The sequence below is a fragment of the Trachinotus anak genome, unplaced genomic scaffold, assembly GCF_046630095.1.
Source record: "Trachinotus anak isolate AG129_WGS33_773 ecotype Australia unplaced genomic scaffold, CSIRO_AGI_Tana_v1 ptg000011l, whole genome shotgun sequence".
Classification (NCBI taxonomy): Eukaryota; Metazoa; Chordata; class Actinopteri; order Carangiformes; family Carangidae; genus Trachinotus; species Trachinotus anak.
This window is the reverse complement of record NW_027273862.1, coordinates 22,277,820-22,421,998: the sequence shown is the minus strand read 5'-3', so window position 1 is coordinate 22,421,998 and position 144,179 is coordinate 22,277,820. Positions and strand designations below refer to the sequence as shown.

At 39.5% G+C, this 144,179-nt stretch overlaps 7 protein-coding genes across 10 annotated transcripts; 5 read left to right on the top strand and 2 right to left on the bottom strand.

Annotated features, from left to right (window-relative positions):
* Positions 1-9,699: 9,699 nt before the first annotated feature.
* cdh16 (cadherin 16, KSP-cadherin) lies at positions 9,700-37,378 on the bottom strand. The gene is made up of 17 exons (XM_071488974.1): positions 36,702-37,378; positions 36,503-36,601; positions 34,700-34,834; positions 34,398-34,527; positions 33,561-33,719; positions 31,684-31,880; positions 26,821-26,946; positions 25,046-25,196; positions 23,720-23,932; positions 22,743-22,819; positions 20,336-20,527; positions 16,350-16,591; positions 16,114-16,244; positions 15,178-15,417; positions 13,165-13,281; positions 12,374-12,490; positions 9,700-12,114 (listed from the first exon to the last, which is right to left on the bottom strand). The coding sequence occupies exons 1-17, from the start codon at positions 36,765-36,767 to the stop codon at positions 12,014-12,016; spliced, it is 2,493 nt and encodes an 830-aa protein (XP_071345075.1). The 5' UTR covers positions 36,768-37,378; the 3' UTR covers positions 9,700-12,013.
* Positions 37,379-37,517: 139 nt separating this feature from the next.
* On the bottom strand, positions 37,518-45,125 carry rrad (Ras-related associated with diabetes). 2 transcript variants are annotated; one of them, XM_071488976.1, is made up of 6 exons: positions 45,067-45,125; positions 44,885-44,978; positions 40,025-40,415; positions 39,293-39,366; positions 38,980-39,184; positions 37,518-38,516 (listed from the first exon to the last, which is right to left on the bottom strand). In XM_071488976.1, the coding sequence occupies exons 3-6, from the start codon at positions 40,395-40,397 to the stop codon at positions 38,239-38,241; spliced, it is 930 nt and encodes a 309-aa protein (XP_071345077.1). In that variant the 5' UTR covers positions 40,398-40,415; positions 44,885-44,978; positions 45,067-45,125; the 3' UTR covers positions 37,518-38,238. The 2 variants fall into 2 exon arrangements, with proteins under 2 accessions (XP_071345077.1, XP_071345076.1); XM_071488975.1 differs by lacking the exons at positions 44,885-44,978; positions 45,067-45,125 and adding an exon at positions 40,639-43,515.
* Positions 45,126-45,576: 451 nt separating this feature from the next.
* LOC139627842 (ATP synthase F(0) complex subunit C3, mitochondrial-like) lies at positions 45,577-48,684 on the top strand. Of its 2 annotated transcripts, none has more exons than XM_071488978.1 (5): positions 45,577-45,641; positions 45,942-46,041; positions 47,105-47,176; positions 47,682-47,881; positions 48,302-48,684. In XM_071488978.1, the coding sequence occupies exons 2-5, from the start codon at positions 46,003-46,005 to the stop codon at positions 48,414-48,416; spliced, it is 426 nt and encodes a 141-aa protein (XP_071345079.1). In that variant the 5' UTR covers positions 45,577-45,641; positions 45,942-46,002; the 3' UTR covers positions 48,417-48,684. The 2 variants fall into 2 exon arrangements, with proteins under 2 accessions (XP_071345079.1, XP_071345080.1); XM_071488979.1 differs by lacking the exon at positions 45,577-45,641 and adding an exon at positions 45,665-45,840.
* A 1,608-nt stretch (positions 48,685-50,292) lies between these two features.
* On the top strand, positions 50,293-55,199 carry nsun3 (NOP2/Sun RNA methyltransferase 3). Its single transcript, XM_071490008.1, has 6 exons — positions 50,293-50,565; positions 51,889-51,992; positions 52,078-52,598; positions 53,092-53,246; positions 53,891-54,012; positions 54,278-55,199. Exons 1-6 carry the CDS (start codon positions 50,428-50,430, stop codon positions 54,612-54,614), a joined length of 1,377 nt encoding a protein of 458 aa, XP_071346109.1. The 5' UTR covers positions 50,293-50,427; the 3' UTR covers positions 54,615-55,199.
* Positions 55,200-75,855: 20,656 nt separating this feature from the next.
* LOC139627956 (ephrin type-A receptor 6-like) lies at positions 75,856-128,338 on the top strand. The gene is made up of 20 exons (XM_071489181.1): positions 75,856-76,478; positions 84,438-84,502; positions 95,444-95,572; positions 96,237-96,386; positions 96,497-96,658; positions 96,778-97,006; positions 106,534-106,689; positions 107,571-107,921; positions 116,549-116,673; positions 117,036-117,198; positions 118,437-118,542; positions 121,385-121,455; positions 123,564-123,689; positions 124,748-124,933; positions 125,075-125,136; positions 125,276-125,485; positions 125,595-125,744; positions 125,900-126,093; positions 126,758-126,907; positions 127,526-128,338. The coding sequence occupies exons 1-20, from the start codon at positions 76,400-76,402 to the stop codon at positions 127,638-127,640; spliced, it is 2,979 nt and encodes a 992-aa protein (XP_071345282.1). The 5' UTR covers positions 75,856-76,399; the 3' UTR covers positions 127,641-128,338.
* Positions 128,339-129,634: 1,296 nt separating this feature from the next.
* arl6 (ARF like GTPase 6) lies at positions 129,635-136,183 on the top strand. Its single transcript, XM_071489182.1, has 8 exons — positions 129,635-129,815; positions 130,796-130,945; positions 131,208-131,269; positions 131,442-131,510; positions 131,605-131,699; positions 132,011-132,140; positions 132,754-132,809; positions 133,724-136,183. Exons 2-8 carry the CDS (start codon positions 130,826-130,828, stop codon positions 133,747-133,749), a joined length of 558 nt encoding a protein of 185 aa, XP_071345283.1. The 5' UTR covers positions 129,635-129,815; positions 130,796-130,825; the 3' UTR covers positions 133,750-136,183.
* Positions 136,184-138,056: 1,873 nt separating this feature from the next.
* Positions 138,057-143,898, top strand: LOC139628394 (high-affinity choline transporter 1-like). 2 transcript variants are annotated; one of them, XM_071490030.1, is made up of 9 exons: positions 138,057-138,189; positions 138,895-139,120; positions 139,517-139,630; positions 140,013-140,168; positions 140,294-140,442; positions 140,612-140,755; positions 141,269-141,422; positions 142,280-142,497; positions 142,612-143,898. In XM_071490030.1, exons 2-9 carry the CDS (start codon positions 138,937-138,939, stop codon positions 143,281-143,283), a joined length of 1,791 nt encoding a protein of 596 aa, XP_071346131.1. In that variant the 5' UTR covers positions 138,057-138,189; positions 138,895-138,936; the 3' UTR covers positions 143,284-143,898. The 2 variants fall into 2 exon arrangements, with proteins under 2 accessions (XP_071346131.1, XP_071346132.1); XM_071490031.1 differs by lacking the exon at positions 138,057-138,189 and having other exon boundaries at positions 138,428-139,120; positions 142,612-143,430.
* Positions 143,899-144,179: the final 281 nt, after the last annotated feature.

Genomic DNA, 144,179 nt, shown 5'->3' with positions numbered 1-144,179 from the left:
GCCACAATAGAAACAAAAAGTAACAGTGCTAGTAAAAGTACTAAGCTGTTGTAGAGCCTCTTTAATGAGGTTTACGTATCTGACTTCTTTCTTATACACTATAATAGTCTTTTGTTATGTTTGGCAGTCATGACGTTGCAAAGGCTCAAACCACATGTGCCATTAAAACACAGTTACAACTTAATCTAAACTAAATTACTGTATCTGACCTCGTAATCTCAGAGTTTTTATGACGTCACTTCTCCTTCTTTCTGTAGTGAAGCTGAAAACGAGACACTCCACTCCTAAATCACTTTAAGTTTCTCAATATTGTCAAGGACAGCGACTCTATCTGGCAATCAGGGGACACGGCCACGGTGCAGTTGCCATGGATACAAACAGCACATGTAACACAACACGAGCGGTTGGCCAGCTCATATCTCCCCTACTTGTCTATGATCCAGTGATCCGTCGCCATCACCCTGTCAGAAAATAAAACCATACTACAAAAATATCTGATGCTTCTTTCCCCTACAGTGACACGTGTGTCTTTCTGTATTTATTAGGGAGCTGGAGCTTTATTTAGCAACGCGTTATCTACTTTGTGTGGACGCTGGACTGCGATGTCCATCTTATTCCATCCAAACCGACCCACACACCACCTGTCATTCCTGGATGCTGATGTTTGGCCTTCACCCAGGTTCGGGGTTGGGGTTTTAAGGTACAACCATGACAACTTGCCAGACAATGTACACCTTTTATGGGTTGAGTATATACACCAAAGAGTATTAAGGTTGTCAGGCACTGGCCTCGGTTCACTGAGTGGATTATAAATCACATCAGAAGAAGAGATGAGGTTCCCTCTCCTGGGCCTTGGGCACACTGTTGGTGGTCTGTTATGATAATTAAAGAAAACAGTGGCTTGCTGTCATGGGAGAGGGGTCATGATCTGTAATTCTATACTTGGCTGTTAACTTATACACCATACAAGCTTTGATCTATGGACTATTTTCCTAGAAAATATCTATTAGCCTCAGCTGGCCTTGGTATTTGATTTTTGGCCTCATCTCTCAGTTACTCGGTATTCCTACAGTAAGTGTTGATTGAGACTGATATTCAGTATGTGAGGTATGACAGTCACACCCCGACCCCTGACATCTGAGATTGGTTACTCAGGATTGAGTCATGAAGTACTCTGAGTGGGCAACAGACACCTACACGGTGCCTGAGAGAACATCATGACTTTACTCAGTGACCCTTAAAGCTCCCTTGAGTCAATCCAAAATCCTCTGTTTGCACACAGTGTCTATAGCAACACTCACAGCTCAGCACCACATGGGAGCTCGTTCAACCCTTATTTATTTCATACATGTCTGTTTAAAATCAGTGTCAGAGACATTTGGCTTGCTCAGGAGATTCGTAAAACCAACTCCTGGAGACTTAAGAATCAGAGATTTACATTCAGAGCTATTTCAGTCAAGGTTGAAGAGCGGTGATATAAACCAGTGGTCGCAGAAGCCCATTATTATAATAAACACAGCTAGACAATTTTTTGCTTTATTGGTGTCATTTCCTTGGCGTGAATTACGGATAGACCAAACCATTTTGCTGCACTGACCAGAGACATGATAGATTTTAGGGGCATCTTTTTTGGCACCCTCGCAGATCGTTTTTGTGGTGGACCATCAAGCTGAGACACCATATAAGATTAATTATAATGCTCTCCTCTCAGCTTAAAAGGGGTCCCAGAATTCTATCATTTATTTTGAATGACTGTTGATCATTAGACATCATGTTTTCATGAGTGTGACCTACCCCTTGGCTTTTTAAGTAGCAACGAGACAAAGAGTTTACAGCCATGCTGGCAGCTCCATGTGGCTGTACCTAGTGCCCAGTGGTGCATTGAACTGGATGCTACTGTTAGCATGTTTGCATGGTCATAATGATGCTAAAATTTTGGCGTTTAGCAGGTTCAGCATCTTAATTTTATCTTTTAGCCCACTAACCTAGTTAATTAACACTGACCACAGAGTGTGACTGAGACTGATGGGAATGTCATTTGTTTTTACGGCATCTGGTCAAAACTACGGTATTGGACAAATTTAAATTATGATCTGATGATGGTGCTTTGAGATATTTCAGTCTGAACCAAAAATGATAGACCAACTGAGTGAAAGACAGACCAATAGTGTAGTTAATGGAGCCATACTATTAACATGACTACGAGTGATATATATATTGCAGACACTGCTTTATGTAACAAAGGAATTAGAAAAAGATGATCATATTAAAAAACTGGACATGGACAGATTGGTTAAACGTGAGGGCTGTTAATCTGAATTGACTCAAACGTTATCATTAATAAACTCAATTCTACATAGTACTTGGTCCTTTAAATTCAGGGCAAATCATACACTTAATTTCAATTCAAGTGAGTGAATCAAAGCTTTATTCAAATTCCATCCCCAGACAGACCCATGACAGACTGATCTGATAACTTAATGGGTCTGACTGGGATAGACCCATGTGATCATCTCTCTGCCTGTCTCTCTGGATTGTCTCCAAAAACATCACAGGCCTTTGGCCAGTTTGATCCCTGCCGCATCTGCTATCTGCTGCAACTCCCACAACCAACCACCGCTGACACATTCAAGTCAGAGGGGTCAGTCATGCACCCAGGAGCGTCACAAGTTTCCAAGATCCCTATCCCCCAAGCCCAATGGGTCAAAAATAGTCCCTGTTAGCCTTTTATAAATCAGAGTGTTTCTATAAAAAGCCTTTGGCTGACCAGAAACCTGGGCTGAAGCCACATCACCCTATCTTTAGCTTTATTTATGTCCTGGTGTTGACAGCACCACTTGCAAAGCTTTCCAGTCACTGTTCAATAGGTCACATGTGTGCCGAGCCCTCGGCCCGATGCTGGAAAGCACTGTCAAGTAAAAACAGTAATCAGTCGGCCTACAGTGCCGGACAGCCTGCATCCCTTACAGAAACAAACCGCCTAACAGCTGCTGAGTTAACGGCTTGATGATTCTTGCCCTCAGATTCTTTCCATCCACTTAGTGTTTATGGAGCTCTGCTCTGATGACAGATAAGCACGTCCACTATTGTGAAATGATTGGCATTATTACAACTGTCACATGATGAGAACTATTGTTACATGAGAGCTGTAAAAATAGTAAAACCTATAATCGTGGCTTTATTTTGACGTTTAATGTGGGTCATGCTTCTCTGTCTCTTCCGTCATTTTTTTATTCATTGCATATAAATGTTCATCCCCAGCTTTCTGCTACGGCCTAAAAACGTGTCATGGGAATAATATCTCATTCAGGATTTCAAAAAGTGAGACAGCATTATTGGTAAGCTTGGCTTCTATCACAGAACAAGATATGAAAAGCGTAATAGATGAGTGCAGGATCAATACAGACAATACTGTCTGAGTTCAAAGTAATGTTTTACCTGAGGTGCACTAAAATGTGTAGCATCTGCATTTAAGATGAACAGAATATACTTGTATGATTGAAAAACGTAGAACAGTTACTTGTGTCATTCAGTGTATTTCAGGGTTTAAGGAGTTCATTTAATGATCTGGACACCTTCCATGTAACATGCTGAACAACTATGTCATTATGACCGAACAAACAGCAACGCTAATATACATACACCTAAATGTGAATGAGTGAATCTGTGATCCAGAGCTCTTAAGAGTCGTGACTGGATGGGTTGGTTTAAAACTGTTAAAAGGCTAACTCTTTTGGGAGATGTGGCTCAATCTGCCCTGTGCACTTCACATTAAAGGAAACTATGAGGAGGAGGTCACTGTGCCTTCATAACTTCCAGTGGAAAAACTGAGTCCTCCTCGGCCTGTTTCCCTCTTCTTCTCTGCTTCTAACCCTCCTGTCATGTGTTTTGTGGAGAATATTTCAGAGCAAGTTTGCCCACACATGGACACATAGGTCTCATCCCACTCAAGCTTCAGTTCATGACTGATGGCAGAGGCCACATTCACAGTGAACAGAGATGGTGTAGGTGGACTGTGTTTATGTGTGTCCGCATCTGTGTCTCTGTGTGTAGGCGTGTTACTCTCTTCTCAAGACCGTAGTATTGTTACACTAAAACATTATGAGCTCCTAAATGTGGGTGCTGCTGTGTTTCAATGTACAAGTGCCTGTTGCTGTCTCCGTGAAGTGATTGTTTTAACCACCCAGTAGTTATAGGTGGTCATCATTTCTATTTATAATCCCTGATTGAACCATGCATTGATCTGTGTTGAGTCTGAGGAGTGCAATCATGCAAATGTCTGTGCCAAGATGGAGATGTGTCAGCGCCTGTAGATGACGTGTGTGGGATGAGTGAGTCTGAGAGGAACAAATAATTGGAACATTTTCATGTAATTGTTTTGCTGTGATTATTGGTGATTATGTGGTGACCATTCCCTGCTTTTGGTCAAATGATGGGCAAAAGTATAGAAGTATTAGTATCAAAGCAGAGGTACTACTTAGGCAGCACTAATTTGCCTCTGAAATGTAGTGAAATACATGAAAATTGTTCTCTGGCACAGACTTTGAGCAAATGTGCTCAGTTACTCTCCACCACTGTCCTCATTAATGTTGAATATTCAGAAAAGTTTTTAAAAGTGAAAAGATGCACAAAAACCTTATTTTTTGTTACCATAGAAGGTAGTGGCCAATACAAGACAGGTCGATACAGTGAAAAAGAATACAAATTTTGGATGCCCTATGTTCCATTTGTTTCTCTCTCTCATGTCAGGCTCATTTCTGTCCCTCCACATGCACTGTGATTTTTCTGACATGAGCGGTCCAGAATAACATGTACAGTGTGTTTTGTGTAACACAATAGGTTTCATGATGCTTTCATTACAGCCTTCTGGGTATTCTATCATTCATCACCCCTTGTCCTGATCCGTGATGTGACCCTTTTGTGATCCTCTCTTTCATGGACCTCTCCAGTTGTAGAGCACACTTTACTCAGTGCCTCTATCTCACTCTCACATGGCTTTTGCTATGTGCTACGTGGAATATATTAAAGCAATAACGATCCATTATATTAAAAAAAAAAAACATTTCTATTATAAACAAATCCCATGAAAAGACCAAAACTAAAAATGAATTGATCTTATTCATTAGTATTATCTGTGCAACCCAAGCCTGATGCTACTTATTTCTCTGTGCCTGCATCGTTGCCCAAATACACATCAGTGAGCTACACATTTGAACTGGATGACATGTTTCTTCATTAAAATGAACACAGGCAGTCTAGTTTATTTTGGGTCACTCCCACATACACCCTTCTGGTGCTGTAAAAACTCACTAGTGCACCAAATTGGGAGCTAGGAGTAGTCTCCATCAAGGGCACTTTTAACTTATGTTTGGATAACATTTGCTAAAAACTACAGTTCCCAGCTGGTTTTTATAAAAATGAAAATATATATTAGTGACTGTGGTTCGGGGCTGAGAGCTGCAGTAGATTCGGTAAGTCGGGAAGTATTGAGGGAAGGACTAATGCATTGTTGGGTTTGGTCTTTATATTGGATTTGCTAACAATAAAAAGTATACACACTATTGCCAGTTTGATACATTCATAACTCTACATGCAGTGCATGTTTGCAGATGATAGTTGATTAAGTAATAAATATCTACTACTACTGCACTCTGTGTTTATTAGTCAAAATGTGTCTGTTGCTCTGTTGTTAGGATATGTCAATGGATTGTTTCTGCTAATCAAAAAAAAGTATTTTATTACTATACTGATGATCCATGATTACGGATATGGCTGAAGGGAGGTAGTGGGGGTGCATATTCCACCAATGTTCAGATGAAGCTGAGCTGTCCACTGAATATCTTAAATTACATTTTTGTATTTTATATTTAGGAAGAAATGAAGAGGAACTAAATCTTCCTCAACAAAATATCTCTTTTATAAACTTGTGTTTATGTAAACACCTAATCCCTCATGAATGCATAAAGAATATAAATAAATCTAGCCAAGCAATGCATGAATAGCAATTCTAACATTTCTAATAAGTGGCTACACTGCTGGTCTACCACTGAACACATTTAAGATAAAAACCCCTCATTTAAAAGGGCAAAGGCATCATCACAGTGCAGTGCAGTAGAGCTCGCTTTGCTTTATGTGCGTATATTCCAGCTGCTTCTAGAATCAAATTGTTGATTTCCAGCTTCCTGTCTAGATCTGAAATGTAAGAGTGATTACAGTCTCTGAAATGCCATAAATAGCAGTGACGCACATACTCTGTCAAATGTCCATTTCATTTGACAAGCAGTTTAAACTGTCTTCCTGTTCAGAACATCAAATTACTGTATTGAAAGGGTAACTGAAAATAGAAGGCAGAACCAAAACATTTCAGTTCTCACACATCTCAATGAGCAATGTTGTTGTACACAAAAAGCCTCATCCTCTTTATTTGCAATGTGTGTTTTTTTTTTTTTTTTTTACAGGTGATATCAATAGATCAGGCAAGCATTCAACATGTTTCTTTAAAATGGAAAGGAATTGAAAATCTGCTTTTGTCTTAAGTCTGGAGCACAGTGATGGATGACATATTCAGAATCTTTGCTTGAGTCCTGTATTGTAAAATGTAAGTATTATCAGCATAATGTACCTACAGTATCAAAAGTAAAAGCCCCGTATGGCTGTGGGTGTTAATTTCATATTTTTTTTAGTTATCATTACTTTGGTTTATTGTTATATGTTATTCCTGATTAATTTAAGTTTCAAAAAGGGGGCTGTAACTTTTTCTGAACAGCAGCCACTGCAGCAACGAGTGACGATTTCGAGATAAGGCTAAATGTCAAACTGCTGTCACATACCACATAACCACAACATCTGAATCCAGCCAGTGACCTTTGTCGCTCTCTCGTTCTCTCCCTATGCTTCCTGTCACACTCTACACTGTCAAGCAACGGCAGAAATAATTTAGCCAAAATGCTAAGCTATTGTAGCACAATTAGAGAAGAGTCATAAAGTCAGTGAGTCAGTGGCTCGGTAAAGTTGCTTAGACAACAATATGTGTTTAAAGTGTAGCCACCATAAGCTACTGGTCATACCAGACCAAATAAGCCTGTAGCAGTAAGACCCATGAGTATGGTGAGATGAGCAAATGTATATTGTATTGTCTATGCATTCAACTTTTTATTTGTAAGAGGAAGACTTCATCTTAAAAGGAACTATAAACAAAATGGAGTAAAAAGTACAAAATTTCCCTCTGAACACGTGCTTCTAATAATCAATACTTAAGTACAGGACAGTACAATACTGGAGCAGAGCTGTAACAAACAGGATTAACAGCTTCCCATGCTGCCAGTGACAGTGCTATGTGAAACAAGACAGCCTTGCTGCCTCCTACAACCACAGGTCAATTCCTCTCAACCCAATTTTAAAAGTTGAATGAAGGGTGTGTCATACAGATTTTTATTCAGTTTATTCTCTAGTATTTTCATTTGGAATTCCCTTGAAAAAGACAAGCACTCGTTGTCAAAACAACACCATGAATCTCATAAGTTCTGCCAGATCAACTGTTAGTGTAGTTACCGTAAAAGTGGACAGCTGGAGCACACCAGTCACAATGATGCAACTTAACGCACCAGTGAGTTGTGTCACTGTTGTGCAGCACCATTCCTGTCAGGGAATCAATTTATCATGCAAGTGGAAAACCCAAATAGCCTCTGACCTTTCTCAGCTGCCAGTAATTACAGACAATTTATATTAGTCAAACATAATTTACTGAAAGTGCAGGAGATGCTGAAACAACTTAGAGCAAGTTTATTCCCAAAATCTGCAGGCCATTTACTGCCACAGTTCTTGGTAATTTCAAAGGAAGAACGTTTCTGTTTTTAAACCTTTTAGAATTTAAGTTTCCATGGGAACAAGACCTTTCTTGGTGCAAGTTTTTATTCCATAGATATTCAAATGAAGGCCTGTATACTCAGAATGCAATCAACTGTATTAAATAAGATGATAAAAAAGGTGTTTGCCTCCAGATGAAATGTAATCAAACATATTGCAATCAAAATGCAAATGAACGCTGTATATGAATCTGTACCTTATCTCACCTCTGTAATGTATGGAGATATGGCAAATTACTCAAATGAACAATGAATAGGAACTCACAGAGAGGTCTTCCTCAGCCTCTGAGTAGATCTGTATCACAACAAATGCAAATTGGATTTTATGCCTAAACTCTCTCAAACACACAGTGCTGAAACTGAAATATGCATCCGATCAGCACAGTTAAAAACTTCAAATTCAGAGAAGTTTAATTGTTGTAGCTCTGCTTTCGGTCTCCACCAACTCCTCAGGGAAATATCTGGCTCTTTCACCATTAAATAGCCTACAATGGATTTTTATGGCTTTTTTAAAAGATTGTAAACAGCTGTCAGCTGGAGCCAACAATGATGCTGATGAGAGTGCTGAGAGTGAACCAAAACAATAAAATGATGGGTCACAAAACCAAAACAACGGGCTAAAAGATGCTAAAATGTTCTTTCGAGCTTAGAGGGGAACTGCAGAGGTGATAATTATTTGTGAGTTCATCAGTATGACCACCTTTAACATACAAGTAGTCATGTGAACCATGTTGATATAAAATATTAATTGTAGCTGCTTCTGTGGTTCAGGGAGATTCAGGTGGAAAAATTGCTATTAAGAGTATTTTGGCTTGGAAAGAGCTATGTGTCATATTTATAATGGCGCAATTTATCAGAAATTACTTGCAGCAGTGCTAAAACACAGTAACCTTTTAACAGCTAGAGATGGGGAAACTGTCAAGTTTGTAGCCAAAGTGAAACTACACCATATTAAAGGAAGCTTAAAATAGCCGAAGCTGTGGGGAAATTCAGAACAGAGGGAGGAGGGATTAGGAAAAACACTCGTGTCTGCCGGTAACCGAGCAATGGAAAACCAGCCGGCCACTTGGGGAAAACTGGCCACTGCTCCACTGTGCCTGTCCCTGAGTGTCCTTCCATATGTGGTGAATTATCTCTCATTTCCCAAGCTACTTGGAGTGATTGGAAATCTCACCCCCATCTATCTCTGTGGCCTTGCACCCCAAGTCGGCCATCTGTACCATCTCTGTCCTTGGAGGATCTGTTAGAGCACATCGAGGCTAAAGTTGGAGGCTCATTACCTCCCAAACGTAACGCTTGACCCCATGTCACAAGCTAATCCCTTCCCCTCTGCTCTCTCATCTCCCTCGGGGTCCTCTTTAGTGTATTTTTCTTTTACTCGGAGCTATGTTGTGCTTTGATTGGAACAGTTTGCAGAGATATAAATAACCTAACATAAATGGGCAGTGGGTGCGTAGAATATCAGCAGTATTGTCTGTATAGTTGTTGAGTCATTGCACATTAAAAAATGTCCAGTCAAGGGAGCATCTAGCCTTGACAGACACATACGTAAATGTAAATGGTGAATATGTAAATGTGGTTATTTTCAGATTCGTCATTTCATTTCTGTTCCATTCTAGCAGTATTTTTCCTCTGTTTCCTGCCTGCTGAAACAGGAGAGCTGATGAGCATCTGGAAATGTGGTTGTCTACAAACTCTAAATTGGGAGAAAAATAAATACACCTGCTAACCCTTACCCAGATTAGGCCTGTGTATATGTCAACATCATTTCCAATCTCTTATTATCCGATCTATTTTTAAATATGCCTGAATTCATATTGTGTAATAAGTTATAAAGAAAACATGTTCACACTTTCCTATCTTTCTCTGATACTATAGTAAAATGAGTACCTAAAAATTCTAGTTTTTGCAGGTGATAGTCACAATATTAAAATATCTGTCTCTAGATATTTAGTTTGGATTTTTTTTTTCACTGAAGACATTTTGACATATCACAGTAGAGGCACAGGTGTAAATAATAAATAATAAAATGAATAATGGCTGAATACCATTCATCTTCTTCAGTTTCAGGATCCTGGTGCTGTTCATGCTGGCTCACTGTCATGCTGTCATGGCTTGTTAGGACACTTGCATAGAAAAGAGCCATCATTAATAAATATATTAATGAAATTAGTCACACCTCTGCATTCTCTATGCCCATCTTTTTATCTTTAGAGGGGATTTTGGATTTATATTTTGGAAATTGTCTGTTAGAATTGGGCTCATGCCAAAGTCCTGGTGGAAGAACTGTCACATTGCACTAAAAGCTGCATTGACTGATTTTGTGGCACTACAAGACAGAAGAAGAGCAAAAACACTGACAAACACAGTCCTGTCACATGATAACCTCAACCAGAAACCTGGGTCTTTATCTTGCTACTTGTTTGACTTCATTCAGTAGCTAGTTGCTAACTTTCTCCGTTTGCCTTTTTATGCAGGAAATGTAGCGTATAGTTGCTTTATTAGAGACTGCTAAAAACAGCCATTTGCACTGGTGCCCAAACTGGGCCAGTGAGAGCACACTCAGCCATATAATAAAGATGCAAACTGCAAAAAACAAGTGCTGAGAGATACTAATAAGCTCAGTTGGGGGATATAATTCTCAGTGGTTTTGTTGACTTGGGAAATCAAAAACTAAAATTATACATTTCTACATATTTCACAAAGAATATTGATTTAATGAAGAAGGAGTTTTATCTCAGAATTTTGTTGGTAGCTTTTAGCCTCCAACCTATTAGTCTGTGAGAGGAACTACATTTTTATTTCATTGCTGACAGTGTTGCTGTCCCTTTTTTCTCATCACAGTCGAGCTTGAACAATTATCCAAAATTGATTAAACTTTTGTCAGAACAGGCTAATGGATGAGCACGTAGCATCTATTTAATTTGTGAAGCTTTGTCTTTTGTAAATGGGGGGTGATTAGTTCATCGAGCACTGAGGGTGAGTGTTATTCAGTGGATCTTCAATTGTTGAGCTATTCATAGCAACACTTAGGTCTGAATATAGCTTTGCTGGCCTGTGAGGTCGTCTGGGTCAGCGTTAATAAAGCCTTAATCACAGAGGCTGGAGCACACTGCTAATGCAGTTACACACAGGACAATTTCAGGCTGTCTCATTAGATTAAAAGTGTTATGGTCTATAATGTGGAAGATTGCACGTAGCTACAGGGCAGAAAAGAAAAGATTTCATATAGTAAATGGGTTGATGAGTCCATTGTTACAGGTATAAGAGGGTAAAACAGTACAGTTTATATATAGTTATACTTGGATAATAGAACGAAAGCATCGATATTAAGATATAAAGTTAAATAAAATTATGCATTTATGTGGTGCTCGCAACATGTATTAATTCTGTGTTACATTAGATTCAATCACATCTCAGCATTTAAAGGCAAGTTCCCTCTAATTTATGGTTTTACAACAATCTTTCTGTAGTGATTTATCATATTTAAGAATTAATAAAATATTACAGTTCAATGACCAGATGTGTTAACATTAATGAATACAGTGTACATTATGACAGAGTATTAGGGCCAAGTTTAGAGGAAAGGATCTTGAGAATAAAGTTGAAATATTAAGAGAAACAAGTCACAATATTTCAAGATTAAAGTGGAAAATTATGAGAAAGTCATCTATGACTTAGTTATGACTTGAAACTTCCAAATATTACAGCTTTTTCCTTAAAATATTCTAAATATCTCATAAAATTACAACTTTACTCTAAAAATAGAGCAACTTTTTTCTTGTAATATAATGACATCATACTCGATATCTCTCAAATGGCCCTAATACACTGTTGTTTAAACAGACATCATCTTGAAACAAATGAACAGGTCTACAGCAATAAAAAAAATGACAAACTTAAAACATAAGTGTACATCATGTCTTAGCACTTAACATACATCTGACATCTTGACTACTCTAAAAATATTTTGTGATTTTGCTTCTCAGGTCAGTGTACATCTGAACTTTGAGCCAATAACTGAAATATACATTCACTCTTAGACATTCATGGTCACTTGTTGAATTCAGTGCCCTGAAAGCAGCACTGTGACATTAGTCCAGCTGGCCGAGGCGGTAAGGAGGGACGACAATACAGTATCACCTTAATTAGATGGAAATCTTGAGGGGAACTCTCTCCTGGTTAGTTTTGCTTGGCCTTTTGGGGTTCTGGTAGGACAGTCTCACAAATACAACAATGAGGATAGTTCCTGGAATGTACAAAAAATAATAAAATTAAATAAAATACTGAAATATTTAACAGTATTGCTGTGGTATTGCTTTTTTGTCTGTGAAATATAGTGAAAATGCACAGCATCATGAAGCCTTGGAAAATGCAATCAAGTACAATGGCCATGGCAACAAAGACTACCAAATGCTATGTTTAATGGAGCTCTTATAATGCATTCTCAATTGCACAGATGTTTATGATACTATATGTTATAGTGGAATTAAAAGTGTTCTGCTTACCAATGACTGCAAAGGTGCCAAGCAGAATGCCCACTGCAGACTGAATAGTTGGCATGCCCTGCAACTGCTTGGCAGCCATTTTGCAGTTCCCCCTGACGTTGCAGGGACACACTGTGACTAAAAGGAGAGGAAAAAGAGAAAACAAAAACAACTCACAGATCAGGGTTTTTTTTCTTCCTTACATCACGTGACAGAGTACTTCTGGATAAACAGGAAATATAACTCACTGAAAAAACATCTGCTCTGTTTGGGTTTGAATTCTTCAAGTCAATTTGAGGTATAAACACTGTTACTCAAACTAAAAAAACACTACTGTACTGTTAAATAATGGAAAATGTATTTGGGGACTATAACTCGATACCTGCCCATATATAAGGCTACATTTGTTATATATTATATATGAAAACTTCATAAAGAAGGGGATAACACAAAATGACTCACAAGTCATTTTTGAGAGAGGTGTGTGAGAAGTTAACCCTAATTTAAATCCAGCACTCTGCACACCTACACCGCTTTTTCTCTTAACCAGTTAATCCTAACATGTGCATGAGAAGTTATGTGTGGCTTTGTGTTATGTATATAAGGAGTCAGAAGGTTATGTTGGGCAGAACACAGTCTTAAGAGAGCTGTGTAATCATAAGCCTGGAAAAATCGTTAGTATCATTAATAAACAAGAACAGAGCAGGGACAAGCTGGCACACAGGGGTTGATCTCTATTGATTGTTCCTACACTCCTGTCCCATAACCTCCCTGTGCTTGCTCTCGCTCAATAGCAGGAGTGTCAGCATTACCTGGCAAGTTTATGAAGGTGCTCCTGGGAGGGGAGCTGCTGTCAGAGATGGTGAAGGGCACAGTGTAGACCTCAGGGGCCAGGTATGGGATGTTTAAGGACAGGTTGGTGTGAGTATCTGAAGGACAAAACACTTGCTTGTTGGTTAAGAAAATTACACATAAACAAATATAGTTAATTAAACTTCATTATACAATTGCTGATTGATGATTCTTTCTTTCTTCTTTTTTTTTTTTATTAATCTGCATCTCATCAAGTCCAAATTCCAAATTCACAGCTGCGGTCTGTTGTACTTTTAATGACGTTAGAGAAATGAATAAGAGTTTACTGCCTGATACTTGTGCTTGTATTTGGTGGACTAACAAAAAGCATCACTTCCTGTGCAGCAGTACAACTCAGTGCTAGTGCATTATCTAGTGCATGGCAGATTAGAAAATCTAATTCTGATGCACTGATACATATGTCAAGATTTCACTGTGACAAAGTCATCACATACAACTGCATAACTGCACAACACACACAATGAGAGAGGCTGACTAAGCTGTGTATGGAGCGGTCTGGAGTGTGTAACTCTTTATCTTATCTCTGTAAATCAGTCTAAAATACACGCCTGGCTGCGTGACGTAAAAGCCCTGTCCTGCAAAGAGCAGCGTTTTATCAAGCTGTTTGAACCCTTATCTGGGGGTCTTAAACTCTGCGCTTGCACCTTACCATCATTCCCCTTCATGTTCCATTTGTCAGCCAGGGAAGCACAAGCTGTGTACCACTTCTGAAGAGGCTGTTAATGTATTTATCCTCTATCTGCACTGTCTCCCTCTGATGTGACATTTTCACAGGGTGGATCAGTGACCTGCGAGCTCCACAGAATCATGTTTTTACATTGCAATGCTATTAAATGTATTACAGTCAGACTGGATACGTCACATTTCTCTCCTTACTGCTATAAAGAGCTTTTATGAGTGGACTTAGGTGGGGTAAGAGCGCACTCTCGCATCAACTGAATTTCTGCATTGACAAGATCTCTCAAGTACTCGAACATGGTGCATTTGAGAGTCTTTGAAAGGCTCGAGATGAATGGCCATGCACACACATGCACACACGTGTTCCTTTCATGAGTGGTTGTGGTTGTGCCACGCAAACGGGCAACTTCTACAGCTGACATTATACTGGCACAAGTACACATTATTGGTACGGCCATTATTGGCTGCGACCAGGTGCAAAGCTCTCTGGGAGATTCCTCTTTTAGCCTCCATTAGCTGGCAGGAACCCAGCAGTGACGCCAAAGAAATTACACAGATGATATAATTACAGCTGGGCTCAATCAATACCAACAGGAACAGGGGAGTGAAAGAAGGAGATTAAAACAAAACTGAGAGGGAAGTGGTTGAGCTGTTTGAATGACTTAGTGACAGACGTCATAGCAGTAAATAGTTTGCATTAAATGAGCCCAACACTAGCAGTTTACAACTGCAAAAAAAGGATAATTACATTATACCTCACATCCCAGATTGGACTAAAGAAATGATTGAGGAAGAAAATAGAACAGGGCAGTTTACACATGTTCAGGACCAGAGCACTCTGCCTTATCTACTTATGAATGGCATATATAATTTCATATAAGTCAAAGTAACTCAAAACATTCAGCACACTATGGTAAACTCTGTGTCCACTGGCTGTATTTAAAAATCCATTCATCAGTAAGGTCAAGTTTCATGGCCTTGTTGCTAGCCAATATATTCACTTCCTTGCTACCCATATGATTCAGAAGAAGGCTGATTCTCATCAAAGTGGACTTGGCAGTTTAAAATGCTGCACTACAATGCTACAATGTTTGGCAGCATGATTGGCTACAAGAAAATCTCATCTTGTTCAAGCTACCAAATAAATGTAGAAAAGTAGCTTCTCCTTACAACATTAGCTTACTTTCCCTATTGTCCCTTTTTTGCCATGAATCCTAACACTAATGCTGTCTGCTCTGGGTCAACCAGGTTCACCTAGTCTGCTTTTGCCTCACCATTAATAGGTGTTAGCTTCCAGTTGCGACGAACTGTGGCATCACTGCGCAAGGAGAAGTTGAGCCGTCCTCCATGCTGTGGTCCATCACTGTCCCGTGAGGCCAGCACTAGAGCTTGGTCCTCCCAGCGAGGCGTACACAAGTACTTCCAGGAATAGTCTCCGACCAGCACTGGACTGTTGTCATTCACATCCAGGATTTGGACAGTCACCAGGGTGGATGCAGATAAGGAAGAGTTTCCTAAGGGGCAAACGAGAGATGTGCAAAAGATAAAAACAAGAAAGATAAAACTAATATTTCCTCTTAACCACAAGATATTCACAAATCATAACTGCTGTGCTAATCTACAGACTCACAAAAAGACACATTACCGTTATTACGTTATATACCCTGCTCAAACTAAAGTCATCTCTGAAAAATGAAAGCAGCTGTTGTGAGAGGCAGAGGGATAGAGATGCTGCAGCTTCATTGACTACAATGTTATATCTACATCTGGATGATGATGCACCAGCTCAGTGCAAAGAAGTAACCTTCTTTGCTGATTGTTTGGGTTGTTTTCTGTTCTCTTGCTCCTCCTGATTTCTTTTGATCTCACTCTTCTGCAGCTTTGTCCCATCTTCTACAAATGTATTCTTAATACTCTGTTTGTCTGTATACAGTAGATGTATAAAGACTCACAGTATGTGTGCAAGTGTGGGCATGTATGTTCCTTTGCATGGGTGTGCAGGATATGCAAAACAAATCTATGGACTGTAGAGTTACATTAGGATAATTCAGTGCAAAGAAAAATACATTTGAACTAATGGCTTGTCATATTTAAGGGAATATGTAAGCTATCGATATGTAGGCTAATTAATAATGCACTGGAATGGAGCATGAGCTGAAGCACGTGCCCCTTTAATCAAACAGTATTAATAATGATGAAAGTGATCTTACGTCCATCTACTGCAATGACCTCCATGGTGTATGTGCTGTTCTCCTCTCTGTCCAGGGCCTGCACAGTCTTTAGTTCTCCAGAGTATTTCCCTATTGAGAAGTATTTCTTGGTGTCTCCTTGAAGAGAATATCTGCACAAAAAAAATGTGCATCTTTGTGAAATTAGAACTGTTATACTTAATGACTCTGTCTTTCTGAACTGGTGAAGTAGATCATTTATTAATCCCACGGTTTACCTGATTGGGTGAGAATCAGGGTCATAACCTCGGATGGTGGCAATAACGCGACCTGGTTCCTCGCCCTCTCTGACAGTCACCTCGTAATGGCTTTGAGACAGGATTGGACCTTCATTCACATCGTCAACATAAATCGAGACTGTTGCTGTGGACGCAGGACCATATCGGCCACGGACCAGAGCCACTGGGTTCTGAGCACTCAGCACCAGGATATACTCACTCTCACGCTCAAAGTCCAACACCTGTGAAAACACAGAGGAATGCAGGGACAGAATATGTAATTTTTCTTAAAAAAAAAAAGCCTGCTGACATGATATCAGTTGCAGTGTTACCAATGAATGCCACAACATGAAGCCATTACACTTAAGGACCAGAGTAACCAGGACACTGTTTTCTGCAAGTGTGAAAATAAATTGCTGTGAGTGAACTGGTCCTTTAATAAATTACTGACATTTCCACCTAAGATTTAACAAGAACATCTCTATTTTTAAAAATGTAGAACCTCTCAGAGCTACAGCAAATGAAATAAACTAAAGGTAGTGCTTGAATTTCTGTGGAATCAATTACATTTTATAAGGACAGTGACAGACAGTCAAAACACCCACACATTGAACAAACACAGCATGTCATCTTAGCAAGCAAGAGAGGGACGCAGCACAGTCCCCTGTGTCCAGCCCCCTTATTGTACTTCCAAGGAAAAGGGTTTTATTGGCAGAGTAATGCTGTATTTCCAATATGAAGCAGACACTGTAGTCAGAGGGCCAAGAGCCAACTGATTCACCATGTCACTAATTTTCCATGATGACACACTGAGTATGACAATGCAATAAATATTCATGCATAAACTGGTCACATTGTTAAGCAGAAATGAACATAGAACATATATTGCATGATGTTGACAATATTTAATAATAATATTAATATTTAATAAACATCATATACAGGCAAATAAATCTATCCACAAACCTTACCACTTTGACATCTTCTCTGGGATGTACAGTATGTACTATATTTAAGCCCCAACATTTGCAGCGAATTTGGGAGTAGCAGATTTCAAGTGATAGGATTACCATAATCTGCGCACTAAAAATAGTAACTGTGACCTGTTGACTTTGTTTGATGGATTAAAAACATAGTTTCATGCTGGGGATATGGATAGATTAGCTACAGTCATTATAGTGTTTACAGTGCAGTCACTGATTTGAATGCTTAGTCAGTAATTTAAAGATTTCACTGATTTTTTGTTATTTTAATGTCATCGCCTGAATACTGCCCTGAAGCTTGTATTTGATGTCAGGTTTTACCTTTAAATGTGCTCTGTCTGCCCATAAACTGAGCCACTATTAAACCAGCCTTGCTTGACATCAGGCGGCTCTGTTGCCAGGGAGAAGAAACACAGACCTTGGAGGGTGCATGAGTACTGCTGTTGACTGGAAGTGATGCATCAAACTACTCAGTGTGTATCAGTGCACCAGATCATGCGCATGGACTCTGGAGGATGTAGTCAGTCATCTGAACCACTGTATTACTCAAAGTCTTCAGATGGCCAAATACTGGGGATTGGGTATCAGTGAATTCTCATCATTGATCTTACCCCACCTTAACTGTTACAATCATACCCAATATTTGAACGCTTCAAAAATGTCTATCAACAGCAAAACAAGTAGTCATACAGCATATTATACATTTCTGGCAAGTATCTGAATGTTGTCTTATTTGTACTACAGATAATTTACATTACATTACACTGTATTGACTTTATTTTTGGCCACTAGAGAGCAGTGGAAACAAGTTGTAACCAAAACACCTACATACTATCTCCCTTTAAATTGATATGGCACATAAAAGCATACAATTGCCTATGTACACATCCTACAGATGTAGAGCAACAATAGCATTCCTTTAGAGTCCTGTTTGTGTGTTCCTGATGAATGAAAGTCTGATATTCACTCTCATTTTCGCTCTGTTTTGACCTCCACCATCTTCTGCGCCACATATCTGTCTCTTTAGCTGCTAAGTACTCCACTATGTTCACCAGCTAGCCGCTAACTGTTGATTGTCTATTGTCGGGCAGCTAGCATACAGCTTTCTCACTGAAAACAACCGCCTGCTGCCGTCGAAAATGATGCCATGAGAGCAATGAGAGTGAAAGCACAGCTGTAAAGTTGTGGGCCAGAAATCCAAAACATTGAGCTTGAAGATGTCACTTCCAGAGACTCATTTTCACATAAATGTAGCCATTTAACACAGTGTTAACATTTAAAATATTGATTAAAGCCTATTTAAATAACTGTCCTACCATTACATGAGATACACATGTCACACGCTCATCATTTCACCTTCCTTTCACTTCAGTCGCATAATGTTGAATTATCCTTATTTAAAGGAATTTTAATCTCTAATATCTAATCTCCCCAATCACATTTTCTGGTTTTCTATGTTGGGAAGATTCATGGAAATGAATCCAAGTTAAGTTCACAGACTTAAGAATGCAGTTTGTTTGTAACGTCATGGCTGTCCTGCCCCCTTATTAAACGGAGCTCTGACGGCTCATCAGATATAACTGCTCTGTTTTTAGTTAGGGTTCAAATTAAGCATCTAATAAACCATATGATTAAATTTACCCCCAATTAATTAATTAATTATTCCTTCTAACATCATATGACTAGTTTTATTCAATTACAAAATTTACACTTTGAGCTAAGGATTTATGTGGTGACAATTTAAATTATTCGTTCATTCATTCATTAATGGTAAATGATTAATTGAACTGTTGTTTCAATTAAACTTAAAGTTTCATTTTATTCTTCTGTAACAAAATGCTTTTTTCATTTGTCTAATGTCTACAGTTCCTCCACCCTGATTAGATTCCCCTCACTTCCCCAGGCTCATTATACATTTACTTCGTCGGCAGCCTGTGTGGTAAACTGCCATTAGTGTTCACACAATCTAATTATTCACTTCGGCTGTGAGCAGTGTGTAATTTCTAATAATGAAATGTGTCTGCCTTGTGGCGCTGACCTCACATTGTAACATGATGAATTAAAGGATTTGCTCAAGTGCATTTTAATCCATTGGGGCTTTATTTGTGAAGGATTCGATTTTTACTAAAGTAAGCTAAATAAACAACAGTTCCCCTTCTACTGCTTGTTACAGTAATATCTCACAAGTCCTATAAACACAGCTTCTCAAAGAGAGTAGAATTCATGAAGTATATCACCGTTAAAAAACAAAACAGAAGTCCTCATGTGCTAAACTGAAATCATGCAGCAACATCCATTTTTAGCTTTTAAATGTCTCCTGCTTTATTTCAGAGGACTGTGTGCAACTCGCAGCTCAATGACATTCATCAGCTCCCACAGAGAGGTTGAAAATAATAAACTGTCCCCTGCCTGGCCCTCTCACAGAGACCAGACCATCACAGTGTACACACACAAACACACACCCAGACACACAGACAGACATGCACTCATTCCCCCACGCATCCCCAAAATACTGTGCTGGATTAATGGAGGCTGGTGAAGGGTGATGCGCCTTGGGGACAGGAGAGATTATTAGGCTAAAACATTCCATTGTCATCTGGACTCTTTTTTTTTTTTTTTTTTTGATGTACTGGAATATTATTTTCCAACCTTTTCACATGCACACACTGAGGTAATAAATAAATGCCCTCATTAAATGACTTGAGTTAGATGTGACTGTTATTTTAACATAGTCACCGACTGACTCAGGACTGCACTCACAGACACAAGGACAGACACAAGCCATCGTGCCAAAAAATTGTCCTTGACATTGCCCCTGAGAGGAGAAATTTTGTCTGTAGTCTTTCACACCCTCAACAGGATAAAGAAAACAATTAGCATGTCACAATATCATAATTCGGATTTGGCAGGACTTTTCTGATCTGAATCAGTTTTTGTCAGCTGATGTGTGTGTGTGTGTGTGTGTGTGTGTACAGAGACTGAAGGATGTGTTGTGTCGTTCACCTTCGAGAGCACAAGCGAGACCTCATTGGTCTGCTTGTCTGTCACTAATGTAAAGACCTCCTCCTCGTTTCCAGACTCTAAACGGTAGTCCACCTGCCAGCTGTCTCCTCCTCGAACATCTGCATCCCCTGCCAGCACAGCTGTTACTGTGGTGCCCACTGGAGCGTCCTCTGGGATGTGAAAGGGGCCATACTGTCAGGGGGGAGACAGGAAATGTATGATCACACTTAACCATGCCTATGTAGAGGAAAAACTTATAAGACATTTTTATTTAATCAGCAATTCCGGTAACAGATTTTTACAAAGTGGTCTACAAACAATCAGCTGACATTAGGCCTCAGTTGGACAGGACAGGACACCCCCAATGCTTCTGATAATATTCTTTTCTAATCTATAAACAGACCATTTAAATGTAGTTGTCAAAGAATTGATACATTATATGCTGGAGTCATGGTAATTAAGTAGAATGTATTATTATTATTATTATTTTCAACTGACTCTGCATTAACAGCTGCATTAAATATTGAATGATAATATCAAATCTTTATTTCAGTAACAGGGCACTGTAAGTTTTCACAGAACTGTTGATGCTGTAATTTTGAGTTCACCAGTAAAAGTCACAGATGACTGCCCGTCCAATCTTCTGCTCTGACTATATGTGACCACATGTGAGTATATGTTTGCCCCCTCTTGCCCTCCCGGTGTTAGCTGACCTTTATTCACACACCTCTGTGTGTTTGGACAGCCGTTTAATCTGCCACTCACAGATGTCCTCTAGTGAAGCAGCCATGCCTCTGATCTGGCTGCCCCATCCACAGGGTCTCTGAACCCTAGCCCTGTCACCACTCACCTCCCACATCACTCCCTATAGCGCTGCCTTCACATCGCCATGGAAAAAGCTGCACTACTCAGGCGTGACCTGCTCAAGAGCATTTTCCACCTCTGTGTTTGTGGTTTGGGTTGTGTGTGTGTGTGTTTGTGTGTTTGTGTGTGGTGATTATCTGAGCAAGTGTGCGCATTTGTTTGAAAATGAGCACTCAGCAAGTGCCCGTTTGAAAGACACATGGTTAAAATCCTAAAGTGTCGACTGGATGTAGACATAAAGACAACAACTATTTCATCAAGGATATATATCGTACAATCTTTTATTAAGTCTGTATTCAACAATACTGTCTCCTGTTATTGTTCTGGACATTGATGCCGGAGCTTGACAGCCAATTTCCGCTGTTAAATTCAAAGGCAGCACCTTCTCTCCTCGCTCAAAATAAAATGTTCCTTCAGAGCTCATAATGTCCGTGCAGTCTCACTGTGTCACTATGGTCTGACACAAAGAACAGCCAGGGACTGTTTCTCCATTATCAAAGCATGATGGCTCTCCCAAGTAACTCCCAACCCTCCTGACTTTTCTTTCTTCTATTTTGTGGCACATGATGGTGGGAGTGAGGGGATTTTCTGTTACTTCCTGTTTTTAGCCCAATTTCCTTTCATACCAGCAGTCACACCAAAATGAGGGAAACCCCTTTCCCATTTCGTTAATGATGCCTTGCTCAGCTGGATCACTGGATCATGAAGTAAATAAGTCTGTCTTTTTGATTAGGTTTTAATGCAATTTATGCTTTTATTAGTCGGGTGAAACTAGAGAGGTGACAGGAAATGGGGGGGGGGGGGGGGCAACAGGAGACCAGGAGGGATGTTACAGGTCATGGCTATCTTTAAGTGACACCCAAAAGGCCAAAAAATAACAGATTTAGGCTTCAAAGGTTCAAAGCTTTTGTAGATATTGATTTTTTTTTTCTTTTGTCTGCTGTGAAGACCTGTCAGCATTGTGCTTTATAATAACTAGATGCACTCTCACCACAGCTGCTCCTCTTTGTGACAAAATACAACCACTTAAAACTGTTTTTTGGCTGGAAAATCACTTTAAGTACTCTTACACTTTAAGTACACTTGTGTAGATTCATTCTAGTCAGTACTAGCTGACACAGATTGTAATAGCTGAGACAACATAGATTCTTACATAATTTCTGACATGTTAGTGGCACTGGATGTCATTGTGTAGTCATGATGTAGATTTGGCCATAAATAAATGAGTGGAAACTAGTCTCCAAAGAAATCCATATCCGATTAAACTCTAAAAACACTGTCCACTTAGAGTACAAAGAACTGAATAAAACTCCTCCAATAACATGGTGCCATCGCTATAAGCCTGAGATTAGAGGGCATATCTAGTTCCCCGCCAGGAAAATTAGATCAGCGACCTGCAGAGCGGATTCACAGTCTGCAGTCCAATAGCCACTTACTATGGCTTGTGATGTTTGGCCTGCCTTTTTTTCCCCCAAAGGTATTGTTTATCATGTCCCTAACAGGACGTGTATGTGTGTGTCTGTTTGAACATGTGCTCTCGTACCTCATGTTGGGAGAAGACTGGTGGGTTGTTGTTCTCATCCTGCACCGTCACAACAACAGTACAGGAACTGTTGAGACCTGCCAGGGACATCATCACAGCTTCTGTCAGTGACTCAGGGTCAGTGCATCACACAAATAAAGTATGCTGAGGGAACAGGAAGTACCTCATTTTGCCTTTATCACACCCTGATCCATGAGTCACGCAGACCACATCATCTGTCAACCCAGAAGCTAGCATACATACATCCCTGGACTCGATAGCGTCAATGAAGCTACTGACGCAAAGCTAATAAACTTCATTATGAAAACTGCTTTACATTTGCATGCATTATGTTACCCCTTGACACATACTATAATTTTTTCATCACTTCTTTCTCTTGTCTTTGTCTGACTGATATTTAATGGACCCTGTGATTGGCCATGTACCGGGCCACGTGATAAGTTAAATAACAGACACTGTGATTTTCATACCGGATTACTTAATTTAGCTTTCTTCCAGAAATTAGATTTTTTCTAATCTGTAGTGGTGCCAAAATCTAGCCAGGAGAACCAAAGCACAGCAACTGTATCTGTCTGTTCTATGTGTCTATATGTCATAATTTATTGTAAGCATAGTGGGAGGAAGCAGGAGACAAGGGTAGGTGGAAGTTTTCAGCCTTTTTATGTTTGTGCACAATTATATCTTCTAACTGAGGCATTTTCTCTTTCTTTTAGGCTTTAGTTAAACAAATTACTATTTCAAAAAACTCTGTAATAGGTAACACACATAAGATCATAAGAACTAGATATTAAAGTAACAATTAAAAAAAAAATCACTTTTCTTGCTCATTTTAAAGGATATAAAGTACAGATAGACTGTGATCTGTAATGTAATGTATCAATTTATGATTTATATTATATATATATAGATAGTGAGATTTAGTGAGGTTGTAAAATGAAAAATCTGATTATTATCAGATTTCATTGATCCATAGTCACCTTTGGCATCCTCAGCAGTGATAGTGAGTGTGTACTGCGGTGCTGTGCCCTCCATACTGTCTGCTTGGACGGAGATGACCCCTGAGTCACGGTCCACTCTGAAGAGGGCACGAGGACTCTCTGGAATTTGTCCGACTAAACGGTAGAAGATCCGCACATTGTCTGTCTTGGGATCGTCATTATCGGCTGCCTGCACGGTCAGGATTTCTGTCCCTGGGGAAAGACACACCAGTAAAGAAGAGTAGAAGTAGACTCCCTGAAAGACAAGTGCATCTAACTGATTATTTGTCATAACATCTTTTAAAATACCTTTTTTTTTGCTTTTTTTTTCACTTCAGTCAGGTTTTCCAGGTTTCTGTAATACATCCAAACTGCATAGCGCCCCGGACAGGAATTGGGGGGGGTGGAAGGATATAACAATATCTTTCTCATTTAATCCTCACTCAGTGATTCCATTTAGATTAACAGATTGTCCCATCTAATTCATTTCCCAGAATCAACCATTTTAAAGCATCAACAAAAAAGCTTTTATGCCAGGACCTGATATGTCACAACACACCATGGGCTTTTTATGAGCACGGGTAAGAGTGAGGGTGCTTTCCCCTGTGTCCTGGCAAAAATCCCAGTCTGCTTTCAGAGAAGGTATCTGGCACTCTCAGCCCTATCATCACTGCAGCATCGCTTCCAGACAGTGTTTCTCTACCTTGTTGTGAAACAATATTCCCATTTACCCACCAAGTAAATGTGACTATTATTCAGAGGCCTCATCAAAGTAGGTTGTTTAATTATATTGTTTTGCTTTATCAGTAATTAGACATTTAAAAAAAAGGTGAGACTATGTTGAGTATTTGGCCAAAGTACAGTAGACCAAAGTATTTCTCCATGGAAACATTTTGACTATGGACAAACACCACCTCTGTGATACATTAAGTAAATATTAAAAAATGGACAGTATTTTTATTGCTGCAACTGACAATTATTTTTCATCAACAATTAATCTGACAATTATTTAAAAATGCCAGAAAAATCTCCAGTAATCCGAGGTGACTTCCTCAATATGTCTTGTTTTGTCAGACCAACAGTCCAAACCCTAAAGATATTCAGTTTAATATGACAGAGTAGAGCAGGAAAAATCTTTAGAGGCTGAAAACAGCATTAAATACAGCAGTATCTTTTTTTGTCGATCAACTAATCAATTAATTGAATAATCATTTCAGCCCCAAACGATGAAGTCAAGGAAGTCAAGTAGCAAAAGTGAGACTCATATCAATGCATTTTTTCAATTATTCTTCAAGACTGCTAAATATATAAAGAGCTGTCAGTTACCTCGAGCAGCCAGTTCCTTGACCACAGTGTGATACTGTGCTTGTGGAAAGGTAGGTCTGTTATCATTGGCGTCGCCCACCATCACCCTCAACTCCACAGGCTTGGCAATCTCTCTGCCATCTGGACGCTCAACCACAATGCTGATCTGGAACTGACAAGACAAACAGAGAAACACAATGTTTGCCTCTAGAGTATTTAAGAAATTTGTGTTGGGTAAGCATATCTGGTCGACTGGTAGATGATGGATGTGGTACTTTGACATTGTGACCTCAGCTGTTGATCCCATAGACCATCACATTAATACTCAAATTTGTATTATCGTAGGTAAAATAAAGGATAAAGCCAGTCTGCAGCAGACTGGTAAACTGGTAACCAGTGCAGGGTGCTCCCCTGCCCAGAAAGGCTGATATGGTAGATGGATGGATGGATGGATGGATGGAAGTAAGACAGGGGCATCTCTATATCCATCATTTTGCCGTCGTGTGAAAAGGCTCCATGAGCACCATCACTCACAGATTGATGGAGCTGTATTCAGACAAGAGAGCTGGCATTTCTGGCTCGTTATCAGTCATTTTTGGAGTGATGCATATACAACCTTTCAATCATGGGAGGCAGAAAAATAGTAGAAATTGTAGGTCTGCTCCACATTTTCCTCTTTTTCTTCTGAGCATACTTCAATTACCATTACGTACCTTTAAAAACTAATCTACCTAATTGTCCTGAAGAGACAAATAAGACAAATAAGAAGAAATAAGAAATTAAAGTTGTCTCTTATTCCTGTCAGTTACAGACTACACTAACACTATCAGGCATCAGGCTGATGAAGCATTTTCAACTTTCCATTACATGGTTACTACAGAAGACAGAAGACTACAGAAGTGCAATGTGCTAGAAGCATGTGTTTAAAGACTAATCACATCCACTGATGTAGCTCAGTCTTTCTCTGTTGTTCTTTGGCCACTTGAGGGTTTGTGCCAGAATGTACTGTTCACTGAGCCATTCAAAGCTCTCGGGAGCTTAAGTTGTGTGCAAAACTCAAGAGGAAAATGCAAACAAATGGACTTTAATTTGTAATGCTACCACAAATAATGACCCTTCTCAGTCTAAAGTGAGCAAGAACTGAAATGGAGCCTTCAGCTTTATAATCCTTGCCCTAATACAGTAATTCTTCTTTTTCACCACAGGCAGGGTATGTTCAAGAAACAGAGCTGTGCTTTTCAGGTTTTGGGTCGTCTCCTTAATTACCTCTGGTTAAAAATAGACTGTGCTCAGTATAGTTGCAATAATGTGTACCAGGGTTCCTTTAATTAAATCATGAAGATCATTAAGCTGTAAGTAAAATTAGGAAAATTAGAGTGGGTAATTAAAACAGGAGTTGCTTTTCATGAACAACATGAGAATTTGTTTATTGCCATTAAATGTGTCCCTTGGTGATGTTTTTCTGCAGCATTTTGAATCCACAATCTTGCTCCCAGTCAACAGTTGCTGAAAATAATTAAAAAGCAAATATGAACATATGAGTATATGACATGTTTTCTCTGCTGGTTTTTAATGGGAGGATCTTGTAAGTTAAATCTGAGCAAACGTTAATATAGATGATTGTATTGTCACAAATCACAAAATAACAGAACTCAAACACAGAAATAAAGGCCTCTGTCTTTCATAGAGGAAAAGTGTGGCCCCTACAGCTCTTGTGTTTAGACATTTTAAACAGCAGTCATAAACTGACATTCATTACCAGCTGTGGGAGCTGTTTAGCTTGCAGTTGTACAAACCTGGTCTTGTGTCTCTCTGTCCAGAGGGGCGTTGAGATAAATGACTCCTTCTCTACTGATGGTGAAGAGCATCTCTGGAAACTCCCCCTCCAGACTGTACTCTGCCTGGCTTCCACTCCATTTGACCTACATAAACACCCACAGACAGACAAACAACAAAGCATTTAGAAATACAAAATTCTGTATACCTAAGTTTAGTAAACATGATTAAAGCAAAGTGGTTTCTATCTGAGCGCGACGTGAAACATTAAGATGCAGTAGACTTGTACTGTAAACCCAGAAAGCTTTGCAGCAGGGCCTGCATGATGTGTAAGTACAAAGCTAAGCTACCATTTGTTTACGTGATAAGTAGCCATCCAAATGCGCTGACAATGATGTGGAACAGAGAGCACAGCCAAAACTAACTATGCAGGCTGAAGGGGATTTTCCACTCTGCTTTACAGCCCTGAACAGAGGGCTGTGCAGTGGAGCTGAAAGGGCCCTAGTAGTCATCAAACAGCACCCAACAAGGAGAGGAGCCCAGTCACAGCACAGCTGATGCACACCCAGGGCATGTGTATCTCTTCAACTCACTGTCACACACTCCTCCCTTGTTTTGGAGATGGCCGCCCAGACACTATGCTTTTGTATACACAAATCCACTTCACACAGCTGGCTGCCTCTGAGTGTTATGCTGTCTTTCTTGATCTCAAAACTTTAAAGAAATATGTTTAAAGACCTGATTAATGGCCGCGACTGTTCTATATAAAGTTCTATACAAAACATCTATGAAGTCATCTGTTTTGCCTCCGTCAGTGTTTGAGTTTGCAGAGCACGTTCTGTCTCCCCCGATAGCTTGTGTTTGAGCTACGTCAAGAGTGCCCTGTGTCTGTGTGTGCTTTTTTCTCTGAGACACTGTGGAGAGGAATCGAGACACTGAATTACAGGAAAGAGCATGATGCTCTGCGTTAAACACAAAACCAGAAAATACTCAAATATTTAGAGCTGAAACAATTTGTTGATTAATTGATTAGTCTGTCGATAGAAAATTAAACTACAACTATTTTGATAATTGATGAACTGTCTCAGTCTATTTTCAAGTAAATATTTGCTGCAGCTTCTCAAATGTGAGAATTTTCTGCTTTTCTTCATCATTAATAGCAATAAGCTAAACATCTCTTGGTTTGGGAGTGTTGCATTTTTTTATCGAAAATAACAATTGACAGATTAATTGAGAAAGTAATTTGCAGATTAATCAATAATGAAAATAATCATTTTAGTTACAGCCCTGTATGATACTGATACTGGTACATATTGGATATCTTGGAGGGAGCAAAGGGAATTAATATTGCTTGTAAGATCATCAGTATCCAAATCTTAAAATAACAACTGATGTTGACTTCAGCAGCTGACAGATAAAATTACAGTGTATATTTTGGAGGGAAGGCACAAGCGTTGAGTTGATGTGATAGAATTAGGGGATTTAAAACATTAAACCTGCAATAAGTAATTTTCTTGGCCTCTTGGGGGCAGTGTAAACAAGCTGTATACAAAACAATGCCACATTATCACCTTATAAAGTTGAGATGGCAAATTAGTTAGCACACACATCCACCAGATATGGAGCAACATTAGTATTTATTTGGAGTCACATTACTGACCACTTTGCCAGCTGCTCCCCTTTAAGTGCTATTTGATCTCCACCAACTGAGGGAAATATCTTGCTCCTCAGCTGCTAAATGCCACACTTTCCTCACCAGCTAGTTGCTAACTTTGTCTGATGTTTGTTGCTGGGCAGGCAGCACACAGTGGGTTTTTGGGGTTTTTTCTAAAAACAGTGATGAGAACAGTGAGAGTGAACGTTTATGTCCATAAAACAATAAGCGGAAAGACGCTAAGAGGCTCTGTGGAGCTGAGGAGAACTGTGGACTCGTCATGATGAATGACACCTTTCACATCACACATGATCATGCGATCAGTCGTTAACATGAAAATATTGATTATAGCAGCTTTAAAGCTGGTGCGGCTCCCACTGACGTGAGATCACCTCTGATGACTAATGTTCTTTGAGGTACCATGTTGATGCAAGTTTCATGTGTAATACTGCACGATGGTTTTGATGCCATGATGAAGGTCTAGTGGGGCTAAAACCAATTCTGCAATAAACAATCAGATTTCATTTGACTGTGAAAATTCAATGTGGCCTTGACGCATTCATTTACAAACTCTGATGCCTCTCTCCCACTCCAAATTCTCAATAGATTGTATTACTGAGTTCAAGTAGCTCTGCTGATTGCATTGCATAATCAAAGTTTTAGGCAGGCAATCACAAACATGCAAAAGATAACAGACTGAAATTAACCCCCCTAGCCCCAATGACGCAAAGGTACTGATAACAAATGCCTGGATTTCATATCTAAAAGTACAATTTTCTCTATGAAGATATTCGCAGATCCAAATGTCTTGGATGCAGGTGCGTTGGAAAGTGTCACTTCAGTCTTGAAAAAAAGGATATCCTGCACACTCCTCTTGCTCAGCATCACAATTTATTGATCAAGAAAGGTGTTTTTCAGAAGTAATTCTGACGAAGGTCTAGAGAGGAGTGAAAACGTCAATAAATTGTGACGCTGAGCAAGAGCAGTGTGTGGGATAATATATATATTTTTAATATTTAAAAGTAGAGCCAGAGATTGTCTTGATCTGATTGCAAAATCAGTCAAGATGATCACAGAAGCAGTCTCTGCAGCACCTGTCAAAATCTCGTCACACCACAGACGATGTCAGCACAACATTTGTTACAGATGAGTGGATGTGGACACGACTGCTCCATTTATCTGAGACAGTAGGGAGGCAGAGATCCATAGAGTGAGTCTTTGAACATGACTATTTCTGTATGTGTCATAACAGTGGTTAGTCCCACCACCTACTGAGAAGAGAGCACAATCACTCAGTGTGGGCGAAATGAGGCTTCCCCCAAGTGAACATCGCTGCTCACCTAATCCACTTTTATGTGATTTTAGATTCTGGATTGGGACAAATGGGAAACCGTAACTAAATGGTTTTCATATAGACGGTTCAATGATGAAACAACAGAGGCTTCATTTTAAATGTCTTAACACATTTCTCATTAAAAATGAATATATTAGATATTCAAAGGGAGTGTGCTCAGTGAAATGTTTTCACATAACCCTATTTACATATAGAGGCACAAATGCTATTTGTTGATATTAAAATGATTAACGTTAAAAGTCACCAAACTATGTATTCGAACATTGGTTATTAGGTATTAAACCTAAAAGAGAAAAGGATCCATTTTATTGTAGATTTGAACTGGACATTGAAAATATTAAAAAAAAAATGTGCCTGCACTTGTGAATCCACACGTTTTCAGTGGGTGGAAGGGGCTGTTAGAACAGGAGAGATGAGAGGCTGAGGGCGAGTGTGGGGGAGGTGGGAGAAAAACAGGAGGAGGGGGAGGTATTGTGATGTATCTGCTGGCCACCGCGACTCTCAGAACCTGCACAATGCATTTAATTCAGCAGCAGAATCAGCTCTGCAAGCCTCTTTGTTTCCACAGTTCTCAGTAGTGATTGAATAAAGTTTATTTTTTGCCATGCAGGCGTACTTTTGTAAAAATGTCTTCACAAAGGATAACTGCTGCTGCTAGTTTAGTTTTTTTTTTTTTCAGTGTGTTATAAAACCTCTGAGGGCTTTTGAGTTATTTATAGACATGTAGCTGATACGGCTAATATTATAACAACCAAAAGGTTAGACAAGACCAAGGACAGACACAGAGAGCAGTAGAGGCTGAGAGAAACCTACAAACTGAATTTACACTACAGTACGATAATTTAGGACGGTAGCATTAACTCTTAAAAACTCATCATCAGGTGACACTTTTTGGAATTGGTCCTCAATGTAACAGCAACTGACCCTGTGGGCTGAGGAACTGAGAGATATCCAAAATGTTTTAGATCTGAAAATGCATCCATATCCTCAGATAATCTACTGTTGTAGTCTCTTTGGTGCTGCAACATTGTCCAGTTTCACTCTTTAATTTCAACAAACTGCACTGGCATGTAGGGATGCAACTAATCATTTCCCTTATGAACTGCTCTGCTAAATTATTTTGTCAATCGATCGATTATTCATTGCCAGAAAATTGAAAAAAAGTACTAGTCACAGTTTTAAATGCAAAATAATGGCTTTAGGTGTCGTGTTTTACCCAACCAGGAGGTCAAAACCCAAAGATGTTTAGTTTACAATGATATAACAGTAAAGCAACAAATCCTTCTGCTAATTAATCTGCTGTTAATGGATGAATTTCCATTGAGTTGGTGTCTAGGTGACATGAAATATCAAAATATTAATTTACTGTACATTATAATTAAAATAACACGCTGTATGTGAAGTGTATTTTTAGGGTGGATTTTGCACTTAAGCTGTTAGTTTTGTATAATACCCCTCCGAGTGGTGGTGGTGCTGGTGGTAGGTGGGTGGGTGGGTGGTAGAGTGAGTGATCATGGGAGTTAAAGTGACTCAGTCAGGAGGTAGCCTGAAAGGATCCATGGCATTTGAACAGCATCAATAATTCAGTATATGGTCACTTAGGAGAACCCAAGAGGCACTAAAAACAGCAACTGGCAATGTGATGCCACTTTACTCAGTCCAGGCTATTGATGGAGTTTGGTTTATTGTAACATGATATAACAGTTGGAACTTCATTTACAATGAAGTCAGCACTTACCCCAAGTTGTTTGCACGATTTATGGTAAAAAATCAAATAAAGTAAAAGTTGTTTCAATGCAGATGGACAAAAACACTTCACGTGGTGGATTTGTGTTGAAGTGTGAATACGTGTTGATCAGGGTTTTGCTGCCTCACCTGTGAGATGGGGATGGGATAGGGGCCTGGGAGGTTCTCCTGAAGTCGTACAGGGTCAGGTGATGCCCAGGTGTTTCCAGTCACCTCAACAGTAACGATGCCAGTGGTGAAGAAAGCATCTGCCTTCCCAGCCATGTCCTTCACCATCACCGAGAGCTTATAGCGGCCACACATCTCAGGGTCCAGAGTGGAGGCTCCTGGGGGTTGCAGTGGGATACATGATGAAAGAACACTTTATTGTTTCAAAATCATTCATTCAGTTTCACTTCAGAATTAACCTCCTTTACAGAGACCCTTAAACTATACAGTATATTGTGCTAGGTATGATGATATGATACTGTGTGTGAGCAATGTCCCAGGGTGAGAAAGACAGCCTAAGTTAAATAACAGCTTTAGAGAAACTCAGAGGAAGAAAAAAAACAACAACATACAAACACAACATGATAATGGAAACACAGAAAACCCATTGCTGGCTGCATTTTCTCTCAAATAAATGCAACATTATACATATCACATCCTCAATTTAACATGTTGATAGTTCTCTAAGTATTGTTTTCATTTTCAATTTCCTTCTTAAATGGAAGAGAGATAACATAAACATCCTATATAATGGCAATCATATCCATGAGTTACAGCTGGCCTGAGGATAAAAAATATATATATATCAAGGAGGTAATTTTTGATTTTCACTGCTACTGTGAAGCTATGTGGAAACCACCAGCAGTGCTGGCCGGAAGGAACTGCAAGTGACAGCAAGTCATCCAGCTCCTGCCAAACCGTAATAAAGGGCAATACCAGAGCTACAGAAATAGCACCAGGACACAGGACTTTACTGCATCTACGGTAAGTATGAGTGTGTATGTGTGTGTACTGTATGTGTATGTTTGTTTGTATAACTATTAAACTATTATTGGCCAAAATAACACTTTTGTATCATATATTAATACATAATTTGAATGTCTAATAAAACTAACACTAACAAGATACAAATACAAATCTTTTTGTTTGTTTTTTTTAATATCTAATGAAATAAGGAAGTATTAGTGAATCTTCATGAATTGAAACTTTTCTCCTTTTTTAATCATATTTTTAAAAAAACTACAGTGATTATATAGAAAAAGTGTAAGGGGCTTGTTTTCAAATTAGAAGTGATTTATTCTCAGAATCTGGCAAATACTGACATTTGGAGGCAGATAATGACAAAGATTTTTTACAGTTTAAGAATCCTGATAACTGACTATTTCTTTTTAGAGATAAACAAAAAAACATTTTTGTTTAAAATACCTTAAGTTTATTTCTTAAAGAAATGCAACCAACATAAGTACTGAGATATATTTTGGGCATTTCTGTATCTTTCTTGTTGCTGAAATTGATATATCTGCAAAATGCTAATTGACTGCAATGTTGTGAAAACTAATGGGATATGAAAATGGGACTAGTGGATCTATAACTAAGTGGCTTGCTCAAACATTGCTGACATGTATCAGAGAAATAACAAAGTACTCTTCAGTGTGTGAGAATAATAGGTCTCTGAAGCTACAGGGAGTTAACCCTAAACTGCAGCCAAATGTGTGTCCTTGTGTTGGGAGTGCTGCCCTGGAGCTGCTTTCTGACCTCTCAGATTTAAAAAAAAATCTGGAAAGGGCGCTCAGAGGCTGCAGACCTCCACCAAGGCCTATGTCAAGCACCATACATCAGAATCCTGGTAATAAAATTCAAATTCATTGTAAATGATCCAGATCTTCCCCAAACATTTTGAATGGGTTCTTCCCTGACCCATGCCCCCATTCCTTCACCAAAAGAAACATGCATACCAAAACTTCTCTCTGGGGACAAACAAAGTAATACTTCCCCTTCAGTCATCAGTTGGGACTAACCATCCTCAGTGAGGGAAACCTCCCCAGTGATGGAGTCGATGAAGAACATTTGACTGGAGGGAATCCTGGGTGTCTGTTCCATGAGACTGAACCGCAGTTCAGCATGGGCTGTGTTGCGGTCATCACGATCCAGCGCCTCCACCTGCATGAATGGGATCCCTGAGAGACACAGTGGGTGCAAAGTCAGAAATGTTGCCATCTATATCACAGACGTATCTCCCCACCCTCTTTCTCCATTTCTACAGAAACAGATACACATGGGTTGTAACTATCAGGAGGAATAACACAAAAGGGATTTGAGAATTACATGTAGGCACGTGTTTGGTTTTGCATATTGGTAAAATTATATTGGTTCCAAAGTTAAAAGATGATACAGTGACAACAGGCCTGATCTGCAGTGATAAAGAACATATTCTTTATCATTTTCTGCAGCCTCTGGTTTCATATTTTACTGCCAATGGTTATAATGTCTATCTCTTCTGAGAACAGAGGACATTACTTAACTCAGATAAAATACGTTTGGGATATTGTATCTGAGCCAATATGATTCTAAGCCTTATGATAGTTCAGAAAAAAAAAAACCCTTTTTTTTGTGTAAACAAAATGTATCTGTTCCAGTTTGCCACGTCATTAGTTATACGTTATTAGTAATACTGAAGATAAGGGTTAAATGTAGCTTCTAGAGATGCATTAGTCATATTAGATGACATAAGATTAAATGCTTAGGCAAATACTGAATGGGCATTTTTAATTCATGAGTTTTGTATTTCAGGACTGACAAATATGACTGAATCAGGTTGTGCAAGACAGTGACATCAGAGCTGAGGGTTCTTGTACCTTTGAGAAGCCCGAGCTGCACGCTGCCTCTCATGCTCTCCTCTATGAAAGTGGGCACATTGTCGTTCTTGTCGATGACACACACTTCGACGGTGAAGCTCTGACGGTGCACTGACGCTCTGAAGGACACCTGCAGCACACACACACACAAACACAGCATCTCTGAAGTGCACCTTCTGGAATCGGCATGCAGCCTTCCCATGAGAATCAAATGACAATCAAAAGAGTAATTGGTACTTCACACATGCTAAGACATGTTTGGAAAATTGCTACCACTACTGTTATATGATACGGCACAATACCTGCAGAGAGTAAGATGGCTGTTTCTCTCTGTCCAGTGGTTGTAGAGCATACAGAAACTGAGCATCAACTCCAAATATCCCCTCATCATCCCCAGTTAACACCAGGTCAGTGTAATTACCAGGCAGGTTTTGGAGCTGTACAGAAGAGATCAAAATTCAGTTTGTGTTCCTTTTTAAAAGCAAGCCGTGTGCAAAAAGAAACAAATGTGGAAAATGACTGGACAGGTCAAGGAGCAGCAGGGTTGTTACTGAAGCCAACAGTGAGTTGATCTCAACCAGTATTTAAACAGGAAATGCTACTGAGACTTGAGGAAAAAAATGCTTTAAACACTGATTCATTGATTCATTGCTAAACACAAACTAATTTTAACTCACAAACTGAAAACAAAAGCAAGATTGTGTTAAATTTAGCTTTAGTGATGCCTCTATTTTTTTCTGGTGAAAAGTCACATGTTAAATTATAATGAAGCCCTGAAGTTACTCTCTGATGGTGAAATGTTGACAATAATGGAGCACCAATACTGGTTGCAGCTGATCTCTACTAGTCCTGCAGTAAGTCTGGTGATATGACATGTATTTATTACAGTCAATAAACCCTGTGAAAAGACCAAAACCAACAATGAAGTGACCCTACTTTTATTAGGGTATTGTATTGTAACATATCTGTTGACCAAATCATCTCATCACCTCAGCCTTAGTAGGATAGAGGTTTAGATATTCTGAATTCCCTAAATGAAGGTCCTCAAAAAGCAAACATATTCCAGGATCTAATACATTTATGGTGTGTTAGGGTTGGTCACAGTAGCCTACAAGATGATTAAAACATCTTGCAGTGCTTTTGTACTGTAAGCTTTGCAAAATTGATCATTAAAGAAGTTACAATAGGAGAACTGACTAATGAAGTTCTCTGTGGTTAACAGACCATCATGAAGAGCTTTTACCTTAAATGAATCTGGAGCAATTATTATGTCCTTTCTATTTATAATACAAAGTGGAGTTATTATCCAACTCCTCCGTTCTGACCATTAACATGCTATTTGAGGAGTCTTAATGACACTCACTGAGATACAAAGACTAAGAAAATGATTGTGTTTCATACAAGACGTGATAACGTCACAATAAAACCAATCAAAGTGCCAGATATTCATGCTGCTGCGCAATCCAGAGGCTGTCTGAGTGACACGTATGAATAAAACACCCCGCCTGCCACCCAACTGGACTGATTGCAGAGGCTGGGTCTGACGCCTGAGAAGCATTGTGAACACTCCAATTATAGTCTAGTGATGACGGCAGCATGTTCATACATCTTCAACCTTGAGTGCAGAAGGTAGAGGGAAAAAAAAGAGACTGATGCAATTCTTGCTTTCTATTCACCTTGATGGTCTCAACACCACATGTCTAAAAGAGGCTCAGAAGGCTGGAAAAGATGGATTCATTTACCTGCTTTAATGTCACAGACATTTAGTGATTAAATGTCCTCAGTGAACTTTACATTAGACATTTCTAGCTGTTTTTGATGCTTGTTTACCATCTAGGTCCAAAGTTACTGCCAACCTGCATCTCAAATTACTATATTTATGAATATGACATATAAGAAAAAAAACTCTTCAACATTGTATCCTTTACTGATTATCCAATTATATGTATGTGCTCTAATCCCCTTGATTACATTTGGAAGAAGGGTTAAAATTCTAACACTTAAATGAACCTTTAAGAACCGTACATCTAATCTCTTGTTAGAAAACTCCTATGAGCACAAGAGGAATATTTGTTTCATAAATTCAAGTAGATTGAAATGCTTACCTTGGCTAGATACCATGGGAAAATACCATTGTAGTTTTCAGGGACACCAATTTTAACATTTGCCCCAGAGCATGGTGCGAATGTGTGAAGTATCACCAGCTGCGAGACAAGATATTAGATATATCTTAGTGAGGTTGTCTATGCAGTAATTTGCTCTTGTAAATGCAAGCATTACAGTTAAGAGTATTTAACATCTTACTGTGAGAGCTATGATCAGCATCGGTGTAGCTCCTCTGTCACCCATTAGTCCCTGTAAATGTGGCATATTCACAGCATTTCAAACCACATGGCCTCAGCCCGACAATCAACACAATTTCTGTCTTGTTACTGATTCACCAGCATGGAATTCTTTCATACACAAAGATTTCACAGTTTTTACATGCACAACAGCCTCATTTGAGTACATAACCACCTACAAAGCTGTCAGTCACCACAGTCACAGTCACTAAAGCACAGAAGATCAATAAAGCCACATTAATTTGTACGTTAAACTGAGATTATGTCATTTCATTGGAGCCTTAATGTCTCCCAAAAGTCCTTTAGACACAGCTGGTTTTTTTTTAGCAATACCAAATCACAGGCAATGGTGCAACGCTCTAAATACTAATTAACTCCTCTAAAGTATAACAGCAAACTTTACATATAATGTAGCTCAACAATAGCAGGAGATGACATTGCTATGTAGAAAAATGTCTCCTATGCTTCTTCTCCTATTTTAAACAAGAAGTTCTGTATCTTACCTTCTCCGAATGTTGTGTGTGCTCGCTCTGAGAGGTGTGAGGGGGGTTTAAATTGGATGGAAAAATTGCCTACTTGTACTCCTTCGGTGGTTTAATGGTTAACACCTTCAGATACATATGCTTAACTACCTTGTTTCCTTCCTGTAAAACCAATGGCCAGTGAGGTTCCGTTCCACTGATACGATCATATGAATATTCATGAGGATGTAAATCAGCCACCTCTCTTCTGTTGCATTCTGCTGAATATGTCACTTTGGGAGTAATGACAGAGAAGCTTTTATGTTTTGATTTTATATTTTATTGAAAAAGGGAATCAACGTAAACAAAAAAATTTCCAAACAATGTCATGGTTCACAAGACTAATATAACTTATTGCTTTACTCATACATTCACAACCTGAATTCAATGTTATGGAACAACACAGAATAACAGAGGTTTTCTCTTATCTTTGACCTGTCTTCAGTAACTTGGCTGAGGCACGAACCTGCGTACCACGTTTCAAGTAAATATGACTCCAGATGACCTAGTATTGTAATCCTTTACTGTGTCTTTTAGGATAATGAGATGTATGTTGCATTCAGCATCATTCATAAACATATATACACCAATCCCTTCCAATAAAGGAGCACAACAATAACCCAACAGCAAGGCAATCTCTGCAACTCATTAGAAATAACAAGCCTTTGTGGAGTTTTCATACATACTGATCATATTATGACAGCAATATGTTTAAGGCAGATAAAAAATAAAATAAAATAAATGTTTGCAAAGCTTCATGCAGGTTGTCACCATTCATCACCAATCATGATATGACTTGAATAATGTCAGTCATGTTTTATATTAATCAAGTCCTCTCGTTGCTCTCGGTTGGTGTCTAAAAAATAAAAATATATTTCTATACAGCTCTATTAGTCCTTTAGGGTTAGTGTTAAAACACACACAGCGTCTGGTCTTCAGAGGCCAAAGAAAAAAATGTCCATCTGTCCCATGTGCTCCTCAGAGAACTGTTAGGTCATGGCAGGACTTTGACTTCTGCCTAAAAGCCATCTTCTTGTTCTTGCGTGCAACCATGCGGCCCAGAAACCGTTTGGCCTTCTTGCCGATGCTCTCTCTACGCCTGCAGTTAGCCATGCGTCGTGCATTCTCCTCCTTGCTGTCTTTCCTCAAGCGGATCTGTCTGACAATGCCCTCGAACAGGTCCTGCACATTGTGGTGAAGGGATGCAGACGTCTCGATGAACTTGCAGTCGAACACCACTGCACAGGCGCTTCCCTCTGCAATACAGAACATATGGAGAGAGAAAAAAATTAGACCTCTGAGGAGGTGTATGTTTAAGAAAACATAAAGGTTGAGGTTTTAGTAGTTTTAGGTTTCAGACTCAGAATTTATGGTTCAGGTAACCCTAGAGAGGAAATATTAGCCTTAAGAGAAAATAGCGTTGTACTTTGGCATATAGCCTTAGTTAGGAGTGGTACTTGAATGTCAGCCAGGGCTGAACCTGAGCAGTCAAGTGAGAAATGTGGCCTGACCCCAGCAAAGCCTGTCAAGCCGAACCAGCTCTGCCAGATCTGATCATGAACAGCCTCAAGATGAGCTTTTAAGCTTCAGATGATGAATATAAGATTATTCAAAGAACTAAAATCCACTTCCCCTGACCTAAAAATTTCTGTTGGCTTAATATGCCACACAAATGTTGCACATTTTAGGCTCCGTGGTATGTTCTTGATAGTGACTTACCATCTACAGACACCTCTCTGGACCGCACCAGGTCACTCTTGTTGCCCACAAGGATTATGGGAATGTTCTCTGACTGCCTGGCCCGGCGCAGCTGAATACGCAGCTCAGACGCCTTCTCGAAGCTCGCTTTGTCTGTCACTGAATACACAATGATGTAGGCGTCTCCCATCCGCATGCACTGTTCCTTCAGCCACTGGCTGTTATCCTTCAGGAAAGAAACGGATACTGAGTTTAGCTGATACCATCTTTTACTGATCTAATATACATAAATCAACAAAATTGACAGACATTGCATGAATAAGATATAACTCACCTGTTCCCAGATGTCATACAACACAATGGATGCCTCTTCTTCATCCACCACGATAGATCTGTCATAAGTGTTTCCTGAGGGAGAAATAATAAATACAGTGTCACACACTGATGGAGAGGACAGAAGCATCTTCTATCTGAACAATTGTTTGTTGGCAGTGTGTGTTGTTGCTTTTCTTTACACTGATCTTAGCACTTTTTTTTGCCTTTGTAGTCAACACACTGAAGCAGAGATTTGATCACAGCCTGTGGCCATCATTGGCCTTTTATATTTTCCCTTCACATTATGCTACTGAATGTGTTTCTGACAGCTGTAGTACAGAGGGCAGGACTGGTGCCTCGCTGTAGATGGAAATAGCAATAATCAATGCATGTACACTCTTGCCTGCGGAAATAAGAACCCTGTTTTTTTTCTGATCCATCAGCTAAACTTTGTCATCAGCCTCACAGATGAAAACAATTCTGAATTAGAGAGCTTATAAAGCTTCATGTGACTTTTACTACACAAAAAGGAAGGTTTTTATTTTAAAGGTTAAGGGTCTCCAAGTCTAAGTTATTAGTTATACAAGTATAAGGTATATTGTTCAGTATTATGTTAACTAAATTGATCCGGAACAGGCCTAATTATCACATAGCATGTCTTCACAGGCAATGGACATCTTGAGCACATCTGTCTATGAGTGCGTGTGTGGGTTGCAAGGGTGGATGACTCATCCTCAGCATCAACACTTACCTGCTTCATCAAAGTCGTGACCAGCATCCTCAACACCCCCGAAGACGCGCGCCAGGCTGGACTTGCCGACGCCGTGCTCCCCGAGGAGAACCACCTTGTACACCTGGGATTCCGCTTCGCTGCTGGTGGAGATCACGGAGTCGGAGGAGTCTGAGGCGCAGCTGCCCCGGTGCTGCTCACCCGGGGAGTACGACGTGCAGCGCAAGAGGTTGGACAGCTCGTCAGTTTGTCCGGTCTGTGGCATCGTGGCGCGCAGGTCCCGGTCGTCCACAGGCATGCTTCTCCGGTGTAGGTTGGGGAGATTCATAGGGAACGGCATGCTTCCTCTCCTCTTGTCCATGTTCCGCAATTTGTCACCCTTGTTCAAAGTCATTGTGCTTACACCGAGGATCTGTGGACAGATGTGCCATGCGTAAATTTGTGATTTGACATTCAATCGCGCAGGGTACGCGTAAATGTCAGTGGGGTTAAAGCCACAGTGACCTACATTAAAGCAAATATCAAATCAAATTATTTTCACCTGAAATGTTGACCCGACCTGACCACATGTTTCCGCTCTACTAAGATAAAACGAATAAAGCTTAAAATGCTTCATCAGTATTAAAGACACTCACCCGGTTGCTGGCAATTAAATCCAACGAAGGCAATCCAATAATCCTTTGTTTGAAGAGTTGTTGTGGCCGAAATAGCGGTTTTGCTTGAGTCTGATCAGAGTCGCTGCTCGGCCTATTTATATAGGACTGGGAGTGACGTCGGCAGGGATTCGCCCCGAAGAGTCACGTCTCCGCTTATTATAGTGGTGCGTAACGGTAACATCATACAGAGGAGGGGGTGTATGACTGGAGGAGCAGAGGAATCTCCCTTCCGCATCGCCAAATGGAGCTCACTTCTGCAGGGGCGGACAGGGATGAATCCTTGAAGAGGGAAAGCCCACTTAAAGCTAGACTGATATAAATATTTAATAATAATTTAGGAGATCAAGTTTAGAGATGGTGGGAGGATATCCTCATGATGCAAGATATCAAGGTGCTGTGAAAGCTGAGGCTAGACCAGATGGATGCTTTCATGGAAATATGACCGCTTGTCTTTGCTTGATGTCATGATGTCATGATTGATGTCATGTGGATTTCATATTAATGTGAGTGAGCCGCTCACATTTTAAATGCACAAACGAATTGATGCATGTATGCAAAAAAAAAATGAATACCTCAATTTGGCAGTGAAAATGTCGCAAACATACGAAATTTCTGCTCATGGTGACATTCATTTATCATTCGCCCCTCGCTTTCCACCCGCCACCTTAGCTGTCTGAAAAATGAAGGCAGTGCTGAAGCCATGAAACCACAGGCCCGATCCTTCAGCTGACAGGCCTGACCTACAGGCCTACCATAATGTGTGCTTTTACTGATTCATGCCTTAACTGAACAACGCAAAAATGCTCTTCATTTAATCCAGTCTATGTATGTCAGTAATAGAGGGAAATCTCGTCACACTGACCCCATGAAGCTCATGACTTCAGGCCAGTTTTCTCTGTGATTCAGCACGAGTTTAATCTTGTTTCCAGTATATTTTACATATGTTTCCTGGTAAACAATGTGGCCCACAACACTCAATAGGATGTGTTGCACAGGACGAATTTAATTTTCCCGTGTATATCCCGTATAATCACAGACTGTGTATGGTGTGTTGCTGCCCCCTTGTGACTTTAGTTACTACATCACACTTGAATCTTTTGAACTCATTGCCTGGGTGTATGTGCGAGCAATTGTCCAGCATTGTAATATATTCCCTGCTTTGTCCCTTGAGGGAAATGTGAATAAGTAAACAATAAAATAATAAACAAACTAAAAAATAATGGTAATGGGAGTTAATGATCTTAATGTTAGCATTTTAAAAAAAAATTAATCTACTTATCACAGTCAATATCTGTCTCAGATGTTTTGTTCAGATTTTACTTTTTTCCACTCTCAAACCTCAAAGAGTTAATTTACTGCTCCTGTCACAAGATCTCTTGGTGCAGAATCAAGTGTAAATCCAATTTTAAAGGATTTTTAGTCTTTTGAAATAAGGCATTTTTGCTTTTCTTTCTAGGTCTTTCATTAATTTAATTAAATTAATCTAACATGTATACCATGTGTATTTATTTTTATTTGATTATGTATTTGGAAAGTGTCTATGTCCTTGCTTGGGTCCACATATTGATTCATATCTGTATCTCCAGCATAAAACAGAATATTTAAGGATTGCGTGGACATTTGCTCTCTCTGAGTGGTTTCTTAAAATATCTGAGGTAACAGCTTGCAGAAATACTTATAAATATATACACAGTTATTAGAATTGACAAACATCACTTGATTTCTCAGCGTCAGGCTAGCTGTTTGTATAAGAACCCTATAATCATATTTGGTTTAAAGATACATATTTGATCTCAAATTTACTGTGCATGCAGCAAGACGGCCAAAATGATCTCAAAGATCTTAGAACTTGAAGTGATCTGCAGGAAGAGTGGGTTCAAAGTCCTAAATCAAAAACAACTCCAAGCTAGCTACATAAAGTATTTACCTGCTGTGATGTCTGTCAGAGGGGTGTTATTAACTTCTGCACATGCCACAATTACTGTTTAATTTTTCTCTAGTCTTTAAGAGCAGCAACATTTGAAGAAAGGCTATTTTTAGTATATATTTGGTGCTGGGGTTGAATAAATCAACAAAATGTAATTTGCAAAGGGAGGCCAAACTTTAGCATACAACAGTACGTTATATCCATTTGCTCAGATTTCCACATCGTGGCAGGAAAGACAAATTCAGTCTAATCTACAGGTGAAGCCCTGTGATTTTCAGACCGCTACTCCCAAATTCCCATCATCATCTTCCTAGCTGTCATATATATATATGTGTATATATATATATATATATATATATATATATATATACACACACACAAATGATACATGATACAAATACAATGGAAATCCATTGAGCTGATGACACCCAATTCTGTAGCAGACATGCTTCAAGATAGCAACAAACCCCAAGAATACCCCAACCCCAAGAATAAATTCACATACATATATAAAAAAGCATTTTAAGCGCACATAAAATAGTTTTGATCTTTAGCGCTCCCCGTAGTTCAACAGTGGTACCATCATGGATGTATTATAAGACCAGGATGCCGGATCTAAAAATGGCGCCCATTCAGTTCAATACAAGTTGCTCGCCTGGCGCATACGCCGAAAAAGTTTCTGGCTTCCGGGTTACTTCAGCGTTATGCGGCCCATAGAGACTGCGCAGTAGTGTCCCTCCCATAATGCCTTAAATCAATCCTTGAAAACCTGCAAAATCTGTATGAGAAACTCAAGTATATACACGTGAAGACATTGTGCTTGTGTAGAGGAGATTTGTATTTGTAAAAAGACCGTGTGATTTTAAAATCTGACCAAATGAAATTAGTGGTGAGGTAACACAAAGACACCGTGGAAGAACTGCTTTTGTCAATGTCTGTGTAAAACTTGGTGTTCAAAGCTCCTACACAGTGTGTGACACTGAATTTACAAGCACACTTCTGACGCCATCCTTACACCTTAAAATAATTGGACAAAGACAGTCCAATTAGAGGGCAGGTGGTTCTGGTATCTTCATCTCTATCGCACATCCTGAAAGATGTGGTAGATTTTCAAGATGGACGACAGCGCTGGCTTTAATATCTAGTACACCGTTGAGGATCTGCGGCAGATGAAGGCAACAGAACCACCTGCCCTCTGAGTGGAATCTGCTTTGTGATTGGACTGTCTTTGTCCAATCATGTCTAAAGTGTAAGGATGGAGTCAAAATTGTACTTGTAACCTCAGGGTCACACTGTGTAGGAATTTTGAGCATCAAGTTCTACAGTTTGCTGCTCTGTATCTGTTCACAGATTTGGCAAAAGCACCGTCTTCCACAGTGTCTTTGCGTTACCTCACCACTGATATCAGCTGCTCAGTTTTTATTTTTCAGTTCAGTTTTTCTTTTTACAAATGCAAATCTTATTTGCACTTTTCACTGTACACTAATAAGACATAACAAACTGTACTTGGTGTCAAATTAGACAAAACTAGAATTATGTTCTTAGAGGGTAATTTACAACACATTAGAACAGAACTATGTTGTAAACTATAGGGAACTTTTTCTTTTTCTTTTTCTTTTTTTTTTTTTACAGCTTGCATAGCTTTGGTGAGCAAAGTGATGCATCAAACAGAGTTGTTACAGAGTAGCTCCTCATTACTTCATCATTATATCACAATGAATTACTTCACAGAGATGGCAAGTTTCAACACAAGTATTCATATTTGTAATCACATCCATGTTGGTTTTTTGATAAATTAGTGATGACAATTAATATACTTGTTTGGAAACTTGCTGTCTCTGATTGGTTGTTAAGGAACTTATTTGATGATATAATGATGAATTAATGAGGAACTACTCAGTAACAACTCTGCTTGATTTATCACTTTACTGACCAAGACTCTACAAGGTGTAAAATACCACTTTATCTACAACTTTGCCCTGCAAGTAAGTCGGGGGACAGCCCGACCCCTGAGGACGTGGGGAGTCAGAGAGGCGATGGTGAGGACGTCCAGGACGGCTCTTCCCCTCAGGGACAGAGAGGGGCAGCGGGCTGCAGCGGCTCAGGCCACCGCTGCTGACCCGGAGGACGCTGCATCCAGGCCGGACTCAGTTATCATTGAACCCGCTGACACAGTGAAGGTCATTAATCTATAAAATAATAAGGCGGATGACAGTGAACTGCAGTCAGGATGAGACACTGCTGCTCACACATCACAGAAACTATCACACAGAAGCTCAATAACTTAAATCAAAATACCTGAAGAAACTGTTACGGAGGAAGTTATGAAAAATCATGGCGGCGTCTTCGTGAATTCAGTTATGCGGCGAATATATCGATTAAAAACAGTTACCTTCCTGAAAAAAAGTGTAAGAAGTGACGAATAAATGCGACAAAAAAAACCACAAAATGAATGAACCTTGGTTTGTGTAGAAGAAAACTCGCCTTTGTTTGTTTATTCACTTTTCATTAACTTGTTCTCGTCCTGACGACGCTGGCAGTAACCTAGCAACCATCCTCGTTCCCGAGACACAGCGGGACCGCGGATAGGGTGCACGTACACAGTGGTGACGTCACTCAGGGCTTTTTTTTCTGAGCTTTGAAAAACTTTTACAAAGATTAAAACCCCATGGCTTAAAAATGTAGAAGAGAAAGATTGATATTTGGCTGTGTGCACAGCTGGAGGTGTCCTGTTGAAAGTTTTACAGGCCTCTCTTTTACTATTGCGCTCTTTGGGGATTTTTCGAGTGGACACTGGAAAAAAATGGCTGCAAAGCTGAGCGGCGGCGCCGTGTCCAGGTCTTATAATACATAGACTGTATATAAGTGGTACGAGCACAGCCTCTCGGGGGCGAGCTTTACGTGAACGCGTATTTCGCTCACAGTGTCGGGGGGGGGGGGGGGGGCAAGATCCCAATGGGGGAAATGACTTGGACACAAAACCGGAAATCAACCCTTTAAGTGTGTCATTGCGCATGCGCAGCCCTCTCGCGTCTTCGACCTCTACAGCTACACGGTAAGAGCGGACCTCTCCTCTCAAAATCTGTGATTGAGTGCAATATACGGAGTTTATAACCGGGACGCCGCTGTGTGACTCGGCGTCTTCGGAGCCGTAGTCGTGACCACAGCACTGCTCGGCTCCTCTGGTTGTCAGCTCGTCAGTTTTTTTAGCGGCATTGCTCGGTCTGCAGCTAAAGTTGACCTTATATATATATGTGAGTGTGTGTGCATATCATTTTGTACTTTCTTCGTGAACAAACCAGTCACAGGTTCAGTCACCTGCTCTTTGCTGTGTTGCATTTATTCCCTTCTGCAGGCAGCAGACGCTGAATCGACCCCGGCCCCTGCGGTTGACCTGACCAGTTCGTCCCATCGTCATGTATGCCTGTGCTAAATTCGTCTCCACGCCCTCTCTGGTGAGTTTGCATGAATGAACCATAGGCTGTATATAAAAACGGGAATGAACGGACAAAACAGATTCGTGTGCCAGCCTGCTAACACTGGCGTTAGCTGTGTATCCTCTTTGACCCTCCACCAAAGTCAGCTGGTGTTCTCACCTGCAAGGACGTCCTGTAGTGGTGAACGTTATCAGGGCTGACCTCAGTCTATCCATTGTAACAACCTCTAGAAACCGATATGAATCTGTATCATCTAAATTGAAAGGGTTCAATGTTGTTCACTGAGAAACAGTTGAAAACTGAACTCATTATGGATTAATCTGCTGATTATGTTCTGGATTATTCAACTCTTTGTGTTGTTTGTAAAAAAAAAAAAAAAAATTAAATTAAATTAAAAATAAAATCTGAAAATGGTGAGAAATGCCCATCACAATTACTTAGAGTGACACCTTAACATTGTTCGATTGGTCAAAAGTATTAAAAGTAAATTCCAAAAATTATTGAAATATTTAAAGTAGAAGGAGAAAATCGGCACATTTGATAAGCTAAAAACATAGAAATTTGGTATATTTGTTTAAAAAATGACAAACTATTATCAGAGTAGTTTCCATTCATTTTCTCTCAGTCCAACTAATTGTTTCAGATGCACTTGTGTATAGTGTTGGGTAGTTTAATGTATAACAGAGCATCACATTTCTAAGCCCTACATATGGTTTGTACGCAAAAATCTGAATTTGTAAAGTAACTAAAGCTACAGGTTAATGTAGTGGAGTAAAAAATACAGTATTTCCCTCTGAAATGTAATGGAGTAGCAGTAGAAAGTGGCATGAAAGGACAAGACTGAAGTAAAGTACAAGTAACTCAAGGACTGAGTGAATGTAATTAGTTACATTCCACCACTGCAAGCTGATCGTCACAGTAGATGAAACCACATGCTTTTGACGCTGTTTTGAGCAGATGTAGATGTATTCATAGCTGATTCAAAGCTGTACAGACAGACGTCAGTGTAACATGCCGGTAAATCACCTTATCAGAGCACAACTGTATAAACTAAATGTGTTTTGCTTGTTTTGTATTACAGGTCCGTGCTGGATCTCGGGCACTGTACAGACCACTGTCAGCGGCAGTAGTGTCAGATGCCAGGAAAGCAGAGGTGAGGAGCCATCTGTACTAGGAATTACACCTGATTAACTGACACTGAGTGTTCACAGAGGAGGGGCACTCTGACGCTGTCACAACTCCATTAATCTCCTTTGCTATTCCCATTACCCTGTTCTTTCATACAAACAGTGAGAAGACAAATAAAAAGGGGACTGGAGGATTAGAGGCTAAATGTAGCATGCCTTGCATTAAATCTTTCTTATTGAAAAGTATGGTTGAATGTCAGTAATTGTTAGCAGATGACTGACATTTGCATCAACAGTTAACTTGAGCTTGATAGCCTATGTGGCAAATGTTAGCTGCACATAGGTTGCCACTGTTACAACAAAGAAGACAAGATGTTTAAGATCAAATGACAATTAAGGTATCTAAGGAAACCAACTTAGTTTTAGAAATAAACCTCTCTATACATAGCAGAAAAATATTAAGTGCAGTTTTGTGATTCTCTACTACTTTATTTATTTTTTTGCTAACCTAATTTAATTTTAATATTTCAGACTGCTTCACTTCTGGCACCACAGAGTATTGCAGCCTCCCAGCAGCAGCTGGCGGTGCGGGCTTTCCAGACCAGTGCCGTGAGCCGTGACATCGACACTGCTGCTAAGTTCATTGGAGCAGGAGCTGCCACTGTGGGAGTGGCTGGATCTGGAGCTGGAATTGGAACCGTGTTCGGTAGCCTTATCATCGGATATGCCAGGTAATTACACACATCATCTGTGATTTTAGCACATTTTCAAATCTCAACCAAGATGGGAATACAACATTCTGGTCTTATTTCCCAGCTTGTTTGTATGGCCAAGCCAACTTTACTGGATAGATGATAATTTGTTATTTGGATTTTGGTGGTAGCTTACAGCTGATCAGGTTTTTGATATTAGATGACTGTTTTTAGCAATGTCTATAAAACGAACAGAGGTGTGCTTGATTCCAAAATTCCATTTGTATATTTGCATGTTATGAAATAAAATAACAAAATTATTTGCTCACATGAGTTAAGTCTTTTGTGGGGAACCTTGGAAGATTATGAGATTCTCTGCTCATTAAAATGTCACAGCACTTACAGTTTTAACACTTTGTACCTCCAGCTTGTCTCAGTGGCCTCTCTCTTTCTCAACAGGAACCCCTCACTGAAGCAGCAGCTGTTCTCTTATGCCATCTTGGGCTTTGCTCTGTCTGAAGCTATGGGTCTCTTCTGTCTGATGGTTGCGTTCCTCATTCTGTTCGCCATGTAAACCAGTTTGGCATTCACTGTAAAGGGATACACACATCACAGCGTTTATGAGAATTAGTTGTTTGAGATGTCCTTAAATGGTGCAATGGTGCAATGGCACAGTCTATCGTGTTGGTTATTATTGTGCATTAGTGTGAACACACTGATGTATGAAACTGTGGCAAATCAAAATCATTTTAAATGACGGGTTTGTCATCATATTGTATATTTAAGCAAATGTTTTTGTTAACAAACATCAACCAATAACAGAAGTAAAACATCTAATTCAATTGTGTGTGTGTATATTTGTTTTGGATGTTTAATGTTTAGGTCATTTGTGTATGTTGATGCAGATTCAGACAGGCACTGTGCACAGAGAAACTTTGACCCGACAGAGGTAACAGTCCCAGATTAATTTCCAGATACAGCTCATTAAGTTTAAAAACTCACCTCTGACAGTTTGACAGATTTCATCTTTACTTGGCTCAAGTTCACAAAAAAATGTTAATCAAAAACTTAAATAATTTAAATAACCTAATCTTCAAGGTTCTGGTTAAATAAATAAGTTAATCTATTTCATGACCTCAGCTTTCATCCTGAGTATCTTGTATGTTGAGTTTTTATTTTCATGATCCCACAGCTTTCCATTATCTGCCTGGGATAATATACTGTTTGCCTAGGGCAAAAACAAGTGTTTGAGCTTAATATTTCCAATGTACATCCAGAGAAAATGTAGAGCAGCGTGGAACAGCACAGGTCGAGGAAATACACAGCCTGGACATCTTCACCTTTCACCCCCTGGGTTAAGAAGTATTAAGGTTATTTGTCTGAACTCACAGTAAATGTATCAAATGTGTAGTATGGACGAAAAATATCACTTCTATGGTAGTCTTCAACATATTTACCAGTAACTGACATTCCAGTGACTCACATTTTCTGCCTCACTGTTAACCTTTCCTGGCTCATAGTCTGGACTTTTAGTTGTGAAACACAGGGAAAACGCAGGAACTTGGGTTTTGAATAGTCATGGCATTTATTTCCTAACAAACAGCCTAAAGTGCACATAACTGGCTAACTCTATTCTGGTTGCCAGCATCACTTCTCTCTTTCTCTCTCTCGCCCGGAGCGGCGAGAACCTTCCTCAGAAGCTTTGCTGAAAGGAGCTGCTCTACTTGTGTAACAATATTCTGACTCAAACTTACTGTGGATCTTGCACAGAGATGAGAGATCAGTGTAATTTGTGAGTTTACTTGCCTCTGCTGCCCCTTAATGCGGACAGCACAAATTTAGTTTCCACATATGGCGCAATATAACTGATCTCAGAACAGTAGCAGGGCATGGATCATGGATGTATTATAAGTCTTATAATACATACATTAATGGGCATGCTCAAACTTCTAATAAAGAGTTTTGACCATAAACTGCATAATGCAGCCAGAATTAGTCACATCTGATGCTTGGATTCTGGACAATTTATTCCATTATCGCTGCCCAAGTTGATCGCTCAGGGCAGACCTGACCTTTTTATATACAGTCTATGGGGCAGACCAAAAAGACCCTCAGGCCATCGGGAAATCACCTGGTGCTCCCAACAAGGCTGCCTGCGTATGGGAACTGGCATACTAGTGGGGTCATTCCAGGCCCCAACAACAAATCTTTGCCCTGGAGCCCCCTGAACAGTTAATCAGGGAAACACATGGAGTACATAACGCACAAACTGAGTTAAGTTGAAATATTTTCAAAACAAACAGCTTCAATTAGACCCAAATATATATTTAAACTATCAACTGCTCCAAGAAGCAGCAATACGGGACTGATTTTTATTTACCTTTTACCTTCCAGCGCTGACCCGGAACCAAAGTGGAACTGAATGATAGTTCAAGCTGCAGGAGGACGGATTTGAGGAACGTACTTGTAAGTGTTAAGCGTTTTGCCCATTTGCCTGGTGTTTGCTCATGTCATATGAAAGTACTGAAAATAAATTAATACATGTGACTGGTGCAGTAGAAACAGAGAACCGGACGTATAGATAAATGTTTTCATTTCCTCGGTTTTACGGTGCTTGGAGGATAAAAGAGCTAACGCCGACACCGGTGTGGTGGTTGGGGTCGTGTCACCGTCACACGGCTCCCGGCGGTGTTTTAGGATCGGGGGGAGCTCGTAATAACCAGGTAAACAAACAGCAGGGGGTGCTCTTTGGTTGCAGCATTGCTTGCACATTATATTGTCTCTTTTGCTAGTTTTGCAGAAGGTTGTTTTTTTTTATTATCAGCCAACTTCTGTAACAGCTGCTCGCACTTAGCTTTTTAATCCTCTCTGGTTCAGCAGCTAATTATTGCTTTCTGAGCAGAAGTGAAGTCCATCCAGTCTGGCTCACACTTTATGTAACTTTAAAACCCTAGTAGTTAATGCAAGCCAAAGTCATGCAGCTGACTTATATCCCCACTAGATGGTGCAGTATGGGTAACATCCGGTAACATCAGAGGAGGGTATGCTGTAAAGACTTTTTTTGTATTCACTGAACTGAATAATTTGACTAATAAACACTCACTGATCACCTTGTTAGGAAGTCATTGCAAAGTCATGTTTTTGCAATTGGGATGCAAATGGTCAGCAACAAGACTCAGACAGGCGGCGGCATTCAAAACATGATTGTTTGGTATAATGGGCCCCAAAATGTACCAAGAAAACATTCCCCACACCTTTACAGCATCGCCTGGCCTGGACTGTTGACACAAGGCAGGATACGTCTATGGATTCACACTGTTAATGTCAAACTTTGACCCTATTATCTGCATGGCCCAGCAGAAATCCAGATCACTGAGACCAGACCAGGCAGGTTTTTCTAGTGTTAAACTATACAGTTTTGGCGAGCCTGAGATCTCTGTTCTTTGCTCACGGGAGTGGAAACCAACGTGATCTTCTGCTCTTGTAGCCCATCCGACTCAGGGTGCACCGTGTTGTGCATTTTGAGATGCTCTTCTGCTCACCACTGTTGTAAAGAGTTGTTGTCTGGCTTACTGTAGCCTCTCTGTCAGCTCCAACCAGTCTGACTATTCTCCTCTGAACTCTTTCATCAATAAGGCGTTTCCATTCACAGAATTGCTGTTCACTAGATATTTTTTTTTCTTTCTTTTTTTTTTTGTCCGCCCTTCTGAGTAAACATTCTAGAGACTGTTGTGAGTAAGAATCCCAGGAGATCAGCAGTTTCAGAAATACTCACTCTGGCACCAACAATCTGTCCTATCAGTCACTGTCAAAGTCACACTCTTTGGAGCTTTGCTTAATATTTGGTCTAAATGTATTTTTCATGAATGTAAGGCTCACAGCTCTGAATCAGAACATGTATCCACCAATCTGAGTGCTTTCACAGTTGCACATAATGTAAAAATGTGCAGCTCTATACTATGGGCTCTGTAAAAGTAATTTAGTGCCTGTTTAGGATTTACTGTACCTTTTTATAAAACATCTTTCCTACAACTTGTTTGTAACAGGGATCCAAAAGGCGTAAAAAAGAAAGATCTTCATGTCAACCAGTACTTGACCTCTTTGACCAGCAGTACAGTCAGGAACTTGGAGAGTTGTGGGTGTCTGCAAGGTAAATTTTGTCTGAAATAATATGGCAGATTATACACAGACAGCTTTTGTACTCGTCTTTCACTGGGGTTGCTTCTCTCCTGCAGATCAGTGCTCCTGAACCCTCACTCTTGGCAATATGGGGTCATGCTTAACCGCTTCACAGCTGTGACAGATGTCACCCAGATTCTCCAGTCACAGGGCTTTTCCAGGTTGCTGCCACAAACAGATGTCTCCACGTTGCTCTCCGAAGCTCCGTCACCAGCGTCCAGTTCTAAATACCAGAAAGGAAAAGACTCCCTGTTGTCACCTCACTGCACCTCCAAGTGCCCTCCTGATGACTCCCCTCTCCAAACTGACAGCACCCCTCATTCGCTCAGTCAGGACCTTCAATCAGAGCCGTCACTCAGTTTGCCCCGTCCTTCACTACAGTGTTATATCCACCCATATCCACTGCGATTTCCCTCTCAGCCTCACAGGCCTGGCCAGCTGAAGCAGTACTACCTCCTGAATGCTGCCTCCCTGCTTCCAGTGTTGGCTTTGCAAGTCAGAGATGGGGAGAAGGTTTTGGATCTTTGCTCTGCCCCTGGGGGAAAAGCCTTAGCCATTATGCAGTGTGCCACCCCAGGTAACACGAGTGTTTTTAAGGGACTTTGCAAACATTTGTTTGATTTGATTAATATCATGCAAAGAAGTACAGTACACATGTCTAAATATACTATATACATTAGTAGATATATGTATGTATGCATACATCAAGTTATATCCTTGCAATAAAATGTTTATGACAGTTGATATTTCATAATACTTGATATTAAAGTTTATTTATCAACTCATATATTTAATAGATCATAATGGTTATACATAATTAGATGGAAATGACTGCAAATCATAAGCCAGTGTATTAGCAGAGGGATGTTGAGAGAACAAGAGATAATGTTTTCCAGGATGGAGGAGCCATTAGAGCTTTTCACAAAAACATCTTGTTGAAATGTGTTCAGGTTTGTTTTTAAATATGAAAAGCATACTTTCCATATAAGTTGCTGATTCTAAGGAATATTTTTGTCATGCATGAATAGACTGTTTTGTAGTAAGTAATGCTGACGTGTGTTATGTTCCAGCACTTCTCTGCTGTAATGAACCAGATCCTCACAGACGGGACTGGCTGGCCAAAACTCTGGAGTCTTTTTTGCCTTGCTCACTTAACAGCAGAGTGATTGTGTCTGCACAGGATGGACGATGTTTTGGGCAGAGTGAAGCGGTAACTTATGACAAGGTGGGCAAAGAACTCCTGTCATGTTTGTGGAAGCATGTGACTAGATGCAGAAATCCAACAGAAAAGAAGAAAGGTGTTTATTCGAAATAGGAGCCATGAAGAAGCAGAGAAAAGGCTGGGAGGACTCAAAGAGACAGATAATGGAACAAAATATTGAAAAAAAAAACAAAACAGGAAAACACAAAATGAAAAGTTTGAGAATGAGACAAGTACTGAGTGGTACAAATCAACTGCACAGATTCAAGCTGTATTTTGGTAATCATATGATTTTGTAAAATTTGCATAGAGGACAGATCTGTGGGAAGATTCTTAGATGAGGTGTAAAGTTGAAGAGGCCGTTGTAGTTTTCTACACTGGCTAATAAGACAGATGCAATTTGGTGAAGAGTCTTTCTTTCATCCTGACTGAGCATAATTTGTCCCTTGATGATTCAGTTGCTGTGGGGAAAATATAACATGAACTTGGATTATTTTTGAGACCTGCAGCATTTGTCTTTTCATCTGCTTTTAACTTCATTATCCATTTACATTTTCTTCCTCCTTTCACTTTTCTTTTGTGACCCTTTCTGTGTCTCACGGCCATTAAACTCTTGAACTCTTTGACTCATACTCTGAATTACTTACGTTCCTGCCTCTTTGTTGCAGGTTTTAGTCGATGCTCCATGTTCTAATGACAAGAGCTGGCTGTATTCTTGCAGCAGCCAGCAGGGGGAACAGAGACTGAAGGAAAGAGCCAGGCTGCCTGTGCTCCAGGTTCAGCTGCTTCAGTGAGTTCAATCCCCAACATAAAAAAAAAAGAAATGTCTGCTCTGTGTGATCCCTGCGGTATTCTCCTATATTCCACCATGTTATCACTCATGATAAGTGATATAGCCATTAATGTGCAAAAGTGGTAAAAACAAAATTGAAAAATAACATTATTTTTGGTTCAGAGGAGGAATTACGAAACATTCCCCTGTGCGGACTGTTGCACACACTACGTAGAAAAGAACACAAATTAATCGCAGTGCAATATTTGTCTACTCTTTACAGGTCTGCGCTGTTAGCTGTGCGTCCAGGGGGCCTTGTGGTCTATTCAACTTGCACACTGTCCAGCTCTGAAAACTATGCTGTGGTTGAGACAGTGCTGAATAACTGTCCCGAGGCTGAACTTGAAGACCTGTGGGAGGAGATTGCTGTTCCTTTATCCAGATACTTTACATTTACTTCTGCTCACCCTGGTCATGGACAGACATCTCTCCAGCCCTGCCCGCAGCCACAGAATGACGCTGTGTCCTCTTATCACCACAGACTTGGCATTTTAGTGGTTCCTCAACCCGGCAAGACCTGGGGACCCATGTTTTTGTCCCGGATTAGAAGAAGGAAATAGAGGGTATCCTGTGCAAAAAACATATGTAGGAACAAATCGCTGAACATGCACAAGTCCTTTTGATACCTGTGGGGTTTTTAAGATGCAAAGTACCTCAGAGAACTGATTCACACACAGAAACTGACAAACTCACTAATACAAATTTAACCAGTGCCACTTATAGAGGAGGAAGGTAATAACAGCAGTAGTTTAGATATTTACTGTTTTGGCAGCTGTTTAAAGCGAAAAATCTGGAGCATTTAGCAGCTAAACAGCCAGATATTTCCCTCACGTGTTGTTAGAGACCAAAAATAGAACTAAAAGAGAGTTAATAGGATGATGAGATTCCTCTGGAACTGCTGGCTGTGTAAAAATAAAGCTACTACTAACAAGTTAGACTTAAAAGGTGCTGACATCAAGTAGCTAAAATATTTGCCTCAGCAACCTTCTTATTATTCATTGTTTATTATTTTTATTTATTATTTATGGTTCATTAAATTAGCTTTACAATTAGGTGAAACTGACTGACTGAACTGTTTTTCAAGTGCTTCACACACACACTGTGTCCACGGTGTATAATAAACTATAAATACTATAAGACTGAAATATTCTACGGTGTGAGATTGTATTATTAAAAATTCATTCACAGTTTATTCTATTAGGAGTGAGTGCTTCTTGCAGTTTGTGTGAGTTTAGAAATGCTCTTTGAGGACTAGTGAAAAAATGAGATATGACATTATAAGAAGAAGCACCACAGAAGTCCACATTAAGAATCTCCACCTTGTGTGCTTTGAGTCAGTAAGTTGGATTGCCTTCATTAAATTTTGATTAGCACTTAAGTCATCACTGAATCTTTTAAGTTTCTATTTGAAACCCCATGACAGGTTCATTGGCCTGTGTTTGTTTTTGCATATCTAAGTGTCATAACACTAACTAATGCTTTCAGGCTTGACGCACGCAACAGGAGGCTAAAGGTCTCCTGTCTGAGAGATGAGTTTAATAACCATGAAATGTGAGAGCAGTAATGATATAATTAACACACAGTTTCCGTCTGTAGGAACTGTGTCTCTCCGCGTTCCCGCTGTTCCTTCCCTGCATTAGCTCATGCTTTTAGCCTCACTGGAAGCAATCTCACATCTGTCATCATACCTTCCTTCAAGTGTGATTGAGAAGGCAGTATCATATCTTACAGTGGCTCATTACCTGGGCGGTTCTTGTGTCATGCTTGAGTGAAAAGTCGACTGTTTCATCGCAGTGTTGTGGCTTTTCATCAAGCTGTGATAGCGCAGTCCAGAAGCTGAAAGTGTTTTGAAAGTAACTATAGACAATAACACACAAGAATTCATATGTTTTTATATTTTGAAGATAACAGACTGACAAAGTATGCTGTTGCAGAGGCAGTTATGTGTATAAACCCTTATTTCTTCCTGCCAAATATATAAGGCTGGTGATTCTGAGCGAGCCTATGACACACTGTCAGGGATATGATTGCTGAAATAGGAAAGCAAGAGCCTTGCACTGGTTTCATCCAACCACTCTGCGTGGCCGTAGACACAAGCGTTATTGGATGCATTTATATAGCTATTTTTATTGGCTGCCCTACTTTTGCTCCACTTGTGTGTGTCTCTGAAAAGTAGCTCCAGTGTCTGATGTGAAAGCATCATTACACCACCACAACATCAACACATCTTAAAAGTGGCGAGATGTGGAGATGAAGTGAGGCTTCATTGGGGTTAACCATGTTGCTGACCTCTGTGTGAACTCTGGTTTGTTGATGTTCCTCCTATTGCAGTGTTTCCTCAAGGGGAGAATCTCTAAGCAGCTTTTCCACCACTTCAAAGGGAGAGAATGTAGGCCTGCTTTGCATAATCAGGTGGGGAACAGCTTTTTGCCAGAGAGGCAGGAATTAATTTGTGGCACCGCCAGATGTAATCATTAAAACCCCAGTCATTGACAATAAGGGGAGAGGAGGAAGGGAAGTTAGAGGAGGAATTGTAGGAGCAGTGGGTAGAATGAGAAAGAGATATGGAGTGTAGGATGGTCCCTGAATGCCAGAGGACACTATAGCTAAGCAGAGTAATCTGGCCTGAGATCTGTTGAGAGTGTCCATTTTCTGAGTTAGCTGTTTGGACATGTTCCTTACTCCTGTTACTAATATTTTATTATTTTAGTGGTGCACAAAGTGATTAAAACACATCAGGAGAAAGGATTTGAAATGTTGAGAATCACAATTATTTGGGCGGCCATATATATCAGTCAGACTGAACGTCATTTAGCAATACGTGTAGGCTTTGAAGCTCCGCTCGCAGCCTGTAAATGCACGGTTTGGTTCAGTCTCACTGCTCTCATTAACCCGGTTTCCAGCAGCAAGAAGCAGTTGTCAGCCAAAAAAAAAAAAAAAAAAAAAAAGCTGTGAAACCCACTGTGAAGAATTCTTAATGTTTGTGGGTTGATTACTTGGTACAGTTCTACATATGTGATGTCTTCATATACAGGCTACTCTGCAGAAGTTTTCTGGCTTAGAAAAGCATCCAATCAAATTCCAATCACCACCTGTCAGTCTGATATTTTGCTATTTCTGAAAAATGTTTGACTTGAAGCGTTTGACACTGAGTGGGCCGGACAGTTAACAAGTGGCTCTATAGATTTAGTGCCTTTTGGGGGTATCCATCATTCATTCCAGATGTCATCATTTGTCAATATTCCATCAGTGGAAGTGAGAGACTTGGATTGCTGCTCTTGATTGATTGTTACCCCACTAATCTCTGAGGGGAGAAAAGTCAGCAAAGAATTAACACTAGTAGAGGTCAAGTCACACAAACACACACGAGTTTTGTAAATTAGGCTGCAGCTTTTTGTCACAACAGAGCCCCTTTTCCACTGGTCAAAAAACCTGCCGAGACCCACTAACATCGGGCTTTTGACGGCAATCCAAAAGGGTCCAGTTGGTATTTACACCCTGGTCAAATGACTCTGCAGTAGACACGAGTATTTATTCGTCCCTTTGCTGCTGTTAAGTTTTTCAGAGCACAGTCACTGTAGACAGACCTGTTACCTGCACAGCGCAGTGCTGTTCAACCACCGCTGAAGGAGCGAGCACAGCTTCGAAATAAGTTTTAAAAACACACAAACACCAACTGAAGCATCTCACAGGCATGTAGTAAGGATAGACACGCACTCCTACAAAGAATTAACAAGGCCGGTCCCTGCAAGAGAGAGAAATTCTTATATAGACGAGGACTGGGCCTGCAGTGCCAACCTCCACACACCTGGGATACAATATGTGAAAAAAAAAAAAAAAATCTGCTCAAGTCATCATGTTGCCACTTCTGGCTAGACAGGTGAATCTTTTTGTGTAATCCAAATGCAATACATCACACACAAAAAGAATTAAGAGCTTTTATTTGAAGACTGACTTGATATAAAACCAATATTACTCAGTGTTTCCAGTGTTTCATGGCCTCTCGGGCACAGACAGGCTCTAGAGGAAAATTAATAGGACAGGAGGGAAATTGAGAGGGTGACTTAAGCTCAAGGAAAGGAGCACAGAAATGTTCATCCTTTCATCTACAGTTCACCTGTCACACGCTCCGACTCCAAATGCAAAACAAACTCTGGAGCAAGGAGGAATAAAAGCGGGCTTGTTTGTGTTTTTGTTTTGAGATTTGGCAGAGAGAGTTGTGGTGGATTCAGGTCTTTTCATCATGAGTGACAGGTTTTTAACAGAGGACAGCAGAACTTGGACAATATTTAAAAGTCGTACGTCTCCAAGTTTACCATTTCTTCAAAAATTGTCCACAGTTTTAATTCAAAGGGGACTCCTGGTCAAAAGAAGTTAAAAAAAAACAAAAAAAAACAGTCAAAGCACTTCAAAACCAACTGCAGTCTGGCCCCTGATAAACGATACCAGGAAGTGTCGTTGTGTTGTTGGATGTTCCTCTCATAGACCTCTGTAACTCTCAACATCTGCAGGGACGGAGACATCCATAACAGCTGCACGAGAAGACAAAGCACAGGCTTAGCAGAGTGAAGGCAGGACAGATTACCCCAGCCCAGACACTCATTTATCCTTTGAGGAAAAGACAGAATTGATCAGGAGATATAAAACTAAAGCCTTGGACAGTTTTGCAGAGAAATGAGATTTGAGAGAAAACCGCCAGATATTTTCACATTTAACTATCAAGTCATCATTTTTCCACAAATGAAACGTAACTTTGAAGCAGGCAGGCTGCATTAAAATGATTTATGCGATGTCAGTAACTGCTTAAATGGTAACTACTCCAACAGTGGTTTACAGTCTGTAACTAAAACCAGTCAGTATTACTAAAGAAGAAAAAAACAATACCTGTGAAAACATTAGAAGTAGGTTTAAAAGTAGGTGTATAGCAGAATTACAGTATGTTATTTTCCCCACGTCATTGAATAGTGTATCTCATGACCAGCCCATAATAGTCATATTTGAGGTGCTGAGCCCCACTTTAAAATTACAGTTGATAACTGAGTCCTTCATTTCTCGCCACTGTCCTGTGTGAAAAATACCGAGCTTGTGTTTGTAAGGGAAAGGGGATTTATGAAGTCTATTCAACAGAATAAAATCAATAATTTATACATTTTTCATTTCCTTCTGAAAGACAGGAACCAATAAACATAAACATAAAGGACCATAAACATTGGAGTTGGATGTCACTGCTGTAATACTTGAATCACTAAAGACACAATATGGCTTGAAAGCAAATATATTCAAGTCTCAAGTTTAGACGCATTGCAGGGAGAATAGCAAATAAATGAGACACTGCCTGACAGGTCTGGTACAGCAACATCCCTGGAGTTTAAATTTTTGGGCATATATTGAAAATATTTGGGCTCAGCGATTTAAAAAAAAAAACATTATTATGGAGGATTTGAAAACAAAGTGTTCACATGTCACAGTATTTTAATTATCATTCAAAGACCCGAGAGACTTGCAGCTTAACTTACAGTTTGCTAAAAGCCTTGAGCTGGACCAAAAGACCAAAGACTTAAAAGTAGCTCTATCAGACAAATGCAGCTTTATTTGCTACCCATACCAAAAAATAATATGGATTACATGGATATGGATTAGATGGAAAATGCTCTATTTTAAGCATGTCATGTTCTTGCAAAACTAGATTCTACCACTCAACATGCGATAATTAACCACTCTGTTCCTGGACTGTTGCAGGTTCGCCTCAACTTCACGGGACTCCATGCTTCATTTTCGGTTCAATACCATTTTAGATAATCTGTCTCTCATTCAAATTCTTCTCACGTTAACCATCTCCAGAGCTGCAGGTCATGTGTATTTGTGATACACACTGAATCCCCGTGTTAACACTTATTTGATCCCTGCATGGATCCCTGCAATACACATGTGCAACAATAAAATGTTCATCCAGAAAAGGTGTAACCAGATAGAGTTTCCTCATCTCAATTTCCACTTCACCTCCATTAAACCTCAGGACTTCAAACCTCGTTGAAGTGGTCACTTTCTGAGTGAGGGAAAAGCACGAATAATAGATTCTTCACTCAAAGGAACAAAAATGGGGAAAGGAAGTCAGAGGGAAGAGGTATGAAGGGGCTGATCAACACGGATAGACTTTGTACCAGTGCTGGCAGGGTAAAAGGTCATAAAAACGTTAGTGGGGGCTGTTATTCAAATGGGTGTCACTTCATCAAATTACGAACATATTCGCAGAGCAGTTTGAGCTAATTCAAGAATAATAGAGCCCTCCTGGTGCCTACTTTTAAAATGCTTAGATGGGATATTCAATAGTCTATTCATCACATTTTATGCAAGCACTTAAGCACTTATATATAATATATTTATCATTCATATTCAGCCAGTCAGAGTGGAATGTGTGCAGCTGTTAAATGTTGCAGGATGCCATCTCTCTCTCCCTTTTTTTTCACACCCTGTTTGTTTTCTTTTGAAGTAGTTTGTCAAAAACCAAGTCACTGAACAAACTGAAATGTTGACCTGATGCTGCCACTTGATGAGAAGTGATAGGATCACCAAAAAAATTAGGATTCATCCACTGCATATCAGGACTAGCTGTAGAAACTTTCATGCCAATCTATCCAACAGTTATTGAGATGTTTCAGTCTGGAACAAAGTGTTGGACTTTAGCCAATGCTCTGGCTAAAAGTTTAGTCATTGGTGCAAAGTGGGCGCTGCATCCTTCCTTGATGAAAACATGTTCATCGCAGGCCCAGTTAGCATAGCTCAGTCGTCATTGTGCTGATGAGACAAGTGCAACGTCTGCCTCGTTCCAAGGGTTTCAGGCATACAGAAGGTGACACTGAGGCCAATGCAGCGCATAATCTGAAGTCAGCAACAAGGCAGGTGGCAGAAGGGAGATGTCTTCTATTTATCCTCCCTGTCGATTTTTTCTTTACCTGCCTCCCTGTCCCTTCTGTGCTTTCAGAACTTGCTATTCTCTCTGTCTCCTTGTCGCTGGATGACTTTCTCTCTGCCTTCCTCTGTGCCTCTGTATTTGGCTGTCTTCCTCTACTCCCCTCCCCTCTCTCTCTCTCTCTCAGAGTCAGCCTTTGATCTTGCCAGTCCTGGCACAGAGGTAGACAGTGATGCTGTATGGCTTTTCTCTGCCTATTAATGTCTTAACTCTTGCTCAGCCTTTTGCTGAAAGTCTACTGAGACATCATTTCCCCACACGGCCAGATCTAATGACAGGCCTGGACACCCTTAATCACAAGCGTTCTGTGTGTGTGTGTGAGGAATAAGGTAAATTCAAATGAGGTGAGGAGCAAGTTTTTCAATTCCTATAAACTGAAATGGCGACAGCACCAAACTATAACCTGATGTTTGTTTTAGCACCAGTTTTAATCTGATGCAGACAATCATTTTCTTGCATAAGATCGATAAATGAGATATGATACGATGAAAACATAGTAAAACTCAAATGAAAAACACTGAGGGACATATTTACAGTAGATTGAATTACAACTTTATAATACAATTAGATTATCACCTAAGCCATTTTATTACTGGACAGGATAGATGAACATATGATGGCACCAAAATTTTTCACCCTAAATCATAATTGCACCTTCCTTGAAAAATTATGGCAAAGAGAAAACAGGTAAATTAAGATAAATATCCATTAAAGAAGGCACCAAGATTGCTTTCCCAGTGTCACAGAAAAAAAAATAGTATAAAGAGAGCACAGTCCTCTGAAAGGGAAGAAATTAAAGAGCTGAAGATTTATTGGATCAGCTATGAAATGATGCTCAGCCACAACAAAAACACCCTTAAATGTGGTCCTCCATACAAATATGGACGTACACCAAATAGCAGGTTTTTAATTTTTTTCTTATTAACAGTGAAATCCACTGATTTAAAACTGCATTTCTTTAGCATTGTCACACCCACCTTGGACAATTATTAAATAAGAAGATCCGAATCAATGCAGCGGATGTAAGTATCATAACAATGTACATCATTTATTGCTCATGCAAAACAACCAATTGACTGATAAGGTCAATAACGAGCATTTATGAAGAATGTTTAAACGGTAGAGCTCTGTAAACGGTACATGAGTCAAATCCTATTGTTTCATGGATGCATGTATATTATTATGCACAGCTCTTATGCAGTATAAGGCAGTATAAGGCAAAATTAAGTGCTGCAGGGGGTTCTGCAGAAAATCTGAGACAAACAAAAGTTTATGATACTTATACACTTTATTCAGTAGGATAATCTTTACAAATGAACACCACTTTATGATTTTTGGAAGCTGAAATACAATTGCCAATTGATTCCTATGATTCTTAACTTCATCCCCATGTCTAATCTTACCCTAATAACCTAACAACCTAACCCAACCTCACTATTGACATTGTTATCATTCTACCACAACAACAATCTTCCCTAAGCTTGAACAAGTGATTACAGTCGCCTCACCTTAATCACACTCTAGTTGCCTCGATAAAATAATGTATTAATTGCAAATATATACAAATATAGTTGTAAATGAGCAAAACTCAAAGAGATAAGCTGCTTTCCTCTAATCCCTCTCTGTGAGCCAGTAAAATGTCGCTCTTTGTCCCTTCTCTCTTCCTCTTCTCTCTCTCCTTGCTTGCTATTCATCTTCCTGGAGTGATGGCTCAATTATCATTCCCCATGCACATGGCTTTAAAAGTGAGTAAAATGGAGCAGGATTTCTTAACCATGTCAAAAAAAAAAAAGGGAAAAAAAGACTTTTAATTTTCCCTTACGTCCCCCTCCCTCTGGCTGTCAGAGTTCACTCAGCTCAGTAGTGAATTGTGACACCAGTAATGTAAGAGGTTTCTGGGTTGGAGCAGAGCTTCTGATCGATTCAGTGAACTCAGTACATAATGATGGGGGAGGGTAAAAACTTCTGAATGAATGTGTGAGGTGAGTCAGTTAGTGATAAACTCCGCTTCCTATCAAAACTGATATGAACAATGCAATATCATCCAATCTAGGTTTTGTATTAAAATACCTTATCATCTGGCTCCGACAATATGAAATGATGGAAAGTAATTTATCCCAGCCCTTCCACTCATCTATTTTCCAACTGCACATCCTTCTGCTGCCTCCCTTTATACCCCCATCTCCCTGTTTCTGACATCCCTCTTTCTCTCCTCCCTCGGTCCCCTCCTTCCCTAAGTGCTAGCTCCCAGTTTTGAGCCCCGGGGATCCACACGACTTGATTGTGTTTTGATGTTCTTGTGAAACTTACAAGTGCACTCAGCACTCAAGACCCATAACATATATTTTCAAGACCGTTCACCCAGAGGAAAAGCGACGGAGGGGAAAGGAAGAGTATTCACTATTACTGCTGTCAGTACAGTGTGCACACTCACAGCTGCATATATACACACACAAATCCCTGAGTTAGGCAACTATACATGTGAATGCATTTGTAAATCCCTGATCCTTGCTTCTTCAGGTCCTGAATCATGACCCAAGTGCCCTGGACTGAAAACTGCACTTTTCCTTCTTTGAAATTTTACGAGTTTCTTTATTTAAGCTATATGCCAAGCTTTCATTTAAATATTTATACATGTGCTTCTCATACAGTGACATGTCAAAATGTCTTCAGTGAACAGGGCCTATGCTGCATGACCACCCAGCAACCAGCAGTAGCATTGCTAACCAAAAGCGTTAACACTGCCTTACATGTTTTCACGTTGACCTTAGGCTTAATGACTCACATACACACATATATAGCAGTCGCTGCAATCTTTCCTCAGTCCATATAGAGAACACTGGATAAAGAAATTTCAGTGTATGTAATGTGAGACAAAGAGGCTGTTTTACTGGGTTGGACAAATCAGGCTGGTGTCCTCGAGAATTACAGTCTGTTTGATGCAAAATTCATTCTTTGTGCTACCACAAATGTATTTCGCCTGCTGAGACACGACAAAGGGATAACAAGATCAAGAGGGAAATTTGTCCTGCAAAGTCTTTGAAAGTTATCTACTTGATTTGCCTAATCCAGACTGCTGAAACCTCACATTAGCATTGGCTGAACTCAAGGATGCACTTTTGCACCGCACAAAGAGTGTGAATTGTGTCCCCCATCACTTACAGTAGAATTGCTTTTAAAAAAATATTATCTTTGTGGCCAGTATGTAATTACAACAACAAGTTATGTTTTCAATGCACATATGGGCATGTGAGAGATGTATTAAAGTATCAAAAGATGACTCTGGTTTGTTAGAATTTGGTTTTGTAGTTTTGGCCATTATTGGTATTGGTAGTAGTAGTAGTAGTAGTAGTAGTAGCTGCTGAGATTTGGACACAACAGCTGCATTGCTACTGTATAATGAAGGATGACAAGACAAAAAAAAGGTGGTTGGATCAACCAAGCTTCTAGTTTGTTAATACTAACTGAAGTATCAACACTGGTTAATTTGAATGAATTGAAAACAAATCATAAATGATTTAAATCAAAACAAGAGTCAACTAATCTTTATGCTTTTCATATTACTGCTCTTCGTTTTGTCCTATTAGTGTGACTCCTTTCTCCTAAAACATCGGCATATTTATATCCAAGCAGTGTTTTTATTTCTTTGTCTTGTATAAACACATTGTTTGTACAGGACATGCTTTCTGGAAGTGCATAGAGTCTGTGGTGAAGGTGCTGATAAGACAGAGTGGTGGTGTTTTTGTGTTCATATTTCTCTTTCCTGGGGGGTGGATCACATCGATGTGACAGGTGACTGTGGGCCAGAATATCAAAGCTGGACTGAATGAGGCCTTTTTTTTTATTCCCTGAAATCAATAAGTCCTATATTTGGTGAAGTTATATTAAATAAGTCTTGCAGTAGAGCTAAGTACTTTAAATAGTTCATTTTGAAATTCAATACAGTGATTAACATTGCATTTTATATGTAAATCAAACCATAGATGAGTGATTGGAGGGGGGAAATGGCTGATTCGTTCATGTCCTGCATGTGCACTGTTTCCCTGTTAACAAGCACCGGGAGACTCTAACTGGTTGGGCCAATAAGGAGAGTCATGGCTGAACATTAACTAAACTACAGACCGTGGACTAGGAATTAATGTTTAATTTTCTCATGTCTCAGAGGGTCTTGTTCTTTGAACTGTTGTGTCTAATTTCATGCAACACTCAGACACACGCACACACACACACACACACACACACACACATAGAGAACAGTACTGTTGCAGCAGCTCTGAAGGAGCAGGACTGGCTGTAGGTTTTAGATGAAACAGACAATGATCTGTGCGGAGCAGGGGCAACATTACCAGACCTTTGCTTGTTTTTTTTTTTTCTTTCGCTATCATTTCCTAAACTAATACATAAAAAGCAAAGAAATGTTTTTTAATTTATTTTTTAATTTATGCCTGAAGAAATATCAACAAGCAAAGAAACATGAATGTCAAAGCCTAAGGGGCAACAACATTGGCCCAAGTGTGAAAACATAAACAGACAGCCTTTTGTGTTGTTGCTGCTTTGCCACATTCATTATGCACAGCTAGTTTGCATGAATAATGCAGGTGACTAAATTGTTCTACAGAAGTAGTTCAATTATCATCATGAATAATCAATTTATTATTAAAAGGTGCATGGAGATTTTAGTCACACAGTGAGGCGGTGTATAATCACTTTGTCAGACGTGTGTGTTAAATGATTTCCTCTTCAACGTGACCTACCAGTCACAAAAACACCAAAATCTCTGTTCTCGGGCAGAGAGAAGCTCTTTCACAGGCGTGATTACAAGTTTGTAATTTATACAGAAAATAATATCACACTTGTTCAAAGTAACTAATGAGATTGAGCTTCTGATAGTGAAAAGTAGCTCGAATAGCTCAGGAACTAAATGTGACAAAACTGTGAAGAGTGTGAGACATCAGCATGTCTGAAACAAGCTGGAAACATAAATCACATGTTTCCTAATGAGAAATGATTTCATTCTCTTATTATTTGTCCAAATCATATGCTCACATAAAACTGAAATCTTCTCCTGCCTCTTCAACTCCTTTCTGCCCTTTTTCGCTGCCATGTTTTGACCACTTGCCTGTCCATCACTCATCAGCTATAACAAGGAAAATCTTCAACTATTAATGGGCTTGAAATTCCAACTGAAGTTTTAATAAATGCACTTCAGCATTTCACATCATCCATCCATCCATGTTGCACACTGCACCAGTGTCAGGGCTGCAATTGAGCCTTTTCCCAGCATGCATTTGGTAAACGGCAGGGAAAACCCTTGTGAGGCTTTGGCCACATCGATTTATAAACACAAATGTTTGGTTTCAGCTAAATCCACATTATGTCACTATAACCACTAACATGATTTCTTTGAGAAACCACCAGATTGCACGTGCTCAGAGCCACGCAGGTGGGATAAAAAAGAAAAGCTGTTGTGAAATTGCTGAGAGCAAAATCTTTACTTTTCAGCCAACACAAAGCTGAACTAACATTAGCTGTGTTTTTGCATGGCTATATTCAGTGTAATTAGTCAAATGCAATGAATAATAGCATTTAATGTGCTAGCATAGCTGTTACTTTACATTTACATTTCAGGGCAATTAACCAAACTGATTTATAATACATGCGGCGTTAAAAGGTCAAAGTCTTCAAAATAAAGAGAGAATGTAAAAGAGAAGTGCAACTAATTTCTTTCTTCTTCGTGAAATTTAAGTGAATTTTTTCCCACATGCTGCACAAACAATTATAAATGAATCCAACTGAAAATAAATTAACAATTGAATGTTTTTAGTATAGTGCTATTCTGACATCATGACACTTGTTGAAGACAATTTGAAGAGAAGGTTAATCATGTTAACTGAAAGGTAATGAAGTGGAAGATCTAGTGGAGATGAAATAGCTGGCAGGAAGTAGAAAGACACAGCAGGTCAAAAGAGCCTCTAACCTTTAATGGGATCAATGAGCCATTAGACAAAGAATGGCAGGTGAGAAGATGAGTGTATGATGAAAGAGAAGAAAAAAATGATTTTTTTTTCTTTTTTTAATTTGGAACAAGATCAAGAAGTCTTGCTAGAGACTCTATGAGGTTATACTTAGACATAGCAGTGCTTTGAACAAAATTCTGCTGCTTCACAGTTTGTACACAAGGAACAGCTGCAGCAGATGGGGATGTCATTCATTCAAACAGAAAATATTGGACAAATTAAAACCTTGAATTGATGATGGTTCTAGAAGAAAAGTTAAGGGATCACCAGTGTGACAGGGAGTGAGTGGGATGTGACATGTCTGTGCCAATTTTCAGGGCAATTCATCCAATAGCTGTCGAGACACAAATGTAAACCACATGACAGTGCAAGACGAAAAGTCAGGAATCATCACTAGAGTCTGTAATTCATCCTCTGAAAGAACATTTTGCGCCAAACCACGAAGTAAGTGGATAAGTAAAAACTTTAACCAGATTTTGGTGTGACTGGAAAAGTCAGTGGATCACCAAAGTCATTAGGATCCATCCTCTGCAGACCATGAATATCTACACACAATGTCAGAGCAATCCATGCAATAGGTTGTTATATATTTCAATCTGGACCAAAGTGGTGGACCTAATCAATCGACAGACAACAGACAATATTGCCATCCATAATGCCTTTCTGCTAGCATAGAGGATAGAAGACAAGGCTCTATAACTGCAACATACCAACCATGCATTATCAGCCATGAATCTCAAGGCCGGGGAAAAGTATTCTTGGATGAAATAAATTGTAAAGCCCCTTGATTACATGGTGGGAGACTCTCGCTCACTGAGAGTTGCTGTGCTGGCTGTCTTTGCGGTCAGTGGGAGGGCAGCAGCCTGGTGTCACCTCTTTAAAATCTCCCCTGGAGGAGTCATACATGGGTCTCATTCACTCATCTTATCAAAATGGGCCTGAGCCTAATCCTCATCAGGACACTTTGCTTTGGAAAGAGAGTGACAGAGAGACAAAGAGCTGGCATGGGAGCTTTTCTTAAGTGTCAAGTTTTTATTGTTTTTTCCTGGCACAGCTATTTGGACTTGAATAAAAAGAGGTCCATTGTTCTATAGAGCCGTGCAGGCAGCTGAGCCGTCCTAGAAAACTACCTTTACTCCAAGAATTTTAACACAGATCTCAACTTCAACCTGGTCGAAATTCAGTTTTATCATCCCATTATTATGTTATGGATTAATATATAAATGTCTATGTTTCTTTCAAAGAATAGTGTGCGCAATCCTGTCGTTCTAAGATACTTTAGAAGGGCATGAAGCCTTTCACATCGGTTAACCACTCAAAGGATTCAACGTCCCACTGGGCCTCTTAAGACACAGCTTCAATCCAATTCCTAAACCACAAATCTGGGCCTCTCCTCCTGCCACTGCGATCGATCTTATAACAACAGGTGTTCACAGGTGTTCAAATGTGGTCACGCATCGACTGAGAGCCTTTCTGAGCTTTAGAACAAAGGAAATCAGCTCAGTAGGCAGCAGGAGAGGGAGGATCGCAGTTTATGTGATGTCCTCTAGATGTTTGATATGTCACCTTCTCTTTGCACCAGAGATGTTGTGTTGAATACCTAAAACATCCTGTGATGTGTATGAAGGATTTAGTGTTATACACTGTAAAATCTGACAAGTTGACCTTACTTGCCTTGAAAAAGGTTAGAGAATACAAGTATTACTCTTAAGTTATGTTTACTCTATACTTACTTGTGAAGTTTATTTAAAATGTAATTGTATTTACCTAATTTTGTGAAGTTAAGTTGTTCCAACTTAAAAATGGCAAGTGACTTGTTCTTTCTAAGTGAATACAATTAAAAACTTTACTAAGTTGGCTGAACTTGCAAAATCAGATAAAGATAAACTCTAATTGACTCTAATTTGATATCATGTTTGCACTGGTTAATTTATTTTAGTTCTAAATCTGTCAAGAAATCAAGATGTAGATAAAAATTAAGACAAAAAAAACAAACAAACAAAAAAAACTGATTATGTTTACATGCATAATAATGGCTCCTACCTAACCCTGCGAAGGCAATACTGACCCCTAAGCCCGTCTGGTAAACAGTTTGATTTGATATAAAGTCAGACTGAGAGCATAACTAACCTTATTAACACTCTTCTGTTCAAACTTTGTGATGTTCCTTTCTTGACAACTTGATGATGGTGACTGATGTTCTTGTGAGGAGTGTCCTGTTTTGCATGTCTTTGAAAAGGTTATAATGTATGATAGCTGTATTGTTTTTGTTATATTATGTGTATCTATTTATTTTCACGGTTATAGCTATTCTTCCTGGAGATCACACAAACATTAGCAAAATGCTAATTGTGACCTTTTTGCTTTTGACTAAAGTGAAACTTCTCCCTAAGGGAAAATAAAGCTTATCAATCAAACACTACACGCCTGCAAAAGGGCAGAACAAGCCTAGAATGGATATTAAACTTAACATACACATGACTTCATATTCATATGGCCCATTTTCTGCCAGTTCCGAGCTGCACTCAGTGCTCTCTGTTCCAAATAATAGCAATGAAGTTGTGGTTAATAGTCACAGTCAAGGTAGGCTTAGTCCACTCAACTGTAATGTTAGTTAGGATTCTTGCTGCTGACTTCACAGCCTGAAGCTGTTGTGCCTTTAGCTAGATAACATTCTCAGTTTTACTGTACAGCCACTTGACAGTTCAAATCCAGGGTTTTCAAGCATATCAGTTATAATTCTCAAATGAATGAATGCTAATGGAAAATTATAACTCTGTTGTGACTCAAAATGAAGACCTATTTCATCCCAATAAAATAAAGCTGGCTGGAGTTAAATTAGGTAGAAATACCAACCACGGTACACGAGTTCAAGTCTATGTGCAACCTTAGCTTTGAAAAGTGTGACAGTTAGCTTTACCACAGCAAAGCAATAGTTCATTTTGAGAAATATGAACAACTGTTTACCCATTTTTCCAACAGTCCTGTACAATATGTATGACTGTAGTGCAGGTTGAAAGATACAGTTGGAAAACACAGGTTTTGGCCTCTGTATCGGGGCGATGATTAGCATATTTCTTCCACTCTGGGGTGAACCATGCTACCTATTTTCACTAACAACCGGTCTTTATGCTAAGCTAAGATAGTCTCCCAGCTCAAGCTCTTGCAACAAACGAAAGATAAGCATAATGAGGACATCTGCACTAGATTGCAAGGCAGTCCATCCAATAGCCGTATATGTATTCCAGTCAAGACCAAAGTGGTGTACTGAGCAACCAAACAACCGTCACACTGCCATCCATACATCTGCTGCTTTTAGAAGCAGGGACTGAAATGTGGTCTGCAGAGAACCCACATAGCTAATTGACTTCATTTGGACTTGGAGCCACTCAACATAATCTGGAATTGGAATTGACGGTGGTGTCTGCACACTGACTTTGAACAAGTTCATGCATAGAAAATTTCACAATCACTTAGTTGAAAATTAAATTAGCCTCTCTAAATGCATTATAATTCCTGTACACAAGAAATGATTATTCATGTGATGAGCCTCTTTCCTGCGCTTTACACATAGACACGTACACACACACACGCACACACACACACACACACACACTTACACGCTTTCTAAATGACTGTACTGTTCCTTTTCTATCACTTTCCGTCCCACTTTTCCTCTAATCATTGTCAATAAAATACAATTATGTGTCTGCTTCCCAAATATCTCACTTTCTTGTCCTTCTCTCTTTACCGAGCTCTCCCCTTCCTCATAGCTCCGCTTCTTCTTCCCCTGTCCTCACTCTTCTGCATGACCAGTTCCATGTCACTCCTTAATTGTGTTTTGATGTTCCTCCAGACCTGCAATTGAGCTCCATTCTCACCAGCCAAAACAGAACAGATATTTGTCAATGCACAGGCACCATGAGATTGCCCACTCTCTCTCTCCCACGCTTTCTGCTGTTCACCTCTACTTCATCTCCTTTTCCTTACCTTTTCCTCACTTTCTTCTATCTATCTATCTATCTATCTATCTATCTATCTATCTATCTATCTATCTATCTATCTATCTATCTATCTATCTATCTATCTATCTATCTATCTATCCTAGAGGGCTTCAGAGAGTGTGTAATGGAGCAGTAACATCAATGTAGGATGAGACCTCCTTTCCCCTCTGGGGCCCATGCCACATGTAATCACTGTTACATATAAGACAAACACGCACATACACACACTGTTAGTTTCTCCTAACACTCAAGTACACTCAGCTCTGGGAGTAAATATTTGTGCTGTGCAAGCTCTAGACAGAGGAAGGCTCCTCACCTCAGCACTGTGCCACCAAATCATGAAATATTCAGAGAGAGATGGGAGGAGGGGAGAGAATGAGAGCGTGAGAGTGAGAGGATTTAAAAAAAAAAAAAAGAGAGAGCGAGAAAGAGTGAGGTCACACATAACAGTATAAGATGGACAGAGGAAAAGAAGTGCATGAGTAAGTGGGTCTGTGCTACAGCAGAAGATCTGAAGGGAAGGAACGGCTTGTTTGTGAAAAGAAAGTGAAAGGAAAAGCATAAAAAGTAAAGGAGGTGTTCAGGGAGGCAGTAGGAGTGAACAAGGCTGAAGGCTGAGGAGAGAAAGAGAGAGAGAGAGAGAGAGAGAGAGAGAGAGAGAGAAAATGAGTGAGGTGAGAGGTTGGAGAGGGGGACAGGACAGAAAGAAGGCAAAGCAACAGAGAGGGAAAGGAAGGATGGGTACTCTAAATGTGGAGGACAAATAAAGATGTAGACTGACAGGCAGACAAAATCAGGAATAATCAGGCAGCACAATGTGTGGCGTACAGCTGAGAAGATGTGTAAGAGAAAATGGATTGGAGGAAATGATACACTCAAGCTCTTTATGGTCCCAGTCAGTCTGCAGCTGAAGAGTGATAATCCCTATCCAGGACTTAATGAGGGTTTATTCTTTCACAGGTCGTTTTGTCCTGGCATCTTGAAAGACTTCTTATTGCTAGAGCTGCTCCACTCAGCTCACTTTGTGACTCTACAGGATCATTACACTACTATTTTTTTTCTCTTTTCTGATACTTGTTATTGTGGTTTACTTAGGCCCTCAGAATTAGTTTCTTTCAAGCATACCATGTTTTTCTGATGCTCCATACTAAAAAAAGGACACATCTAATATACTTAGTGAAGCTGTCTGTAAACAATCACTTTTCACACAATTGTGTGTAGCATGTGAAAAATGTGATTATTTCCATCTAGAGTGAAGGAGTAATAACAACAGGGTTCTCATTTTTGTGATATTTGTGGACCTGGAACGGGCTTTGTAAATGAAATGTGGAAACAGAAAATCAGCCATCACTCCTTATTACACAAGGGAAGCAGCATTTCTGTTTCTGTATCTGGAGCAACAAGATCTGTTGGTTAGTAAATTCAAAGATGCATGAGAAGTGAGGGCGCTCTGGTAGGTGGATTTAAAGTGATTGTTAGCCACTGGAAAAATGGAAAAATCAATTGGGCTGTGCTGAGGTACTGCTGCTTGTGATCAGAGTATGAACCTATTCACTCCATACATCTGTTGTGTGTCAGGTGAGTTATTTGTGTCTCTATCTCATTTATATTTTATTTTTTTATGTCAAAGGTACATCCTTAAAGGTAACATTAAACTGATTTGCAGATACAGCAATCAGCAACCAGCAACTGCAGTGTTTAGATTTAAAGATGTGCATTATATCTCACAAATAATGCAATTGCAAACAATACAATGCAAGTAAGAGAAACTTCATTATAAAATGAAAAATATTGGAAATATTTTTTTATTGTATTCAAATTATGCGTGCGTTAAATATAATTTTGTAATGTTAGACCTATATTGAAAGGGTTTCAAGGTTTCTGCAGAATTTATAGTAATAGCATTCATTAAATGTGTGGATAGTCAACACAAAATGCAGCTGCTGTGCACGATCCCTGTTAACCTTCTCCATTCAGTGCTCCTCAGAAGAAATCCAAGATAATTTGCACTTCTATTAATGCATTATCTAGTACTAACCATTAAGTCATACAATCACCTCATGTACAGCCAAGAGTTACATGTTATTGATTTACATTTATTCATTTGGCTGAGAAATGTTGAACGATAGCACCAAACAAATTAGACTTAATCCTCCAGAAAATGATGAATACTCAATCAAAATCTCATGGAATGGGCCAACTTTGGTACGATGTCATACTTTAAACAAGACTGTTGCTTGGACAGATGGACAAACAAATACTGTTGCCATCCTTCAGCACCACTGCTCATATGGAAAAAAAATAGATTCATGAAAATATGAAAAGCAGTTATGCTCCTTTCACTGTGCAAGAAGTAAATGGTTTAAAATTGAGCATTAGATTGAAAAGCCACATGCATGAAGTGTTTCAAACAGCAGGTAGAAAGTGAGGATACTCCAGAAGGAAAGACCAAACTGAAAACAAAAGTAAATAAAATAAAGGGACATATAGTGACTACAGTCCATCATTCCAAAGGTTTCCCAACAAAATGAATTAGACAAATACAGTTATTTTCACTTATTATATGATCTTGTACTGTAGAGTTTAAACACAATAATGCTGTAAGGCCACAATCCAAACTCTATTCCCTCTTTTATCAAACTCCATTCCCTTTATCTTTCTCTGTATTATCCTGCAAATTCTAGCACAGGGTGAAAATTGTGATGGAGGAAAGGAAACAGATCCTGATAAACCAGAAGTAGCAATATTAGAGCAAATCGATTTAGTTAGCTAAATTAAATATTAGGAAATAAGGAAAAATGGCTTACGGTTTAGTTTTGGCTGACACTGTCTTTGCTTTGCAGATGGCACACAGATACTTGTGATTTAAGTGAATATCTGAGCACACCTTTAAGTGTTAGAAGTTATCATAGAGACGAACCCTTTCTGCAGTGTAGTGTCACTGTCCATGGTGCTGAAATTCTGCATTAGTCAAGGTGCCCACTGAGGTGCATTCAGAGAAGAGATGGGCCCTGTTCTCTTCATTGGAGCTTTTATCTTTTGGGGGCTCCTTTATTACTTTTTTTTTTTTTTTTTAATTTTGTTAATCTTAACTTGCATAAATAAACATAACACTACCCCATTCTATGTCTTCATTTGTCTAAAATGTTTTCTGGATAATTTGTCTAGTGTACTTGTTCTTGGGACAGGTTTCTTTGCTTCCAAAAAACCCTTTCAAAATTCTAGACTCGAAGAGGTAATGAAAAGTAAATTTTGAAAATTCACATTTCCCTTCTACATCTCTCTTCTACTCCCTGCAGCCTCCGAAACACAACCAAGACAGCAATGCAAGAGGAAAGAGCAAGGCCTCAGGAAGGTGCCTGTTTTGCCCATGCCACAGTCTGGAGAGCAACCTGCAAGACATGTTAGTTTGGCTTCTAGGAAATGACTTTAACTTCAAGATGTTGAGGGCAACAAAGTTAGGTATTGCAGTCATCGTGGTGACTCATTGTGTCTGCACAAAGCAAGCTATCCACATTCGCTGGGTATCTTGACTCTGTACACTCTGACCCTGACTGTAAACAAAGGACGCTAACATTGCTGTATACCCTGAATAAATGCTGCAGTACCATTGTGACTGCATCTACTTCAGCTGTCACCTTTTTAACAGACAATAAGTGACTTAACCCATCAGTCCAAGCAGCACCTTCATCCTCCAAGAGCTGAGCTGTGACTCCGGAGGCCACACGGTCATTATATCATCTCCCTGACTGCGGATCCCATCGGATTCCCATTAACAGTCATCTCAGCTATCGCGCTACAGATTAAAGCTCACAGCGCATTAGTGAGGACAGGTAGCAGTGTTTGAAGGATGAAGCTCATTGCATTAGGGTATGCTTTAAACAAAGCTCAGTTACAATGTAAAAGTGTCAAGTAGGTTCATTTCTGATGAGCAGGGACCCACTGCTGAGACATATTGTGATATATGAAACACGGAAATGTGCACACAACCACATTAATTGATTCAAATTGTAATCCTGTTACTGCTTGTGTCCTTTCTTTGCTAGGATGACATGTTATGTGTATTTGCACAACAATTTTAATTTGAACATTCTGTTGCTTGTACTGAGTTCTTACTTGGACAAACAGCAGATTTTTCTTGGAAACGCTGTCCGTTTGCAAACCTAAACAGCAATAAAGTCTTCAAAAAGTGAATAATGTAAGTGAATTAATGTTGTGTTGCAACAATCTATTATGAAGAGCAAGAGGAACATTCAATTGCAACAACTACATGAATGGACTTCAGAATATTGCTAACATTGCAGTGAAGTGACTCATAAGGAGATGTAAATGTGTGTGTGTGTGTGTGTGTGTGTGTGTGTGTGTGTGTGTGTGTGTGTGTGTGTGCGTGTGCAGTGTGTGTGTGTGTGTGTGTGTGTGTGTGTGTGTGTGTGTGTGTGCACCTTCAACCCACCATGCCCTATATCAAGTTATACTATTTGTCTGCTTGCCTTCCTCCCCTGCCACCATAAATAGGAACTGCCCCAGACACATTACTATTCCAACAACATAATCCAATGCAGGTATAACCTACATCATACCACAGAAGTGATACAGTAGTCTAATAATAGCTTCATATTTCCTTCTACCCCACCCCCTGGAATCAATAACAGAGCAGAAGCCCACACATTCCGCCCTGTAGAAACGACTGAACCACGCGTCTTACGTGATGTTCAATGAAAAATTGGCTGAAATTCCATAAAGAACAAGTTAGATTTGCACGCATGGACTTAGCTCCTCTGTCTGCGCCAGAGCATCCCTCCTATCCTGGGAGAGAGAGAGAGAGAGAAATACACAGACATAGTGAGGGATGCTCTGGCTGAAAGTGAGACGGGAAGTCCGGGATTCTCCCTTTTCTCTCCCGTATTGGGATTAAAACGTTAAATGACAAAAAGGCTGACTTTAGCGCAGACGCACACAGGGGAAGTTCGCTTTTGGACACTTTCGGGACAGTCTGCGTCTGTCGACGTCGTGTTTTGAGGTTCACAGACAACTACTCCACGGTTTATTTATTTTCTAACTTCCGACAGCTCGAATCGTCGGGCTTTAGTGCGCAGTGGCAGGCCGTTTATATCGTCTGTCTCCCCGTTTCCAAATGGAGGGATTCGGGATGCTTGGCTGAGAAAAAATAAATAAATAAAAGCAGAAAGACATATACAACTCTTGTGGATGCGACAGTGACCTTCTGAGTCTGGACATTTGGAAGATTTGAGAGTAACCTCTTTCATGAAACCTCTTTACCTTTTCATTTTGGGGATCCATTTAGGCGTCTGTGCAGCGTTTTAGTCCAGAGCGCACTTGCGTCTGACTCAACGATGTGCTCCGGAGGGAAATACTGTGTGCTTCTGTTCTTGCTTAAAAGTGTCCTGTCGGACCCGGGAACCTCAAACCAAGGTGAGTATAAAGGGCGTCAGACTAAGAACAAGGGTGGGTGCACAAACATTTCCAGTCTTTTGCAACAAAACTGATTCTCTGCTCCATCCATTACACACCTGCCCGCTCACACACAAACATAACTTAATGTTTGCAGTGCAGTCTCATTTACTGTGCGCAATCATCAATCCATTTATATTTTAAAGACTTTAAACAAAGAATATAGTGTCTTCATTTATCTAGGTGCCATGATGAGTAGTACAGTATAATCTTTTCACAAATGATACGAGGATATTTTGTATATGAGGCTATTAATTGTTTAACTAATAGAATTACAACAGGGTGACAGGGTAATATGTTTTACCTCAGGTCTTTTGCTATTTCCTCGTCAGCTTGTTAATTGAACCATGATATGTCAGTCTCTTGGTTTTAGCATGAGATGACAGTGGATCTATCTGGAATTTGTCAAACAACATCAACAGAAAACACATTTAAACCTGCACTTAAATCCTCAAAATGCATGTGAAAATTTCCATTGCTGGTTTGAGTAGATATGTCTGTTGTCTTAATCATTGATACTGTATAGCTTACAAAACTCAGTATCAGGGTTGGGTTAGACCCCAGTGGGGCTGAACAATTAATTGAAATGTTTTCAAAATCACAATATGGCCAAGTACATATCGGCCAGCCCTATTCCCCAGCTGGCAATCAAGCACCATTTGCCCCTGGATTAACCCTCTAGATCCAAAGCCACCTAGTGGCTTTTTACTCAGCTTCAGTGGCATTTCTGATGACCTTCCTTTTTGATGCCTAGTAGCATGAACACTGAATGCCCTGCAAATTCTTAGCAGCCAAGCTCCTGAGGCTCACAGCGAGTTCGCCAGCCTTGCCTTTTGCACTCTTCCATGATCTCCTGGTACTTAGTGCACTTCCTCTTGTTGGCATCATCCATATGGTCTTCCCAAGGTATTGTCCAGTATGAGCAGTTGCTTGATGGCCTTGGAAATTATGATCCAGGCTTGCTGCTGGCCCAGGTCCACCTTCAGTTGCCAGTCAATGACAATGGCTCAGACTTTGCTCTAGGTTTTGAGGAACATGATGTTTTCTGGCTGGTCATGGCCCTTGCTGGTGCTGATGGCTGTAGCCATGCTCTTAGGTCATGGTGCCAGTGATAGTGCCTACCTCCAAGGGTCTTTGGGCAGCTGCAAAGGATACGTCCTAAAGATCCTTTACCAGAATGAGTGCAGGAATGTGTTTAAGTTTTGCCCCTAGTCTATGCCGTTCTATCCCTACCATCCTGCTGGCGCATACCTGCACCATTCCTGTCTGCTCCTCCTCGTGCTGGGTTCAAACCTGGATGCCAGGAAGATGCCACTTCTGGATCCCTGGATACTCTGTACTATAGATCTTCCCATGTCCGTGACACCATGAATTCTTCAGTGAGGCCACTGACTGGGAGCTGCAGGATGTTACAGCACTGCTCAGATCGCAGGGTAGTCCTAGCCATCTTCGCCAGTAGCCACCATCTTCCTTTCCAGGGACTCAGCTTTCATTATGGGCATACAGCAGTGTGGTATGGAACGCTGGTATATCCAGGCCTTTAAATCTCCCTGACTGGCCTCTTTTGTCCACTTTGGTGAGCCAGACTTCTGGAAGCAGCATCTTTGAGACTGCAGTCGAAGCTCTTTTTGACTGGCTACTCTGTAATGAATGGGACAGTGGCTCTGGAAAGCGAGAACTGGAACTTGTCCGCTAATGATGCTTTTGAGTTGCCCGTTCAGTCCCAAGAGGATTCTTCACAGACACTTGCATTACATTTATGTAAGAAACATGAATTTTTTTATTTGGGCCATTGGTTGACACTCATGTATCAGAATCATTTCCCACTTTAAAAAAAAAAAGTGTCTGTAGATGCATATTTATGGACATGATGATATTATCTCCCCTCATAAATCACATGGGTAAATGGTCACCATAATGTAACCTGTTCTTGACACCATCCACTTCGCACATTTGCAGAGGTCAGTTTAATTTTCCTTCCTGAATGTTTAATGTTTAGGATACACATTCTCAAAGATGACAGGAGACCTCTCACTAGCCAAATGTCAGTCTCCTTCACTTCATTTTCCTGTGTGTCTTGCATGTGTGTATGTCTGTGTGTGTGTGTGTGTGTGTATGCTCGTGTGTGTGCTCAGTTTTTCCCACAGGATGTCTGTCTGCCTGTGGTGACAGGCTTGATGGGGAGGGGATATACACAGGGGAAACTTAAAAAATAAATAAATAAATAAAATAAAATAAAAAATGAGAGGAGTTTAAAACATAGTGAGAACAAACTAATATATGTCATCCAGGTGCAATTTATCTTAGTGTGTCTTGTAATGAATGTGAATCACTTGTGTATGTCCCCCCAGACTAAGAGAAAGTGAGAGAGATGAGATGAATCTTTGTATAACAGCTTCTTTATTGGTTGTTTTGCTGGTTGGGGTCAATATAAAAATAATTGTAATATATATAATGTGCAAAATAATGATAAATCCTTATATAAAGTTACCCGGTTTATGTGACATCTTAAAATCAACTTGTGTTGTAGTGTAGTTAGTCCTGTGCTTTCAGTCGACTGTTTCACATGCATCTGATGGAACATATTCTCTTCTATGTTAAGCAGTCCAGGTGATGACACAGGCCACGTTTGGCAAGTTACCTGCACCACGGGTATGGACGAAACAAAGTTACAATGTTTTTTTCTTTTTTCTTTTTTTTGGAAGCTCTGTTTTTCTGTGCCAACAAAGTAAATTGTTCAACTTTGTTAAAATCATAAAGGTTTCAATTTCTCCAGTTTGTCTCAGAGCGTGTAAAGTGGAACCCAGAAGCACACTTCATTTTTTTCTGAAAGACAGATGAAAGAAATGCTGAATGACAGTTTCACTGAATTACCAAAGCAGGTGGAACGGAGGCTAGCCCCGGCGTAATGTCATGATATCAGCTCTCTATTCAGTTTACAAACAAGCAAATACTCACATCTGAGAAACTAGCAAATATTTGGTATTTTCTCTTAATAGATTTCTCACACATGAATCAGTGATTGAACTAGTCTCTTAATCAGCCAAATACTCAAGCATTTCTTTGTTACCTAGTGTGTCGTTTAAAATGATGGGCCTAACATTTCTATGACCATTTCATCCCAACACAGCAGGAGCATTTAAGCAGATGCTGAACTGTCCTCCTCTTTTCATACAAGGATGCCGCATCATCTGTGTCATGATCAGGTGAATTAGATGCTGCTGTCGACTTTTATTATCATCTCATATAGAAAATAACGATTCTTCCTCTCCCAGTGGCTTTCTGAAACCACATCCTGGAAACTGCAAAAAAACCCAAAGGCCCTTACAGAAATGTCTGTCTCTCTGGGAGATCTCAGCCAAGTGCTTGTCTACTTGAATATCCTCAGCCTAATACTTATATAATTGAGTATTCTGACTTCATGTCTAGCTTTTCCATTCAGCTCAAGTCCAGGTTTGAGTGAGGTGCCATCCAGTACACAGACCAATTTTTTTTTTGCAAACCACTGCTTGGCTTGGTGATAATGTTAGTTTTTTTCAGTGTTGTTTTTAATGAAAAAGTATATGTGATGAATCTGTGACTGAACAGTATGTTACATCGTTTAGTGTTTTTTTTAAAAAAAAATTTCTTTACGGAAAGGCTGTTGGCTCAAAATAGATTTTTTTGTTTGTACAAACAGCAGCGGGAATCATAGGTTAAAGGTTCGGTAAAGAAGATTTTAAACAATAATATGACAGCAAAGGATATAGTGGAGTAATGGCATCCTGAGTGTTGTAATCTGAGTTTCTCAGACGTGTAGTGGTATTTGTAAAGCACCATATTGCACCTATGACGTGCACGCCTGCATGCACGCACACCTGTAAGTTGCAGCTCCTTTCAGAGGTTATGTGACCACTGTTCCTAGTGGCAGTGGCAGGTTTACTTCCATCAGTCGACTACGATCACGTGATCAAATGTTAGACTGACTTTATGAAGAGTTTCATCATGTTAAGCATATGACGCAACAGTCAGCCAAACATCCACTTGAGTAATATTAGACGATACCATGAATGTAGGTAGGTTGTAATCAGCTTGGCGATAAAGAGCACAGAAGAATAAGAACTAGTAGTTTGTGCTTTGAATGATTTCATTTGCTCACTCGTGCCAAATGAAGCCACATTGGAAAAATATATTCGGAGGAAAAGTTGCAGTGCAGGCAGAGGTCAAGTGATGCTAATAGGGCTATGAAAACGTAGCTAAGCTAGCCTTTATCTCAAGCAGCACAAGCGGTTCAGCAGGCTGACTTCGTCATATTTCTCTGTAAATGCATCGTAAATAAGAAATGTCAGAAGAGTGAATGATGACTGACAGGATGTTTTCTGCCTTTTCATCTTCACTAATTAAAGATTGTATTTACTGTGCAGCTGTTAAGGTGGAATGCTTTCTTGTGTGTTACTCAATGCATGATTGATATCCCCTTAAATTGCACTGACTTTAAATGTCAGTATGACAACTTTGACCATTTCATTTGTTTTTATTAGCTCTCTTGTATGACATACACTTTAGTGAAGATCAGATTTTCAAGTGCTTAAAAATATATATAAAGCCTGCATAAAGCATGGGTCATATCAAGCTCCTTCTTCTCCTTGAAGCTATAAAATCAGAAATGAGCCCAAGCATTTTCCTTTTGTGGGGATGCCAAGAAGTATCTGGGCAGAAACCGACACAGCGCCACCTCAATTGGTAAAAACCTTTAAATGAAAATCACACGACAATGGTAACACAATAGAGGTCAGTTCTGCAGTACACAATACATAATATCTGTGTAAATGCTTGCTGAGAGTTCATTGTGAAGAGTGATACCACTCTCATGCTTGTACGGGAAATATAAAGCTAGGGCCAGGAGATAGTTAGCTCAGCTTAGCTTAGCATAAACCCTAGAAGCCCAGTACTCCCCAAAAGTAAAAAATCTGCCCATCAGCACCTCTGAAGTTCACATATTAATATATTATACATCATTTATTTGATTTGTACACACACACACAAAAGTGACAAGTTGTGAAGTTACACACTGGAGCTATTTCTTGATGAACAGCTGGGCACAGTAACTTCTTAGAGTCTTGTCAGACAACAAATGGTACTCTGTAAGATGGGAATGTTTTTATAAACCATGATTAAAAAATGCAAAAATGTTTATAATCAATTCAAGCATTCTCGTTAACAAACAAAAGTTATGTTCACATTCTGCAGTTTGGTTCAAAACATTGTCATCTCTGATTACATAGCTTGTTATGGAAGCCTCAAAGCTAAAAGCTACTGATTCAGTCAGTGACACTCATGATTCAATTCAGCTTGAGGATTCAGTGTTAAAGACTGGTTCAGGCACATACTGAACACCTGCAATATTGATGTATCATAGTATTATCTCTGACACATCACAGAAGAGACTGGCTGCTTGTGCACACCTTATTTTATAAAATGTGACAATTTTCCTGTGGTCAGGAAAATTCAGAAAGGACAGTTGCAGATTATTATGTTTCCATACACAATACCCAGACAAGAGTAATATGATTTGGTCCCCTGATAAATGCTGGTCGGTTTGCAGTGTGTGTGTGTGTGTGTGTGTGTGTGTGTGTGTGTGTGTGTGTGTGTGTGTGTATGCTTTAAGTGAGAAAATCTGTGTATCAAATTCAACACTGTGGTCTTGGGTCATCTATTATTTCCTGGCTCCAAAGATAGTTGCAGGAATTTAATTATCTTATGACTGCATTACTGTGTATGTATGTTTGGGTGTGTGTTTTTTGTGTATGTGTGTAAGAGACAAAGAGACAAACAGTGGAGAGAGTTGGTGGAAAAAAATTTGCTGCTGTCAAACATGGTATGGAACATCGCTCATGGTTATGAAAGATTGTTTTTCTAATTTTGTCAAAAATCAATATCTCTCTGTCTCCCTTGGTCTGTCTCACAGTCTCTCTCCCTCCCTCTCTCTATGTACTCCTCTTGAACAGAGGCAAGGCCACCTTATTATAATTCAGCTCTTAATTACCAGCTTGGGATCAAGGACAAAATGAAGTCTCTGTAAATACTGAAGCGCTTCATTTAGTCTCACCAGAGTATCTTCTCTGGTTATCTAACTTGTTCTCAAAACAGTAGCAACCCCATTAAATTAGTCCAGATTTGGCAAAGTCCACTGTCCACTGAAGTGACAGGTCGTCTGACGATGTGACTCTTTGCTCTGTAATGTCGACCACTGAAGTGGGACACATTTTATTGATAGAGATTGTAATTAACTGGCTGTGTGGAGACAAAGGAAATTGCACATTCATCATATCAAATTGGCCCGGGGGGCTTAGCAGGGGCCAGATAATGGCTCTCTTCATGCCTGAGCCGTGACCAGAGTGCAGACAGCTCGAGATTGTCACACCTGTATGTGTGCAATGCGGCCATGGACGCGCCCAAAGAAACAAGGTTCCACCTGAAAATCACCATCAAACATTTTTGTCTTTTCAAACAACCACTGTGTCAAACTTACTGTTAGAGTCACAGGATCTGGCTGAGAAGCACAACTGACTAAACACCACAGCACCAACTACAAATGTTTTTACATGTGGCCACAGTTTTATGAATAAAAGAGAACCTCTGTGGTTGGTGGTGGGCTTTGTCTTTTTCCTTCCCAGTCAGTAGAGAGAGGAGAGAGGGAGAGTGCGTTGGTGCACGGGAAAAATATGCACACACACACACAGAATGCTGTCACATCCATAGATATGATTGAATTGATTACTGCTCCCAGACTCCCATAATGTCAAATGGTTACAGATTTGCAGAAATGAAATAAAATACCCCTTTTTTTGTGCACCGTGTATATAGTTGTACAACAAAGAGCTATGGATCAACATCAACTGAATACATCAGAGAAGATGCTCAAAACAGTTGTTTTCCTTTAACGCACAGTGCACTGAATAAAATAAACCAAGTGTGACAGGTCAGCCACTGTTGGGCTGATATTGTCTGAATTTGACATAAAGCAGACAGAACACACACTTAACCCAGAATGGAAGTATGGTTGAAGTGAGTGTGAGTGTGAGTGTGAGAGATCCATTCATCCATCTGTCTTGGTCGGTCAGGCTATTTACCTGCATGTCACACACGGAACTGTTCATTTTCAAACAACCGTGATGATGTGGGTCACACTGGGTGGGTGCACTTCCACATGTGTTTACTTTCGGGGAAGAATCTCCCCACTGTGATTTTGCATTTGCAGAGCAATGAGGCAAAGATCATCATGCATCATATGTTTTCTAATCCATACATTGCTCTATGTAACACTTGACAAAACCTCTTTTGGGGGTTGTGAACAAATGATGCAGTATCAATAGACTCAATAGGTAACTTCAGTTAACAATGTGATAATCTTAATAAAACAGTGTCACTATTCATAATTGTTGGTGCTGTATTTCTCCTAAATTAGTTTTAATTAGGTCATATTTTGTTTAGTTAAATGTTTAAAGTTTCCATAGTCCCTCCATCTTTCCCCTTTATTTATCATTGGCTTATCTTTGATGTGATGTATGTAGCAGAAAACTCCTGACCTCTGAGAAGGAGAGTACTAATCTTCCAGACTCCAGCTTGATGGAGGGTGGAGCTGTGTTGTTCTGGACTTTTCCTAAGAGCTGTTATTTCATAGGTGGTTGAATCTGATAAGGGCTTTACAGCTCTGTCAGCTCCTCATTGACAGCTTGATAACTATTGTCTGCTCTCTTCCTGTTTTGTCACCTCCATTTCTCTTCTTTTTAAATTCACTGTCCAACCACTCTTGCATTCTCACATCTTACCCTTTCTGCGCTCTCCTGTCACTCTTTGTGCTTATACTGTCGCTCTTTGGCTCATCCCACTTGTCTCCTCCATTTTACTTTCATTTTCCCCACCTCACTGTCTCTTTAGTGGTTCTGTTGGACACTACGACAGTGCTGGGAGAACTGGACTGGAGGACCTACCCTGTCAATGGGGTGAGTGACACTAACAGTGCTTATAATACTATAAGAATATTTATTGTTTATTTATTATTTATAATATTTACTGTTTTTTTAAACAAACTTGCCAACACTGAATGTAACCAGTCAAACAAGTGAGCCAATTAAATTAAAAAAAAAAAATCAAATAAAACATTTATTGGTAAGAGTTTGGATTTTTAGACCTAAAAATCCAAACTGTCACACCCCTGACTCACCACCCTTTCTTTCCAAAAACTGAACCCTTGAGCCAGATTAGTCAACGTTTGCCTTGTGCTTAAATCAGATAGAGACAGAAACAGGACCTTGGGTCTCATTAAAAATCATGCAGGCAAAAGGTGACATATTTTACACGTTGACCTTCCTGACAGAAGTCAGAACTATGTGTCACCCAGTGAGCACAAATTTGGAGATTTGCAGGTGAAAAAGCATCTATGTGTCTATGTGTAATAACTGGGATGAATTTGCTTGAAAAGTGAATGCTTTTTTTTTAGTTACATATAATTGTTTCAACAGCATTTTAATGCTATACTTCATGTAGGACCTGCTTCACACTGAAGCAAGCTTCAGTCAGCTGAGACAGGTGGAACTGATTATTATGTGAAAGCTGAATATGTGCAGCGCTGATGTTTGGCATCTAGCCTCTGACCTTACCGACCCAAGGCAGAGCCAAGCGCAGCACAGCAGGGGGTGAGGAGCGACGATACTAAACTTTACCCTGAGGTGAGACTCAGAGCCTTCAGGTGAGGTGGAGGTGGCGGTGGTACAGTGGCAGAGGTAGCAGCAAGTGACAGCTTTCATGTGAGTGGTGTGACAGCTGCCATGCAGCTAAAGAGTGAGAAGAGCATTGACAGCTTAAGTACAGTGAAAGCAGTAACCCGTGTGTGTCAGTGATTCAAGTTGACTGACTTAAATAGGTAGCAGGCTTTGCTTCATTCAATAAAAAGCAATGCTATATATATATATATATATATATATATATATATATATATATATATATATATATACATATACATATATAAAACCCTGACATTTAAAAAAAACACTTTTCAATCATAAGCCCACTTTTAACCAAGAAATGATGACCTTTGACCTGCAAATCACCAAACAGATGCTCACTGTATCAACTTAATTCATTCATTCATTCATTATCTATACTGCTGACCACTGTGTCAGCTTGCAGAGGAAAATTTAGGGGTACAATGCACTGATGTCATACTTTAATCCAACACTAACTGACGTAACTTATCTGTGGCCAACCGCAGAAGCAGAATTCATTTTTCATTTTATTAGGCCCAACTTCTTCATTTGCACATCTCATCACATTTAGCCCTGAATATAATATGAATAAGAATTTCACATCAAGCACTTTGAAAGTAAAGTGAGACCATTTCTGAAACATAAAAGGTGGAATAAAAATCTTAGGCCAAAGATCCTTGATTCAATAGTCTCTCAATTTCTCTGTTTGTGTTTTTTAGTTTTATTTTAACACCTGCAACAATGTTTATTTGATCAAGCCTTTAAAATATCTAGAGATTAAACTAACTGAACTGTATCTAATTCTTACAAGGCTAGGTCTGAAGGGGAAATGCTGTAGATTTCACTCTAACAGATGTTTCAGCACCATCAGCAACAACAATAATTTTTTCATGATGTTGTGTCTAATTCGAGACACAAGGTGGTAGCGAAGCTGTGCTTTCAGGCTATTATTAAAAGTGTAATAAATCCTTTGGAGCAAAACCAATAAATAGGAACAAAATACTGAGATATTTTCAGGACCACAAACCAATATTGAAACAGCTTCTCCTCCTTTGCACACAGCCTAAACAGGTTTTTGCTATGGGGAGCAACAATGCCATTAATTGGTTGAACAAAAACACAACGCCACCTCCCAGATTCACATCAAATCAATAATTCATCACAACTACAGAGATTTAATGATATTTTCATAACACTCCTCTCTCTCTCTCTCTCCTCCCTTTAGTCTGACAGTGACAGATTGTCTTGTTTTAATCTAAACATCACACCTCTAAAACCAGTTTGAGTGCCTCCATTGCGGTTGTTAATACAGCAGTACCTGTTTGCGCAATGTAGGTAGCTGTGCATGTGTGTGTGTGTGTGGGTGTGTGTCTAGTTTTTTTCAACACCTACTGAAACATTGATGCCGAACTAGAATTTTACATATTTTTGGTGCGTTATGTAAATAATGTAAAATTTTTCAATCAATACACATGAGCAAAAAACTTTATTCACAGAACTAAATTGTGTGCATCTCTGTGGAGTTTAGAGTTGTGTTGCCCCCACTCAACTGTGATGAACTGACTCACCCACTTTTTTTTCCACAGAGGATAAAATGATAATAATGATAATGAAATAAATAATCATCAGATTATTTATTTATCCGTTCATTTGCCATACCGCTTACACTTTTAAGGTTGCGGGGAGACAATCCCAGCTGGCATCGGGCGAGGGCGGGGTACACCCTAGACAGGTCACCAGTCTATCACAAGGCTGATTCATGCTCACATTCACACCGATGTGCAATTTTGAGTCACCAAATAACCGAACCTGCATGTCTTTGGATTGTGGGAGGAAACCAGAGTATCCAGAGAAAACCCACACAGGCTTTAGGAGAACATGCAAACTCCACACAGATTTGTCAGAGTAGCGAATACCAAAATATTTTTGGACTGAACTGAAAATGTAAATAAGTGGCTCATCGTTCGATTATCCCCCAAGCTTAAGAAACACTAGCTTTGTAGTATTATTCCCTGTCATCTCCTCTTGGACCTCTGTGGACTGGTGGCCTGCAAGGCAAAGTTGCAGCTGTGACAGTGATGGTTAAAGTGTCAAATGTGTTTCTCAGCCTTGTGGGTTGACAGTGGTTTATTTAGTTGCACTAGCTGATTGGATTTAAATCAATACTGACTGGTAATGATTTTTTTTTCTTAATCAATTTTTCATTGAGATTTATACACAGTTATATAGGGATTGAGTTACAAGTTTTTGTTAAGCAACTGAGGAATCTAATTATTTATCTCAAATACCCATGCATTAACCAAAATAAAATTCACGAGCTGATGTTTATTAAAGGCTTTCCTGTTGTAAAGACAGAAAGACTAATTTATTGATAAATCTACTACATGCTCCTGCATTGTTATTAATGTAGCTTTACCACAAGTCCAGTTTCAGTTCTTGTGCGAGTGTCCTGCTGGAAGACAGTGGGTAGCAGGTAAATGAACTGAAAAGAAAAGATGTTTAAGGGTTTTTTTCTTGAGCACCTTATAAATACTGCCATCAATCATGTGACTATTAAGGATTCATGTGGCCCTTTTGACCATGAAGCTTGCAGCATTGTCAAGCTGTGGGGTTCCTGTCTTTATACACTTGGTCCACTGCTTTTGTGATTAGAGTTTTGACACCGACGAGCCAAAATCACAATCATCTACAATGATGAAAAAGGCTCTGATATATTTTGGCCTGTAGTGTCTCACATATTCTGTGCTTTTGAGAGATTGAACATGTAATTGTCCAAGGTCAGTATGTGAGTAGGATTTATTCAAATGATCACTTACTGTAGTTCATAGGTTGTGGACAAACGTAAAAGCTCTACTGATGGGTCTAATTGTTGTTCGGCAGTAAAGTGCAAAATTAGCATTACATTATATAAAAAGCTCCCCTTGTCTTGCTCTCACCCTTCTCACAGTTCTTTCATTGCCATCACTGCCTGTGCAGTTAGCTAAACACTATACATAAGCCATGAGTAGGCGAGGAACCACAAGTAGCTGGAAAGAGCAGTTACTGTGTGAGGCAAAAGTAGTAAGAGCTACAGCCGACTTGTGTTGAGCGAAGAAATTAATCTTGAGTTCTGGTCGTACTTTCTCTCCTTGCTCTACTTCCCGCAGAGGATAATAAAGTTCTCAAAGAAATATATTGACAAAGAAATATCTAGTGATGGTGCTTAATTAAATACTTAGCTGAAGCTGTGTCACCTCACCACTAGTGAAAGGAGAGGCTTCTGCTTATGTTAGTAAGCCTCGTCTCTTTGCAGCCATCACTGATTTGAAAGATGATCTCTTTATCTGTGAGGCAAAAGTTCCATCTAAGCGTCTTTTCAACAACTTTGAGTTTTTTGGCTGTCAAAGACTCCTGTCAGGAGCTGAGTGCAGACCTTAAGCTGCCGGGAGCCATGAAGGAAAAAGAACAACCCCAAAAACGTCATAACAAATAGTTAGAAACTCACTGTACATTTTCAGTATCAGAACATCTTTGCACAATGATAGGCTTTGCAGCTGCCCCTGAATATCATGGAGAAGGCTCAAGAGTGTGTCTATGAAGTTAGTGAGTGTTACAAGCTGGCATCATCAATTTGAAAACACATTCAAAGCAGGATACAAATACTACTTTACCTGAGAAGTAGGATTCCTCTCCAAAGCCCCATACAGACAGGATGTTGAATATTTATATTGGGATTTCCATGCGCAGCTTGTAGCTGCTTTGTCCAGCAATGTTCCTCAGCACTGGGACAAATAGAATTACCGCCTCGTGGTTGTAAGCCTTCACCACTCAGGCTAGTTTCAGATTCACAGTTTATCAAGAGCCACATGCAATATTAACCATTTGTGTGGAATTTTGTCATAATTGCTGTGTGAAGTCTTGAGCTATGGCTAAAAAGTGTTGTGTGAGGTCGCACTGACATTGATGTTTGACCACCGAAGTCTAATCAGTTCATCCTTGTCGAATTGAATGATTGTGTCAAAGTGATTCCCTTGAGGAATTCTCGATATATTGCGTTCACAAGGCCAAAATCATGTTTGTTAGGTCACCGTGACATTGACCTTCAGCCACCAAAATCAGTTAATCCTTGAGTCCAAGTGAAGGTTTCTGGCAAATTTGAAGAAGTTCTGTCAATGCGTTACTGAAATATTGTGTTCACAACAATATGATGGACGGATGTCCATACATACAACAACCCGGAAAAGAATATGCCTCCAGTTCTGGCTGTCGCAGGTGCAGAGGCATAAAAACAGAGAGTACAGGGAGGAGACACTGTGTTCTGACAGCTGAAGCTACAGCACTCGAGCCCAACGTTGTGCATTATAACTTTTTTTATAACTGGTTTCATAAATTGTGTTTGCGCAATCATTTGCACAAATAAATCAACTATAAAGTACATATAAAGTAACAGAAACATTGATTAATCAATATAAGATCTTCCCCTTCCATTGATACAAAACTCAAGACCCATTTCTTTCCTTTTTGTCTTTTGTTTTTTACATTTATTGGTCCTCTGTGTCCTCTGTGCAATGCTGATACAATGTGATGACATGACAAAACATTCAAAAAGAATTTTCATTTTTATGAAATTGTTCAATTTCAAAACACAAAGAAAAATATGTTCACATTAGTACAAGTATGATAACAACAGTGCAAGTGAACTGTATGTTAATGTATTGTGGTGCTTATCTGGACTGTATGCAGTCCAGATAAGCACATATGATAAGAAACTCATGTAAACTGTTCAACTCCTTCAAATCTGAAGTGGGACTGGATCTCTCATCTACAAAGTAATAATGATGAAGTCCTCCACGATTCTCCTTCAAATCACCACCTTAGTCATTAATTGCTGTGTTGCAAACTTTGCTGAAGTTACTGCAACACTTCATAGGGGCATGTCTAAGTGTAGTAATTGCATGTCATTGTGTTGATAGAAATGTTTTGATTGCTTTTTGGTGTAAGTGAAGAAACTCAAAGGTCAAACTAAGAAATCAGACCCAAAATTGTTTTTCCAAGTCTTCAGTATTTCATCATAGGGTCAGTCTCAAAACAACGTCAGCAACGAGCGTTTTTTACAGGTCGGTTCCAGAAAACCACACTGACATTGCAATATTAGTGCGAGTTCAATACATTAATTAGTTCTACACTTTGTGCTCAAAACCTGGTTTGTGTCTGCTGCAGTCTGCTAAGCTTGGGGCTAATAGGCAGAGCGATTAGTAGGTGCATATCTGATTGCCTCAGAGAGCATGGGCTGTAGCTCATCTTTCAAACTCTGTTTGTTTTTGCTGCTCTGAACCATGCCACATCCCAAGGGTGCATTTTAGAACACTGAGGCACACAGAGTGACAAATCACCATTTTCTCTTGTTTGCATGCATAATGGAACGCCAATTACTTAATGCTGATCTTATGCAAACCAGAAAGCCTGCTTTCTTTAAAAATACTAAGTTTCTTTTTCAAGGTCTGTAAGGAGGGCACTAAAACATATAGAGTGCATATGTTGAGGAACTTCCTCTCACATCATGTTTGAGTCTTACACCTCCACATCTATGACCTCTACAGCATTTCCACTATTATACGGTATCGCAGAAATCTTAGAAATGACAGGCTGAATGGCATGTGGCAAAGCACCACAGGGGCTCTGCAGTATACAACAATAATCAGCTTCTTACTTGAGTGAAAACTGAACAAACGTTTGAATTTTAGATCTTAGCCATGCTAGCGGCATGTGCTATTTATTCAAGATCCCTTGAATAAATGACTGGTAATCCTCTGACTAACATACAGTACATGTATCTAACTATATCTACGGTATAGTACATTAATAGGAGGTATGCATACAATAGTTAATTATGAATACATTCTCATTAAGACAGCAATTTGGTTTTAACTAAACCCTGTACCAGGATGTTTTCTCCATTTTTAGATTCTGCTCATTTAACTTGAATATTTCCCACAGCACTGACAGCAATGATATATGCTTGATTACATACTACCTCAGAGTCCACTTAACATCACAAAGGCATGGGCACTGCATTATCGGGTGGCTGGAGTTCCAGATGAAAGAGGGAGTGATTATGATTGATTAATCATGTAGCCCTTGGGTGTCACATAGAGCTCATTTAGATAGCTTAATTAATATAAGATTAATTGCTTTTGCACACTGCAGTCAAGGTTAAAGTGTTATTTAATATTTTACATTTGAGAACACTCTACCTCAGTTGTTCCAATTTCCTCCATGGCTCAACTCATTCTGTCTGTCATGTACTTTTATTGGCTCGCTCTCTGTGCATTGCATTCAAGAAATTCATCATTAAGAGCTGTGCGGCTACTGTGTGTGTATATATTTCAAAATGAAATATGCATGTCAAATTCAACACAGCAGCTTTGTATAATTTTCTTCTAATGAATACTCCATTTTGCAGATGTCACAGGAAAAGAATTACATTGTATAGGTACCAATATGGAGAATGAAATCAATAAGTTGTCACAGAGTGCTTTCTGTTGAGCTACTTAGCTTTCTTGCGTCCTCCAACTCAGGTCTGTGACCTGGAAATGATAGTCTGCATCATGGAAGAAGCGTCAGTCTTGTGTATGGAGGAGAGAACCAAGGCTTCCAGAGTCAGGATACACAGGTTCATCCTAGGTGGATGATTCCACTTCAGAGGAAATCTGTGTGGTGGCTCTGTCCAAATTCAGGGGATGGAGCCTGGAAAGACAGATTTTCCAGACCAAAAACACTTTAATAGTCTGGTTATTAGTCACTGTAGTATCTGATATGGTCCTTGTTAACTTGTTATGTTAAAAGGTTCATATAACTTCATTGTATTTTATCTTTAATTTGCTCTCAGTTGGAGCTCTTTTTCATGGGTCTAGTTCATGTGATAAATGCATCACAAGAAAAATAAACAGATAAACTTTTCGACCTGATACCAAGAAAGACAGGGCCAGAATTGCAGATAACAATACCAGTTTTGATACATTTTATTATCAAAAGCAGCTTATGTACTTTCATGTAGGGGAGAGCAGTGTGTCATGATTTATAGGGTTTATGCATCATCACTAGGCTAAATCTTATGATTTGCTAAAGGTTAGCAATAATTTTAAGGAGCGGCAGAATTGCTACATTTGAGACCTGCATTTAGCTGCTAGTTGGGGTGTGCTGTGCATGCATATGTTCACATGACATGTCAACAGCAATGGAGAAGCAAATGCTATATCTGGAGGCCAAACCAAAATGAGACTTTTCACTTTGCGTCACAAGCTGCGACTGTCCTTACTGTTGTGTCGTGGCTGCTGTTGTCTGGCAACCTTGACAACATATAACTTTTTTTTCACAAAAACTTGAGGTTTTAAGGCCATTGGTTTTAACAGTTGTACTGTTAGCTGTTGAACTGAGCTAAAACCCAATACTTACATTTAAAAGTGTAATCCTCGTCAGTGTTGTTTGCTGACATATTATTTTCATTACCAACATCGTTTGACTGTTCTGCTCTGAGCCCAGCATAGAAGAGGGAAACTGAAAATGGTATCGAGCCCACTGATGCTATAATTGACTGTAGTATCGATAGTATTTTGGGATCCATCCGCCTGCCTTTACTGTGAAACTACACCTATTCCTTTGGGGAGAAGGAGCAGACCCACCTCTGAATAGGGGCCATGGCTATAAACTGCAGCTGACTTAACTGGAGAGAGGGCTGGTGTGGCAAAAGCATTACTGTTACATTAATATTACTGCAATACACAACCAAAACATGCCTTTCAGTATTACAATGGCTGGTTCAAGCTTAGCTTTAATTATAGCAGAAGTTAAATAAAGGGAAGTCTCCTGGAAATCAATTCTCCATAGGTTTCATTGAAACATGGAAATGACAGCACGTAAGCTAAATAGGAAGCACCCACATGTTCCCTTAGGCTTCTTCAGAAGTGCTTGTCGGCCAGTCAAATAGCTTTGGAGACCTCTTTTGGAAACCCCATTTCTATAACTTTATGAAACCAACAGTCCAACATTCACACCCACATCACACTGTGGCAGACTGTACGGGGGAGAGAAAGGTGTCGGGGTCTGTCCGGCTACAGCTCTCTTTTCCATTCTTGATACAACAACTTTTTCTCACACAACTGAGTGCTGGGTTATGAATACCTTCCAGGGGAGACGGTCTGAAAATGTGCACCATTATCCTCATTTTTAAACAATATCACCTTTCTACCCTCTCTATTACAACTGGCTTTTTACTCTGCTTTCCAGTGTGGCCGTTCTGAACAACTATAAACGCATTCGATTCCTGACCTGAACAATACATCGGACAAACTAGTTATGTTCAAGGATTACCCAACCCTTACTTTGCTTACACGTAGGACATGAAATAACAACATTGCATTATTCGTATTTCCAGGAAATCCCTGGATTTTGAATGGTATCATAGGACACCATTCTAGGACAGTGGTTCTCTACCATTTTGAGACTCCCACCCCACCCAAAAAAAAGGGCACTCGGTGTGTATTTACGTACTGGACATAGGCTTCACACCAGTGGAAGACTAAGCAACCCTATGCTGCAAACACACACTTCACTGCTTTGTTTATCCCTGGGATTACTATCACACATGACAGCTACCAGACGTACACAAACCTTGTATACTGACCTTGCGACGCTTGTTGGGGGCTAAATCTGTCGGAGCTGCCAGCACCTTACGTTTTTCAACTGAACTTGACGGTGTAATGCTTTTCTCAGTTGACCCACCTTCACATATCTCATCTTGGTCCCCATCTAGAGCAGGGGACTTTTTTTTTAATAAGCCACCGCTCCATACTCACTTTGCACTAGTTAGCTAATGTTTGGCACCTGCCACTGTGCTGCAGTGTCATCGTCAGTCTGCCACTCCAGCTGGAGGAGATGACTACTGCCTCCAAGATCCACACACATTCATTTCACTCAAAGGCTCAAATCTGTTTTATAATGACTGCCATACAACACTGGTACGGGATATTTAATGGAAAAATCATTCTCAAAAAATATTTATGAATATCTTTATTCCGTTTTTAATTCGTTTATCTATTTTTGAAAACTATCCTGCAACCCCTGAAAATAATCCCACGATCCCCCAGGTTGAGAACCACTTCTCTAGGAAGAGCTTCGTCACTGTGTGTGCTAAATGTTAATTCTTTTTCACAGGCTAATAGCATCTCAACCTCAACAGTTTTGCCCCCATTTTAAATTTAATCTAGCTTGTTTTTCATTGAAAATATGTGGTCTATCAAAATTATTTGAAAAATAGTTTATTGTCATACGTACATAAATACATTTTACAATAATAATGTTTCTACCATGCTGCTACCATGTCTCTCATGCATCTAAAGCCTTTGAGCTATAATTACATGTCCAGTCGAGTAACTGACACAATCTCAGCTACCCATTCAATGCCACAGGAGAAGTTCTGTCAATAAACATTAGGGCTTTTGAAGTTCTGATCATCACACCGCTAAAGCGGAGCAGACAAATGAGAGTCTGGCTGATGCAACAGCTTGAAAACATTGGTGAAGTTAACGTGGTATCTAAAAATGTCATGTTTCTATAGAAATGAAGTTTCACCACATGCAATAGAAGGTGCACAGAGTGAGCATTTTTTTTGAACAGCCAGATCATTCATTGGTGCATGTCACTTCCAAACATTATATCTATATTTGTATATTATATATATATAGTATAGCATATAGTATAGAACTGAATGTGTACACAACCCTACCTGCACATCAGCCAAACACCAGTGCACAAATTACTATTTTCTTAAAGGGTCCGTTTACCCAAATCACAATGGTATCTAGTAATGTGGCAGGATAGTCCCTAATATTTGATACATGCCTAACAGAACTTATTTACAAATTTAATAGCAAACAAAACTGTGTACATATGAAAATGTTAGATAGGACAGGTGTTAAACCTTCCGACGCAAGAATTAACTGAAGGTTAAAACTGCTATTGTTGTGCAAACAAATAGGAATAGGAATTATTTTATTTTATTTTATTTTAAATAATCTGCATGTACGTCTTTGTTGTTGATGCCATGTCGTGAGTCACACAATAAAGTTAGTAGCTAAATGCTTGCTATGTGACAATTGTTATTTAGAAATGTACCCATATTTGCCTCCTATGTTTTTACAGTGGGATGCTATCACTGAGATGGATGAGCAGAACAGACCTATTCACACCTTCCAGGTTTGCCATGTGATGGAGCCAAACCAGAACAACTGGTTACAGTCTGGATGGATCCAGCGGCAGGCTGCTCAGAGGGTCTGGACCACATCACAATACACTTCCTCAGACACATACTGTACTAGTTCAGAAATCTTTGACTGAAATTTGGATCAGATGAAGTAGTCTTAAAGCAGAGCTTGGTTGTGTCATTGCCTCAAGGTGACTGGAGAAAACGCAAACTTCTGTGTAACATACTGGTTTTAAAAAATGGCAGGCATTGTATTGTAAAGTCACAAAAAAACATGACTTCACTCTGATAGAGAGGGGATTATTTCCATTAAAGTCAAAACAGAATATCCATGATAAATCAAAGAGGGAGCGGGACTGTTTTTTGTTTTTTTTACACACTGATTGGAGTGGTGCTCATTATGAGCTGTATCACAAACTGTTGAAACCCCCATGAGTCTGGCTGGGCTGACACCACCAGGCCCATCACATTTTCAGATGACCTTCCTGTGCAGCTTAAAATAGCAAAAGCCTTTACATTTTATTAAACTGTTTTTCATGGATGGTCTTTTATCCACCTTACTATAGATTTTTTTTTTGTACTTTTGTAATTTTTTTGTAATCTAAAAACTAGTTTTTTATGGTCTAGCATTATGTGTATTCGACCGCGAAATGTTTAATCATTGTCTTGTATTAGTAATGTGAAATGAGCTTGTGATTATTTGTTCATTCATTTATCTATACTTGAACTCAGGTATACGTGGAGCTGCGTTTCACACTGAGAGACTGCAACTCCATCCCCTGGGTGTCTGGCACCTGTAAGGAAACCTTCAACCTGTTTTATCTGCAGACAGATGAACCGCTCCCTGCAGGGACAAGATTTCGGCCTATTGACTATGCCAAGGTTGGTTATTGGATCTGTATCATGGGGAAATAAAAGGTTCTCTGTTGCCCCACTGGTGTCATTCAGTAGCAATGAACTGCACTAATAAAGTGTTTGTTGTCGGCTTTAAGGTGGACACCATAGCGGCAGATGAGAGTTTTACTCAGACAGATCTTGGAGATCGTGTGCTTCGCCTCAATACGGAGGTCAGGGAGGTGGGGCCGGTGACACAGAACGGCTTCTACTTAGCCTTCCAGGATGTGGGAGCTTGTATTGCTCTTGTGTCTGTCAAGGTCAGTGAACAGGGTGCTGGGAATTACGTTTGCATGGATTACAGCCATGAACTTGCCAGTTTTATTTCGTTCACAGGACCAGCAGCACTTTAACTTTCTGTGTTTCTCTTTCACATAAGGTCTTCTACAAACGCTGCCCATCCACTTTAAGGAACCTGGCAGCATTTCCTGACACAGTGCCACATATGGACTCATCCTCTCTGGTGGAAGTGAGGGGTGCATGTGTGGAGAATGCAGAAGAGAGGGACACGCCCAAACTGTACTGTGGTGCTGATGGAGACTGGCTGGTGCCTTTGGGCCGCTGTGTCTGTAGTATTGGCCACGAGGAGATGGATGGCTACTGCCGGGGTGAGAAGTTGTTTTGCATGTTTTTGTGAGCATGTGCGTGTTTTTGTACTAATTTTAGTGCAGTGCACTTCACCAACAGCATACTAAAGCGTACTAAAGCTGAAGATACAGAGAAGGAAACAAGTAGAGAAAAATAGAGAGAAGAGAAGAGAAGGCGTTGCATCACATTAACAAATCTCTAAGGCCTCCCTAGTTGTCTGCAGGACTTTACAGAACTGCTATTCCCTCCTCCCCTTCTAAGATCCTGCTTCCTTGTCTGATCCTTTCCATCCACATCTCTCTTCATTTCTTTTCAGCTCCACCTCCCCTTGCCATCTTCTCTCCTCTCTTGTCCACTTTGTTAGCTCTTCACTCACTCCCCCTTTATTCTCCTCATGGTCCCTCTTTTTCACCCGTCTTTTCATTATTCTTTTTTAAATTCTCACCCTCACCGTCTCTCATTGCCACCCTTTTCTGCTATGAGACCCCAAACAATGTGAACATGAACAGATTAGTGTGTCTCCCAGAAAACTTTTTTTTTTTTTTTTTTAGGAATGTCTCCTCTCTTATTTGTCAAATCAGCATTGCCTAAATGTGGCCCATTGTCAGCAGAACAGATTAAGAAAAAGTAACTGTTGAGTTGTGCCAGATAGTCATTGGCCTGGTTTCTCAATTAGACCGTGCAGACAGACTGGGGGCTAGCTGGCTAATTGCCTTCATTTGTTAGTTTCACAGCTAATTTAGCTCGCACCTAGTCTTTTCTAAAACTCCTCCAACCCTCCTCTTCAAGGCTCAGATTTACAGTTGTAATTAAGGCAGGAGCAAAATTGAGCCACACTGCATAATTACAATTACAGTGTGCTTCATGTTACTTACTATATTTTGCAGAATTACAGAAGTCTGAGCTGGTTGGGGTGAAATTCATGTAGTACCCCTGTGGTGATGTGGATACTCAGGTTATTACAGCGAGAACTCCAACAGTCATTAGTACAGCTGATATGTAGGACAGGCCGTAATATCTCCTTTATTTGCTCCTCGGGTGTAATTTTCCTTTTTATCTTCTTCACTTTTATCTGCTTTTTATTTATCTTTTCTCTCTCTCTCTCTCTTTCTCTCGCTCTCAATCATCTCAAAGATGTAGTTAAACAACACAGAAGGCAGGAGAGATTACTGATGAGACGGCAGCTTAGGAGCAGTGCTCTCATGGTGTCCCTAATATATATCCTACATCTATACTCCCTATTGATCCCCTTTGGCTGACAGTAGTAGCTTCTCTCCATTGTAATGTAGCTGCAACAGTGTCAAGGGGATCTTGGTACAGTGAATGGGTCAGTAACTCCGACTTGACTGACTTGACACTTGGGAAATGATGTGTGTTTGTCTATACAAATATATGTACTGGATATTCTTCAAACCAACAACTGTACCTTTATACTGCAGTATTGATATTTATTGTGATATGGTGTGATATTTCCTTGAAAATCAATTTAGGGACCTCTGATGGATTAAGTGGAATGTCTGTTTTCAAATAATTAAACAAATTAAACAACTGACAAACCAAGGTATTCCATTACATTGCTGGATAAATCATATACAAATCTAATATTGCCATAAACCAGTCTTGCCTTTGATTTGCAGTACTACCAGCCAGTGATATTAAAAGGACAGCTACTTCAGGATAAACAGAATGGCAAAATTGCTCACAAATTAATATCGTCTCTTATTACTTGTTTCTTATACAAAGAGTTGATTAAATGAAAAATGTCAAATTTCCCAAAGCCCAAAGTGATGTCTTCAAATTACTTGTTTTGTCAAAGACATTTCATTAACAATGACATATGACAAAGAAAAAGAGCAAATCCACAGATTTCAGAGGTTGAAATCAGAATATTTGGCTTTTTTCGCCTGAAAAATTACTGATCGACTAATCGATTAATTGTTCCAACTCTAAAATAAAACTGTTAAAGCCATACAGTTTACTTTTACTTTTGACAGGGCTCGACAAGCAGTTTCTCTTTGTGTCCAGTCTTTGTGCCTGCTGAACATTTCTCTGGATTATATCTGCAGTAGATGTTCAGATGTGTAACTAATATCGATCTTATCATCTGACCGTGAGTCTGATCGAAAAGCGTATTTCCCAAAATGATTGTTCCTGTGAGATTCACCCCTCTCTGAAATATTGTTGTAGCATCCCGAGAAAAGGAAACCAGAGACAGAGCTGAGCTGTTTTGCTGTGCTTTTCAGTAGTTGCTGTTGTGCTCAGAAATGTGCTCATGGTCAGAGCTGTCAAGAATGTTCTGCTGTGGGCTTTGTGGCGTCTTTAAACTCATTAGGGTTAGAAGAAGTGATCAGTCATAACAACACCTTATGGCCTTGTAATTAATGATTTATGGCTTTCATTAGTTATGACCAATTATTTTTTCTCATCAATAATTTCCATAGGTCTTGCAGAGCTTGTGCTTTAGATGAAGATGTGCACTTTGCAAGTAGTTGCAGGAAGTTTAGGCATGAACTTGCGGTGACTTCTGCTTTCTCCTCGTTTTCATTTTGGAACACTGCTTCAAAGGGTACTGTGATCAAAGCTGTCTGAGAGGCAGCATGGGGAAAGAGCAAAAGAGGGAGAGAGAGAGTGAGAAATGGAGAGAGGGAGAGAGAGAGAGAGAGAGAGAGCGAGAGAGAGAGAGAGAGAGAATAGGGAAAACCCCAACACTCCAAAATATAAGCAGAGCTCTGCGCTAACACGTCCTTCTTTCCCTCCCAGCTGCCTAAACAAAGGCGTCAGCGCTTATCAAACACTGCTCTCCACCCCAATAGCATTCTGCCAGACTGTTTTGACATCTCAATCGAGTGCTTGATTATGCTATTCCTTTCATACAGTGTCAACCACAAGAGGATTACTCAGAGATAGGCTGGTTATATCATGACCTAGATAAGGCAACATCATAGTGCTAATGCTATTTGTTCCACATCCTTTCGTCACAGCATCATATTCAAGAGGCAGTGAATTGTGGGGGGAAGCTAACAGAGATGTCTTTTTGAATTTCATTTGAATCAGAATAGATCTGCAGAGAAGACCCAAAAACCCACCAGTAGGCTAAGTGGTTGCATTCAGTGGCTGAAAAAACATCTATTTTCAAATATTTTGGTTTCAGTAAAACCTTTTGAATGACAGCATTTGCTGCTAAAACCTCACATACTGTCAACAAAGCTGATAACATCACAGCCCAGTTTCACTTCTCACGGCACAGATGAACAGAAGCAAATGAACAAACAGACATACATTTTTCAGAATCATACTATAAAGTCAATCAGTCTCTTCCCTTTTCTCTTTTCCCCATGACAATCCCTGTCAGTTCTCCCAAAACCAGCAATATTTGCTCACTGATGACCTCTGCTGTCTCAAGACACAGGATTGATCAGGCAGGCAAAGTGCAAACTTGTGACCTTAAATTCAGGTAAAGTGGAACAGGAAATGAAGAAATCAATACATTGTCTGACTTGTATCTGAATCACTGTGCCCCTCTTGTGTCCATTAAGGACTGTGTCTGCTCTTGCTTTTAACGCAGCTCAGCCAGGCTAGGGCATCACTCATTCTCTGTGAACTTCCCATCTGCATATCAAAGCTGAGAGACCAAGGTAAACATAGTCTCTGGCTCCATCTGTTTCTGACAACGTAAAGCCAAGAGAAAATTTCCAGCTCTGCACACCCAAACAACTCAGCATCTCTTAGCTGGCATGTCATTACATTCCTGGAAATGTGCAGGCGATGTGCTTCCTTGGACCAAACCCCTGCAGGTTATCTAGTGGAACTCAAATCGTAAGCCCAACCTGAGGCCAAAGATTAAGCTGCCCTGATCAATAATTTTATGAATCTAATTGCTATGTGTAATTTAAAAGGGATTGCTTGTAGTGATGAACCCATACAGAATTACCACCCAGCTCTGCAATGTTTTCAGCAACCAGGCAGCTATTTGCAGCAAAATGCTTAAAAAGCCCACTACTTGCATAGCACCAAACAGCACACACACCAAGCAACTGGTTGCTGAACATACTGGAGCATTTGAATAAAGATTCAAATACTTCACGTAGGAGTTGGTGGAGACCAATACAGAGCTACAGAGTGAGTTTATTTTGTCCTTAGATTTGTCGGGTGTACACAAACACAATTCCAAGTGAATGGTGATGTAGTTCTGTATCTGCTCAATGTGCGAATATGCAACTAAATTCTGATAATACAACAATCCTTTGTTAACGGTTTGTTGTGCTGCCACCAAGTGGCCCAAAAAATAATGAATACAGATTTACATAATAAGAGTTTTCTTATAATCACTTCTTATAGTCACTCTTCTGTCAGGAAGTAGACTGTCAAGAGTCAAACACATGCGATGGCTCCATACCATATATTTTCAAGACTGGTAACATGCCAGTGCTATCAAAAAAAAAAAAGACAAGCTATTTAAAGCTGCAATTGTCAATGCATTGATTAGTTTAAAAGTAATGAGAAACAATTGAAATTTTTATTTTGATTAATCATTGTACTCATTTTTCAAGCAAAAATGCCAAACATGTATTGCTGTTTGATATGAGAATGTGCTGATTGTCCTGTGGAAAAATTATAACAGACATTTTCACCATTTTCTGTAATTTCATAGACCAAATGATTAATTGATTAATTGAAAAAATAATCAAAAGAATAATGACATAATGAAATAATGAAAAAAAATCTTTAGTTTAAGCCCTAAAGATATTAAGTGTTGAAACATACTGTGTCTGCGTGATTGTTTTTTGTTTTTTGTTTTGTGTGCACAGCGGTATCTGCTCCGAGTGGGAATATATATAGTTTGTGCCAATATTGTTCCTTTCATGAATAAGAATGCCTTCCATGACAAAAAGCCCAACAACTGATAGTGAACAAATTGGATCTCATTATCTGTCTGCGTGTGCATGTGTGTGTGGATGTTTTCAAAAAAAATTGTGGATGGAAATAGTGGTGTGAGTATTGTAATTGCTTTTTGGTGGTGATCTTCCCGGCTCATAAAAGAGAGCAGGGAGCAGCTGGAAATTCAAATGAATGTGTGTGTTTGTTGCCTTTGGCAGGAGCTCAGCATAGGAGGAAAGTAATATCCAAGTGAATGAGGTGCCTCAAAAATTGGAAGCTGGGTGACAAATTACTCTTCTCATTAGGAGCTAACCAGCAACGTGATTTGGGCAATTTTGGCTTTCTGTCTGTGTGTTTATCTTTGGTCTCATCCCTTTTACATATCTTTATACTAAACTATCTCCACCTGCTGTTTTTTTTTTCTTGTATCCTTCTTGCATATTTGATCTTGCATATTTTACTCTACCTTGCATGTCATCTTGACATTCACACACAAATTTGTCATTCTCTTTTTCAATAACATGTTTGACCTCTGCATTTCCACGAAATATTGCTATATGTAAAATCGAAAAGAACTGAATATATAGCTATATAGAAAGCAAATTTAAACTGACTAACAATTAGTCAGTTAATGATTAGTTATTTGACCAAAAATAATCTCCACGGATTTTGAAATTCCAATAAGATTGAAGTTGACTCAAGCAAAAATTATGGTTTCAGTTCCCTCGTTTTTATTTTATCATTTCAAATAGAATATTTTTCAGTTTTGCACTGTTTGATGGAGAAAATGAACAATTTTAAGATGCCACATCAGGCTATCAGGACTTGACATTTCATAGATGAAATGACCAATCAAAGTAATTATTGTTAAGTGGGTCTGGAAGGCTGCAGAACACATACCATATGGGCATATACCGAGCCCTGAGCAGCAGATCCCCTATTCATCACTGGCTGGCTGGACCCTTTACTGTATGTCTCTCACCCACTCTCTCTCTCATGTTTCCTGTCTCTCTTCACTTTCCTTTCAATTAAAAGCATAGAAATCACCCAAAACTCAAACCTAACTAACTTGTTAGTTTCATCTGCAATAAAAATAACTGTTAGTTGCAGCACTAAATCTGATGGTAGACTTAAGCCATTGTCAGTTAATGCAGTTTCACAAGTTGGTACTGATAATGGAGCATGAAGCTTACTGTGGTTGCTATGATTGCCTGCGGTTTAAAATGACTCACAGTGATTTAGAATATAGTTTATCTTCTCATTAGAAGACATTTAATTAGTGGCTTATGTAGCAGAATTTTATGCTCTGTGATTGGCTGTTTCTCTCTGAAATGCACATCAGGAGTCTGCGTGAACTTCTCACCTTGTATGTTTATGTAGACAGGATTATACCAGGGATGTGACAAATTTCTCTGTCAATTAAACAGTAATTAAATTCATAAAAGTTGACTGACAGACAGACTTATTTCATCATCATTTTCTAAATCAAAGTACTGCCAAACCGTGCTGGAGATGTCATCTGTCCCACTTTCCATTTTGCTTGTTTGCAACATCCAGGTTCAAGCGAGGGTGCGCAACATCTTAGACGCAACAGTTAACCACTGTTGTGCATAAATAGAATGTTAATTATTCATTTAAATGACTAGTATTTCTACTGCAGACTACCAAGGGTAGCAACATTAAACTAAAATAGCTGGTATTTTCTGGTTATGAATGGGATTTTTACTTCCTGAAGCAGGGGTACGTTAAATACCTCCTCACATTCCATGACTCTGTGGGCGTCAAACTGATGATTATAGTTAATATTCTGGTATGCTATGCTTCTGATGTTTTGATATACAGTGTATGGAAACCTTAAATGTTCCATTTTATATTGCTGAGAACAAGAGGTGGGTTTCACTCTCCACTCCCATATTGGATTAATCATTGATGAGAAATACCATTTTGAAGGCCCAAGTTCAGCTAGTTCAGAAGACAATGGACATGACAATGCTCTGATATGCATGGGCTGTGTCCGCCTTATATGAGCTTACATAAATGGGTGGGCCTTTCCAAATCATGTCCAATCAGTTGATTTCACCACAGACGGACTCCAATCAAGCTGTGGCGACATCTGAAAGATGATCAAGAGAAATTGGAGGCACCTGAACTGAATTTAAAGTTTCATAGTAAAGTGTCTGAATACTTATGTCAATGTCATATTTCAGTTTTTCCTATTTAATAAATAAGAAAAAAATCCAATTATTCTGTTTTCTCTCGGTCGTAATAGTGTGTAGATTAATGAGGGGAAAAAAAACTGTGTTAGCAGCTGCTGAGACAGACTGCACTTCAACAGATCTCTATGCAATGAATTATTATAAAAAGGACAACTAAGCTGTTGATGATATAATTATAAATACTCAAGCAATTAGATACAATCATTCATATGGTAGTCTCTAGGGGTCTCCCAAGCTGAAATACAAGTAGATACTAGAGATACTGCATCAGTCTTATAGTCTGGGGGACTTGGTGTTTCTACAATTTATTAATATCCATTACCGTATGGATATATACACTACGATCAATTGAATTCAATTTTCTTCATTTTACTAGGATAATCCACTCAGGAACAATAATGCTTTACAAGGTGTCCTGGGTGCAGCGCTGGATACTTGGTAGCAGCTGGACATCATTCATGTGACACAGTATGAAACTTCCCACTGTTTAATACCTAACCCTTACACCAACAGAGGGATTATGGTGGTAATGTTTCTCAGTGGAGGCAATAACGTATTAGACAACAAAAGACTTGCAATGTGGTCTGTTACTGATGATGTTTGGGAGAAAAGAAATACCTGTGCCTCATTATTACAGCTTTGTGCCTTCTACTTTTAGAAACTGTGAAAATATATTGAAATGCTAAAATTAAAATCTTCTGTCTGCCATGAAGCCTTGATTAAATTTCCCTTGTGTCTTACCTTTTTGCTTTATAATTGCATTGTCTGTCTTATAACTGGCTTATTTATTTGTTAATTTTGAATTTATTACACCACCCACACTATATATTCTCATACAAATCACTCCACAGTATTATTATCCTGGGAATCCCAGAATATTAAATAACTGCACTATTAGTGCTTTATTTTTTCTCTGCTGAGATAGGTCTGGGGGGAGGGAGGCAATCTGCAATGGTTTTGCCATCATCTGATAAGCCTTAAGGGAAAGTGCTAAGGAGGAGAAAGCAGGAGGAGAGATAGGAAAAGGAAAATATTGGTAGTAAGATGAAAAAAATCAAGAAAAGTTGAAAATGGTGGCAGTGCAGAACAGTTACAGAAAAACTGGAGTGATAAGAAAAGGAGAGTTGGTTGAATTGATGAAAAAAAGAAATGGGAAGGTAAAATGGGAGAGAACTGGCGGAAGTAATGAGGTAGAAAAGTGAACTGGGGTGAGGATAGAATACTGAAGAATAATTAGGTTGGCAGAATGGATCATGTAAGTGGATGGAGGTTTTAGACTGAAAGCAGGGTATAATTACATTTCATAATGTATTATTTGTATGTTAATATTTCATTTTATACCTGCCTGACAAACAATACAAACTTTCCTCTGTATTCAAGGGAAAGTTTGGGGAGTCTATTAAACCTGCTGATTACAACAAATGGGCTCCAGAGTTTTTTCCATAACTTAATCATTTCATTTTTCATTCTAAATTTACCCTCCTGAAGGGAGTTTTTAAGCCTTTAACTTTTTTTTTTTAATATCAAAGGTATTCTTGTTCCAGCATTTCATTGGAGCTGTTTTGGTGATATAAGGTTATACTGTTACATCCAATGATATCATTTCTAGAAACTGCAATCTCTACAATCTAAAACAGTTAACCGATGTTTTTTGGCCACTTTGGTCCACAGGAAAATATCTTGATACCTTGACCAATCGTTATGGATGTATTTAGGTGGATGGATTTGGTTTAATTTTGCACAGACATTGATGGTTCCCACAGGATAAAGAGATTTGGTAATCCACTTATTTTTCATCACCACCAGCAGTTCAAAATGTCAACTTGTGCCACACCCTATTTTAACACTTATTTTAATTTAGACTTGATACTTTTAAAATTTACTTTCAACATTGGCTAGCTTAGGAAGCTTGCTATGCTAACGCGTCTGTGGTATATCTGGTAATCAACTGGGTTTACCTAGTTCAGAGTGTGGGAAGTGGGTGGCTGCAGCAGAGTTGGGACATCGGGACTGTTGCATCCAGTAACCCAGGCTAAGTTAGCCAGTAAAAAAACTAAATTGTGTTGCTGTGGGGGTCTGCTAGCACATGGCTGTAACCTTTAGTACCAAGCCTTTGTTGGTCTAAGAGCTGTTTGTTGTGTTTGTTTCAAAACATATTTGTGTATGTGAGTTCACCATTCTTTTTACAGAAAAGGTGCATAACAGGTGTGCGTCATTTGTTACATTGGACAATGGGCAGGACCATAAGCATGTGGCTTAGTGAGCTAATAAGCAGGTGACAGTGATCCATAGTATCTCGGGAAATAAGGTCAGACCACAGGTGAGGAGAAAAGCAGCTGGAGCTTTGAATTAAATGCCGATGGGAAAGAAATGTGTGCTGATGGAAATGTAGTTGCATGAGAAACATTAACCTTGTGTAACTGCCCTCCTCTTCTGTGTCTCTCTGTCTCCAGCTTGTAGGCCTGGCTTCTTCAAGGCATATGCCGGGAACACTAAATGCTCCAAGTGTCCTCCACACAGCTCCAGCCATGACCAGGCCGCCACTATCTGTCACTGCGATAAAGGCTTCTACAGGGCTATTAAAGACCCCTCCACCATGGCTTGTACAAGTTAGTATGTCTATATTTTTCTCCTTTTTTTAAGATTTTTTTTTTTATTGATTTTGTTTGTTTATTTAAACTGGAAAAGAAGAACATCTCTTATGATGTTCCTTATCCATGGACATGAAAAATTCTGACATGGAGCTGTATTCATGAGGCTGACAAGTAGCATGCTGGAATGAAACAGTAACGGCCCTGTGAAAGCTTACCACCCACACACCTACACACAGATATTCAAAGACACACTCACAACTTCAGCTATGATTACTTCGTACAGTGTTGAAAATTGGAAAAAGAAAAAAAAAATCTGAACTGCCACAGTTTTATCTGAAACTAACACAAGATGTTGGACTGAAATACTGCAAGATGCATTGAAAGCCAACCACCCACACGCCTACCTCTACCTACAAGCTAAAGACACATATTGCAGATTCAAATTATGCTCAAGGGTCATGGCTAAAGGGCTATTACTTGTTAGATTTTAATGATCACATGCCCACTCTTGCTTCATCCTCAAGGTCAGATGAGTGGTGTGATCTGAGATGCTCTTTTGTATGTTACTGTTATACTTAGTTCTGATGCTTTCATACTTTTGTAATAACCACTTAGGCATTTTTGCAGATTGTGTTATGCTAAAGAAATGGATGTTTTTGCCACTTATTTCATCATTTTTTGTAAACCCTAGAAACCGTTAGACGCCTATCATCAGAGATGACACAAGTAATCATAGATCATGTGTCTTTTATTCAATCAGATATTTGTGTTAAGCTATATTTAAACAAGCATGAAAAACATTTCTTTAAAAAAAAAAAAAAACCTTACAAAATGACCAATGGGTTTTCAATGAGTTGTCTCTTTCTCTCTCTAAATACTTTTTTATGTCTCTTCAGGGCCTCCGTCACCTCCCAGGAACCTGGTCTCACTGATCAATGACACAGCTCTCTTCTTGCAGTGGATGCCTCCAAGGGACACAGGAGGCAGGAAGGACATCACTTACAACATCCTTTGTCAGCGCTGTGATGGAAGTGAGGGTGACAGTGGTGTGACTCAGTGTGAGCCATGTGGGCCAGACCTGCGGTTTATTCCACGGCCGCTTGGTCTGACTGGTACCTCTGTGGCAGTGTTAGACTTTGCAATGCACGCCAACTACACTTTCCATGTAGAGGCTGTGAATGGCGTAACTGGGCTGGGGGTGGCCGTACGTTCGCTGGCAAATGTTACCGTCAATACGCACCAAGCTGGTGAGTTGCAGAGCTCTTGTTCACTTCTGTGCAACTTTCCAATTTTGTTTGTTTCACTGTCTTCAAATCCAGCTGTGGCAATGATGACAAGCAGATGCACCTCCCACACAATTATAGGATTGATTTATATTGACATGGTTTCTTGACTTGGCTAAGATGTACAATTAATTACTCATTTCAAGAGGGTTTAAACAGTTGGATAGGTTTAATTGATTAGTCCATCAACAAAATTAATTCCAGATTATTCCCCATTTGTAAGTCTTTTATCAAGCAAAAATGCCAAACATTTGCTGGTTCCACCTTCTCAAATTTTCTCAAAAGATCTCTGGGGTTTGGACTCTTGGTCAGACAAAACAAAAAGCAGTTCAGAGCTTCAGGGTCTTATTTGAAGACCTAATGGATTTCTAATTACATAAATCAATTTCCAAACATTTTGCTGAAATAGTGCATGGTAAGTTACAACATGTTGCAGCGCATTCATCATTTTAATCCTGCTGGCATGGGCAAAATGGCCATCTGGAATGGTGGGAATTTTCCCAGCGGACCATTCTGTCCATGTAATGGCAGGGAACCAAGCCAAAGTAATGAAAAATAGTTTACAAACTTACAAACTAGCAGAATGAAAAAAGAAAGAGAAAGAAAAAAAAAAAACTTTTACATGTTCACAAGCTCATCTTGCCGCTGCCCAAAAATACCTGCCACACCTAACTACCTACCTTACATGAGCACTGATAAAATGTTCACCAAAGATAACAAACTGGAATGAAAAAAAAATACGGAAAAATAGTTATAGTTTTTGGGGGACTGGTTGGAGTATCGCACCAGTTTCAGTCAAATGTTCATCGTTATTGCCAGTAACATGACTTTCCCCTGACTTCGAATTAAATTCTATAACCTTGATGAACAGTTGCTGTAGGACACTTGTGACTGTAGTTGTTCCTAAAAATGGCAAATGTTAGTTGCAGTGGATGTATTTCATTTGTTCTCCTTTTGCTGTACAGAATGTTGAGGGTTAACATGCAGCTGGCCACATTTAGCTCTAAAATATTAATCAAGATTAATTTTAGATGCTTATGCTTGGCATATGCACATAAGGTAATTACATAATACCTGATTCATAGATCAGGAATACTGTGTTTGCATTGTAGCTTGGAGCAACTATGATACAGTAACAGGCTAGGATTTATTTATTCTGCAGCTAGATTTGCCTTTTTTCTTCCTGAGCACCCCGTGTCTTCTTTCACAGTCTCTGTCTCTCCATCCAGCTTAATGTGTCAGGAGGTGAAGCACACGTCTTACCCTTGAATAGCTGACAGAGCCACTGTGACCTGAACCTAGGGCTAATTAGCAGAGCCCAGCTGACCTGAGGTCAACCACTGCTAGCAGTTCTTAAGGCAGCATTGTCTTGGGCTTGCAGTAGGAAAAATAAGAGATCTAAAGTTCAGGGACTGAAACCTGACCCTGGGAATGTTGATGGAATAATTGATGGAGAAGGTTGGGAAGAAGGAAGGAAAGAGAGTGGATTAATAAATTATGCTGCAATGTATGTGCACATTTTCTCCCCTTTCAGCATTCACAGCAACTCAGTAGTGAGATGAAATTCTGTTGAGAACAAGACCGATGCTCGTTAGTCATCGGTGGCTAAAATGTAAAAAGTGTGTGTGTGTGTGTGTGTGTGTGTGTGTGTGTGTTTGTGTATACAGTAAGTAAAATATAACATATATATACATACACATATGTATGCATGCATGCATGTATGTATACAAACATACGTATATAAACATACGTGTGTGTATGTGTGTATATATATATATATATATATATATATATATATATATATATATATATATATATATATATATATATATATATATATATATAAAACATGTTTTCCACTTTCTCAGGTTCAGAGTCAACTATGCTGACTGAAAGCCAATCTGTGGGCTTACAGATGGCCTGTTTGTCCGATTACTTGTACAACAGATGGCAGGAACAAAGTCTCTTAAAGATGCCTGGTCTAAATTCCCAAGTCTCTGTTTTGAACTAAGTGTGGACCAAAGTGGCGGACAAGCCAATTTACTCAAAAAGTGACCAAAAACAGTAAGATTATTAGTCTATTAATAATAGACAATAAACTAATAGATTATTATTAGTTTAGATGTAAGCCAGACTCAGATTTTGAAAAACTGTGCCCATGTGTGCAGCACCACACAAGGGCGGGAGGTAGAATCCAGCAGTATGATGCTAGTTGAGAACAAAGCAGCACTAACGTTTGAGGCAATGGTTTAAATGACAGCAAGCAACCAAGACTGAGTGAGAATAAAACTGTCATGTCAAGTATTCAAACTGTGCAAATGCTCCAACTGTGTTTATGAATGGCCAACTTTGAAGTGTAATTCATAAATATTACCAATTAGTCATTAATTTATCATCATTCCCTACCGACTGTTGTGCAGTTTTTGGCTCTCTGTAATTAGGATTTAGTTTAGTTGTGTCTATGCTTCACTCAATTTTTCAGGTAATATGGAGTACTTGGTTGGTGAGTGACTATAATGTCTCAATTATCATAACACCAACATAGCGGCTTGAATCATTCAAGAATAATAATAACTTCAACAGTCATTTCTTGGGGCTAATTCTCTCCTAGCCGACAGTAGAATATTGCATTAAAGTATGATTTTTATAAATTAAATGTTATGCTGATAGGCTGTCATCACTCCATGGAAAACAGATGTCAGGTGTATATGTGTCACCCATCTCTCTCTGGCAAAGGCAGCTAGACTGATGGGAGGAAGTTGGAATGCAAAATAATCTCTGTCGAGGAGGAGAAACAGCCTGTGGGGTTGTTTCCCTGAGGATGTTTAGAGTGGATTAACTTGTCAAACTGCCTTTCCTCAGTAGACATACTGTATGCGCACGCAGCCAGGCATGCATGCAAATAAGCAGGCAAACAAATCCGTACACACATGACATTTACACAGACATTTGCTTCACCCATGTACCACCTACAGCCTTGCATATGGTCCCGATAGCTGTTTCCCAGCTCTGCCTCATGCTGTCTCTTGTTTTTCTGTCTCCCACACACATATGTGTCTTTCTTCTCTTTCCGCTTCCTTTAAACAAGAGATAACACCTTTCTTTGATGGAGTGTTAGAATGATATATATATATCCATCAGAGAGAGTACAATAATACATACTTTAATTGCACTTTGATAGAGGATAGAATGATCCGGATCCTTTGATTGCAGTTATATCTGTCCTTCACATCTTATATGAGAGATGATATTAAAAGGAAGGTACTGTTCTGTAAGTTTGCACACTGTACACCATTCATACTGTTTGTATGCACTGTTCCATGCCTCATAATCTTTACACTGAAATGTTTGCATGAGTCCCCAGGTAATCCCCAGTATGTGAATTAAAGTAGGTATATAAGTAAGCATGTGCTAAATTGTTTAGAAAAAGAATAAGTAACATGAAGTGGCATTTGATATATGTATATATATATATATATATATATATAGCTTCTTAATGAAAACAAAATCTATTTAAACTCTTCAAAGCACTATATGACTGTTAAATGCAAAACATTCGACAAGCACTTCAGTCCTTGCTTTAAATTCAAATGAGGTTGAATATTCATTGGGTTGAGAGAAATGCCTGTTGTAGATCTGTGCTTGTTTCAACTTCTGTTTGGATGGACTCGGGACGGACAGGCTCGCTGCCAATTAACGCGGATGCTGTGAGGTGATTCATGTAATTGGCTGTGATATTATGTCAGTGATGGAATAATAGCCAATCAAAAGCAGAATTAGCAGTTAACTGGATTTCTGCGAGAAGGAGAGGGAAGATTTATTTTCTGTTGGCATGCTATCTGTTTATAAATTGCATATTAATACCTCATTATGTTTTTAATTATGCTAAACCTATTAATCAGAATTACTAATAATTTCTCTTCCCTATTGCCTATGTGCTTGTCTAACTTTGATAAGTTATAATGCTCAGTTAAGCAAGATGCATGATCACTGTGTCTTTGAACAGAGCGGAGTGTTCATTACCGTCGATGAATCTGGAATTATCATTCGTTTATTTGGCTGTAAGAGCTGCGCAATATCTGTTTAGTCATGGATTCGCTGAGAACACATTTGATCATTCTGATCTGTCTGTTTGTGTGTTCACTCCTCCACACTTGAGTTCACTTTGTGAAACGTGGTGCAGGTTAAGGTCAGCTGGCGTCCTAACAACTCTCAAGGCAGCAATGCAAAGCAGAGTGAGTGAGCGAGCAGGATGGTCTCTGCGTTCATGAACAGTGAACTCTGCTCCAAATACACTGTTGTTGGTGCTCAGCAGAGCATTTCCCACTGAAGATTCCTCCCACAAAGTTCACCGCAGTGCTCTGTGAAGAGGCACAGAGAAATCACTGTAAATTTGTGGAAGGTCTTTGCCACACAGAGGGAAAAATGTGATCCTACAACAGGAGCAGAGAAGCAGCCACCAAGATAGATTCGCTCTGTGTTAAAAGTGCAGGGGACAGACTGTGTCCCAGCAGAGGCTGAGAATGTTGTATACTGAGCCCTTGAAAGTTTGGACCAAAGATTACACTTGTTAAGTTTTTGTTGGCGGTACATGTTCGTTTTTATATGTCTGGAGCCAGAAGGAACCAAAATGAATTGAATTACATATCTAATCCAATCAAGTCATTCATAAAAATGTGAGATTTAATGATGCGATGAAGCTTTGCAGAGATAATTGAAATCAAATAGCTGCTGGTTTACATGGTCAAATCCCTGCAGAGTCGTGATCATTGTCTTTCAGTTCATCCAGACTCTACTGCTCTACTGCTACAGATCATTTATCATACTAGTTTTTTAAATCAAATAAAAACTTAATAATAATTACTGGGTAATAAGTTCCAGTGGTATTTTTTGATTTTCCTCTGACTTGTTGCTGCATGAGCAGCTCTGCAAACATAAACTCTGACAGGCATAAATAAGACTGTTGGTAATATTTGAATGTAACAAATGTTTTTCCATTGGTCCAAACAGTGCAATAAGACTTTAAGTCACATTACTATTTTGATAGTATTTGACACACCCTTACTTGTTGTCAATGCTAATGTGAGCTTCTAGTTCAGACAGACTGATGGTCATGTGTTGTCAAGCAAAAGAAAACAGTTCTGAAATGCAAAATAATAGAATTTTAATCATGTGATAAAACTTTTAAGAAATTAATCATTTCACAGCCCTACTTTAAACGTACAACAACCATGACATCATTATGGGATGGCTAAATGTGTAACCTCCTACCCTTCTAATCTGACATTTAGCCAGTGGAAGCTGTTATCTCTGTGGCCTCTGTGTCTGTCCGTGGGGTTTTTGTGCTGCGTCTGTCGCTGTTGTTCCTGGAATCCTCAGGAACATGTGCCATGCAGTATACCAGCGGGCTTTGGTTTTTGAAGGTGTGGACTGCTGCCGTGTGTTTGATTATTTCTTTTACAAAATAAGTAACAACAAAAAGCCGTGCCAAGCTCTCACATGCTAAATCCACGTGTGAACATTTCCCAGTGTTTCATGGTGTCCTGATTCAGGAGATTTTCTCTCTTTTACTTTGCTCTTTTCCCCTTTCCTACAGTGGGTTCTCTTCTGTTTTCATCTCTCTTGCTCTGGGAATAAAGCTGACTTCTATTTATATGCTCAGATGCTGGGGAGATGCAACCTCGTGGGATTTCTCTACAGTTCTCCCTGCTCTCTCCTTCCTCCTCTGTCCTTTCTGTATCTATTTGAGCACATAAAGTTGAGGGTTAACCTATTTTTACATGTTGCCAATAAAACCAACTAGAGCTTATAGATTCTCAGTTATCTTCAGCAGTGTGAATTGTGATTAAACTGTAATGACCATAATTGTTCTCTCTGTGCCACTCATCCATAACAGTAGGTATCTAAATAGCAGATTGATTTATCCTGAGGCTGAAAGAACCTCTTGGATTCGAGTTTTTTTAGGGAGTTTCCCGACCTACAGAGAAAGTTTAAAACCTAAGTTAGTTCTCACAGAGATGGAAGTACAGACACACACACACACACACACACACACATACATATGCATAGTGATAGATACATAACATTACATACTGTATGGTGGGGACAGAAATCCCCTCCAGTAATGTGATTCTCACAGACAATCTTATGCTCTAAAGTGGGTTATGCATATTTATCTGCCTGGTTGCACTGATGCCAGCTGAAAAAATACCATCATTGCTTATTTGAACATGATATTAATGGGCAACATTGTTGTTTTGATATATTTTAACAGGTTCGGTCAAATGACAAGTTGCAAATTACAAATTAATTTACATTTTGATTTTGATTTTGACATGCATGATTTTGAGGATAAGCCATAACACACTTTCTCGTGGTGAAAGTCTTACGGTTTGGACTCGCTTTAAACATTTCTGATGCCCTTACATATGATACGTATGTTGGAGTTGCTCCTTCAGAGCAGTTGATGTTTGCTTCAGGTTTTGTGCATTTGCTTGGATACACTGTTTGCACAGTGGATAGCTACAGATGTTTCTCTTCACTCTCTTCACTGTGCACTACAGATGCAGTGATTAGTCGAGCTACAGAGAATTGTTTTATAGAGAATGTAAGTTGAATATCTTTGGGTTTTTGGAAGGTTGCTTAGAAAACAAGTAATTTCAAGACATAAACTTGGGATTTTGGACATTTTCCAGACCAGAAAAGAATCAATTTATCGAGGAAAATGATTTCCAGATTTATCGATTGTGAGAATAATTGTTAGCTGCAACCCTACTGTGCACCTTTAATTAGCTGTGCTTTAGGATTACAGTGTACACATTGTATTGGCAGAGCCATTATCCACAGTAAAAACTGAAATGCTTTCAGCTACCTGTGTTATATTTCATCTGTAAGAACTTGCTGAATGAGTTTGTTTGTTTAAAATAAGTAGCGTTTAGAATCGAGCGCCTTGTAATAATGAATGCAGCAGATACTGCACTGCTCATTATTACGCTAAAAAAATAATGTAGGTGTAGCACTGATGACATTTGGTTCATTTAGCATGTATATTTTCGTCGGTGTTCGTACAGCGCTGTTTTCCATTAATAACTGCAGCAGGCAGCCAGACTGAGAGGCCTGAGATATTCCCACAACATCTCTAGGCGCTCAGTGTAGCTCAGACACCACCTGCTAACAGGATAGAAAGGGCACATGGAAGAACATGGCTGACAGCAGATGTGTGTGTCTGGCTCTGTGAATTGTTTAGACAGCACAGTCCAGTGACTGCTGTATGATGAAGATGTATTTTTATTGATTTTTGACAGTCTCGTGATGATTTTTGTTTCCTTTTCCTGTAAAACTTTGACATGAGGAACTTTAATTTTTTAGTTTTTGTGAGCTGTAAAATGTACATGAACACATTGGTCAGGTTTTTTATGTCTAAATGTCTTAGATAGGGCGTGTCTTCAAGTTTTAGATGCTTAAAGAAATGCATATTCAAACAGACTCGAGTCAGGAGTCAGACCTTTTTGCATTTTAATGTGAAAGCTGGACACCCTAAATTTACATATTTGTCACCTCGAGTGTGCATTTTTGCAGGAGTCAGCAGCATCAAACTCTTGCTTTCTACATGCACCATTTTTTTCTCTCTGGTCTTTTTTTGTTTTAATAAAAGTTGAAATGATTAAGCTGCTGGACTGTGAAGCACCGTGTCTGGACGGAGCTGCTGCTTAAAAAAAAAAAAAAGTTGTTAAAAGTTAAAAGTTGCATCTTGCACCCCAGTGCGTCAGACTTAATACGGTTACACGTCACCTTTCTGAAGCGCCCCATGCGCTCCGTGGCCTTCTGTGCGTAGAAGGTTATCTGCTTATCTGAGCATGAGGACAGTTTAAGACATCAGTCTGGTCCTGAATTGGTATTCCGGTAATGATCTCCCAAACAGCACACTCAACAACAGAGGGACTGGATCTTTTAGTTTGTCAAATCTGTTCAAGCACAGGCTTTATGAATAATTGATGGTAAATATTTGAATCTCTGCCAGGTGATTTGATATCTCCTCAGCAACCTTGTGTAAGATATGCCCCCAAATTCAGCAGTAACGGCAAACATGATAAACAGCTGCTGTGAGTCCAGTGGTTTGGTTAACAGAAATGTTTGCCTCGTAAAACGGTTGTTTCCTTGGCCAGACTTTCCCTTTAAGGTATTTCTGTGATACTTTGTTCAATGTCGGTATCTTTCGGATGACGACTGAAGACATTCTGTTTTGCAGTCACTAAACTCATGTCACTAAACTCAGTGTATTCTCCCAATACATATGTAAAGATTCACTCCTTGGCACATACACATTTCAGTAAGCTAACTCTTAGTGCATGGGTTAGTCACTGAGTCAAATAAGCTCAGCCTCTCTTTGATTTTATTAAGTATATATTTTAGAGGAAGTACATACAGTATATGCCAGTGCATTAATTTGTCTGGAAATATCCGTGGTGTGGGAAGACGTGGAATTTCGTTGTTGTTGTTGTTGTCATTGAACTTTTCTCCAAACAGCCCTCCCCTCGCAGGTTTGTTCTCAGTTCGACTCAAATCCCTGCACTCTTTGACTGCATCTTCAGGTCCGGCTCTGGTGGGTGTAGTCAGAAAGGACTGGGCCTCTCAAAACAGCATCGCCCTCTCCTGGTCAGAAGTGGAACAGCCTCCTTCAGACATAGTGGACTATGAAGTCAAATACTATGAGAAGGTAAGGTACATTTTTTCAGACTATGTTTATGTACCATATAAGTTAATTTCTTAGTGGTAACTGATTTGTGGTAGCAAATTTAGCACTAAAATGCGTCAAAAGTGATTACATACACACAGAACAATTACTGCTTCACAAAGCAATTTGCATTGTTAACATACAGAAACCCAAATGTAAGTGAGCAGCATCCATAATGAATTACTATCTCCGCTTTGTTGACCATCTGCTCTGACAGTTAATAGGATAAAAATTGATGTGTTTTGTTCAAACGCCGCTGTGATAACGGGTTTATGCAAAAAAGAGTTTTGTCTGTACTTTTGTTTATCATCTCTGGCAATCTGTTTCCGTTTCTGCTTATCTAGGAGCAAGAGCAGCTGAGCTACTCATCGACACGGACCAAAACCCCCAGCGTGGTGGTAACAGGCCTCAGACCCTCCACTGTCTATGTCTTCCACGTGCGCGCTCGCACTGCTGCTGGCTACACAGCTTACAGCCCCAACTTTGAGTTTGCTACTGCAGCTGAGGGTACGACTGTGAGGGAGTAGGCACAGAGGAATTATGGGTTTATTTGTCCTAATATTGGTTATGTTTAAGGGAGGAATGGCGCCGATATTCAGTCATTCCGGAAGGTAGATTTGTGTTGAACTCCCAAAGGATATGGAGTGTAGTTTTAAAACAATGCACAGGAGAAGAAGGGAGTTTTACAGCCACAGATGTGGAGTCACCCGTGGTGATCAACAACCCTATAAAATCCCCAGAGACATTTTATGGTCATTCTTTGCTAAGGATCTGTGAAACTCATCGGTGCTTCTTCAGGCAGGAGCCATTTATATAAATGTTTATATGCTCTATAAGTTCTGATTCAGGCTATATGCAATTGTGCTTATTACAGTTTTCATGAACGCATAACGCTCTGCTGATTCTAATCCTGAAATATGCAGGAATGCACAGAACTCCTACAAAACACACACTTTTGGTAATGAATATGCAGATTTCACATTCACATACCCCCTATATACCAATACCTCTCATTTAAATCCACTTACATAGTTTCTTCTCTCTCACCTTATTCAACACGTCGTACAATGCACACTCTCACACACCTTCATGTCACAGACAGTGCAGTGATTTAGACCATTGTCACATTTCTTGAAGGTTTTACGTTTTTTTTATGCAAACAGTTGGAATTGTGTAAGGACTCATCAAAATAAAATGGGACTTTGGATCACTGAATAAATGTGTGAAATTCAGTGGATATTACTTGAATCAAACATATACTGTAGACGTGCACAGAGGCTGAATCAGTGAGATCTCCATTCAGGGACACATCAGCAAATATTCTCTCTTTAGCGATGACCTCTCTCTCCTTTATAAAGGAGAGAGAGGTCATCAAAGATGATGATAGGCTAATATTTGCCAGACCCTGGATAAGGCCCTGGATATAGAGAAGAGGCAGAACAATTCATGTTTATATGATTTAAATGTGGTTGCACTGTTCATAGATACGTTTAAAACCTGAGCGAGCAGCAGGACAGAATAAAAAGAGGATGTCCTCTTCTGTTTTTTTTTCAATAGTGATGAATATGGAGAAAGTTTAATTTAACATTACAGAAACTGAAGACCATTTTTAAAATGTTCATTGTGTTCAGAAAATTGCGACAGCGTGGTATCACCGTGTAATGTGTCAGTTCTCTGGTTTGAGCACAGTGAGAGTCGCTAATCTGTTACTGGTACTGATTAGTCTTTGTTCTTATTTTCCTCAGATCCTGATATCGCTGATCAGGGTCAAGTTCTGGTGGTCGTCACTGCGTCCGTAGGAGGCTTCTCCCTGTTGGTCATACTTACCCTCTTCCTCCTCATTACTGGACGGTAAGACACCCCCCTGTGTGTCTGTGGTGCAGGCATTTCGTTAACACCACACCACACACTCTCACTCAGACACACACACACACACACACACCTCCGTGCTTCTTCTCATAATCTCCAGAGTGACGCTACAACCAGAAGTCTGTTAATGGACTCGCTTTCGCCACCAAGCAGACACTCTTATTTTCCAAATGGCTGAACCAATTTTCTGCCTAATTACTCAGCATGTAATGCATGTACTAGCGGTTTGCTCCATTCCATTAACTTTTCCAGGTTAGTTCAGACTGTTGTCTTCAGTCTGCCTTGGGTTCACAGGATTTTACCATTAGTGGCATCTATTAATAAACAATGAAAAATGGCCCAGAATCTGTACATACTCCGTCTGGATTTTTAATTGTGATACAAGATGAAGTGATGCTTTTTGATCACACAATTTGTAAACCTCATGGTGAAAAAAATAAAACAAGATTCAGTTAGCAGAACAAAGGTACAGACACTGGGCCTCACGAAAGAACATTTTTGCATTGTTATCCTAAATCTCTCTCATGCTCATGGGATTTCATCATTAGCATAATTAATAACACCCCTAAATTGCTACATAAGGCTACCTGTTCCACTCAATTAGTGAGACACATTAAAGGTACTATATGTAAGAATGTGAAGCAATTTACATGTGTTAATCACTTTTTTATTGCCATTGTGTGAACAGTTTGTAGCATAACTTAAAAAAAATAAGACCTCCCCTGAAGGATGTGATATCTATGTTTGCTCCTGAATCCTTGCCTCAGTGCCTCCCTTCTGCTCCCCTACAGTGCCAACAGTGTGCAACACTGACTAACATTAGCTTAGGAATGGAGTCCACAAATGGAGTCCACAAATTTTATGGAGAGTCAAATAGTATAGTCTAAAATATTGTTTACAGTCAACTTTAGTGTAACTTTAGTTACTTCATTTTGCATTTTTATCCTGCCAGTCAATCACTTTCAGTCTTGTATAGTTGAGACTGGACATCTACGCTGCCGGGACTAATCCTAGTGGGCCGCTGCATCCGTGAACATCTAAAAAATTCAAGTGTATATCGTCCTGTCAGTCTCTTGACCTGCCTTCTCTGTGTGCCTGGCATGAGGTGTGCATAAGAGCGTGCCACGTGCATGTTCCAGTAGATAAGTCTACAGCAGAGAGACATTCGGAAGGAAGAGTAAACTGGTCCTTTTTCTCCTGCTGGTAATCCTTAAATTGGCACCATCCAAGCCCCACACAGGGCTGAATTTCTTTCCCAGCCCGACCATCATGTCACTTTTTTGGCTGATGCCCAGGATGCTCACTCGTGCCCACCTATGGAACGCCAGCGCACACGCAAGCTGCAGTTTACTTCCCTTAATAACAAGGGTTTTCTAAACTCCAAACACATTCAGATTAAGACATTGTAATCTGTAGATTAAATAAATCATAGTAGAGAAAGGTTTCTGTACACTACTTGTACAACATAAGACAAAAAGTTGCTTATACGTCTTACTTAAGAACAAATCAGTTGGTATCAGTGACTTTTGCTTGTGGTCCAATAAGATATACATTTCCAAAGACATGCCCTGAGGATGCATGTTAAGTCCACATTTGAACATACATTAGATATCTCAACAAATCTATGAATGTATTTTGGGAATGGCTTGCATTGAATCAGTGGAAAATCTCAGATATCCACTGTTGCTACTTTTGGATTATGGCCCTTTTCGCTGTCCATAGGATTATTCAGTCTAAATTTTGCTAATCCCCATCCTCCATTATGGCCTAAAAATATATTTGTAATGTATAGCATTAGAGGGAATATTAATGTGTAGGTGAGGCTACATCACAGACATCAAAAAACCTGTCAGAAACCTCGTCCTATCCCTCCATTAAAAACTAAGTGCACTACATAGATTAGGATGACTTTCTTGTATTGTTCAGCCTTCTCATGTGCTCTGAATGGGCATATAAGATACCAGAGACGGAGAGACTGCAGTAAGTGAAACTAAACTTTAAACTTTACAACTCCTGCTTTATTTCCAATTTCTCTCTGACCCGGGTTTTGGTATAAATGACTTATAAAACTATCTTTTTATAAATAAATACTCCTAAAGTGAAAAGCTTCAAAGTATTAGCGCATTCTAATTCTCCGATGACATTTTCAAATGGCAACCACCCTCTGTATGGTTTTTACATGGAGGACACAGATTGCTCTTTTTGTTGAATACTGGTGTTTGATTGCTGCTTTTGTCCCAATTCTCCCTCTCTTTGGAGACCGAGAACTTGAAAGCCTTGAATTTGTGGGACTGTGAATATGATAAAAGTGGAAAATTGGGAGAAAATAAAAAGACCTACATAAACGCAAAACCAAAAAAAATGCTCTGGAAAGAATTAGTTATAGAAAAGAGGAAATGGCTGTTATTTTTTTTCTGCAGAGACGTCTTTGCAAACCAACAGATGATGATGATTCTTGATGATTTGGCAGTATGGGCAGAGGCGTAGCGGTACTGTGTGGCAATTAGCATTTTTTCAGAATAAATGCAAATTTTTCCTCCTTTTGTCATAACGGCAGTAAATCTGTTAGATGTCACGTTTGTTTTAATATTGTTAATATTTGTGAATGAATGAATGAATGAAACATTTATTGCTCCTCTGGGAACTTGTTTTGCACAGAAAGCATAAAATAGAATTAAAAAAACGGCAGCAATAGAAGGAGGCGTGTCAGCCACACAGCAGTGCCAAATAACTTACACATACAAAAAAGCTGAGATGTACAGGGGTGTTTTACGTGTTAATGAAGTTGATTCTTACTCTTTTGTAATCTGGTCCACCTGCACAGGTGTCAAGGGTACATTAAAGCCAGGATGAAGTCAGAGGAGAAGAGGAGGACTCGCTTCCACAGCGGACATGGTAGTGTACATCATTTTTATCGTGTCTCTGTGTGTTTTTTTAAAATGGCCTTCCAGACTGGTTGGGTACATGCTGCGACAGATTTCATGCTCCAACTTCCATAGCTTTAGTTTTGACACAACTTATACAAAGAGTGGTCACAGTTCGCCACTGAGTTGCATTTTTTTAAGTTTAAGAATTGATGTTTCCTGCTTCTCTGTCATGAAATTTTAATTTAGTTAAATTTAGATTCGAAGCATCCTCTCGCTGTGCTCTGATATTTTCAAAATGACAAAAATTGGCCCTTTATCAGTGCTAAATGTTTTCACCCGACCACCACAGGATCTCATACACCCAATACTGGCTTTTGACAAAGCTCTGGTGACTGCTGTTCACAGTTGACCTAAGTGTGATGCTGCAATAACAGATCAAAACAGGGTCATTGATTGCCCCACAGGAGAGGTGTATCATTCATGGGGAACAAAATGGTATTGTGCCATTTACTAAGACGGTTCAGAGAGAACTCCTGTAGGATTCGATCTGAGGCCTGCAGGGGCACCAGTGTCCAGTGTGTCTCCCATTCTACCATCTCCAGGCTTGATTTGTGTGAATAAAATAATGTAACATGCTGATATACCAATACATTCATATGCAACCGCACCCACACACACACACACACACACACACACACACACACACACACACACATCATTACTGTGCATTGCATTGTTTGTGTGCAACTGTTTGTTGGTGTCTTCATGCTGTCTTCTATGTATTTAGAGTTTTGCTGCAGTTATCTGCTCAGACTTTTATTTTTTTTGTTATTTTGATTTTGCTTAGTTTTACTTATACTACCTGACCAAGAAGAGCTGCATCAGTCTTGCCGATACAAATATGCATTTATGAGCCTTTTGATCAAATATTTGGAACATTATTTGAATAGTTGTAATCCTTGCCTTCCACTGTCTTTTTTTGTTGTTTGTTCTTTGTTGTTGTGTGCTGGGGAGCCATCACCCCGGGGGGGGGGGAGTCAGCAGGCTCAACAAGCTGGTAGAAAAGTCTTGTTCTATTACAGAGCTGAGCTTAGACGCCCTGGAGACAGAGGTAGGAGCGTAGACTCCAAAATGGAATCTATCTCAGACGAAGCCTTCAACCCTGTACAATATGAGCTGACACAGCCATAAAATACCTTTAGTCCCCAGCTCATCTGTTCGAGGTGTACCGGGGGCTGCTTCGAGTTATCATTTGTGCCAGTCATAATGCACAGCACTCACTGCAGCAACATCCTCAGCCTCAGCTAGAGAGGAGGATGCTGAAGTCTGGCTGCCTGCGGTGTCTTTATACACAGCACTCTGGGGCATTTCCTCAGCTTTTTCTTCCTCTTCTGAAACCTTACAGTATAACGGAAGCAAATACACCACCAATTATGGACTAATACTGTAATATTGCATACTGTATTAGAATCAAGAATCAACTTCTCTAGCACAGTCTCAACAAAAATTACATGCTTCAGAATGAGAGAATTTCCAGCAGGACTATAGAGTCGTGAAAATTACTTCTTTGTGCAGACAAATGTTTGGTGTCATAAACACTGTGGTTGACAAAACACAGAAAACTATTCTAAAGATATAAAACAGTCTAACACATGATGTGGAGGAAAACAGAAGATTTTCTACATAAGTCAAAGGTCATGTGTAGGAAAAGCATATATGTTATCTGTACATGTTTTGAAATGCTTTTTAACACGTCAGTGCACATCAGTATTTCCATCTGTAAATTATAAATCTGATCTAACTCTTCTGTCAGTAGCTAACAGTGTGTGTGACTGTAAGACTAATAATACTGTACAAAGAGTCAACAATGCCCTCCCTGCATACGTGCTGTACATTTGTAGGTATTATTAAGGAAGGCATCTGTAAATCTACCAATAAACTATGTAAAGTTGTTCTGTTAGTTATGTGTTTAAGCTGGGTGCCAGTGTCAAGAATATGCTGTGTCTTGGATATACACCGATGTTGTGATTCCATGCTGTCATTAAATCTCATGAATTTACTGCAGTGCTGCAGTTTGTTCCACTCCAAAATAATATGCAAAATATCATACTGTCTGTCGTGCTTCTTTTCTTCCAGTCCCATTTTCTGGGATAAAGACCTACGTGGATCCAGATACATATGAAGACCCCACTCAGGCAGTGGAGGAATTTGCCAAAGAGATAGACCCTTCATACATATGCATTGAAAGGGTAATTGGTGCAGGTAAAATCAATACTTATCGATAAGATCTAATAATGAGTGATTTGTAACTAGATATAGAGATAAGATTTAGCTTATGCCATTGTTATAATGTCCTAAATTGATATTACACTGGCATTTGTAAAAATGTCCCAGTGGCTAGCACATGAGAAATGATCACATTTTATCTTGAGTAACAGTTTTATTTTATAAGAAATGTTAAATCCCATGAAGTTACTTCTAGATTATTATAGCCTCTTAGCAAGCTATGAATAATAATGTTTGATGGTTCATTAAACTGAACAGATTGTTCTGCCATTTAGCCCATGAGTAATAATGAAGTCTGGTTATTGTAACATGAGCTCCATCTGGTGGAGGCAGTGTGCACTCCATCATGACAAGTGCAGAACATTGAAGTGTCATCCACATCAAGTTTTATTTTGCCTCTGCACCAGAGACATTATAACATAATCATAACATAACAGACAGCCGTGGCATTATGGTTTTGGATTGTCCGTCCAACCATCCCCCTACTCATGAATGTGATATCTCCGGAACGCCGCCTAAAGGGAATTTCATTACATCTGAAATAAACGTCCACTTGCACTCAAGGATGAATTGATTAGAATTTGGTGGTCAAAGGTCAAAGGTCAGTGTGACCTCACACAACACATTTTTCACCATAATCCAAGAATTCATTTGCTAATTTTAACAAAATACACTCTTATATGAGTCTGGACAGACATGGATATACACTGCAACTTGACTGGTTGGTGGAGGGATACAACCACAAGGCAGTAATTTGTGATTTGATCTTTAAGTTTTGAACTGTCTGACTTACAATATTTATTTCTTGGAAGTTTTTTTTTTTTTTTTAAATTAAAAGCAATATCTACTTTATTAAGAAGAAGAAACATCATAATACATTTTAAAGGCAGCAATGACTTCTGCAGAATAATATACAGAATTTAATGAGACTGAAACTGTGCAAATTAGTTATTCATATTTTCATTTTGTTGAACAATTTGTAACACTACTTTAAAAATAATTAATTCATGCATGCGTGTACTGTGTTCTTGCAGGTGAATTTGGAGAAGTCTGTAGTGGTCGTTTGCGTAAACCTGGGAGGATGGGCATCGCCGTGGCAATAAAGACACTCAAAGGTGGTTATATGGAACAACAGAGGCGCGACTTCTTGCGTGAGGCCTCAATCATGGGACAGTTCAACAACCCCAACATCATCAGGCTGGAGGGAGTAGTCACTAAGAGTAAGCTCCATGTATCTCTTTGTATGTGTGTGTGTGCATTTGCATCTTCTCTTTATCATCCATCTTACCTCTAAATTCTTTACTTCATTCTTTTTTTCTCTGATTGTCGCATAAATCATGCTCTTTTTTACGTTTCCTCAGGTAGACCAGTCATGATAGTGGTGGAGTACATGGAAAACGGAGCGCTTGACTCATTTCTCCGGGTGAGATTAATACATGCTCACAGATGCACACTTTTTTTTTTCTGAGGAGATATTGTTTTCTTGACACTATATTTGTTCTCTCTCTCTCTCTCTCTCTCTCTCTCTCTCTCTCTCTGTCTCTCACACACAACTACTCCAGACACGTGATGGTCAGTTCACAGTGCTCCAGCTGGTTGGCATGCTGCGTGGCATTGCAGTAGGCATGACCTACCTTTCAGATATGGGTTACGTTCACAGGGACCTAGCTGCTCGCAACATCTTGGTGGACGAAAACCTGGTGTGTAAGGTGTCTGATTTTGGCATGTCCAGAGTCCTTGAAGATGACACTGAAGCAGCCTACACTGCTACAGTGAGTGTGGATCAAACACTAGGTGCAGGATGTTACAATCTGAGAGTTAGGGAGGTCAATTCTGAATATCTCCTAAACAAGCTTATATTGTGTTGCTGTTCTGTGTCAGGGAGGAAAGATACCAATACGCTGGACAGCACCAGAGGCTATCGCTTATGGGAAGTTTTCCTCAGCTAGTGATGTCTGGAGCTATGGCATTGTCATGTGGGAAGTGATGTCATATGGCGAGAGACCCTACTGGGAGATGTCCAATCAAGACGTAAGCTGCTGATGATATTAAAACGCCAAAACCATTGAAGTGTGGTGAATCCAACGTGCTAAGTGTATTTTAGTTGATCTTTCATGAGGAGAAAAACTGGAGCAGTAGTTGTTCTGTTTTAAATACAACATTATGTTTACTGATGTTCGTCTCAGGTGATTTTATCCATTGAAGAGGGCTACCGCCTACCAGCGCCAATGGGCTGCCCTGTGACGCTGCACCAGTTGATGCTGCACTGCTGGCAGAAGGAGTCTAGCCAGCGCCCATGCTTCAACGACGTGCTCTCCTTCCTTGACAAACTCATAATCAATCCCAGCAGTCTGCTGACTTTGGTCAATGATGTTCAGTGGTAAACTTAATACAATCTACTGCTATTTAAAGTATCATATATGGCTTTATTCTTTTTTTTACTTCTCGGGCTGCTGTTGCTTTCAATTTCAGTAGGAAACAGAATGCACAGACGACCACAGTGAATATTTAATTCCTGTCAGTTATCACAGTATGCCAACACAGTGGTAAATAGAGTCTGTTTCGGGAAGACGAAGTTGGTGCTTTCAGGTGCATGTTGGAAAGCTCCAACATTAAAGGTTTGAGTGTCGTCAGCCTAATAGTGTTGCATAATGTTTTTGTCTATCAATATTAAATATCAAACAAATACGGAGGTCTTGAAAAGGATGAAGTGAATTTTGGAACTCTTTGGTGTTTTTAGTGAATCTACAGTGCTACAGTAGAAAGTTTTCCATGAGTACGTTCTTCACATTATCCAACAACATTACACTGACATATTCACTTTGATTCACTGCTCATCTTAAGCCTGTTTCCTCAAGTGTCTCCAAGTTGATTTTCACAAATTGCATGAACTGAAAGTAATATAGCAGCAGTAATGTAGAGTATACAGGGTTTACAGCACATTGGCTTAAATATGCAGAACCTGGGAAAATACTTAAACAATATCATACATCCTTTAGAATATGTATGAATATGCTATGCTTAACATTATGTTGTCATCCTAGTTACCCTGACTCCCCAGAGGACATGCCAGACTACCCTCTTTTCATCTCTATCGGCGACTGGCTTGACTCCATCAAAATGAGCCAGTATAAGAACAACTTCCTTGCAGCAGGATACACAACATTGGATTCCATTTCAACCATGAGTATAGAGTAAGTGAAACCAAATTGTACAGAGTTCAACTAAAGTATCAAAGAGTACACTAAAGGAAACAAAGTAGCATCAAAGGAACAGAGGAATGGTGATGTTGTGATAAAAATAATTTCACTATTAAGCTGAAGAATGTTTCAGTGCAGTTTAAATGTTATATATAACTTTATATATATATATATATATAACTTTATATATATATATATAAATAAATATATATATATATGTATGTATATATATATATATATATATATATATATATATATATATATATATATATATACACAACACATCAAAAAATATATAGATTTTATTTGTTTTATTTAATTTTTTTGATGATGATGATGATGCTAAAATATTATATATTTGTCCTGGCTGAAACCTGTATAGTCATGTAGCTGCAGTCATAAGTTTTCTAAGAACTTCCTGTTCACTATCTGATATTAACTATATTACCACCACTATTATTATTAGAGCATTTTGTTCTGCTCTGCTAAATATCATGATGATGATGATCAACTTTTGCGATGTGGACACTTCATTGCATGTTTGTCATGTAGGTTGGCTGCTCTCATCAAACTATTAATTTCCAGCTGCATAAATTTTGTTCTCCCCTTCAGCGACATCAGGCGTATTGGTGTCTGTTTGATTGGTCACCAGAGGAGAATTATAAGCAGCATACAGTCCCTGCGCCTGCAGCTTCACCACATCCAACAGAGTGGCTTCCAAGTGTGAGACCGCTGCACAAAGACAGACTGTGTGTGCTGCACACTGAGCTGGAAACAAACCAGAGTTCCTCTGCATCGTCATTCGACTAATTGCACAAACACCAGACTGTTAGGTGTAGCAGGTACCACATGCTGCTCATGAGAGAGCGATCCGCGAGTAGACCACATGTGGTCTAGGAAAGACACACTCATCATCTTATGGATCATTATCAATACAGCCTCCACAACAATCAACCTCTGTCAGCGTTGGCCAAATGCGGTCTCTTTATTATCTCAGCAATTACTAGCATTCACTTGAATCAAGGACTTCTTTTCTCTAGTGTCTATTCAAGTGTTCACCAATACCTCTTCTCTTTCCAAGTGACAATCCAATGGTTTCTATTGACTTTGAATGGTCTCAAGTCTGTTACCTCATGACCAGAGAAGATGTGGATAGAATATGTGGTATGGTAACGTATGGTACAGTGTGTGATTTTAATAGCAACCTTTCCAGCTGGTTTGTGAATCAACTCACCAGAAATAAAGATAGACAGAATGGTAAATACAATCATGTTTTTTGAGCTGAAGACCGCTGAATGTCAAAAGATTTTATAGAAATGTATGTTCTATCCTCATGATAATGCAGTATGTCTTGTACAAAAAGTCTTGTGAAAGTTGTATGTTTTATTCAGTATGTTTGTTCCTTAATAAACAACCCTATTTTAATACTTCGTTTTCTCTCAGACTTGAACCACCCTAGGCACCAGCACTTATCTCTCATGCACATTAGCGAAGGTATCCATGGATGCATGCTCTCTCTCTCAAATACACACACGCACAATACCAGTGTCCTCTTTATTGTCACTCAAGAGACTGACACGTTTTCTGGACATGAAGACTTGTCAGGTGAGTTTGTCAAACAGGTGTTTGTGGACGGTTATAGATGAAAGGCTTCATGAACCAAAGACAATAGCAATTTTTTTTTTTTGTTCAAAGTCTACACATTTTTTATATTTATTGTGGTATCCTGCTTCTTACAAAGCTTATTTTTTTGTTGTTTTATCCGTAGTGGTTTGCATAAATTAACTTACAAATGCAGTTCCAGAGATGAAAAAATGGACTGATACTTTTTTTTAATAAAAGTGGGATGAATTCACAACAGAATAAAATGGCATAATACTTGGCCTTAGCAATTTTAAGCCCAAGAATTCTTTGCAGTAACCTGGTTTCATTTGCATAGCAATTTCGGTCTATTGTTCTTTTTTAACCCATTTCATATACTCTTTATTCTGCTTGACCACTGTCTTGTGGAAGGTGTATACTGGTATATTGAAACATTACATTCAGGGGGTAGTTCTGTGGGGAATAGTGGAGCTAGTGGCCCCTTCATGAGAGAGGACCTCAAAACGCCTTTAATAAAAGTGTGTTTTTTTTCTGTAGTTTTAAAGATCAACATTAGTAGCAATAAAGGCTATTACTGTTAGGTGAATAAAGAGTTTGACCGTTTATCGCATCTAAAACCATATTGGGGCCTCTCAGAGGTCTCCCTCATAACAGAAAGATGTTCATAGTTAAATCTACTCCTGCAGGATGGTGGAAAAAGGCAGTTTATCTGTAAAGGTAGTTCTGCACTAATGCTTAAGTCTTGAGGTGAAGCAGGCATATTATTACAAAACATATCATCAGACTACAAAGCACTAAAGAAAACTATGAATGAATGACAGTTATATAGTAATCTTTTCTCAACAGGGGCCCCAGTAAAATGGCTTTCCATAATGCATCAGGGTGTAGTAATTCAAAAAAAAAAAAACTTTAAAATAATGATCTGCAATGTTCCATAATAATCCCATAGTAAATTAAAATCCCAAGTGAAAGTAATGTGTTCATGCACTTCATTACTGATCACCCTAACAACCAGTCCAGGTGCATATGATAAGTACCTGATTTTGTCCAGGATCGATAATGACTCAGTAATGTACCATCTCGTGCAGCAGGAGGACGCTTTCATCAGACAGGCCTGCAGGTGGCAGGCTTGAGTCAGCTCAGTGGTCTCCCAGCAACACAGTGTAAATAACTGGGTTTGTTTTCTGTAGACCGGAGCGCAGGAGAGTGGAGGAGAAATGAATGAATCACTGACTTGATCCTGGTTATTTCTTGAACGTTAAGTGCACCCTGGACGCAAGACTCCAAGGCCAAATCACAGGTAAAACCCAGCTCTGCAAAACAGTCTGGGAAAGGATAATACAAGCTAACGTTAGCAGTCGTCACCAGCTAGCGTGCTAGCGTAAACTGTAAATTGACCACTAAAGTTAGGTTTCAAACATGTGTCCTTCATCGTGTATCATGTCTGTGAGTGTCTTGTAAAACCGGCAATGTAGAAATGCCTTTTCCTTCGTTATATATTGCCTATGTAATCTCGGCAAGCTGAAGTAATTAGTGGCTAAACGTTAGCTAAGGCTAACTAGCAACATTGGAGAGATTAAGCAAATAGCTGTTAGCGAATGTTAATTACGTTACAACCTGGTAAGCATGTTAGCTTAAACTAACGAATAGCGATTAAAAGTCGTCGGAGATGTTACTGGTTGATAGCTGCAATGAATCATTGTTCTGTAGCTAATAAACACACAGGTCTCCTCTTTACGTTAATTTAATGTATTTTCAGGAGGGGCGGCAAGTTAATGCAAACTCCTTGAGTCTGTGCTGAAACTGTTGCCTCTTGTCAAGTCAGGGGGAAAGTTCAACAGTTACATGCAATGAGAACGGAAATATAATCGTTTCCCAACCAACAGAAATGTTTATTAATTGATAATTTTACCCGACGGTCCTTTCATTGCCACATTGTAACTGTCGTGGAAGTCGTTAATTTGTCGTCCTCTAGCTACATTAGCAGCTAGTTAGATGTATATATCCATTTATACATACAGTATGTGGTTGTGCACAGTATCCGCATGCACCTTTTTATATACAGTCTATGGCATGTAGACATGTGTATGTGTATGTATGTACAGAATATACAGCCTGCTACAAGTGTTCAGTGCAGACACATCTTTTACCTTTAAGAGTAGATTTCAATATACTTTGACTGGTACTGTGGGTGTTGTGAACTTCCTGGTATTGCCCTGAAATAGCCCGTTTAATCTATGTGATGTGATGTTCCAGTTTTTATGGTCTTTTTCCTTGAAGATCAGACAGCTGATGGTTGCTGGCTAGCCAATGGGGCTGTTTGACAAGTTGGCAGGATGGCTGGGGTTGAAGAAGGAGGTGAATGTGCTGTGTCTCGGCCTGGACAACAGTGGAAAAACCACCATCATCAACCAACTCAAGCCCTCCAATGTAAGTCTTAGTAAGAAGGTTTATAAATTCATGCAGCTGTATATGTGACATTTGTGCATCTTCAACATTAATTAGTTAATACATGTATTTGACTTTGTGCACATCCCTACTCCATGTCACTGTCCTTGCTGTCTTGAAATTATGCGATGCACATGTTTCCGTATTTATAGTTTGGTTAACTAGAGACGAATTTCAGATATGTTGTTAACGTGTGCTCCCACTTTAAGCTACTGTAGCTAACACACTGCAATTTGTCTTTCAGGCCCAAGCACAAGACATTGTCCCAACCATTGGCTTCAGCATAGAGAAGTTCAAGACATCCAGGTACCTGTTCATCATAAGACAAGAACTTGTCGGACATTAAGTGAAATTCAGAGCCCAAATAATGTTATGTCACCTTTTCCGGTTGTCTGTCACAAATTCTGGCATTGTCTGATATATTTGTGTTTTTCAACTGTATAGAATTTGCACAAGAACTTCTCTTCTCTTCTCTTAGTCTTTCCTTCACAGTGTTTGACATGTCTGGTCAAGGCAGATACAGAAACCTCTGGGAGCATTACTACAAGTGAGAGGACTGATGGCACAAAAACAATAATCTCCTTTGCCATTTCTGCAGTTGATATACATATTTATATTTCTAATCTCGTTGTTCTCCTCAGGGAAGGTCAGGCTATCATATTTGTCATTGATAGTGCAGACAAACTGAGGATGGTTGTGGCCAAAGAAGAACTGGACACATTACTAAATCATCCCGGTAAATTCAATCATATTTAACACGGTTCTTGATCTTGTGCTTGCATGGGTTTGAATCCCTGCTCTGTTTATCTCCTGCTCGGCTATGTTAAGTCTAGACAGCACAGTACATAAAGCTGTGTTTTACACTTTGTGATGATTAGTATACATGTTGTTTTGCCAAATAAAACTAATTTTATAAAGGCATTTGTAACCACTAAAGTTTTTTTCCCCCCCAGGTTGTTTTTGTTTCAAAAAATGTATTCTTGTAATTCAAAGTGAATGACATGCATAATTTATGACACCAAAACTTTGCTGTCTATCTCTTAACAGATATCAAACACAGGAGGATCCCCATCCTGTTCTTTGCTAACAAGATGGATGTCAGGGATGCTCTGTCTTCAGTCAAGGTCTCACAGCTGCTCTGTTTGGAGAACATCAAAGACAAACCTTGGCACATCTGGTATGACCATACATACACCCTTATTTGCTTCCTTGTTATGCCTGCATTCCAGTGCCATTGAGAAAACATGTATCATTGTTGAATTGTAGTCTACTGTGAAATCATACACTCTGCTGTGTCAGCACACACAGAATCTGCTGATTTAGTGTGACAATAGGATTTATCCCTCTATCCCTGCTCTTTTAGTGTCAAACACAGCTGATTATCCTAAACAGCCAGAATGTGACTGTGACTATGCTGACGTCAGAGAGTAGTCATTGGTCAGTTTTGGAGAACTATTGTTTCTATTAAGGTTATACCATCTATATGGAGTCTTGATACCTTGCAGCTAATTTCCCTGTTTCCAATAAAAAAATAAAGAACAATGTCCCTGTCCAATTGTGATGTAGACATGCTGCTGCAGTATTTACTTGAGTTTAGGGACCCAACTGGCACCAGCAAAATATTTATTTGCATTTGCTGTGGCTGGTGGTTTTGAAGAGGATGTAACACAGAGCAAATATGTGAGTTTGTGTAACACAGAGGTGATTACAATTAGAGTTTTGACTGTTTCTTTTATAATAAACATAGCAGGATATAACAGTTCTTAATGTATACTGTTGATATGTTTCAGTGCCACAGATGCTCTGAAAGGAGAAGGTTTACAAGAGGGAGTCGACTGGTTACAAGGTATGATGAGAGTTCATGTGAATGAAAGGGAGAGTGGGAGTGTTGGTGGGGGAGCCCACAGTGCAGTTTAATAGAACTAAACTCTTCAGTGTGTAGCCCCCACATATTATCTTTTACTTACTGTTGGTGTGTATATAGAATTCTGCACCCAATATTCACTTTGAAACTCAGATTTGTGTCCTGTTAAATTAACTTTGCATCAACTTTGTGAACACGGTGCACTAATCTCTTGGCCTGGTTGAATTAATATTTTTGGCCGGATGGGGAGGTTCTTCCTAAGCGTGAAATTCTATTAGGTTTTCATGCATCTATATTTGCATTACTAGGTGTTAAAAAATGACTTACTTGTATTATCATTTCAAGCAAGTGGAAGCTATACAGCACATTACTGTATAGGCTGCTCTGTTACATCAACAACATTTTCTTTTCTTATTGTGTTGAACGCTCTCATTGAAATCCTTCCATAGATCAAATTATGCAGTGAGTATTTGGTGTTTTGTAAGTGTTGTGTTATTTATTGTGTTGCTGTAGAAGCTTATATGAACTCCCCTAGTCTTATCTTTATATTATTACCATTATATTTAGTATGTCATTGTGATTCGCTGAGTGACTACTGTGTTATTCTGAACCTAAAGTCTGAATAAAGCTCCTGGAACTCTTCCCAAATCCAACATTTGAACATGAATTCAGTGTGGCCCAATGAGGCTGGTGCTGATGTCTGGTACCATATTCTTAAGGGAGCACTCCAGATGAAGTCTGTCCCTTGAGTGTGAAAAGCTCAAGTTTCAAGACTTGGCTCTGAAAGGTTTCATAGCTCACTGTTACAGAGGACATCGGTTGCAGTCAGTTTGGATTTGCAGCATTTATTTTTGTTAGGATAACTGATTCACTGCATTCCTCACATTTCTTTTCAGATCAAATCAAAACAATGAGAACATGAGGGCCTGAGGAGGGACATGCCTGAAGTAACAGCATCCGTGGAAGTCTTTTTTATGAAAGTATGTTGACTGTGTTTTCAAACGTACAATGGGATAGTACTGTTTTTAATAGGGTATTTAGATTGTTCTTGGATGTGTGTTATTCAATTTAAAAATGAGCACATAACCTGATTCTCTGGTACTAGTTAGAACTGTAAAAATGCCTCCAACAGTTCTAAGTCAGTGAGAAACATCAACTTCAATACATTTATTTTGGGCAAAATCTTATTTTCCACACAGTCTTTCGGAGTGATAAATACAGGTGTCCAAAGAAACAATGACATTTAAAAACTTAATTGGAGAAAAGTCTACCTCCACTTACATTATCCATGCCGTTTTTAAAAATCTTTGTGTACCAAGGATCATGATAAACTATAGCTGCTCTGAAACAAGTCATTGTGGACGGTGCTGTCTTTCTTTTAAGGAGCATGAATACCTGGGATGTCTTGTAGAAAATTATATGTGTAGTGACAGCTGGTTGATTCAGACTGGCACTATATTAATGATATAAACTAAAGGTCTTATCACTGGCTCACAATTGCCTATATTAGCTATGGTGTAGCTTTGTGAGCTATGACGATATTCATTTCCACTGTCACCTTTACAGCAGGGGGATAAATGCTCTGATCTACTATATGACTGCTTTATGGATGTTGCTCGGGATCTCTTGAGAGGGTTTGTCTGTCTCAAACCTCCCTGCTTTAGACATCATTTAAAAAAAAACTTTTAACAGTTATAGAAAGTACATGTGATCTGTATGCAATGGGCTTAACATTCAAAACAACCTAAAATATGCCAAATGCTCAATTTTTTTTTCTTTTTTTCCTCATGTCTCTCAGGGCCTCTGTAGATACGTTAAACAGTTAAGTCATGTATCATTGACTTCTACGGCAGAGGCAAATTTTCTGGTATTCATTTGAATACTACCAAAAATTGTCATCCATTCCAGATCACATTGCCTTTCTGTAATTTGCAGATAGGGCCATCTCACCATCGCATTAAAAACAACACTTACTTTATCTTTACTGCAGCTAATAACTTCATGCAGCTCTGCTCATGATTGGTTAACATTGCTTAGTAGCTGTGAAAATATATTTTGCATATTGAAGATTATAATTGTAAGCAATTAAGTGTTTTCTAGGATCCAGCAGATAGATTCTGTTGTACATATTGTTACTTTTGAATATGAATATCAGAGTGATTATAGATAGTCGTTACCTTAGTTGTAACAATGATCAAATGATTGTCATAAATGAATGTCAAGTTAGTCAGCCTGTAAAGTTTGTTTAAAAGTCAAGACTTCTCTTAACAAAGTTCATTTTCAGCTAGTGTTTTTATCTTTGCCTTATTTCATTGATCAAAGAAAAAAAAAACACTTTATTGAAACAAAATGCTTATGACAATTTACACAGGGTAAATTCAGTTATTCAGAGGCAGGCAACTGATAAAAACGTGCTCATTCTCCATAGAGTTTCTAATGCAGGCCTTAGGTCCTCCTCTTCAGACTCTGACTGAAAGCTTGTATTTAAAACTCTACAGATCATATTATGGGGTTGCTTCTTTTTTTGTCTGATGGTGTTTGCCAATCTCCATCACTTTTTTGTGTTTCACCGTTTTTGAGAAGTTGTAAGGCAAAGGGAAATAACTGACAAAAATTTGTGATAACATCTTAAAAATAATATTGGTTCATTTGATATACTCTGTGGTATCTTGACATGTCTTATCTGAATACTGCTAATATCACAAATGTAGAAATGACAACTTGCAAGACATCAATTAATAATCTTATCCTGGTGTTTTCTGGGAAAAGATTGTTTTCATGTTTTCAAATATTAACTGTAGTATATTGCCAGGGTGTATGGAGTGGATAGGACAAAACAATTCATATTAATTCTTTATCTTTAAGTTGGGAATGACTGAATAGTTCATGGTTTGTCAGGCCATTTCAACAGATTTACCAGCCAGAGAAAACAAAACCTTTACATCATCAAATAATTAATCATTTAGCTCAAATACAAGTGAAAAGTTCAGCTTTTGTTCTTCTCAGGCGGGTTAAAGTTTTTTGGGGTTTTTTTATCTTTAAAGTTATAGGTCATGTAATGTTTCCACTGCAAGGAAACATTTCTATTGAAAAATGGTATTTAATACTTTTAGCCCACTCATATAGGAAACTGTCTTTTTATACCACCACTGGGGGACACCCAAGTCCAAAATATTCAAATCTGACTCACTGTGGCTTTAGGGACACCACACTGATTTTGTAATATTGTCTGTTAGCTTCATAGAAGTTATACAGTAGATTCTTCCTTTGAACTGTATCACCAGATGAGCTCTATGTATTGTGTTTATTACACTGTATGTGTTCACTTTCAATAAATAAATGCAGTGGAAAACATATTTTTTCATGTTTTGAGAAGTTGCTACACAACGATGGTTTCTTCATATGTCTCGTGTCATCTGTGGAAATATCTTCTCTCTCTCTCTCTCTCTCTCTCTCTCACTCACACACACACACACACACACACACGCACACACACAAACATCTTGAGCTCTGCCAGCAACAGCTGCTCATTAAACCTCAAGTCCTTGGGGCCTGAACAATTTATTTGGTTAAACATAAACATTAATTTACACAAGTTATGAGAATTTGTGTTGTTATATGCAGCACATAGTTTGTACATTTTGTAAACTGTGTGTTGTTTGTATCTATAATGACATGGTGAAGGAATGTGCATGTGGCTTTGTAGAGGCTCTTAAGTGTTTGGCTTGAAAAAGTGTGTGAAGGTCATGTTCCAGCCATCTGTCAAACATGCAGTTAGAAACATCTCCAGATGTCCTGTGGATGTTTTAGCTTTTGGCATCAGTATCACACAGCATCACTTGTCAGATGTCAAACAAGTCAGTGCTATTCTAATAACACAGCTTTTTCTTTTATATTTTGTCTTTATTTTAATTTTATTTTAATTTCAATAGGCATGGGGAGACCCTACAAAAGAGTAATATACATATACAGTTGAGCCCTTAGAGCAGAAGAGAAAATGTTTTTGCAAAGGGTTATATTAAAAGCCTTTATTTAGTCGAGCATATTGGTTTATACTGACCAGTAAAAACAAAACACATTACATCTGGGAAATCAGATATCACAACCACACCAGTAAAAATAAAAAAGAAACAACGGCCAGAAATAAAAGTTTACATTAATTCAAGTTGAAATTAATGGTGCATGGTGCTGAAACAGTTCTGTTAGCCTACCAGAAGGGGGCGCAGTTTAAAATACACTTGTGTCCCTTTCTCCTGATGTGTGACCACCTCGGTCCCCACCAAGTAACTTTTTCATAGTGTTTGTGCGCCGTGTGTCCCCTTTTTTTTTTTTTTTTTTTTAAAGCCTGACTGTATCATTAAATCTCTGCCCTGCTCTTCAGGATCCATCCTAATTGGGTGCCTGTCAGTTTTGACAAGAGGAGCCCAGATTAAACGACTTCAGGCTGCACAGGCCATTAAGTAGACGCCGTTCATTGACATATATCCTGAAGGAAAAGTGGCAGATACAGCGCACTTAAGTGATGCCTAATTGCTGAGAGGTGAGGAGCGTCTTTAGGCCACAGGATAGGAGGAAGAGTGAACCGTTTCTGCTCAAAAAGGTACTGAATATTAAGCCCAGGAGAGGTCAAGCTGCTGTAAAATGTACTTACAGGGAAAACAAATCAAGAGTACTACATGTAAGTAGTTTATTTTTAATTTACGCGTCGCTTCACGGTTTTCAAGGCGTGCATCGGGAAGGTTTCTCATCTTCCTCCGTCGTGCAAGAGCAGTTGGTGTGGAGCAAAGTTAATTGCGGTTGTGAGGTAAAATGGCAGCTGGAGAGAGAGTGACAGCGGATAAAAGGCCGCATGAAGTATGGCTGCGCATTTACGCGGCTGTTACGCACTGACTTTGAAGGAGCAGGAGCCAGGTGAGGTGGGCCTATTAAAAACTCTTCCACAAAACATTCAGATTGATTGTTTAATCTGTAAAACTGCAACGTCGCTATCAAAATTCATGCCATGCCATTCCATTATTCAAAAAAAAAAAAAAAGTACGATGCCCATCCATCCCAGTTATTGAGTAAAGGGGTCTCTCCCAACCTCCTCCAGTCAGATCAGGGCGCACACTCTGACGTCTTTCCATGCGAGGTGCTCATTACTGGGGACGTTTGGTGTCTCTGACGTGTGTGTGTCGGTCCTCTGACGGCACCTGCCCCCTTATAAGCCTCAGTGAGTCACCCGGGAGACCTCCACCAACGTTTCACTTGACGGTTCCTCTCGGTGCAAAGGGGGACGAGGCTCTTCATAAACCGTCTGACTTGTTATGCTCACTGCTCTCCGCCTCAGGTGCCCCAGCACATAACTCTAGAAATACTCCAGGTAAGTTTTGCATGTGTCTTTCAAGTTGTTGTAAACGGTTTATCAAACGGCATTTCAGTGAATGATGTCTTAGTACATTTTGCAAAGTGGAGATGTGCAGGCGGCAGGTCACATCATTCATGATATATTAGGCTACAATATAGGGAGGTCCTATTTGTATCGTGAATGCTGTGCGTAATTTGACTTTTACGCGCATGTGTCCGGATAGAGGGACAAGAGGAGAGACCGAAGAGACAGGACAGACTAAAACCCACAGTCACGAAGTAGAAGACCACTTGTAATTATTCTAAACCAACTGAGTGAATGAGTTTATTTTTACTTATTTATGCGGTTATTTTACAATAACAATGCGATGTGTGGCACATTTCTTGCCCAAAATGAAGAAGAAAAAATAACTACAAAATCGAGTTGGAAAAAAAAAACCAAAAACAAAAACAAAAAAAAGCTTTCATCTCTCTTAGATTTATTTAATATTTCCAAGAGCACATGAGATTTTCTAGCAAAAGAAAATAATTTGTGTTGCGCTATTCTGATTCTTTTCAGCCTGTGCGTTTATTTCACAGCAACCGAACAAATGGTCACAAATGTCGGCACCAATCACAGCTTGTCCAAATGCCATACAAAAGATAAATGTTCTTAAAAAAAAATTGTTCTGTTTTTTCATACATTCACTCTCTGATCCTTTTCTTCCCTGCGGCCAAGCAGGTCTCCATGCCGTCCCGTTCCTAGCGGAAGACCTGTGCGACGATGACCATCCATGTAGAGGGGCTTGTGGCTATCGCGGTCTTCTATCTACTGATCCTGTTCGTGGGCATCTGGGCGGCATGGAAGAACAAGCACTCCGGGGAGGCGGAGGGCACCGACCGCAGCGAAACCATCATGGTCGGCGGGAGAGACATTGGATTATTTGTCGGTGGATTTACCATGACAGGTGAGTCCAAAAGTTTTGGTAGCTAGATGACCGCCTTTAAAATGGCTTTAAAATTCTCTCGACGAGATGAGTCTTTTCTCTTTTTAACGTGAAAAATCGGCCGCTGGAAAAAGATAATTCCGTTTTCTTCCAGTCTTGTTTCAGCTTGTTTCTTTCTTTCTTTCTTCTTTTCTTTCTTTCTTTTTTTAAAAGCAATTTGTAAGACCGTGTTCTTGTTTCAAAATTGTCTTGCACTGGCAGCAGTTAAGTTGAATTATCTCACAGGTTTTCCTCATCGAAGAAACTAAATTATAAGGACAAGTGTTATAATTGATTCAAATGTCAAGTACATGTAATTTTTCTAACTTGATTTACTCTTAAGTGCTGACTCTTTTTTTTTTTTTTTGTGATTTTCAGCAACCTGGGTTGGAGGAGGGTACATCAATGGCACAGCTGAGTATGTGTATCTACCAGATTCGGGCTTGGCTTGGGCACAAGCTCCCTTTGGATATGCGCTCAGTCTGGTTGTGGGTGAGTGGTGCTGCGTGTTTCTTGTGTTTAACAGTTTCAAAATGCAGATGTATATTTTCTCTGATTTTCTGGGATAGCCAAGGAACCCAAGCACACCTCCACAAATAAATACTGAGTTATTGCTGCATATCTGTTTCAAATGATGTGTATGATGTGTACTCCTCTGTTCACCTTTAGGTCCCTGTGATCCTTGTTTGTTCAAGTATACTTGCGTTTTAGTCAATTTCACCCAATCTTTTTTTTTAAAGAATCTGTTCAAAATAAAACTATAAATATATTTTTAAATAGATTTAGACCCCAGGAGCGTTGAACGGTTGGTGACTCATGTCCCTCTCTCTGTGACGTCTCAGTCAATGTCCTGTGCTCTCTCTCTTTGTCCCAGGTGGTCTTTTTTTCGCCAAGCCCATGCGCTCACGAGGTTACGTCACCATGCTGGACCCTTTCCAGCAGCTGTATGGGAAACGCATGGGTGGCCTTCTCTTCATACCTGCGCTCATGGGTGAGATCTTCTGGTCTGCCGCCATCTTATCCGCCCTTGGTAAGCTCATGTTTTTATTTACAACAAAACTAGAGGTTGCTGAGGAAATCCAACTGCGCTTGAGTGTTTGTCTCTCTTGTTGTGTCGTTCGTGATGTCCATACATCCGTTTGCTCACGACCTTAGGTGCCACTCTGAGCGTCATCGTGGACATCAACATTAAGATGTCAGTGGTTATCTCAGCGCTCATTGCAATCTTTTACACCCTGGTTGGAGGACTTTACTCTGTGGCCTACACTGACGTCGTGCAGCTCTTCTGTATCTTTGTTGGCTTGGTAGGTTCATATTGAGATGAAGTGAAAAGCAGATTAAAAATAAAAAAAGAAGTTGAATCTTATTTTATCTTAGTAGCATGCGTGGCAGGATTTACAGTTACCATTAAAGCCTGTAAGTTGGTGTTGGTGTTTGTGACTGATGGCTGTACTTGTTTGTGGCCATCTACAGTGGATCAGTGTCCCCTTTGCTTTGACCAACCCTGCGGTGTCAGACATCACTGTTACAGCAGTGAAGCAGGTGTACCAGTCGCCCTGGAGAGGCAGCATCCGCAGGAGGGACACCTGGGTCTGGATCGACAACTTCTGCCTCCTGGTACAGCAGCCACAAGTTACTCATCTCTCGCTTTATCGGTTTAGTCCACGAACACCAATACTTTCCCTAATTGGAATAAGGACTAAAACTGATTATATTGGTGAACTGAATACCACCATGCAGAGACTGCTGTTGATTAGTCCTTCATAAGTGAAGTCATTTAAGAAGTTAAAACACTGAATGTTGCTGGCTGCAGCCTTTCAAATGAGGTAGCTCGCAATGTCCGTTTGCATTTAATTTTTGACATTTTGTGTCCAAATACTACAAATTAAAAGCTCTCATAAATAATCTACAAATTAATCAGTCCTGATAAGAAGTGTTTGTTGCAGCCATAAGATACCATAGATACTGACAACTGCTGTTGAGGTGTACAAACAAATAGATTGTAGCATAGACATTAAATCATTTAGCTGAATCTAGTGGGCCATATACTGTAAATAAAATTGACCTGACACGTCTGTGTTGGGCTTCAGTTGTGCGAAGGCTATTCACTGGTCTGTATCTGTGCTACAGATGCTTGGAGGAATACCTTGGCAGGTGTATTTTCAGAGAGTCCTGTCTGCCTCCTCAGCCACCTACGCCCAGGTCCTCTCCTTCCTGGCTGCTTTCGGGTGCCTCGTCATGGCTGTGCCCTCCGTTCTCATCGGAGCCATCGGGGCCTCCACAGGTTAGAGAGCTCATTCGTTACCTTTCGTATGCATAATATGTGTGTGTGGGTGGATGGGTGAAGGGAGGGGGGGGGGGGGGGGGGGGGGGGGGGGGTTTAGAGGGAGGTGTTGGCTGTGTGTGTGTGTGTGTGTATTTCTCTGTGTGTGTGTTGGGGGGGCTCTGGATGGGTGCATGTTGCCCTTAGATCTGAGATCGCCTGGTAAATAGCAGCTGGTTCACCTCATCCATAATGAAGCAGCAATCCGTTTAATAACCACACTGGTTGTGTAAATATTACATTAGAGGGAGGCAAGGGACCAAATTAGGGGTTTCATCTCCAGATTTCTAGGCTTCAAATTATTCTGTGACCAAGTGAATACTCAACTCTTCATTTCAGATATCATTTCAGCTTTAACATTTCTGAAGTTAATTTTTTCACAGTGTATCTTTGTTAACAGTGATATATTATTGTAAGGATTGACTTTCAACCTCTTTTATTACCATTACCAGTGAAATTTAATTTTTTCTAGCATCACACTTTTGGTACTGGTATAATGAGCCAAATTTGAGAAAACACAGACAGTAAAAGGAAAAATATAATGTTCCATCTATATACACATATTTAATTTTCTAATGACTATGCATGTCTGTTGTCTGAATTTCATATTGTACATTAGGTCAGCCTTGGCTTGAATTCCCTTTATATTTCACCAATGGTGTAATTGTGAATTACCTTAATTTCAGAGAAATGTAGAAAAGTAAAGTTTCTCTGGAGGTCACGTGGTTATCAATTAATTTGTTTATGTTTCAGTACATGTATACTGTGCAAACTGGATCTGTCTTTTTAAAAGTTTGTTAAATCTCCCCCTTGCACAGACTGGAACCAGACAAGTTATGGTGCCATACCTCCTAGAGAAAAGGATGAAGCAGACATGATTCTGCCCATTGTGCTCCAACACCTTTGCCCGCCATTCGTCTCTTTTTTCGGCCTGGGTGCAGTGTCTGCAGCTGTCATGTCCTCTGCAGACTCTTCCATCCTTTCAGCGAGCTCCATGTTTGCGAGGAACATCTACCAGCTTGCCTTTAGACAATCAGTGAGTACAGTGAGAATTCATTCATTTTCTTTCTAGTTTTTTTTTTTTTTTTGCTGGTTTTTGGCTGTTCTGCATATGTTAAAATCATTTTTCCATGTCTCTCTCTCTCCTCAGGCGTCTGACCGTGAGATCGTGTGGGTGATGCGTATTACTATCTTTGTATTCGGTGGCCTTGCCACAGTGATGGCGCTGGTAACCGGGACAGTATATGGCCTCTGGTACCTGAGCTCAGACCTAGTTTACGTCATCATCTTCCCCCAGCTGCTCAGTGTGCTCTTTGTCAAAGGCACCAACACGTACGGCTCGGTGGCTGCCTACCTGTTCGGCATGGTGCTGCGTATAGGTGGAGGTGAACCCTACCTGCAGCTCCCTCCTTTCATTTATTACCCTGGCTGGACCTTTGAGAAGCGGATACACCACATGACTGGAGAAATCGAGGAAATTGTCGTTCAGAAGTTCCCCTTCAAGACCGTCTCTATGCTTGCCTCTTTCCTGGGTAATGTTGTTTTCTCCTACCTGGCCAAGTACCTGTTTGAGAGCGGCAAGATTTCACACAAATACGACTTTCTCCACGCAGTGGTGTCCCAGGACAGTGGGGAGATTATGGATAGGACGACGCTTGTGACTCGTGGCAACAACATCGGGCTGTCAGAGATGGCGTCCGTCAAACCGCGCCTGAGTGTGACCTTGGCAGCCGCCTTCACACGTCGTGACACACTGCCGACAGAAACAGTGGAGGAGGAGGAGGAGTCTAGCCCTGACTCCTCCCACCATGATGAAGAATGACAAACTCAGGATGTGATTTAAAAAAAAAAAAAAAAAAAAAAAACTGAACACGTGACTAAACTGCCAGAAGACTGTCAGACTCTGTCAGACACTCAAAAAACAAGTAACAACTAAGATACAACAAGCAAACATCCTCCCTTGGGACTACAAAGCACCACATCCTACTTGTGGTGATGGGATGACAGCCACATGTCTGGACGTAGATATGTAGTGTAGCAGCTTGCTGATTGTGCAGACATAAAGCTGTCTTTCTGTGAAGTCCATCAAACACACACACACATACACTCATGTAGTACTTAAAGATAGTTGGGTGTCCTTTCTTGAACTGGTTTGGAGATGAATTGATTTTATTTTCTATCACTAATGAAAAGCAGACCATTAACAAACTGCAGATGCGTGGCGATAAGAGATGCTGCATACAGCTTCCACAGAGGAGAAGTGGTGAAAGGAAAAATAGATGATATAAGATATGACTGACAGCACAACCATAGTTTGGAAGGGGGGTGTACTGTATGTAAAAAAGCAGTTAAAAGCAATAACACACACACATACACACACCTGTACAGCAATTGTTATAAAATTCTGACTGAGTGGAAGTAAAATACACCAACAAAAGGAAACAATGGAAAACTGGACATTTTATAGCTTTAATGTGTCACATCAAGCAAATTCATTCATGTAATGTGTAGCCTGATTTACGTATGTAGCACTGAGATAATTTGGTTTTGATTTAAAAATGAATTAACACATTAAAATAGACTTTAATGTCAAACAGTGAATAACATCAGACATATTAACCCAAAAAGAACTCCTTTTGTTTAATGCAGTTTGGACAGGCAATCATGTTCCTAATGTATATTATTCATTATTACTGATGAACATGTGGATATGACTGT

Bases quoted from the DNA above. Each gene is read 5' to 3' on its own strand.
- rrad (XM_071488976.1), bottom strand. From the start codon at position 40,397: ATGACTTTGAACAAGGGTGACAAATTGCGGAACATGGACAAGAGGAGA. The intron at 39,185-39,292 runs GTGAGTTATATC...TCTTTCCTGAAG, and splicing joins TGTATGACATCTGGGAACAG to GATAACAGCCAGTGGCTGAA. The intron at 38,517-38,979 runs GTAAGTCACTAT...TCTGTATTGCAG, and splicing joins CAGAGAGGTGTCTGTAGATG to AGGGAAGCGCCTGTGCAGTG.
- LOC139628394 (XM_071490030.1), top strand. From the start codon at position 138,937: ATGACCATCCATGTAGAGGGGCTTGTGGCTATCGCGGTCTTCTATCTA. The intron at 140,169-140,293 runs GTAAGCTCATGT...TCACGACCTTAG, and splicing joins CGCCATCTTATCCGCCCTTG to GTGCCACTCTGAGCGTCATC. The intron at 141,423-142,279 runs GTTAGAGAGCTC...CCCCTTGCACAG, and splicing joins AGCCATCGGGGCCTCCACAG to ACTGGAACCAGACAAGTTAT.
- arl6 (XM_071489182.1), top strand. From the start codon at position 130,826: ATGGGGCTGTTTGACAAGTTGGCAGGATGGCTGGGGTTGAAGAAGGAG. The intron at 130,946-131,207 runs GTAAGTCTTAGT...TTTGTCTTTCAG, and splicing joins ACCAACTCAAGCCCTCCAAT to GCCCAAGCACAAGACATTGT. The intron at 131,700-132,010 runs GTAAATTCAATC...ATCTCTTAACAG, and splicing joins CACATTACTAAATCATCCCG to ATATCAAACACAGGAGGATC.
- nsun3 (XM_071490008.1), top strand. From the start codon at position 50,428: ATGTTTTCATTTCCTCGGTTTTACGGTGCTTGGAGGATAAAAGAGCTA. The intron at 51,993-52,077 runs GTAAATTTTGTC...TCTCTCCTGCAG, and splicing joins GAGTTGTGGGTGTCTGCAAG to ATCAGTGCTCCTGAACCCTC. The intron at 52,599-53,091 runs GTAACACGAGTG...GTTATGTTCCAG, and splicing joins TATGCAGTGTGCCACCCCAG to CACTTCTCTGCTGTAATGAA.
- LOC139627956 (XM_071489181.1), top strand. From the start codon at position 76,400: ATGTGCTCCGGAGGGAAATACTGTGTGCTTCTGTTCTTGCTTAAAAGT. The intron at 95,573-96,236 runs GTCTGGACCACA...ACTTGAACTCAG, and splicing joins AGCGGCAGGCTGCTCAGAGG to GTATACGTGGAGCTGCGTTT. The intron at 96,659-96,777 runs GTCAGTGAACAG...CTTTCACATAAG, and splicing joins TTGCTCTTGTGTCTGTCAAG to GTCTTCTACAAACGCTGCCC.
- cdh16 (XM_071488974.1), bottom strand. From the start codon at position 36,767: ATGCCACATTTACAGGGACTAATGGGTGACAGAGGAGCTACACCGATG. The intron at 34,528-34,699 runs GTATTGTGCCGT...TGTGTGCTGCAG, and splicing joins AGCCATCTTACTCTCTGCAG to GTGTCCTTCAGAGCGTCAGT. The intron at 16,592-20,335 runs GTGAACGACACA...GTGTTTTCACAG, and splicing joins TCTCGCTTGTGCTCTCGAAG to GTGTTGGACTTTGAGCGTGA.
- LOC139627842 (XM_071488978.1), top strand. From the start codon at position 46,003: ATGTATGCCTGTGCTAAATTCGTCTCCACGCCCTCTCTG. The intron at 46,042-47,104 runs GTGAGTTTGCAT...TTTGTATTACAG, and splicing joins TCGTCTCCACGCCCTCTCTG to GTCCGTGCTGGATCTCGGGC. The intron at 47,177-47,681 runs GTGAGGAGCCAT...TTAATATTTCAG, and splicing joins CAGATGCCAGGAAAGCAGAG to ACTGCTTCACTTCTGGCACC.